A 121,896-nucleotide genomic window follows, 5' to 3' on the forward strand; every position below is an offset into this window, starting at 1 on the left:
CCTGTGTGCATGTGTACTTGTTTAGATTTGGCCCGAGCCCTGAAAGCCTGTCTGATTGACAGAGAGAGAGAGAGAGAGAGAGAGAGACGCAGGCTATGAGAGAGAGAGAGAGAGAGAGACGCAGGCTATGAGAGAGAGAGAGAGAGAGAGACGCAGGCTATGAGAGAGAGAGAGAGAGAGAGAGACGCAGGCTATGAGAGAGAGAGAGTGAAAGAGAGAGAGAGAGAGACGCAGGCTATGAGAGAGAGAGAGAGAGAGACGCAGGCTATGAGAGAGAGAGAGAGAGACGCAGGCTATGAGAGAGTGAGAGAGAGACGCAGGCTATGAGAGAGAGAGAGAGAGAGAGAGACGCAGGCTATGAGAGAGAGAGAGAGAGAGAGACGCAGGCTATGAGAGAGAGAGAGAGAGAGAGAGAGACGCAGGCTATGAGAGAGAGAGAGAGAGAGAGACGCAGGCTATGAGAGAGAGAGAGAGAGAGAGAGAGAGAGAGAGACGCAGGCTATGAGAGAGAGAGAGAGAGACGCAGGCTATGAGAGAGAGAGAGAGAGAAAGAGGCACAGGCTATGAGAGAGAGAGAGAGAGAGAGAGAGAGAGAGGCGCAGGCTGTATGTGTCATCCTCAGCTTCTCACACCAGAAGGTCCCTCTGCCGAAGGGCTGCTTTTGTTTCTGAGTCCGGGCGCTGAATTTCTCCTGTGGAAGGCGAAGGAGAAAACCAGTTTCTGCTTTTTTTTCAAGAACCAGTTTTTCCTGTGGAATGTTTCCTTGCAGTTTTTTTTTTGTTTGTTATTTTATTCTATTCATTTTTTGTTGCTCTTCAGGAAACTCCGCTGTAGCCCAGCCCTATAAAATGCGTGGTATCTGCTTCTTAAGACACTTTGTCTTTCGTGGTTTGGCTTCGCCGCTGTCTTAGTCATGTGCCGCCAATGGCGTCGCGTGAAATAACGCGTGTGTCATGCTGAGAGGGGAAAACGTGAGAATGAGAGGCCTGTTCCAGTCTGAGGCAATCCTGGGCCTGGCCGCTCCATCCTTTAGCTACTCGATACCAGGTATTTGAGAGCGGGTGTACAAGACCCGATACGAGCGGGAAAGTTCCTCTCTGAGCAGGAGAGCGACCCGGCCGCTGAGATCCTGGCGGCGTCGCGGCTGCGTGGCTGAGGACAGGCGTCGCCGGCAGAGACGCACGTGGGCGACGGGGCGCGGGCAGCGATGCCACACGCCCGTCCGTCCGGAGGAGCGCCCGGCGGAGGTCGGCACGGAGACGGCGGCTGTGGGACCCTCGATCGTGGGGGGGGAGGGGGGACGGGCTCCCAGCGGGCCCCATTACTTCCCCTCCGATTCCCTGCTAATGTCCCCCCTTCCGCATGGGCTGCTCTGAAAAGCCCGCTCAAAGCGCCGGCGCTCAGCGGGGGGGGGGGGGGGTGGGGGGCGTTCAGCGGGGGGGTGGGGGGCGTTCCGGGGGCGCGGGGATGGGTTACACGCCCGCTTTGTCGCCAAGCGACGGGCCCTTTTCCGGCTTCCCTCTCCCGCGTCCCGCTCTCCCCGTCCCTCCTTTTGTGCGTCTCCTGCCGGCCGCTCGCAGGCCAGGAATTCAGGGACGCTCTACTGCTCGCTCGCTCGCTCTCTCTCTCTCTCTCTCTCTCTCTCTCTCTCTCTCTCTCTCTCTCTCTCTCTCTCTCTCGCTCTCTCTATCTCTCTCTCTCTCTCTCTCTCTCTCTCTCTCTCTGGCACCGGCCGAGCGGGCTCCGCAGCGCCCTCTGCTGGGGGCTGTCTCCTCCGCAGGCGGCGGCGGCGGCACCACGCCGGGCCCGTCTGGCCACGCGCTGCGGAAGAGTCTGTCGGCCCGCTGGCGCTCGCGGCTTTCCCACAGTCCCGCCGCTCGCGACCGTCCTGCTCCTGAGCGCACCGCCTTCCCGCTGGCACTGCAGTCGCCTTCCCGCGCGCTCCAGGAGCTCCCGCCGCTCGCGTTGCCGTGATCGGACGGAAGCCGGAAGATTGAAGCCGTACGAACCCCTCGGACGCGGAGGGGAAGTGACATCGATGAAACCCCTGGGCCGCTTCCCCTTTTTAGCGACAGCTCATGGCGGCTCGCGGTAATGAAATCACGGGCCGCTTCCCTTTCCCGGCCTGGAGGGCGGCGCTGCTCACGGGGGGCTGCGGAGCACAATAGAGCACGCGTGTGACGGATAACGATCAGCAGCCGCCAGGAGCGCGGGCGTGAGTTCAGATCTCGTTTAGAAACGCGACGCCGCTCAGTGTGTGCGTGCCGCCCTTCGGCGGGCCGATCCCGGGGCAGCCTTAGCGGCGGCGTGCTCGCTGGCGTCCGTGGTGGCGTTCCAGACGGGGCGGGGGCTGGGGCGGGGGGAGGGGGGGGGGGTGCGGAGGGGCAGACGGAGTGTCGATAAAGGCCTTGGGGAAACGCGCGTCCACTCGGGTGAAAAATGCCGCTGTTGACCTGGTTACCCCCCGCCGCGCTGGGGTGCGGAGACTGGGGTGCGGAGCTGTCTGAGTGTGCCCCCCGGTCAGGGGAATGCTCCCTCATGAGGAAACGACACTCATACGGGCTCCTTGGCAGCCAGGTTTTTGTTGCGAGTTAATGTCCTTTTTGAAAGAATAACACACTTTTCATGAAAGGGCCATCTTGTCCTCCGGCCAGCCCTTTCCCTTGTATTTATGAGCCCTGCATTAGCCTGGCGTGCGTCTCCGTCTGAGTAGTCTGGACCGGCTGCCTCCGCCTGTCTCGCCGTACTTTGAATCAGATAAACGCTCAGAAATCAGTCAGTGTGCTCAAACAGGAGAACTGAACATACTGAAATGTTAGTTATTATGTGCTGGCTTCCTGTGCTCTGTATAAGCGCTTTCTCAGAAGCACGCTTGGCTCTCAGTAGCCTGACTGACGCTCCTCTTCTCTTCTACAGGACCAACAATCAGCTGGTCGCCTTCCTGTCTAAATACCGAGACATGAACTTCATCAAGTCTCACGGAAGAGACAACGCCCGGTGAGTCTCACCCCCGCTCCCAACACCCAGTGTGACCACACACGGCCTGACCAGCTCTCATTCCCCCACTATGAGTCCCTCAACCCACCTCCCCTGCCCACCTGCCCCCCAGCCCCCCCCCCTGCCCCTGGCCACCACACAAGTATGCATTCTGTCTGCCCAAGACTCAGCCTCCACCCTGTACACCACTTCCTGTCTGTCCTGACGGCTACATCAACACACCCACGCAAGCACACACACACACTCACATTCCCCCCCACGGCCCCCAAATCTCCTCTCACAGCGCTGGTTAATTCCGCCCTGGCCCTCCATTACAGCGGCCGTGGCATTCAGTCACCTTCAGCGGTGCTCCGTCTGCACACGCCCACGTGACGCTGCGTAGCCCCGCCCCCGCTCCGGGGGGAGCTCGGTCAGACGCCCCTGGCCTTTAGAAGGGCCCGCTCTCCGGCCGGCGCCGCCGTGGAAACGGAACGCCATTACTCTCCGTCCGCGGCCGCGTTAATTAACCTTCCGGTGTCAGCCGGCGCGGGGCTGCCGGCGCGCCCCGCCCGCCCCGCCCGTCCCGCCGCGGACCGGCCCCCGTGCCCTTAATGAGACTTAACATCGGTGTCACAAGCAAGCTGAAGCTCCACAGGGTATTATGAGGAGGGCCTAAATGTGTGTGTGTGTCTGTGTCTGTGTGTGTGTGCGTGTGCGTGCGTGCGTGCGTGCGTGCGTGTGTGTGTGTGCGTATGTGCGTGTGTGTGTGCGTGTGTGTGTGTGCGTATGTGCGTGTGTGTGTGCGTGCGCGCGTGCGTGTGCGCGTGCCGTTTACAGCTTCATCCGGAAGCAGGGTCTGGACCGCCTCTTCTTCGAGTGCGACACGCACATGTGGCGTCTGGGGGACCGACGGATCCCCGAGGGCGTCTCGGTGGACGGCGGCTCCGACTGGTTCCTGCTCAACCGCAGGTTCGTGGAGTACGTGATCACCTCCCAGGACGACCTGGTGACCAGCATGAAGCGCTTCTACTCCTACACCCTGCTCCCTGCCGAGGTGAGGGCGCCGGGGGGGGGGCGGGGGCGGGGCCAGGGCGGGTTCAGCGCTGTCAGTCTGACGAGCAGATAGCGTGGGAGGAAGTTAAAATGGCCGGGGCGCTCGTAGACTGACTGACGGACAGACGGGCCGATGAGCTGGGCGACGGCGGTCCGTGTGGACTGAGGCTGGCGGCGTGAGCGCTCGCTGGCTGTGATTGCAGCCCTGCACACTGAGGCTGTGCGGACAGGGTGGCGCGTGTTGATGATCAGCCGCTAATGAGCCGCACGCTCTCCAGTTCATTCCCAGAAGCAGCCGTGTCAGTTTTTTTTTACACTTTCTCTGTGCGGTTTGTGAACTGCAGCTTCCTAATTAGAGTGAACCTAGAGCACTAATATTTATAATTCCTTTCAGAAAGTGAAACCACTCATTGAGTTAAAGATGCTTTTAAAAAGATAATAATAATATTAATAACAACATTATTGAGTACGTTTTTACTTTAAAAAATGAAGTGAATATTTTCAGTAATAACATTAAGAATCTTACTACGAGAAACAGGGTTTTATAAATTTCATTGCCTACTGGCCTTCAATATTTAGATGCAAATATATAGGTATTGTCATTATTTAACAGGTAACAGGTGAGGTAAATTCTGAATTTAATGTGTATCCTTTCTGAACAATGATCTATACAGAAAACTGAACTACTGTAATAACCAAGAAAAGATGCAAAATTACTTTGTGGGTTTTGTATTCTATTTCAGAATAACTTTCGTTCAAATCAAATTAAAAGTGCAAATGACTTGCAAATTGTGTTAAGCAGTCCTTAAAACATGGTTGCTCACATAAATACATAATTTATAGTAGACAATTTGTTAAACTGTGCATATAGTCTACTTTTTGTGCAAACTTATTGTTATGGTATTTAGTGGACTAAACGGTTCAGTTTGGGTTTTGGAGTTATAAATCAAGGAACTGTTCATCACTCATAAATTACAATGGGGAATGTTGCACGCATCGTCCTCAACACTAGAACAGAGGCGGCAGGTGGGGTTTTCTCCACTGTGAGACTGCCTCCCTGTTTCTGTTTCTTTACCGCACTGCACGGTGAGGAGCAGCGCATGTAGCTCAGGATGTTAGGTGAAGTTTCCCTTTAAGTACATCTGCATGATGAGCTGAGTTAGCCAGCATCCATCTTCATTTTATAAATGTCATCTTTCTCTCTCTGCTGTATTCTCTCTCTTCTGTCTCTTTCCGTTTCCCTCTTTTGTCTGGTCCTCTCTCTCTCTCTCTCTCTCTTTCTCTCTCTCTCTTTCTCTCTCTCTCTCTCTCTCTCCTTCCTCCTCTTTCCCTCCGCAGTCCTTCTTCCACACGGTCCTTGAGAACAGTCCTCACTGCGAGAGCATGGTGGACAACAACCTGCGCATCACCAACTGGAACCGCAAGCTGGGCTGCAAGTGTCAGTACAAGCACATCGTGGACTGGTGCGGCTGCTCACCCAACGACTTCAAACCGGCCGACTTCCACCGCTTCCAGGTGAGCCGCCGCCGCCGCCCGTCCTGCCCGCCCGTCCTGCCCGCCCGCCGGCACGCCCCCCCCCGACGGGGCGCTGCGGCAAAAGTTAGCCTCCCGCGCCTTGGGGAGGAAGGAGCGCGCGTCGGAGCGGGGCACGTCGGAGCGGGGCGGGGCGGCTCCAGCCCTGCGGGGGGGGGGGTATTGTTAGACCCGAGCGGCGGGGCCCGAGTGATGGATGACTCTCTGAATGCGCGTCTTTGTGAAGGATGTGTAATTAACAGTGTGTATTAGGGGGGATCGATAGCCAGCCGCTCGTTCATCAAAAGGATTCCGATTGCGTGATGCGTGAGGGGTGGAGGGGGTGGAGGGGGTGGTGTTGGGGGGGTTGGGGTGGGGGGAGCAGGCTGTACTGGGCCCAGTCCCGCCCCGCCTCTCCTCATCCCCCCAGCCTGTCATTACGCTCCGTCCTTCATCTGCTTCCAGGGCGGCCCTCGCTCCGCAGGCTCGATTGCACCCCAGTGCCTCATTACTTTTAAAAACAGACGACCGAAAATGACAAACCCCCCCCACACCCCCACGCCCCCCCCCTCCCCCCCACCGCACGGCCGTTTGACCCAGACTGCCGCGTAGCTGCGGGCTGCCTCTGCCGCTCCGCTCGCCCTGTCTCCGGAACAGGAAGTGCGTGCGAAGGGCAGAGGAGAGCCTGAGGGCGCAGACGTCTCGGCTCGGGGGCGAGTCCCCCGCGCTCGGCGGGCTTGACGGATACGACGCGCCCGCCCCGTCCTGCGGTCAGGACAGCATTCCGCTCATCTCGCTTCCTTCCCGCGATGGCACGCCACCCAGTGTTTTCCCACAAACGGTCGCGGCCCGCCTGCGGACGCTGTCTGAGACCGGCGGGCACGCCGGGTCCTCTGAGAGGCGCCAGGACTCCTGCGATGGGAACGGCCCTGCCCACAATGCAGCTCTTCCGCCGCGATATTAACGATAAGGGGTTCGCGTTAAAGCCGTTTCACTTCCTGCCCCTCCGCCCTGAGGCGCGTCCCGCCTCACCTCGCGCCGCGGCGACATCACGCCGCGCCGCCTGCGTCGTTTGGCGCCTCGCTGCCTCGCTCGGTCCGTTCAGGGTGGGGTTGAGCGCTCTGAGCGCAGTGTGAGCCCCAGAGAGAGGCTGCTACTCCTGGAGGAGAGTAAGAGAGCGGGGGGATGTGAGAGGCTCTTTGTGGCGCTGCGTCTAACGCTCCGTCTCCAGCGCGCGCGTCAACAAACCGCCTCTCAGCGCTCGCTGCTGAACGCGCCGACCTGAACGCGGACAAGCCTCCATTATCCCCCGCACCTGGAACCTGCCCAAGGGCGCTAGCCACGGAACGTTTCGGCCGCTACGACCCGTCCTCCCCCCCCCCCCCCCCCCCCCGTCCCGCGCACAGGGGCCGCTCTGTGTGAGCGCCAGGGCCGCGGAGCTGGGGCTGGATTTCATGGGCCGATGTCAACCGCGGCTCCGCCGTCTGAGAGCGCGGGGCGTGGAGACAGCACCATTCATCACCCCGCCCGCCCCCCCACCCCTCCGCCTAACCCCCGCCCCCTCCGCCGCCCCGCCCCCCCGCCCTGTCCCGCGCACACACAGACCTGCCAGACGCTTCTATTCAGCAATTAGCCATTAATAACGCTCCCCTTTTCACCGTGGGGTCCCAGGGAGGGAGGCGCGGGACCTGTGACAGGGACGCTTGAAATGCGTTTGGGCAGCCCAGCCGCCGCCCCCCTACCCCCCCACCCCAGAAACCCCCCCCGCCTGCGAGCAGCGGGACTCTGCTTCTCTCTTCATTATGTTCCCCTTTTTCCCGCCAAGCCGCTCCTGAGCTGCATTTCTTTATTATTATTTTTTTCCTTCCTGTTGCGGCTCTGAAGTCCCCTAATCAGCGGAGCCGATATGAACCCTTTGTTGTTGGGGGTTTTGTTGAAGCCGTCGCGCGAGCTCTCGAGCCCCTCTTTGGGGCTGACAGCCGTTTTCGGCGAGAGCGGCTTCACCACCCCCACCCCCCCACCCCACCCCACCCACCCCTCCGCGCGATTGGGCTCGATCGCAGATATCACCCTTTCTCCGTGCCAGCCTTGTTAGCGTCGGCGCCGCGCGCTGCAGATGACGGAGGGAGGGGCGGAGGGGTGTAATAAACGCGGGCCTCGTATTCTGCCAGGGACGCCGCGCTGCCTCTGATTTATTTTCATCTTCGCTCGTACACATCGGCTGAAAAGTTTCGCCGCCGCGTCGCGCATCGCGAAGGTAAACCGTCTGTCTCGATTTCAGCCTCTCTCTCTGCCTCCCACGCGCACTCCCACGGTGTACCCGTGCCCTGTCTCGCTGGTTACCCGCCCTCAATCTTCCTCCTCTCCTCCTCCCACTCCCCTCACCGCCTCTCCCTCCCCCTCCACCCCTCCGTCTCTCTCTCTCTGTCTCTTTCTTTTTCTTTCCCTCTCTCCCTCCCTCCCTCCAACCCCACCCCCCTCACCACCACTCCCTCCCCCTCTAACTCTCTGTCTCTTTTTCTCTCTTTTTTTCTTTCCCTCTCTCCCTCCCTCCAACCCCACCCCCCTCTCCCTGCCCTCCCCCTCACCCCCTGTCCTTTTTTTCTCCCTCTTTCCTTCTCCCCCTCTCTCTGGTCTCTCTGCAGCAAACTGCCAGACCCACCTTCTTCGCCCGCAAGTTCGAGGCCAGCGTCAACCAGGAGATCGTCAACCAGCTGGACGGCTTCCTGTTCGGGGGCCTGCCCGCGGGCACGCCGGGGCTCAAGGCCTACTGGGAGAACGCGTACGACGAGCCGGACGGCGTGCACAGCCTGACCGACGCCCAGCTCACCCACTTCCACGCCTTCGGCCGCATGGGCCTGGCGCGCGCAGACAGCTCCCTGCAGGGCGACCCCGACGACAGCAGCTGCAGGTGCGACCCCGCGACCCCACCCCCCGCCCGACTTCCTGTCTGCACAGTTACCTCTCAGACCCGCTCGTATGCGCAGACACCGCTGTTAAGCGACATAATTTACTGCAGCTGGTCCGTCGTTAGAGTAAACCCCGCGTTTAACGAGCTCCGGGAAGCGCAGTCGTTTGTGTGTGCGCTTGGACTGAGAATGCTAGCGCGCCGCGCGGCGTGAGTAAGCATCAGAGAATGATGCGATAGCTAAGCCGCGCCGCGCGCTGGTGGGGGGGGGGGCTGGTGGACATTTCACCTTGTGGGGGGGGGGAGGGGAGAGCGAGCGAGCGAGCGGTTGGGGCCCTGAGCGGTCTGGAGAGCTGCTGTTACACTCCAGCGGTTTGGGCTCTGGGGTCAGCTGTAATGAGGACAGCGCAGCGCTGATCTAGGGGGGGGGGGGTGCTGCTGTGTTTCAGGCGGTCCTCTGGGGGGGGGGCGATCGCTTCGCGATGTCGTGTCGGGCGGCCGGTGGCCCCGGCGGCAGAAGCCGGTGCCAGATGTCAGAACAGATTGTGATTGGAGGAGAGGCTGGCTGGGAGGCGGGAGGCTGCGGGGCTGAGGAGGCAGCGGGGTCGCGTGCGCATGCAGCGAATCGCGCAGGAAGTGCGGATCCGTGCGACAAGCTGCGAAACCGCAGCGGCTCCTCTGTTCCTCCTCTGTTCCTCGCCTGTTCCTCATCTCGCACCTCCAGCTGCAGAGCACGGGTGTTCAGCGCGTTTTAGGGAAGCGCGTTGGGGACGGCGTGTTCAGCAACGCTGAGATCAGCCAATACGAGAAGCGAGAGCCGAAGTCGAGCCGCTCGCGTCTGGGAATGGAGGACCTGGGTTTGCCGCGTGCGGGGTCGGGGGGGTGTGTGGTGTGTGTGGGGTGTGGGGCGGGTGGGGCTGGGCTGTGGCTGGGAGATGTCTGTCTTTCACAGCCTGCCGTTACACTGGCGAGGACGAGAGGCTGAAGGGCGGGCGGGGGGGGGGGGGGTGAATGGCGGCTCTGTGCTGCCCATGTGCTCAGCCTCTCTGGGGAGGGGGGCGGGGGGGGGGAGGGGGGAGGCGTACGGAGCTGTGCGGCGCGGGTGTAAATATTTGCTGTTCTGCTTGTCAGGGTGGCTGCGCTGGGACGGGCCGACGTCAGCCCGCCCTGGAATACAGATGAGGCGGCGGGGGGGCGGGGGGGGGGAGCGGGGCGGGGGGGTACCGTTCCGCCGGGGCGCTCATGTCTCTCGCTCTCTCTCTCTCTCTCTCTCTCTCGCCCCTGTTTGTTTTCCGTCTGCCCGTCTTTCCTGCCGTCTCCCGGCCCGTCTGGGCCCCGCGCCACATGTGCGCAAACAGCCGGCCGGGGGGGGGGGGGGCGCCGCATCGCGCCCGCGGACCCTTCCCGCCGCGGTTCGGGGCTCCCCGCTCCGCCGGGACGGGGGGGGGGGGGGGGGCGGGGGAGGGGGGGTAGGGTGGGTTTGTTTTGTCTGCCGTCCGGGGGGAGCCGCAGACGACACCGGGCCCGTTCACGCCGCCGGCCGCGTCGGCGTCGCAGCCAGCAGGCCGTTGCGCAGCTCGGCGGAGAGGGAGCGCGCCGCGCGGAGTCTGCGCTGGCCCGCGCGTGTTTACACGGGGTTTCTCGGGGCGCGCGGCGACGGTAATTCTTCCTGGCCGCTCCCTAATTTGTTTTTTCTCCGACGCGATAACGCTAATAGAGCGGAGGGGAGAGGGGGCATTAGCGCGCGCCGCGCCGCGCGGCTAAACACGGCGGCGATAAGGGGAGCGGGGGATTAGGCCCGCGAGCGATGAAGCCGTCAGCCGCCGTCCGGGCCGAGCGCCGGCCCCCCATCTGTTGCTAATTTCCTCTAACAAGCGCCCCCCCCCCCCCCCGAGCGCCCCCCCGAGCTTTGTTCGGCTGTCATCTCCGCTGTTGGCTCAGAATGCGTATGCGCTCGGCGATCGGCCGGCCTCCCTGGTCTTAAGCACGCTAATTTCTGCCCCGTTCCCTCTCCTTGAATTTCCTGAGGTGCACGCTGGGAGACGGTGTCCTTCCTCCCCCCCCCCCCCCCATATCTTTGTTTAACCTTCTTCTCGGCGGGAGTGCTGCCCTTGGAGCGCTCAGTACACCGGGGGAAGGAGTTGGAGGTGAAAAGGCTCATTTGGGCTGGGGGGGGGGGGGGGGGGGGGGGGGGCGTCCTCCCGACGTGCTTGTGCCACGGCGCCGGGGTGACAGAGAGCCGCCAGACAGTCGGAATGCCGGCGTCTAGTGATGTCACCGGCCGAGGATGCGTCAGGCTGAGGAGAGGGTGTGGGCGGGTTTGTGTTTTTAGGGGGGTGGGGGGTGGGGGGGGGTGTCAGAGGCGGCAGGCTGTGACGGACTGTCGGGCCCGGGCCCATATGCCCGGGGAGGGGGGGGCTGCGCAGTCTGGACCCATCAGACGCGTCATACTAGCTGTTCCTCAGCACAACTCACCAGCAGATGTTAAAGAATAAAGGTCACAGAACAAGGGAGCCTTATCCAGCCCTCCCCACCGCAGACACCAAAAGGCCCCCAGATCAGATCTGGAGACGGACCGGCATCTGCATACCAGTGCGTCCTCCTGACTGGACACCTTCACAGGGCAAACGCCGATCCCGCTCTCACGGCCCGCCCCCCCACGGGTCGCACCGCTCCCACTGAACCGTCCCGTCTGTGTGTCTCAGGTACTTTCCCATGGGCCACCCGGTGTCCGTCCACCTCTACTTCCTGGCCGATCGATTCCAAGGGTACCTGGTTCGCCACCACGCCACCAACCTGGCCACCAGCAAGCTGGAAACCCTGGAGACCTGGGTCATGCCCAAGAAGTCTTTCAAGATCGCCAACCCGCCCAACAGCTTCACCCGGCTGCAGTTTGCAGAGGTATTACATTTGTGGCAAATTAACGTGTGAATGTACTAACTCATTTTTGCTTCAAGCTGAGGTCATTTCCCATTGATATTGCATAGCTCTACTGTTGGTGTGGTAATATTATTTTATATATACCAATATTCTCATGGTGGTATTGCATAAATAATATGCTTTGTTTAGTAATACACTGTTATATACGTGTACCCTTATAGCAACATAGTTCATAATGCTTGATAATATAGCACTGGTCTGGTGATATACCATTGGTTCCCGGTGCAGAGGCTGAAAAAGGTGCTAAACTCATATGTTGTCCTCGTGTGTCTAAATGCTGCACTCCTTCCTTGTCTTGTTTGTTGTGTGGCGATGATAACTCTCATCACTGTCTTTGCGCATTAAGCGTACGATATCCTGTTTGCGTTTTAATCTAAAGCTTAGAGCCTCCCACAGTCAAGATGTTCCTTTCTTCCTGTGTCAGCCCCCCCCCCCCCCACCGCGCACCGCAACACCGCGCTACTTCCTCAAAAGGTTGCGTGTTAACACGCAGGACGCGCGCCCCCGAGAAATCTCAATAATTAAGCCGGGAGGAGAAAAAGAGACGTTTCTGTTTCTCACACTCCAGTCGCCCTCCCTGGCAGGCAGAATGATTTGAGGCGTCGGTGTCAGATGTTGCAGGGACTCACGTTCTGCCTCCTCTTCGTGAGCGTTCTGGAGAGAGCGTGTGATCTTGAGCTGAAAGGCTGTGGGAGAGCAGGGCTCCCCGTGCCCGCTAAGCTGCCTGGCAGCGCGTGGCCTTGCCCTCGGTGCCCTCAGCGTGGGGCAGCGCCAACCGTGCCAGCGTGTGTTTGGCCCAGCACGCCATGCTTCAGTACGGACGCCGGGTTGCGTGGGCCCCCCCCTTTTTTTTAGTCTCTCTCTCTCTCTCTCTCTGCGACGCAATTAGCCGAAACGCAGCCCGTGCGGTGCTCCGCTCTGGAGAACAACATGGCCGCCGTCCTCGGCGTGGCGCTGCCCGGGTCTCCAGCGTTCCCCGGGCCGCGGGGGGGGGGGGGGGCTCCTGGTTGGTACTGAACACCTGCGTGCGGTTACCCGCCAGAGGCCGCCGCTAATAAGCGGCGAACGGACCCCGAGGGCCCCCGAGGGCCCCGCCTCGCCGCCGTAAAATACTTTTAATAAACTCCAGCTGCGGCTTTCGCCGCCCGGTAACAGATGACCAAATTGACCTGTCATGTTTTATAGTGGTGTTTTATTGGGTAGCCGGTAGGGGCTGTTTTCCAGGCCGGCTGTGTAGGGGGGGTGGTGGGGGGGGGTGGGGGGGGGGGGGGCATACGGAACCGTGGAAGGAAGCCTCCCCGTCTCCTTGGCGACTGGAGGAACTTTCCCCTCGTGGAACTCCGGTTACGAATCGCGCAACGGAAAATAAAGCTGTGACCAAGAAAAGAAAAAAGAAAAAAAACACAGTGCCTTATTCACAGCGGCGCGGCTCACTGGCTTAGGCCCACAGTGACGTTACCTGCCTTCCTGAAGCCGCTCTAAGCCTCGCGTGGTGATTTACTGTCAATAAGGCTCCGACAGCAGGCTCAAGCAGGGCCACTTCACATGATAGATAAGTCCTGAGACAGGCAATCACTGTGTAGCGCATAAACAATAAAGAGAAGGCACTGTAGCAGAAACGATAGTTTTGCTCTGCTTTGCATGGGCTGTTTCCAAATAGCGGGGCTCTCCAGCTGGTGAAGTCTGTGGTCAAGTGGCTTCTGCGTAAGACGGAGGTGGGGGAAGTGCTGAGCACTGAGAAGCGGATGTGTCTGTGGAGGCCCCCGCTCTCTCACTTCTCACCCTGCTTAATATAGACGCGCTTACAGGCAGCCATCGATTGGCCAGGCCCCATTAATCAGCTGGTGTAATAACCATCAGATCCTCCAGTCATCGCCGCTCTCCTGTTTCCCAGCGCCCCACGCGCCGCCGTCTTCCTCGCTCTCGGGGGGCGCACCGCGGCCGTTACCGCGGCGATGCGCTGGGTTATTGTCTCCCACCGCTGTTTGTTTAGGCGCCGGGAGCGATCCCGTGTCCCAGGTGCCCCGGCTCCGGGGCGTCCGGTTAACGGCGGGGGCACCGCAGCGCCCCGCCCCGCCCCTCCCCATCGATCGCGCGGGATCGTTTGCCTTAAGTGTGCCTCGCATCGATCTGCTGGCCGCGCGGGGCCCGCTGGGGAACCGCGCCGGCCCGCGTCTGTTTGAGCGCCGGGCCGACGGCCCCATGCGGGCCCCCCTCCCCATACCCCCCCCCCCCCCCCTGGACCTTACCCCCCCCCCCCTTTCCCCCAGGGCCCCCGGGCGCTGGAGTACCTCTGCTGGTCGGGGGGCAGTTGCTCGCTTTTAAAGAACATGACTTTTCAATTAATGGCTGTTTGAAGTGCTAGGCAGGCATTTTGTTACTTCGCTGAGGGTAACCTCTGATGTCTGCTCCCCCTCTCTCTTGTTCCTTCTTTCAATTTCTCTTTTCCCCCCCTCTGTTCCTCTTTTTTTTTGTACTTTTTCTGTTTCTCTCTCTCTCTCTCTCTCTCTCTCCCCCCGTCTCTGTCTCTCAGATTGGCACAGAGTGGGACGCCAAGGAGAGAATGTTCCGGAACTTCGGGAGCCTGATGGGGCCGACGGAGGAGCCGGTGGGAATGCAGAAGTGGGGCAAAGGGGCCAACGTGACGGTGACGGTGGTCTGGGTGGACCCCACCAACGTCATCGCCGCCACCTACGACATCCTGATCGACGCCAGCGCGGAGTACACGCACTACAGGCCCCCGCTCAACCTGCCGCTGCGGCCCGGCGTCTGGACCGTGCGCGTGCTCCACCACTGGAGCCCCGTGGCCGAGACCCGCTTCCTGGTCACCCCCCTGGCCTACAGCAAGCACCAGCCCATCCGCCAAGGTGAGCCGGGCCTAGCGTCGCGGCGCGTGCGTGCGTGCGTGTGCACACGCGTGCCGTCTCGCCGGTGCTGCTGGGAGATGGATGCCGTTCGCTCACGATGGGAGAGGGGGGGTCTGGGAGGAGGTGGGAATTATCCCTCGCTCATCCAGTGACGGGTACGATTTGCATGAGCGCTGCAGTGAAAACCCGAGAATAAGTGTATCGATGAGTCAGACTTCAGTGCAGCCTAATTGGAGCTGCACTTGTTTGCCGCCGGCGCCCCAGACGTGTATTATGTGGGGCGACATAGCTCAGGAGGTAAGAGCGGTTGTCTGGCAGTCGGAGGGTTGCCGGTTCAAACCCCGCCCTGGGCGTGTCGAAGTGTCCTTGAGCAAGACGCCTAACCCCTAACTGCTCTGGCGAATGAGAGGCATCAGTTGTAAAGCGCTTTGGATAAAAGCGCTATATAAATGCAGTCCATTTACCATTTACCATTACATTAAATATATATATGCGGTGAGGAAGCTGGGCCGTGTCAGTCTTCCCCTGGTGATGGGTGCGTGACATTAGTGCTGTGAAACACAGGAAGTACACGCACTTCCTCATACCAGACAGGTGCCCAACTAAACAATGGACTGAGTAGAAAGGAAGAGTCAGCACTCTGTACTGTATATGCTCCTGAGTAACGTGAATTTACCATCGCCACAAAGTAACGCTTTGAGCCGAAATGGCTCCTCAGACTGCGTGGTTCTAAACTAATAAAATGAAAGTACCGTTTCAGTACCACTTGGGTAAGTGAAAAATGCAGCCAGAGAAGTTGTAAAATGTCGGAAAATGTTGGTCAGCGTGTGCTGTTAGTTTAATTATATACGCATAAACAAACGGAGCCTGGATTCTGAACTTACCTGCTGTGGGATTTAGAGCATTTTGCCACTGAAGTAATTCAGTTATTTTACGTTTTTTGGCGAACGCTCTTGTTTTGTTTGCTTGTTGCCGGCGATACGGAGCGGCTGCCTCGGGCGCCGGGATAGCGCTGGTCCCTGAGCGCGGGGCTCTTAGCCGCGGCGAAGGTCACCCGCGCTGGCTGTGAAAGGCGCAGGCTGCCGGGGGCGCGCACCCAGCTTTCCTGCTCCGCGCGCGACGCTCCTCCAGCCCTCGCGGCGCTACGCGGAGAGCTAGCGCGCCAGCGCGGTCCGCCCAGAGAGAGAACGGCGCTCCGGGGCCCCGGCCGTCTTATCGAGCGAGCGACGACAGCCGCGCCGTCCTCAGTGGAGCCCGCGGCTCGGCCCCCTCCCTCCTCCCTCCTCCCTCCCGGATTCACGGCCGGGGCCGGCGTCGGCCCGTCCCGCTCCGAGCTGTTCCTCCGCAGCGGCGGGCCTGTAAACATTTATGGAGCCACGCTCACGGCTGGGCGCTGAGGGGTGGGGGAGGGCCAGCCACCCGGCGGGGTGGGGGACGGCCAGCCACCCGGCGGGGTGGGGGAGGGCCAGCCGCCCGGCGGGGTGGGGGAGGGCCAGCCGCCCGGCGGAGTGGGGAGTTCAGGCCCCCGTGCTTTTGGATGAGGGCCCGGAGAAGTGCTGAGTCTGGCTAGCGTGTGGGTGTGAGCCGGGGGGGGGGGGGCGGCAGGGGCACAATGCACACCCTGAGGGAGAGGAGCTGGAGCCCAGGTGCGAGGCCTGATGAGGAATCTGCATCTTTACCCTCAGGACCGCGGCCCTTTGGTCTCACCCCCGCTGCCCCCCGCCCCCCTCGGTCCGAATTCTGTCTGCGCTCTCTCTGTGAACCCCACGCCTCCCTCACCACACCACCACACTGCTGCCTTCACACCTCTGAAACCAGGACCAGTGTCCACCATGCTGTAGTCAGTCATGTGTAGTATGCATAGGAAGTGCGCTGTGGTCATAACTCCTCGGTAGTGCTGATATAGATTGCCAGCGTTCGCTTGCTAAAGCCTAGCAGTCTCCCAGCCTCTGAAGGAAGAGGAGGGACCTGTAAATCCCTGCAGTTTCATTTTTGCAGCAGTGCAGCATAGCCAAATTGGATTAAAAGGCTGCAATACGCAACACACTGTTTTCAAATCTTATTGTGTTAAGCCCATTTTACACAAAGTCATTTACATGCAACTGTAATTGTGCAGCTAAATCCACCTTAGATTTCTGCTTGTACCGCAGAGCTGTTTCTCTGAAACGCACTGGCAGCCACAAGTAAACACACAAGTAGATGTCAGTTCATTTCCACTGAGCCGATTTGCAGTATCCAGTCTGGGCACGCACACTTTTAATATTATTTATCTGTTTAAAATGATATTTGCCAGCCATCTCCCAATTCACGCACGGTTTTAGTTTTGTTAGCTCTTATCCCGGAGGATTAACCAAACTAAAGAGCATAATGCTAGCTCTTAGGATGAATTTTAATTCCCGTAAAACCTAGCTCAATACGGGTAGCATGGGGTCATATTATTCACATAGTTCAGTCGCATTTTACTTTCCTATGGATCTTCTCCTATAAGAGCGAAAGTGATCAGATGGCGCCCTGTCTGTGCGTGTGTGTGTGTGTCTGTGTGTGTGTGTGTGTGTGTGTCTGTGCGTGTGTGTGTGTCTCTGTGTGTGTGTGTGTGTCTGTGTCTGTGTCTGTGTCTGTGTGTCTGTGTCTGTGTGTGTGTGTGTGTGTGTGTGTCTGTGTCTGTGTCTGGGTCTGGGTCTGTGTGTGTGTGTGCGTGTGCGTGTGTGTGTGTGTGTCTGTGTGTGTCTGTATGTGTGTGTGTGTGTGTGTGTGCGTGTGTCTGTGTGTGTCTGTGTGTGTCTGTATGTGTGTGTGTGTGTGTGTGTGTGTGTGTGTGTGTGTGTCTGTGTGTGTCTGTGTGTGTGTGTGTGTGTGTGTCTGTGTGTGTCTGTGTGTGTGTGTGTCTGTGTGTGTGTCTGTGTGTGTGTCTGTCTCTGTCTGTGTGTGTGTGTGTGTGTGTGTGTGTCTGTGTGTGTCTGTGTGTGTGTGTGTGTGTGTGTGTGTCTGTGTGTGTGTGTGTGTGTGTGTGTGTGTGTGTGTGTGTGTGTGTGTCTGTGTGTGTGTGTGTGTGTGTGTGTGTGTGTGTGTGTCTGTGTGTGTGTGTGTCTGTGTGTGTGTGTGTGTGTGTGTGTGTCTGTCTGTGTGTGTAATCAATAGTCCTGTACCCAAATCCCTTTCTGTCCCTCAGAGGATGCCCTCAGGTTCCACAACGGCCCGGCCAAGAACAGCTACATGGAGCAGAGCTTCCACGGGCTGAACCCGGTGCTCAACATCCCCGTGCACCTGGGCCAGGTGGAGGCGGCCAAGCGCAACGCGGGGCTGACGGGGGCGGAGCTGGAGCAGTGGGTGGACAGCCTGGTGCGGGAGACATGGTCGGCGGTGGACGTGTGCTCCACGGGGCCCAGCGCCTGCCCCGTCATGCAGGCCTGCTCGAAAACCATGTGGAGCTCCCTCAGCCCCGATCCCAAGTCTCACCTGGGGCCGCCCCGGCCTGACGGGCGCATCAGGTAGCACCCTCTGCTGGCCTGGAGGCTCCGCGGCGATCACGGTTGTTTTTTAAATTATGATTTTAATTTTTCTTTTTTTGCCATCCCTTATTGAAAGATGAAGTGCATTTTTATACATTTTTAAGACATTAGTCAGAAAACAGAATGAAATGACAGCACAAATCTGCGGGGTGTTCTGCAAAGGGTTTAGAGTATTCCCTTCTGGTCTGATAGGTTCTTAGGTCTTATTTTCTTGAGTATTTTTACATTTTTTTGCGGACTATACTGTGATTGATGCTTTGGTTCCTGCATTTGGATGAGAGGATGGCAGCGCTGTAGAATGTCCACAGCGTGCTGCTGAATTAAGAGACTTAAAAACTATCTCAGAATGCAGCTAGCGTAGAGTGCACATTAAACACTGGTAGCCAGACCAAAAGGGAACCTCGTCTCGGCAGAACTTACTGTCACACACTCCAGAGACGCCCCAACGCTCCTCCAAACAGCCGCACAGATTTATTTGAAAAGCTCAAATCCTGTCCACAACCGGCCTGGCAGTGTTGGTTGCTGGTGGCAGGATCACAGGCACAGCACTACTAAACAGCTGTCGGGGTTTAGAGCCGAGATGCGGAGCGTACGCCTGGGCTGGCAGTCCGCGGCCCTTAGGCCCAGATGCAGTAAGACCCCCGGGCAGAGGGGGGGCGCTGTAGGTACGCGTCGACCCTTTGCTCACCCAGACTGCCTGAAACTTGAAGTGCGGGCGTGTCAGCTGTGCTGGCACAAGGAGAAAAACTCCTCAAACTGTTTTCTTTCTTTTTATCAGTTTATTTTATTATATGTTACGCTTTTTGTTTTGTTTTTTTCGACCAAGCTGGGGAAAAAAATCTGAAAGAAATTAGTGTCGGGTTGTAAAATGAGTAATGAGTAGCTATTTATTTATAAGTTTATATAAATACAAATATTTTTAGTCAATGACTAATGACTTCACGCTGCTTTTGCAGCTTGGTGAATATTTTTTGTAAACGAGCTGCCTTTATTTACAAAGGCCATCGCCCCAAACCAGTACCTGTAGGCAGAGTCCTGTGTCTCAGTGTAGTCCAGTCTCAGTAGAGTTGCTATAGCGCTATATTACATATTACAAGCACATTACAGGTAACTTTGCTGGGGGCTTACAGGTCAGCCGATCCTTCCAACCTCTCTGGTTTGAAAAGTTTAAAAAAAAAACATTAAAAATGAAGATTAATGTTGTGTCGTGCAATTCTTTAACTGGTTGATGTTGGTCCCAGAACGTGAGTGCGTTCAGTGCTGTGATAACTTGTACAAATGAGCATTTTGGTTCAGGTTGGATCAGAGGACAAGTGAACTGTTTGGTAGACCCCCAGGGCTGTTGTGAGTCGTGGAGACAAATGTCATATGATTGTCTCCAGCAGTGATAAGCTTTCTCTGCCCTGCTGCTTTGGCCACACTCTGACTCTATGTGTGTGCTTTCTATGGTGTTTAGTTCTCTGGGCACCTGCAAGCTCTCTGTTTTACTAACAGAATAAAATCCATCAAAAACCAAAATCAGGAAAAGTCTTCATTCCTCACTGGCCTGTCAAATAGAAACACGTTCATTTTGAACAACACGTGGACATTAATCAGTCAAAATTGATTTTAAGCAATCGTTACAGTTGAGCTGAAGTGTCCGTCACGAGCGGAGCTACAATAGCTATACAGAGTTCACAGTTAGTTGATGTTTTAGGCTCAGTCAGTTTGCCCTCCACAGGGCTGATGTCAGTTCAGATTAAAGACAGAGTGAGGTCTGGCACATAATTTCCTGACTTTCATGGTGCATTGTGGGATGCGAATGAGGCCCTACATTGGCCCTCTCTGTAAGACCCCCTGTGGAAGGGCTTGGAGCTTGTGTCTCTAAGGCCCGGGCCCAGTCGCACGGGGGCGCGAGATCAGTACTAGTGGTGTAAAGTCGCTAGTGCACGCTATTCTCCACGGCGGACAGCCTGTCCCGTCTCACAGGCTTCTGCACAAATACCCGCTCCCCTCACAATCGGGCTCTGATGCGGTTTCAGCAGAACGACGGGGGCGGGTGTTCCTGCGCTCTCACATGTGTCAGAGCCGGGCGGAGCCCGCCATCAAAGCAGAGCTGGGCGAGGAGCCGCTCAGACACCGGAGTGCGAAAGCTAGCCGGAGAGAGACAGACCCGACGTGAGCGCGGACGCCATTTTGCGTTCCTGCAGAGAGATCAGGTGTTCCAGCAGCGCTGTACTGTAAATAAAGGCCAGTGATGACTCCGTTTCTGAACTCCTGGATTTTTTTTTTTTTTTTTTTACCCCAGTAACGGGCCGTTCTCAAAGAGGGCACTGTTAGTACGCACTCAAGACCGTCTTGTGTGTTTTGGGCGTGGCTGTAATGAAATGGGGATCTTCCTGGAACACTTGTACAGTACTGGTACAAATTATGGAAACACTGCTTTTTTAAACTGATCTTGATGCTGTATGCAATATTCTGCAACAGTTTGGTATAATAAATGTTATGTAATAAACGTATTGACAACATAAAAGAAAAGAAGAAATTATTAGCATTTCTCTTATACAAGTAATAATCATTACACTTTCCTATACGTATTGGTTCATACCTACATAAAGATGGTCAAAGTATCTTACTGTTGTAAATTTTATAATCTGCTTGATTTTTTTGATCAGCTTGATTTTTATATATAAAATGGTGATCTTCATGAAATGATTATTTTTTTGGCTTGTATACTTTATTTCTGATTACTGATGTTCACATAATGTCATTACCACTCTTGGTCAAGAGGGTAATGGTTTAAAATGCATTTTGGAGAAGTAAATGAATCTGAGAAACGACAACAGAAGAAAGAGCACTGATCAGAAGTTTTCAGAGTACTAAACAACTTCTTTAAGCACACTGTTTCCACAATTTGTGCCAATTCTGTGTATGCCTGTTTGTGAGGGAAAATGAGGGCTTTGTAATTAATAGCTGTAATATTGTCTCTGAGGACTTTCAGTTGTGTATACAACACGGAGCCATCAGTTTGAAGCTGATTTCCTTTCTGCGTTTCTCTTCCTGCTGTGGGCAAATGATGTGTTTAATGGCATTGTCAACACAAAAGATTGACAAAGTAATCAAACACAAAGGGTGTGAGGGGAGGGGTAATGCACACAAAAATGTGCACAGATGGAGAAAAGTTATCACTGCTGTCGTACGCTGGCTTAGCTCTTCAGGACAATGGGAAATACTTAAGTGGCATTTACATTTCTCAACCAGTAACTTGAAGGAGATGCAAATCGTCAGTTTTCCTTTAGCGAAAGTGCCCAGGGCGTGTGGCGCGGCGCTGATGGAAGCAGATGCAAACAGAAGATGTGTGTGGCCAGTCGTGTCCCTGGCCCCATCAGCGCACCTGCAAACGAATAGTTCGTACTTCATCCATTGTTTCAAAAAACGATTATTTAAAAAAAACTATTCTACACGTTAATCTATGTGAAATACCTATTTTGTTATAAATAATATACATGAAGAAAATGTACATAAGTATTTTGTAATGGGAAGATGTTTAAAAAAAAGTATTGTAAATACTATTCTGTTCAAAGGTTAAAATAAAACAAATGAAGTTATAGAAATGGGTACAAGTAAGTATCTTGCTGCCTGGCACATGAAGAGACACTTAAGAAATGGTGTATGTTTTGCCGATTTATCGAATCCATGTGGAAGCTGAACTAGTTTGGATGCTCTTCGTCAATGTCCACCTTTCGGAGAATCTCATGTCAGATTGCTGTTCTCTGCTGGAATGTTTTGTTGAGCAACTGTTGCACAAACTTCTCTGAAATCCCCATTCCCTCTATTACAGGGGAGCTCTGTGCCTTAGCTGTTGTCCTGTCTAGGGAACTCTTACTTTGTGTCTATGAACAAAAATGATATATTTTTTTTCAGTTCTGCAACAATGGAAAAGTACCATGCTGTATGGGAAGAAATGGTAATAAACCAAAAAGATGTCCGCTGATGTAAATATGAGGCCTTCTTTTTTTGTTTTTGTTTGTTTCTTTTTTTTGTTTGTTTGTTTTTTCTTTTTTCTTTTTTGGAATTTTAAAATAAAAAAATATTGAAATCTTCAATGCCGAGGTCTTGTCTCTCTGCATGTCCCTGAGAAAACATTACGTGCGTTCATGTCCCGAAACGTAAATGGTACGGTCCGTACAATCTGTAGAAGCAAATGAAATGAGGTTGCAATAACAGGCAAAGTGATCTGCTTGACATTATGGAGTGAATAGAGGTAATATAATATGACCTTTTGTGGAGCTGGTACGAATGCTATCTTTTTAGGAATCGGGCATTTTCTCATTGAGAAGTCCTGCCAAGTGACACAATGCACTTTCAGTTTCTCCCAATGATTGATGAGATAGTGGAGACTAATATAATCCCCTTTAGGAAGCTCTATTTCAGTGTATTCTGCAAAGCAAAATTTCCATGTCTAGGTTCCCCACTCACCCGCCCACAAAAATTAAACCATTAGACCATGAGTAATGATGGCCATTCTTCATAGATGAGCGGAGCACATATTTATGTGCGATATTTGTACAATATTTGAAACTGCATACTTGGCATACTAAAGTGTGACATAAATTTAGTATGTAGTATGCTTCATGTACATAGTATGCTTATTTTGAGTATGCATGAAGTACCCGGGTGTATACTGCATTAGCAAAAATGTCTGACCAAGCTTACTTAATATAATCCTATAATAATATAACCCTATAATCCATTGTGGCTGCGTGTTATCTGAGCAACCAATCGTGTGGTATGATTGCAAGGAATAATTTCTGATGACACGACTAGCAGGACCACTTAGCTTTTAACTGACATATTGGAAATTAATCTTAGCGTGCTAGCTGCTTAGTTCTGAGCCAAATTCAAAAGCAAGTCACGTCACCAAGAACCTCCCCCGACAGCGAAAATGTGTTGGAATCTACGGAACATAATGCGTCCCATATTGATTCAATAATGAACGCAACCTTTCATTCTTCAAAACGCTAGATTCCACATTACAAGGGACAGATGGCAAGAGTGGGTATATAACTGCTGCATTAATAAAAAATATACATGAGGTCACTTAAAGTGGAATATCTGGACAGAGACTGAGCAATGACATTAAATGAAAAATTATCCTGTGATTTCATGTATTGTGGCCATGCATAAAAAAATTAATTATGGCCACAAATTTGAAATGGCTTTAAAAAAATAAAAATAAAAAATAGGTTGCCAGCGGTTGCAGGTCCGTGGTGTTATGGTTGTGGTTATGCATGCTGAATTCCAAAATGTCCTGTGGAGGCTACTTGGCATTCATACTAACATCTGTTTTCGTATGTAGTGCACAGTACATACTAATAGAGTATGTGGTATGTCAGTATTCAGGTTCAAACACAGCCATAGCAGATGAAGGGACAGGAACAGGAAGGAATATATATATATATATATATATATATATATATATATATATATATATATATATACGCGTATGGTTGTTTCTGAATACAGACGGGTGAGAGTGGCGTCGTTGGCGTGGTGATCGGCTTTTTTCTGGTGGCTGTGCGGGGTCCCCTGGGGCTCCGGTCCGCCATGCCGAGCATCCCTCAGTCCGGGATCAAAGAGACAACGGGCCATTAGCTCGCGCCGCGTCCCATCCGGCTGGAAACAGGGCGTCTAATTAGTCTCCGAGCGGTCCGCGGAGGAGCGCGCACCTGCATCGCCTGCGGCTAAGAGAAGCCGCCTGCCTCCCCGTATTTACTCTACGAAAATGTAAATCTGCGGCTGTTAGTGCAGGCCTCGCGGACGCCACCCGCTATCGAAAGCAAAGTGAATATGCACGCCTTGTGACTGAGATATTACACGAGGGAAGCCCGACGAGGAAGAGAGCGCTGCTGTTTTGGCGGCTGATGAACAAGTAGCCAGGTAGAGGAGATTACAATACACACTGACGCAGGACGTTTACGGTCTAGTTAAACAAATGAGCTGCTTTGCTGGTAATTATGTTCCCTTTGCGTATATAAAAAGAAAATACAATTAAATTGAAGCAACATGAGTGTAAGTACAAAAAAGCTGGCAAAATCCAAGAGAGCGACTGTCTGCTTAGTTGGCCGCAGTAACATGCTCTGAGGGAATTTTGTGCATTCCAGCTGAAAGGATGGCTTGATTTTAAAGCTGTATGTGTACAGACATTTTCCCTCTACCCTAATGCAAATTGTTAAGGAATGTTTTGTATTTCCAAAGTAGTGATCGCCTCAGTTTTTGTACAATGGCATTACAAACATTCAGTGTAGTCCTTCATGCCAATGGGGGCAACACTATGACTTTGCAATGGACTTACCCAACCTTTGCAAAGTTGCCATTGAAAGGGAAGCTCTTACAAAAAGTGCAAAAATCTTTCTGGAGAATTTTAAGTGATACATGCCTTTCACTCAAAAAAAATACCTGGTAGTTTTCCTAAATGGCCAATGATTGAGTATTTCAGGGGGCATCAACTGGGGAGGCAGTAGAAGGATCCCTTAACAGAGTGGCTAATTTTAGACTCTGCCAGTCTGTTTCCACCGCAAAATAAGAGCTGACATCAAAACAAATAAAATGAGCTCTGAGTACAATTGAAAATCTTAAAAAAAACTTTCTTTCGTTTGGTTTTTAGGGACACATTATCCATATTCATACAAGGTAAGGATAATTATTCCAAGGACTTTACATTGTAAGAAGGAAAATGGTTCTGAGAATCTGTGGCTGGGCTAGAATGGAGACGAATTAAATATTTATAAGCCCATTAAGAAGCTCAAGTGATCATAAGACATGATCATGGTCTCTTCTTCTCGTTCTTTTATCTGGTGCCAGAGAAGGCAGCGTCCTCTTTCAGAATGAGAAGCCACCTCTCTGAGAGGGAGCTGAACACCGCTCTCTGAAATCGCGGTGTGTTGTCTGAGCCATGAGTCATGAACCAAGGGTAGGTCATCATTGATGTCATTGATTGATTGTATTGATGTACCCTGCAATCTTATATTGAATCCTGACGTGAAGGTACAAACTGTTTGGCAGCTATGCAGAGTGGCACATAATTAACTACTGAATCACCCAAGGAAGGAGGAGCGGGCTCTCTGATTCTTTCACTGCAGCAAAGCTGGTGGCCTACAGAGTGTAAAGAAGCAGTGGCTGGCAGCACAGAGAATGTGTGCTGTTACAGGCTTGGCTGAATTGGTGAAGGACGTTTTAGCAGGTGGATGGGCGTACAAATACATTTGTACATTCCAAATTGAAAGAGGAAAGTGCAACTGAAAAAAAAGATATAATCTTCATTTGATTTAGACTCAAGAAAAACAAGATGACTGAAAAGGTCAAATCAGTAAACACAGAATTACAGCAGGATTGCAGTGACTGAAAATTCTCCTAAATATACACCTCTGTAAAAGATTATTTTTAAAAAATTCAGCTGACTTCGTCGCAGGCAAATAAGTATAGATGTCTCTCCCTCAAAGCTTTCCTCATAACAAAAGGAGAGGCAGCCATTAGTAATCCCATGATCAGATACACTTCCACATTCCAGGTGCTCAGCAGTGCGGGGTAATATGATCCTTGTCATTATGTTTTGTGATGATAACACTGCTATGATAATGTACTGCTAGTGCAGGAAGGTCATCATGTGCAGAAACAAATGCAACTATACAAATACATTTGTTGTTTTCAACAAAATCAACAAAAAACAAAATTAAATTCAAAATTGAATTAAAATTATTATGATAGGGACATTAGTTGCAAATTAGTGATTTTGGCAGATGATACAAAACTCAAGGATTTAGCAATTTAGCTATTTTTAAATCAATTTTTAGAAACAACATTATGTGTTAATTTAGAAAAAAGTTGTAGTAGCCATAGAAGTCTATCTAGATCTAGGTTTGTGCTATTGTAACTCAAAATCAAAGGATGTTACTGTATATTGATGATATACTGTATTATGCCTTTGTTAGACCACACAACAAGAAAGATATAGAAGCTCTGGGAAATGTACAAAGGAGGGCAACAAAATTGATTCCTTCCTAAAAGCAAAATTTTGTGCTTTGGAAAGTAAATTCCATACATATACAGAGATTTTTTCTCAGTTTTAAATATGTGGAATGCTTTCCAGGTCAGACAGTAGAGTCAAAGACCTTCGTGGTATTCAAGTCCAGGCTCGATGCAATGCTGGATACTTTTCAGTCAGGGCTGCACCTGACCTTTTGGAGGCCCTAAGCAAAATATTTTATTTGGGGCCCTCCTTGTCTGACGCTGTCATCCCACCATTCATAAACCAGAATTATCACTGTCATCTATAAAAATAAAATCAATACTGCAGTTGTGTTCTGAAAAATCAGAATAGAGAATCAGAAGTAGATAATATAGACTATTTGTTTTGATGACTAAAACTGTTCTTTTTTTCCATTGCTACTATGGTAAATACCATCATTGTTTACCACAACATCCTTTTTTTCTCTCTGTGTTAATGTATGCCATGGGCACCGTGATTGGCAGTTGGGCTACATGTTGCAGTAACCACTGAACATCTAATGCATTCTGGGTATCGCCAAGGAAATTTGACTTCTGTGTAACTTAGGTAGGAGAACTTAGATTTACAATGGTGCAGAGTCTGCCATTAGAAAATCATTCCCAAAAAAGAGCTTATTTGACTTTACGTGTATTCTGGTCACATGTTCACTAGACTTCACAGCACTAACGTGCAGTATACCGAATGCAATATAATGCACTTCAGCATGCGCTCAGAATGCAAATAATGAGGTTTCTGAGGAGCCTTGGTGTACTCAACTGCTAGCCTCCTCCTGTGGAGGTCAAATCGCACACTAAATCTGAATTGAGCACAACTTGGTAGGAGCTAGTTTACCCACCTTACAGTAGATGGTAAGTTCTGTTTTCTCCATTCATTCTGTCAATGGATGTGTTGTTTCTTTATTTAAGAATAAATACTATAAATGAGTAATTACTACCATTTTAAATAAATGTATATGCTATCTATTTTAATGGGTATTTGAACCATGAAAGCAATTATCAGAATGCAGATTCTACATTTTTGATACCCCTCCCCCTCTTTACCTTTTTCAGTCACTCTAAAGTGGAATAGAGATGGGGAGAGGAATAGGAGAAATGAGAGAGAGTATAGAGACGAGATGGGAGAGGAATAGGTGTTTTATTTCAGTGATAAATTGTTTGAATCGCTGTTTCTACAAACTCAGTTTCCCAGCCCATGAAGTCTTGAGTTCAAAGGAGCTTGTAAAAAATCCTGTGACAAACTGTCATCATTACAAGCAGTCAGTTGCTACACAGTTACATCAAAGACCCTTTCTGTTGTTCATGAGGTATCTCTGAGCTTAGCGTTCGGGCTGGAAAGAGAAGCCTCTCTGCAGTGTAGACATTAAAAAGGCCTTGATATGACGTACTGATTTAATTTTACTGGAGAGCCTTTGGAGAGCTACAACATTCTCACGGTCATGTACAGACAGAAGCCCTTACCCTTACATTCATCTGCCGACTGCAGTGCAGTCTGTCGTTCTAGACAGCCACTCACATTCGCAGAAGGCAGGCGGCAGCAAATGGAAAATTAATTTAAGGGGGAAAAAAACACTCTTCTGGTTTTAAATGGGTGCATTCATACCCAATATGGAATGGCATAGTATCAAGTAAAAAAAATTGCAACAGATGGATCTACCAATCGCTGAAGTGTTCTTGTGTGATATTATTTCCATAACATATGTTTGAGATAATGAATGAACACAATCAGCATTCAGTGCAGCTTTTGAATCTTCAGTGCAGAAAGAAAGGCTGCAGAGCTAGTATGCATTTTCTGCTATCACAAGTAGAACCTCATTTAGCACAAATCACTACCGCCTATCTCTGAGCTGCTTTTTAACTTCACATGTATTTATCATCAACTTGTGTTATGTGATGTCACATGTATTTTTTTCAAATGACCAAAAAAATAACACAATACACTGTAGAGGTGAAAATTGATATACCTATGTAAAGTGTCTTCCAAACGTATTTATACCCTTTATAAAGATGAACAAGTTATAAAATAAATAACACAAGTGCTGGGATATGTTTTAATTCTAAAAACACGAATGTATTCAACTCAATAAAGATTCAATGGAATCATCCACTAAGAAACCTTGCAGAATTTATACATTTGCTTCCTAAACTATTCATACCCCTGTTTTCAGTGTTTTTTGAATGCTCACTTCATAAAGATGAAGTCATGAACAGAGTTTTATAAGATTGTTGAACACATTTGACCATACAAAATCTTTCAGGATTCTTTAGTTGGTGCTTGCAGCCTGCCCTCTTCAGTTCAAACAGAATTTTTTTTAAATATATATTTGTACTTTCCAACAGAGGGAACCAGGTTTTTGGCTGAAACTCCCTGGTACTTGCCACTTTTCACCTTACGTATGATGTCCTTTTTTAAAACTATTTGTAACCATCTCCTGACTTGAAGGTCAACAACCCTTTGTCAAGTTTCCTCTGAAAGTCCTTTGAGAAGCCCATGGATTTTACGTGCTATTCAAATTAGGTATTTTTATAACCCCAGCGAAACAGGAAGCTATGAGAGGCCACAATGCAGTACCCTAAGATTGCGAGAATTTAAAAAGTAGCCTAATATGCAGATTTCTTTTTTTGTTGGATTTTCTTAAAGAATGATTAGGGTTGTGAATTGGAATTCTGTGAGTGGATTTTTGTTAAAAAAACCCTGTTTTTTTCTGAGCAATTGTATTATTATAAAGGAATATAATTTTCATTCGTTTTGAGCATACAATCAAGGTCATTACCGGTATTGTATATTATGTCATCTGTGCTCCTAGTTATCAAGGGTGTGAATAATTTTGGAGGAAAGTGTCTTGCATCCAGAATATTTTTACAGATTACATATATTAAGTCTGCCGTATTGGATTTTCAATCTATTGGATTCTGCATAAAATATTTTAATGATTTCTCCTTTGTTATCATATCAACATGTTACTTTAACCAATTTATTCTGGGGATTTTCACCTTTAAGTTAATAAAATATTTGCTTTTCATAAAACTGTATGGTTGAAGTAAGCCATCCAATCTTTGTTGTTTGCGCAAAAATGATAGCCTTTACCAATAGTGACACATAATTTGAGAAACATGGCTGCCATGATTCAATTAACCTTGTGCATTGTAATAGTTGTATATGTAGCACTCAAACATCTCCTCCTAGACCATTCGGCCTATGAACATGCTACTTTTTTTATTTAGAACTTTAACCAATATTAATATATTGATATATTGTTATCACAACGCAATGACATGAAAGGCATATATATTTCTGCCATGTTCTCAACCAACTGTAAATAGTTATAAAATGCAGATGAATTCTCAGATACTCACAAATTATGTAGGTGTACTGAGAGAAGTCTGCATCCCAATTACGACATGGATTTGGCCACATGGTGGAGCTATAACAGCTGTCACTTTGAACCCACAACCTAAGCCAGAGGAGTCCAGGCTTCCCGAGTTCTGGTTCTGGTCCCTCACACGGTTTCTTCCTAAATGTCATCCAGGAAGTTTTTCCTGGTCACTCTTGTCTTTGGCACAATTTGTGGGGAGTATGCTGCTAGGTGGCCTGGTGAGAAATTCTTTGTAAACTGCTCTACATAAATCAAATAGGATTGATTGATTTACTGATTGATTGATTGTTTGATTGAAGCTTTGAACCTTAATAGTAAAATACAGAAACATGAAATTCAGTACACATATGTATCTCCTCGTGATGAGTAATCATGATACTTTTAATGTTTTAATTATTGCTCAATGCACTTTTAAGCACGTTCTGTGTCATGCATGGAAAGTGCACTATTTATTTATTTATTGATTTATTTATTTGCTGTTGAAATTTGTTTTGACATTTTAGGTTTTTCGTAAAAACACTTAAATGCTATTTTCAAGACTATTTTATATATTGACTAGCATCTTTTTAGTCCTTTTTGAAAGGTCATTAAAACGAACAAATAAACAATATGGCTGCATCATGCTAATAAACATGCATTGTATGTCACATATGCCAATTAGGATTAAATGTACTCACCATTAGGAATATCAGCATAAAATGCAATATACATATAAAGTACAAATTACAGTCTCCAAGGTTAATGCTGATAATTTTTATTTAAAAAAAAAAAAAACTTTTATTTTGAATTACTGCTTGGCCATGTAATTCCTCAGTACTCTTGTGCTCTACTATACTCAGCAATCAGTGGTGGCAGCAGAAATGCAGTCGATTCCAGCACATGGTTCCGATCTCATTTCTCGTAACTGTTTTCAACGGTGGCATAAAACCATTTGTATTGTATGTGTAATAACCGACAAGCATCCGCAATGTTTTTTCGTGGCACTTATCGTCTGTTCAGCTGGGTCTTAAAATACATTTGCTATTAATGATTTGAGATGTACAACCGGTCAGCACTCTGGTGGCTGTTTTTAAGTGCACTGCTCTGTGGTACAAGCTGTAGAATATCTGCCATTCAATCTTGTGGTTTAAGGTTTGACCGCTGTTTTACCTTTTTTCAGCTGTGAAATAGAACCATTAAGCATCCTACTTATTTACGGCTGTAAACATGTGAATTATGGTCTTCTTAGATACTTATTTTTTCCTAATTGATGATTTACGCTTGAATGCTTGACTCCATTAATTGCTGATTTATTATTATTATTATTATTATTATTATTATTATAATAAACCCATGTGTAATCAGTAGTCTAGCCATCCTACAGAACATTCTAGGTCAGTACTTGGAACTGTAAAAACATCATTTGCAGTGGTAGTCCTGCCACAGAGAGTGCCCTCCACCCTAATTGCTTTTAGATAAAGGTTGTTTTGCCAGCAGACGGCTTGGCAGTGTCCCCTCTCTGAGCGGCGGGGCCTGATGGACTGCGTCTCTGGGCTGAGCAGCGGAGCAGAGGGCTCAGGATTGATTCAGTAGACCCCTGAATTATGAATCACAGCGCGCGGGGCTGACAGAGAGGGATTGGAACATTTGCAGGTGCTGGTAATAAAGGGGCGATAAGTATCCATTTCCACGCCCAGGGTTAATTACGTCCAAACAGATAAAGTGTAATAAATCGCCGGGTGTAATTGTGAGAGCGACCGACGTGTCGCGTCCCTCGTTCATCTTGCACATTTTAAAAGTGCGCGACGAGCCTGGCGGCGGAGCAGGGAGCGCGGCCTAACTGTCAAGCGTTCCCCCGTCTGAGCGCCGCTTGCCGGTGTTGTCTCGGGCAGGGGGGGAGGGGGGGTGACATCACGTTGGGAGCCCTGCGAGTGGCTGCGGAGGAGGGTGGTGGAGCGGGGCGGCTCGTGCTGCGAGGCACGGAGCGGCTGTCTGGAATGACTCTAATGTTCCTGACTGGGCTGTGTGGATGAGGCCTGGGGGACTATCGACAGGCTTCTCTGTAGAGGTGTTTGTTAAGAGATCAATTCCCCTGATTTTGCCTGGGGCTCTTCGGAGCTATTTTTCACCTTAACTGCTGTACTAGGCAGAATGTGAATTTGACCGGAGGACATGGCATTGCAGGTGACAGGAAGTGCTGCAAGTGCTGCTCAGCAAACCTTATACCACGTGTCTCCTGCTCTCCTCCAGTGACACCATGCGCTCCACCCTCTACATGTGGCGTGCTTCAATTTAAAGACGTTACTATTGGCTCAACAAGAGGAAAATGGTGTTTTTATTTATAACTGGTAGATTCTGGGTTTTTTTAAAGTCTGAGTGTTCTCCCATCAACATTGCAGTCCCTAGAGAAAGGCATTAGCTGCTTAAGTGTACAGCTAAGAGCACAGCGGTTGGTGATAGTAATCTGATGGCAGTGCAGTGACACTGCATCACTCTGGCTAGGGCTGAATTCAAACAGGAGCTGACATGCCAAATCCCCAGCATATACACATTCATTACCAGGAGGCCTGGCGCCAGTAGGATACCGGTCAGAAGGACTGATGTTCAGAGAAGAGCTGGCGTAGTGTTGAGGTTCTACACGACCCTGCTGTTCAGCTCCTGCATTGGGTTCAGCAGGAGTGGAGACATGGCCTATTGTAATAAATCCACTGTGACATTCCTGCCCGAATCCCATAAACACACATTCAGCACCCTGCAACATGTCAGCCTTGAGAAACAAATGTCCTTTGACAAGGCCTGATTAAGAAATAACTGGGAGACATGGATGGGCTGATGCTGAAACAGTGATTCTACTACCCTTTACAATGCAACATACAAAGCTAGAAGTTTCAAATCTAGAAGAAAATTGGGAGAGATATTGTAGAATCTTGTTCAAATAATATTACTGCTGTACCAACAATCGTCAGTGTTGATGCAATGATGCAAATGTAATCAATGGAAACATCTTGATCTTTCCATTGACACAGATCCTGGAGAAGAATGTATATGTGTTAAGAGTTCTCAAGAATTGTTTTACAAATGAGGGATAGTGCACTTTCATTGGTTTATTAGATTTTTTGTTTGTTTTGTTTTCAGTTTCAGTGTATGTTTTCACTTTGCCCAGTTTTGTGTGTGATGAAGACATTTAAATATCCTTAATCGCACACAAAAACTGTTTGTACCAATCAAACTGTTACAACACTAACACTTAAGTTCAAAAACTCCAGTGAATTATCTCTGACTGGCTGGCAAGGAAAAAGTAGCTAATATTCAGCTACTTTTTTTTTTTTTTTACTGAGCTTCAATTCTGACAGTTCAGGAAATTAAAATCAATTGATGAATTGAACAATGCTCATACTGTTCTATGATGATTTCCAATCAGTTACTTGAATGTCGGTTGATTCCTGAATTGACTGAATTGTATGGTATTGACCCCAGACAACCTACTACTATATTTTGAATGAATCTGGTTGGAGCAGACCACCATACGTTTAGCTGTGATTTCTGTGATAAAAGCTATTGGCTATTAGCATCTATAGCTCAAACCTTCATAGCTAGAGAATGTGAAATAGAATTTGGAAACTATAAATGTTTGCATATTTTTGCATACTGGTCAGCTTTTGTCTATTTATGTCCATAACCATGCACATAATAAGCATAGTATTAAGTGTATGTCTCCCAAAACTTTACAATATTCACAGTTAACAAGTTAACTTCCTACTAGGTAATAAAGTGATTAGTTATTAGAAAAATAACTACACTTGTGATGGTAATTTTTGTTCTTGACCAGCTCGAAAATTTCTAAACATCTTGTAATCAATAATCTTAATAATCAATCTTCTCAAGTTTTACATTTGCTTATCGATATACAGTTTCTAGCTAATGAATAGATGCTTTAGGATTCATTGTAATATACTTTTGTATTTGTATACCAGTTCAAGTATTGTTCTTTTGTTATTATTACAAATGAATGTAATATGCTTGACTCTAGCATCCTATATTGTGGACAGTTGTAGCTTTGGCAACAATGTGAATATTGCATTGCAAAAACCAATAGCGCAAAAGAAATCCAAACAAGCCAAGCGCAGCTTTCTTCCAGTTCAGCCCAGGGCAGTTATATATTAATCATCATAGGCATGTCTCCTGATGATTAATATATAACCCACCTTGTGAAATGCATTCAGAGTAGTGAAACACAACACACGTACGATAATGCACTGAGCTCTTGTTTTCCATGCCAACATGTTTAAAATGAATGGGAAGGATATGTATCCACTTTTGAGTAGTTTGCCCTCCCACACCCCCCCCCTCCCCAACACTAACATGCTCCAATACAGTTTGTCAGAAATGAATAGGTAATTCGCGACAAACTTTCTGCCCGATTACAACGTCCTATTGCTTCTTCTCCCACTTCACCTCACCTTCCCTCCCTCCCCCTTCTCCATCTCTTTCTCTCCCTGTCTCGGAGCCGAGTGCAAGCTGAGCTCTGACAAGTGTTCAGGAGGGATTCGACTGTGCGCATGGCTGACCAGCCTTATTGTATCATTCCTCAGGAAGACATGCTGTTGTTTTAGAGTTCTGCGGGGAGCTTTCTCTCTGTCTCTCTCTTTCTCGCTCTCTACTCCCCTCTTGCATTCTCTCGCTCTGTCCATTATCTCTCGTTTTGCCTTCTCTCCCACAGCCGGCTGAGTTTTACTCTTTAAATCTGCTTGTAGTCGCCTCCTCGGGAAGCTCTGGAGTACTGGGTTTCAGGCGAGACAGATCAGCGTGTTTACGCCGGCTGCTCTAGTCTGCCGCACAGGGTAATGTTGTATGCTGGTCAATGATGAGATGGCTGTGCTGAGGGCTTGTGGGGTTAAACTGCTGCCGCTTGCTCACAGTCCCAGAGCGGCAGCAGTGCTGGGCTCTAGTTTGGAATCCGCCAGCTGGTTAACTGATGCCTTTATTCCAACTGATCAATGCTGGGGACGATATTGATATTTTCACCACGTCAGCAACATTGGCTGCATGTGGCCCTTTGTGATAAGACAGTGAAAAGCTAGGTGCTGTTGACCAGTGGTGGGATAGGTGGTGTGTGTGTGTGTGTGTGTGTGTGTGTATCTATGTGTGTGCACACGCGTACGTGTGTGTGTGTGTGTTTGTGTGCGCGTGTGTGAGTGTGCGTGTGTGTGTGCGTGTGTGTGTTTGTGTGTGCGTGCGCGTGTGTGAGTGTGCCTGTGTGTGTGCGTGTGTGTGTTTGTGTGTGTATGTGTGCATGTATGCATGCGTGTGTGTGTGTGTGTGTGTGTGTGTTTGTCTGTGAGACATCTGCAGTCAGTGCAGTGTCCTTGAAACATTCAGAATTGCAGCCCCAGAGACTGAGCCAAAGCTCTCTCCCTGTTCATTATCCCTGTTCTCTTCCTGCGCGTTTGCTTTCAGCCTCTCATTTAACACAGCACTTATTTGGTATTTTATTTCATTGCCTCTGCACTCAGCAAACATCAAACCAAACAATATGGAGATCAAGCTGTGTACATGGGTACTTCTTTAATCACTCTCAGATTGAGCCTCGGGGTAAATTAGAAAACTTGCCTCATTTATTCTAACATATGCATGTGCTGTGGTACATATAATAGATACAGAAAATCAAATTACTAACAAATTAGAATTCTGTACATGCACAGCCTTCATTTGAGAAACATAAAAGAGATGATTTTAGCACATCTGTGTGATGAAAAATGTCTTAATTGTCAGGAGAGACACAGTCTTTATTTCCTGGCTTGCCAGTGCACTGCTGGGGACCGTTAGCACTGCAGCAGCAATATTGATGATGATCCCTGGACTGACAGAACTGCAGTGAAGGTGTAATTTTCCCTGTGCTTCTTCTGCAAGAGCCCGCTGCAGAAGATCGATAGAAATGGTGACTTATCTTCATGGGTATTGACACTGAAGAAGACAAATGCCCAAATGTTGGGTGGAATCAACTACCTACCAGCCCCGTGTGATGATGTATGAAGGACTCGCCAGTGTTTATGGCAGACTTGCATTGAGTAAGCTGACCCATTTGGCCTTGAAGGTCTGTCCTCTCCCTGTTACATCGCTCAATTACTCCACTGTCTAGGGCTACCACACCATGGCCTGCCATTACTGGTCAAGCCACAACACTCACCTTCTGACAAATAATGAAGAGTAAATAGTGAAGCAGGCCTTCTTCAATCATGGAGTTTGAATTTAGCCCATTATAGCATGCTTTATAAAAAAAAAAAGGAGCAGGCATCAGAGAAAAGGTTAGCCCGAGGATTCATGATGAGAGACACTGGCATAAATCCTGAAGGGAAATACCAGAATTATAGTGATAAATATACAAGAAATATAGTGGTAAATATACAAGAGCTATAGGGATAAATATACAAGAGCTATAGGGGTAAATATACAACAGCTATAGTGGTAAATATATGAGATTCAGAGGTCAATTTAAAAATAAAAAAAAGTTAGATCTTTCAGAACTACTTCATGTACTGTATGAAACAAACAGATACAAACTGTCTGAAAAAGATGGTTGCTTGAAGCTCTCCTCGGATTTATCACTGAAAGCTGCAGGAGTTGTATCTATTCCCAGGAAAGCTCTTTGGAAGCTGGAGTGTGTCAGGTGTGGAACAGCAACACATAGATGTCCAGGCTTAATGCAGGGAGGGAGGTCCTGGGGGGTGGGGGGGAGAGGTCATACACTGTAACCACCTGCCAGTGCTTAAAGAGCTAGTTCTTCTACAATGAAGCTGTTCTCACATCTGTCTGCAGACGGACAGGAAGTGGCATTGGCAGCCCCCGCATCTAAAACTGAAACAAATAAACTAAACTAAAGCATAAGTTTCCTCTGTGTGGACCTGTCACTCACACTCCTAGCAGGAAAGGAAAGAAACCATATCCCAGAATCTTTCTAGTTTAGACTGTCACCAACAAGAGCTCAGCCTGACAATGCCTATGGAATACTTTCATTATTGCACTGTGTGCTCTGATTGGGTGTCACTGCTACTATGGGATGATGGAACTGTATGCCACTAAACTAAGGCATTCAAAATACAAATCAAATTTGAAGTGAGATAGTAGTTTTAAAAAAAGCTCAAATATGGTATTCCTTTTCCCCAGCTCCAAGCAGAAGGCAGACAAAAAAAAAAAAAACTGCTGGACAATATGTCGATGTTATGCTTTGCTGAACAGATTGAAGTTTGAGGGCCACAGTCCACCAAAGGCGGTAAATGTAAATTTCATCTGAATAAGTTTATTACTTTTCCTAAGGTTGTTCAATTAAACAAGCTGCAGTCTACTGTAAACTGTGCAGAAGATAGTTGGGAGTTCAGTTGAGTGCAGTTTGTTGGCTAGCCCAGTGCAATGAACTCATTTTATGTTGAAACTGTAAATGAACAGATGGAGTCGAGTGCAGTATGTGCTGTCATAAATAGTGTGAGTCACATTATTGTGCATTTGATGATTAAAGTACAAAAATAGGTGTTACAATTCCTTATGGGCCATGCGATAAGAATCTCAATTTTTCCATGTAGATTTGATCAATGTTTCTGGATGACAGCCAGTATGAGTGGCTATTTGGGGTTATTTTGTTTGATTTATGAGTTCTTTCACATTTGGCATTAAATTTTGTAGCCCTTTCATTCTGATGTATCACTTAGGTGTGAAACAGGGTGTGACAGTTTCTTTATTGAACTGTATTTTCAATTCATGTAAAAACTGTGCTCCTACATTTATGACTTGTTATTTTTGCTGAAAAACAGGACAGACAGTGAAAAAAAATGAGGCATGCTTTTAGGTGCCATTTTCATGTGTCAAATACGTACTTGTTTTGGATTCCAATACTCTTCTGTGCTCCATTAATCTTGCCTGGTGTAATTGAGCCTGCCAATATGACCAGAAGGCGGGGTTTGCACTTATGACAGTTCGCACTTATGAGAGTATTTCATTGGTTCCAATACACCAGACAAAAGCAGCAAAGCGTAGAAATGTATTTGAATTCAAGGTCTGGTCTGGTAAAGCATGCTACTGTGAGCTTTGCCCATCCAATGATAAACATGCATTGGAAATGTTTTTTATCTTCATTATTACATTTTATATGCACTTCAAACCCAGCAGTATGGCTGACGCAGAATTATGACAACATTAACATTTCAAGTGCAGAGTGGCATAAAAGTCACTCCATCATGGGTCCTCCAGGTGGGTGAGGAATGCCATGCTGTACCGATCCTGTCTCTGAAGCAAACCTCGCCAAGCTTGCATACACCAGTGTACTAAACCCATGAATTGAACAGTTCCCATTTGAGCTTCCACACTAGTCTCATGTAAGTCACATTTTTAGGTATCTGACTTATTTCCACATGAAGGTACACGAGGCACAAATGAGTACTGAGCAGATGTGACTCATTGACACATTGTTTTTTTTTGCTGTTCACATTGTTCTGAGTGTGTTAAACATGAGGGGGGGGATCATAATTGGGCCACTTTCAGCTGCAGTCTGCAGATATCCTAAAATGGCCTTACCGTGGCAGGAGCTCACTACTATTCAATATACATCTACTGGGGTAGAGAAACAGGAATGCATGTATTTACTCAGTTTTAGAAAACTGCCATTGTTACATGGCCAGATGTAGAGAACCTGATTGGGGATTTGGCCAGGGCACCGGGGAGTCCTCTATTCTTTGCATAAGTGCTGTGGGATCTTTAATGACTGCAGTGAGTCTGGACTTCAGTTTCTGAAAGTCAAAATTTCTTCTAAATGGGCAGGTTTCAACCAAAGCACAGTCAAGTCATCCCATGTGTGCCTTGCAACGAGGCTAATTAGTGCTTTAGTTTATTTTTCATTTCATTTCAAACCTTATCAAAATAGGTCCCAAAATGACCCACACAAATGAACAATTAAGTATACCTACACTCCATTAAAATAATCCACAAAGTACAGAACACACTGAGAAAAGAAACACATTATTTTCAAAATGCCAAGAGCTTGTCATTGCATGCACCCTATTTTTATTGCATTTTTGACACTGTAGTAACATAGTGACAACTCCGTATCATTTAGAAAGAAAAATGAAGGTAAATTGATATATATATAACAGCAAAAATAAAAGATCCAACCTTCACACACATCAATATATTCTTCATTAGTAGAAATTAAGCAAGATATACTATTGAAATGCAGAAGTTAAAATTAAAGGTTACTGCATAATGCACAGTTCCATAATGCAGTTGTAACATTCCTATTGGGCTAAATTTATGTGGCTTTAGACTTTTGATTCCCCATTGTTTACATCATAATGAGCACTACACTATCTGATATTAAAAAACAAGACCATAGCTTTTTATATTAAGTTATCATTATGGGGAAATGTGAAATAACTGGTCTACAGGGCCGTTAAGGCAATTAATCCTTTTTAAACCAGGGAGCGATGTCACTGAAATCAGTGAATAGAGTTTAAATCCTCTTATGTCAACATGCAGCTAATAGCTAGCAAAGCTGAATAATATTCATGGCCTAACACAACATTCAATGGCAGTTCTATGCGATTGGAATGTTATCTTATGATGTTGATATACAGTATAAGCACTTTGTTTATGCCCTTTGATTGTTTTATAAGATTTTTGACCTAAGCATCCACTGGGGGTGGGGAAAAAATCTTTTTCTCTTTTCTGTCTAATCCTATCATATTTTACTGTGTCAACATCACTGCACAGAAGCTGTCTCCTTCTGACTAACACCATATGGAGCAGCTTCCTTATTTTCCCAAGAGGCCCCCCATGCAAGCACTAACCAAACCCAGCCCCCCTTAACTACAGCCATATAACAACAGAAGGCAAATGGGTAGTAGGGCAGCACATCCTTTGAAACGTTCTTCCTCAAGTCCCTTTCAGAAAGAAATGATATTTGGCAGAAGGTCCTGCATGAACCTTGGCATCTTTGAAACCATGCCTGGCCTGACATGTGGCTCACAGAGAGACACAGCTGTGGGCCGAAGCGTCAGAAGATGGAGCAGAGCGGCGGTCACCTCTGAAATGAGCCGCGCTGGCAGCTGCGTGGAGAGCTTTTTATCGGCGCCTTTTGTTGTCATTACCGGGCAGAGGACACACATGACAATGATTCCCGTCCCATTTCCATGCTGATTGACTTCATTAGTCTGCCAGATTAAATATTTATAGGGTCCCACAGGCGCGGCGAGGGTCGGGAAAGGGGCGGGGCTCCAGGGAGGCCGGCAAACGCAGAGAGCGCGGTTCACAACAGGACAGGAATGAATGAGGCGCTCTTGCATTGATTGCAATTACCCCACGAGCTCCGCGGCCGCACATTCCACACGGGAGCTCGCTGTGATTGAAGGGCAGGACAGTGACCCGCCGTGGGAGACAAATACAAATTGTCATCTTCTCCTTCACACCGCTGAAGTGCTTTCTTTTCTCTTCTAGGCTGACAAACTCCTCAAATCGCTAGCGCACGCCGGCTAGCTGGATCAGACAGGCCGCCATGACGACGTGCTCGCAGCATTGTGGAGCCCGACGTGGACCGCTACCAACCCCCAGGGTCATTTCCCCCATTTCACACCATCTGTGGGCACTGTGCCTGAGTGTCCGTTTGGGCGACGATGCAACGCGCTGCCAAAATGCACAAGCACCGAGGGCTGGACTCACAAAGAGCCGATAAGTGTGAAGGCTGGAATTTCATTAGAGCCTGAACCAGATCTCAGCGCGGCCGTTCCATAAATAACCACAGCACCAGGAGAAGAGTTCACCCTGTACACAGGGAGCTTGCATTTAACTCCACTCACGCAACAGGAACAGTCACCTTTTTCCTAGTGCAGTGTACATTGCCCTGGTGAATCATCATAATTTGCATCACACTTGCACTACAAATACCAGATGGCTTTGCCAATCACAGAGGCCAAATGTCCCTTCTCTCTTCCTCAGCCACTAAAGCTTCCCATTTATGTGTTTAAAAACCCCCCATTAGCAATTGAAGCACATATATTCTAATTGACCTTCTCCTCATTTGTACCATGCCACATGTACCTCTGCTTCTGCTGCACAGTTATATAATAATAACTGTTACTGCTGAATTGAGAAAAATAAACAGAATTGTATAAATACTGCAGTAGTTAACCTTTGGGGTGGTCATTTCTGATGTTGTTAATTAAGTTCATTAGTCTATTTTTATTTTTTTCATTGTGGCAAGCTTTATGTATTATTAGAAACTGCTTCAGAAAGATGCTGTAGTAACAGGTAAACAGGTCAATACAATAGACTTATGCTGTTTAAACTCAATAAAATTAAAAAACCTTTCGGACACATACAGATGCATAGGGAATTAGTGGGTAAAAGGCATATGAATTAGCTGGTGCTTAGGCCTCATAGACCTCATAGGTTATAAAGGGGTAAAAGTATATCTCTCTGGGCAGATCTTTACCATATAGGGTTGTTTAATGTGAAAGGTGTGTGTGATTCTGTATTCTGCAAGGTTGTTCCACTGATTTTTATTGTGAACGGAATTTTCTTTCCTGAAGTCCATTTATAACTTAATCTGAGTTAGAAGGGTTAACTGGGGAATTAAATGTGCTGCACAACTCAGCATAAAACATAGTGCCACATGTATGCCAGAATGCTTGCATCTCTCCCACTCTCCTCGCCTCTCTCTGTCTCTCTGTCTCTCTGTCTCTCTCTCTCTCTCTCTCTTTCTCGACCTCCCCTCAGGCTGCTGGGTACAGCTGCGCTGTGGTACAGAGGACACAGCCTGAGGATGCGGGGAAGGGGAGGCTGCCCATGAGCGGATACGCACACAACAGCCAATTTAAACCTCATATCTGAATCCACTCTTGTAAGGAATACTTTCTTGTTACCGTGATAAACATACAGGCACCTGGGAGAATTAATATCCCAGCTCGCGTGGGAGCTCACTATGAAGATGTAGCGATGCCAAGGGCTGCAGGGATCGAGAACGCCAGCCTCCTGCTGCCAACTGATAACAAAACAAACAAACGCACGAACCAACGCCCTGCTTCTCCTCTCCATACTGAGCATTTCCCATCTAGCACCCCATTTCAGGGCTGCTTACGTGTGTCCACTCACACACACACACACACACACACCCAGACAGGCACACACACATACACATACACACACACACACATTCTAATGCACACAGGCATATATGCTGCATGCACACACTCAGATCCACACGTGCACATACACATAGACCTATGTATGTAGTCGTGTATGCACGTATACATACACATGCACATGCACACGCACACGTGCACATACACATACATGCTCACACACGCACGTGCACACACATACACACACACACTCACATGCCTTTATGTCTTGCTGTTGCCACCTCAATACATCCTAACATTTCAGTGACAAACCCATTCAGTGATGCTCCAAGTCTCCCAAGTACTACAACAACAGCTGCATCTCAAACGGAAGGCTGCATTTTCACTGTTTTTGCACAGTTTTGCACACTTGTCGTTCGTGGGCATGTCCCTGAACAGAAAAAATCCATTCTTCTGTGGTACCTTATTTTAAACCATTTGCATGTGTTACATTTGATGGCAGCATTGATGCATCCTTCATCAGATAGGATATCCCATAGATCTTTGCAATTACCTCAGGCTTCTTAATTCCGTCAAAATGATGACGGCTTAAAACAGCAAAGGAGCAGCAGCAGAGGAGCTTCTTCACGAGTGAGAGTATACAGTGAACTCAATAATTCTTTATAGTTGCATTTAAAATATATATTTTAATCATTTAATTCACTGGAATAATGTATGTAATCTTTGTTAAGCCTTGGTGAGCTTTCCAGCTAACTTGCTAGTAATCTTGTTACTTTTCTGTGACGTCATCTCGCCTTCAAAGTGTGTCCCAAACTCGTTGCCTTTTGAGGTTCCTTGTTAGGACACTGCCTTCAGAGCTAGCTGCCTTTGTGGGCAGCAGGGCAGCTGCCTTCCATCTGAGAGGCAGCCAGAGTCTACCAGGTACATCCTGTCTCCCTTCAGCCTTCTGGGGGGGCTCAGGGCTGCGATGGAGGCGAGGGCAGGCGGACCCGGCAGGCAGCAGTGCGTTAATCAGCTGTGGCAGCTCGTTAGGTAAATAAAGAGGTTTCGTTAAATGGAGATTAAGGCTCTGATTGTTCTGAGCTGCATGTTTGTCTCCTCAAAGCTGACAGATCCCCTTGGAAGAATCCCTCTTCCTCGACCTTATTCATTAGAGAGGAGATGTGCGATAGAGCTGGGGAAATTAGATTCACTGACATCCTGCTAATTGAGTCATCTCCCCTGTGCCTGGCCAGGCTGCCTACTTTTAATTAGCAACTAATCAAATCAATATGGTGTCTGCTGACTAAAGAAGGGGGCATCTTGATTGCAGCCCTGAATTACAGTGAACCCTGACCTTTACCCGGAAGCTAACTTTGGAGCTTTGGGAAGGAGAGCGGTTACTGCAGTTGAAAAAGCTTAACTTTGGAGTCGGACTGTGTATGAGGACAGCAGCCTAACTCCACTGCCTCATGCTCATAGAGAACTAGGGCGAGAGGTACAGAAAATACTTTTTTGTAAACTGGTACAGCGCATTAAAAATACAGTGTATCACAAAAAGTCATAAATATTTGGGGAAGAAATATTGAAATGTGAAGTCCGCTAACCTCCTACTTCATGGAAATGCTTGTCAGTAAGCGTTTGGCATTAGATGAAGCTCTCATACGGCCACATACTGTGGAGCCATTGCTCACGCACATGTGCACTTACTGGTTCACAAACAGTGGGAACCTTTGTCCTCGCCTCTGGCCCTGTCTCTTCTCATTGCCATCCACTGCAGAGGCAACGCTGTTCCTTATGCACTCGTTCTTCGGATCCTGATGCAGAAAATGACTACCTCAAAACTGACCTTTCCCAGCATGAAGTCCAATGCATTTGCTCACCTTTTATGAAAATGTATGGATCCTGCTGAACTGGAATGGTCTCTCTGCTGGAAAGACCTTGATGTCATGGCTACGAGAGTGCATGCACAATAGGGAAGCTTTGGAAAGTGAAAATGCTTCTACAGAGGCTGAGAACCCACTGTTAGGCCGACTTCACACATTTAAAGGAATGGGAAAAGAGCTTATCTTGCCACAAGGGCAAGTAGTGACAGAGTTTAAGCACTGGCAGCGATGGATAAGCAGAGGGTGGTCTTTAACCATCCACCACTGTAGCTCACGACATGAATGGAAAAGTTTCTAGAAATTCTTCCTTTACAATTCTTCAATCATTGAGTATGTTAATTGCGCAGGCTACAAATAAAATAACAGATTTTTAAAATCCTTTTTATGACTTTCTATTAAAGACTGTTAACCATTTTATCTAGAAATGGTAGAGTCCACAGGTGTTGAATGGTAACCCTGAAAGGAAACTTGCACTCCACTTTCTCCTTGGCTGAGGCCTGTGGCCAGCACTTATGCACAGTGAAAGATGGCTTTCACTGCATGCTGCTACGCTGCTGTATTGCCACTTGTCAGTTTGAAGAGCCATTTTGCTAAAAGGGCAGTGGTGATCTCCAGACAGCAGCTCGAATTGCTGTAGGTCATCATCAAACCCCTGCACACGATTTGAACACATCACTGACTGTGCTCTCTCACTCATTATTTGCCATTAAAATGCATGAAAGAATACAGTGTTGTTTAAACGACTTCATTCTGAATTCTTAATGCGTGGCCTCATGTGAAGAACTGGTACCCCAAAGTTCACTTGGTGAGTACTAGTTAATACTTAAAGCATAATTTATAAAAGCATGCTTATATAACTATACTTCACATATTTTGAAGTACACTATTTTTAACATGGGGCACATAATTCTAATTACACTGTGTGTCCCACATCATCAGAACATTCTATGAATGAGGGATTTAATTTCTCTTCATGACACAAGCGCAGACGCAAAGCATTTCTGCTGTTGAACTCATCTTTACAGAGGAAAGCGTTCATTCAAAAAGAAAACGTTTCAACGGAAACTGATGTATTTTGCTGTTGGCCTCTGTTGGTCTGAAGAGGCGTTTTTGTTTTTTTGGGCTGGAAGCGCAAAGATCCAATGACACAGGCGGCAGGTGGAAGATGGGATAAAAGCCTAGCAAACGTAGCTTAAAGCCAGTGATGGAAAGGGACGGTGTTCCGAGGAAGCAGGTGTATCTCACGCTTCAGCATAGCAAGCCCCAGGACGCACTGAGCAAACGTCTCAGCGCCACACTGACATCGGTGAACGAAATAAAACAAGCAGTGGAAAAAGGTCCACTGGGCTTGGAGGGGGAAAGACCCAGACCCACAGACCCCCCCTGGGGGAGCGCAGCTGCGGCCGTCTCCTTCAGCCAACCGCTGTGCCCCCTTCAGCTGTGGCTCCGCTGCTGCGTGTCTCGCTGGGAAAGCGCACAAGCTGCTCGTTATCACGCTCTTCTCTTCCCTGCCTCCACCCATCAGCCTGCTGTCCCAACGCAATCCCAGTGTTTACATGCACAGCACACTACCTTTACAACCATAACATTAATATTCATAAGCATAGCACACTACCTTTACAACCATAACATTAACATTCATAAGCATAGTACACTACCTTTACAACCATAACATTAATATTCATAAGCATAGTACACTACCTTTACAACCATAACATTAATATTCATAAGCACAGCACACTACCTTTACAACCATAACATTAATATTCATAAGCACAGCACACTACCTTTACAACCATAACATTAACATTCATAAGCACAGCACACTACCTTTACAACCATAACATCAACATTCATAAGCATAGTACACTACCTTTACAACCATAACATTAATATTCATAAGCATAGTACACTACCTTTACAACCATAACATTAATATTCATAAGCACAGCACACTACCTTTACAACCATAACATTAACATTCATAAGCATAGCACACTACCTTTACAACCATAACATTAATATTCATAAGCATAGCACACTACCTTTACAACCATAACATTAATATTCATAAGCATAGCACACTACCTTTACAACCATAACATTAATATTCATAAGCATAGTACACTACCTTTACAACCATAACATTAATATTCATAAGCATAGCACACTACCTTTACAACCATAACATTAATATTCATAAGCATAGTACATTACCTTTACAACCATAATATTAACATTCATAAGCATAGCACACTACCTTTACAACCATAACATCAATATTCATAAGCATAGTACACTACCTTTATAACCATAACATTAACATTCATAAGCATGGTACACTACCTTTATAACCATAACATTAACATTCATAAGCATAGTACACTACCTTTATAACCATAACATTAACATTCATAAGCATAGTACACTACCTTTATAAACATAACATTAACATTCACAAGCATAGTGCACTAGGATTATGTCCATCACTCTGGTAGTAAAATGTCCAGTGCACTACCCATATAACTATAACTAATATAAATTACTAGCATTAGTAACCTTTCCTCGGGTACACCCAGCCAGATCTAGGTATTTAATGTGTTCCACCTCAAGCACACCTGATACCACTAATCAAGCCCTGTGTTAACTGTATCTGGTGTACCTGAGATGGAGCACATCAAATACCTGGATCTGATTCATGATTAATCATAATATTGGTCTTTGTTAACACAGTGAACTACTCTTATACATGTAACCCTGATATTCATAAGCACAGTGCAAACCCTTGTAACCTTAATATCATTGACACTGATAAGCATGGCTGACAACTCTCATAACCATAATATTGATATTCATGCCAAAGCACAACCTTTGTAACCATAGAGCATGACAGACATGTTGCATTATCCAGATAATTATGCCAAGAGAGTATTACTTTCATACACACAATACACATAATGGCCAATGCACTGCCCTTCCTATCACATTATAGTGAATCCATGAAAATGTCTTACTTTTCATAACTGCTGCATACTGTTCCACAGCAAATTTCTGTCATAATCACTCACACCCTTCTTTCATAAGCATGGTGCATTGTCCAATTAACTAATAAAGTCTGCATACATAACATAATGTACTATCCACATAATCACACCATGTTTGCCTTACTGTTATAAACACAGCACAGCAGTCATAACTAGGGTATAATGAAAGTAATATGCTGTGTACTCAGCTCAAAATATGCTCATCTCATAGCTTCAGGAAATCATTACACAACTCAGAAACACACAGCAAATACTTTCTACTATTATTATCTGTATGGCATGTTATATTTATTTAGTAGTAAGGTCTGTGACCTGCTTTTAGAGCTTGCATCACATCAAAAGTCATTACACTGGCATTTTGAGTGCTAAAAGCAAAAATAAATCTAAATATTTCATATGATGCCCATCTAATCTTGCAAAGAGAAGCAAATACATTTATTGTATCCATTAATATATTCCAGTATCTGAATATCAAATGAATAAAAGTAAAAATCATTTCACCAATGTTTATTTTGGTCAAAGGAACAATAACAAAAATGTGATTTGTAACAGAATTACTGACAAGGTAGAAAAACCTCAAATGAAAGCTTGCAAATACTGGAAACAGAATAAAGAACAGGAACATTCTACCAAAGGGCGGTCTGCCCTGTCCCACTTTATATTGCAACTATAATGGCAGTAAGCCACCTTGACAAGTCACCAAGGTGACTCCAACAATCACATTAAGAAAAAAGGAAGAGATATCCAACTGATCTAAGATCTATATATAAAATGTAGTATATTCAATTTCTCAACATGGATACTTCAGGCTGTATTGTCAACCCCAGAGTGTGGGTAAATTCCATGTGTTGTGGTTATTATTTCTACAAAAATAATAAGAAAGATATTGCAGAAATACAGACAAGTTTGAATCTAGCCGAGTATATTCTGTCAGCTGTGCTGAGGTGGAACCCTTGGGAGAATGGAAAGATATTAGCTGTCATATTCAATGACTTATCATTCATGAGAACCATACTCTGTGACCAAACGGAACATTTTAAAAGCACATGCAATGGTTTATTTAGATTTTTTAAACATAATCTTGCAGTGTGAAATAATTGTGTATTTTCCTGCCAAACATTTGGCATGTATGTATATTTGGTATGTATATTTAATTTATGATAATAATTTAATCATCTGACAATCTTATTACTTAAAGTATAACGATGGAAAATTTCATTTTTTTCATATCCTTTGAAAAGACTGAAATCGAAAATGTTTCTGTCCAATTCTCAATTAAATTATCCTACAAGTTTTTGTCCATCTAACCACCACCAAGGTATTGGAAGTTGTAGAACTCCATTGCTGTCCAAAAAAGTATTAAGACAAATAAAAGAGACGGTTGCATTGGTCAACAAAATTCACTATTAGGAAGACCCTGGCCTTTCTGCTTTTTACTGAAACAACTTTATAAGTGGCAACGATTGCTTTTTTGATATGTGGAGAGTAGCAGCACCGAAATACTGAAAATAGTCCCCATCAAAATGAACAATTTTCTCCGTTTTTAAGTAAATTTGATTTTTTAAAAACTACACTGGCCATGTTTTTTATGATTATAGGTTGCATTTTCTGAAAATGAAAATATGTCTTTCTGAGCTGTATTAAATGACTTCAGTGTACAACTGAAATGAATAGCTTTCCTGGCTGAAAGCTAAATGGGATAGGAACATTTCTAAAATGACTGAAAGTCGGACAGAAACGTTTTCGGTTTTGGTATTTTCATAGGATATGTTGACAATACAGAAAAAAATAAAATTACTACTGTAGTCCTTATAAGTCCTCATTGAATATATTCAAGTCAGTTTTCTAATGGATGCCAAAACCAAGTGAATCAAGGATAAATTTGAATTCTAATAACTGATGTGCTATATATGATTTAGTAGCTGAAGTGGTAAAGGGGTGATTAAACTATAAGAAAGTTATTGTCTGTTACTTGGTTTATTTATGTGCACGTAAAAAAGTTAAATAAAAATATTCAAATAGCCTATAAATACAAACCGAATACAAGACTGCAATAATACAAGTCAACAAGAGACCTCACCATTCAAAACAGATTTTTCACATGAAATAATAAAATAGATACATTTCAGTTTCCATAGCAAGTGCAAATAATTTTTGAAATAGTTTTTATGAGGCAGTAACATATACTCATTTTCAAGAAAATATATTCAACCAAAATGTATCACGAAACAATTATTTTAGACTTTATTTCAAGTTGACTAGTTCATATGTTCAGTTCTCAAATGATGTGTAAGAAAGCCATTGACTTTCTCAAGGCTATGTTGAGAGCTAATCATTTGCGGCATATGTCGCAGTAGTACTCTAACGTGCATTTACCTGTAGTCTATTGCAACTGAATTTAACTCAAGTTATATTCTTTTATGAATCCATGATAAATGCAAAAAGACATGATCTGGTTTGTGTTCTGTATTTTATATTTACCTAAGGAGTACACAAGCCTGCTACCAAGCTTACTGGGTCCCTGATCTGCATTTAAAAAGCACTCTCAATGTCTTGTTAGCCATGGGAACAACCATTCTTCATTTGCACTTTTGTGGCTACTAATGCCATGAGCCAATACCCATAATTTGTGCACTAATTGGTGATAATATTTCTCTCTATAGCTTTTAGTTGTGGTAACATAATTTGAGGTGGATGCGTATTTGGGACATTTAGTCACTTTGCCAAGAATTTTATTCCAGCTCATTGATTAGGAATGCAAAGTGGGAAATGAAGAGACTAAATGCTACTCCAGTAATAAAAGAGCTACTTGCATTTAAAAGGATAATTCACTTGGAGTTTTTTGTTATTATTTCAGAATTAGTTTGTTTCTGAGTGGGCCAGACAGTGGTTCCTTACATTAAAAACACATTTTTTAGCATTTATTCACAATTATAAACATTATGTAAATATCTGTTCATATATAATGTGCCATAGGAAACAATTACAACACAAAATGAGATTTAAAATGTTTTTTTTTTTTTTTTACATGAATCAGGAATGTATACAGAATTACAGATACAACCTCCTCAGGCATAAGATCAATGTACAAGATACTAATTTGTTTTTAGAAAATTAACTAAATTCTTAAATAATTTGCCCAATTAAAAACAAATACTTAAGTAATATTTTAAAACTCCAGAAAGTTAATCAGTTAATCCTTTAATCAGACCTACAACCCAGCTTGTTAGACATATTTGGCTAATTATATTCAGGATTTAAAGAGTGACTGTGTGTCAAACTGCAGGCATTTCGATGTGAAAATTAGACAACGGTATAGCTGAATTGTGAGTATTAGAATTTGGGGGAATTCCTCAGATGTAGAGCGGGTGCTCGTTGTCACTAAATGACTGAACTGAGTCTGACTGAAGCCAGGTCTGTTCAGGCTGTCTGGTGAGTAGTTGAATTGACAAGCACACCATCACATCAAAAATGCGAAGTTGGTTAGTCAGTAGTGTTAGACTAGCCTCTTGACACAGACAGCTCGCCTCTTGGGAGAGGATCCGTGCAATCACTTCACCGCTAAAGAAGATTGATTTATTGTTTAACGTGTTCCACTGGGCCTGAGTCTTGCCCTGTGTCGGAGGAAGGCTGGATACTGTTACTGTCCAGCTGTGAGTGAAATTTGCCGAAAGCCACGCATGCAGTGGCATGCTTCATTTTACCTCCACGTCAGTGTCATACCTACTGCCGTGTCTTGGATAAGTCTTTTGCACCATGTTAAACTTCACATTACTGCAAAATATAATTTATCGTTTTTCACTAAATAATTCTGAATATGACTCATCAATGTGAACAAGAGATCAACATTTTCCCTGCTACTACTACATCAGGCAAAGCAACTACCTGGCTATAATGACCTGAAGAAAACTGAGTCCTTATTTAACTCAATCCATAAACTTAACTGCTCTTAATAATACGATGAGAAATGTATTGTTGATATTCAGTGAGAAATAGTTTGGTAGCTAAAACGGGACTCATGATTTGATTCCTTGTTCATCCAAATAAATCTCGAATTGTCTTCCAGTTCTTTGTACCCCATACTGACTATAACTATACAATAACTTGACTTCAGAAGCTAAAATCTTAGAATTTGTCACACATGAAGCTAATTAGTGTGTGGCAAGCAGAAGGCAGCAATGTATTGCCAGACCACTGTGTGATGTGGTCCATTGTAACTTCAGGCTTTTGCGGCTCCCACATTCCAGTTCCTCCATTCCATCAAACCCAGCCCCTGGCCCTGCTGTAGGCACGACAGCACAAGGCAAACAGAGCCATGAGATATGTATATCATCATACTCCATACACCAGCCAGGCCTCTCCTTTAGCTGCAACATCTGAATGCCTTTCTGCCTTGCACATGCAAAATGCAATCTCTGGCAATACTCATTAAATCTTGGTTTTATCGAAATAGTGTGTGTTTGTGTGTATGAGTGATGTGTACGTGCGTATACAAAGGTACGTTTTAGAATTCGCTTCTCAGTTTCAGTCAATATACTCAGTTTAAACAGTGGTGCCTAGATGTGAAAATAAAGACAGAATGTGTGATCTATCATTTCAGCACATTTAGCTCTGACATGCAATGTAGCATTGGGCTAGGGATGAGGTCATGTTTTCCTGAGTGTGTGCTCTCACTGTGCACGGTGTACAGGGGACGTACAAGTCCCATATTCTATTAACGTACAGCTTTTTCCTTTTTAAAAGAACACAGGAAGTTACTCATAAGAAACCATTAATTAGATTACTTACTTACAAATTATATGTGACATAAAAATATAAAAGTTATTTCCGGTCGAGCAACAAGACGTTACATTATTTTTACCACAACACTTATATTGTATTGCAACATTTATGTCACTAATTATGGCAATTATCCTGAAGGCGTTTCACCACCTCTGCCAACAACAAAATAACAATGGAGAAAAGGATCCATTTGTAATTCAAAGTATCCCTTATAATGCTAAAATAATGTTGTACTAAAACAATGGGCATTGATAAAATTATCATAATCTCTCCCGCATTAGTGAAGAAAATTCAAGGGAAAACAGTCTCTTCCCAGCTGATTGTGTTAGTCCAGAGAAGGACGGTGTCCCCAGAGTGCCAGGCACAAAATCAGGCCCGGAGATGTGTCCTTGAGGATAGCCTGCTGTGGGGATGGATGGCCGTAGTCACGTCCATAAATTCAAAGCCTTTCTAAACATCCCATCTATCATACCGGGCCCGAGCTCTTCGCAAAACAAATACCCCGCAAGCACATACAGAGACAGGCAGGGAGGAGGGGGGGAAACATGGGGGAAGAGCTCCGGTTTTAACAGCTCCAAAGTGAAACTGCACCCTCCTGATTTTACCTGCCAATTTTGGGGGGAAAAAAACAACCCTTTGTAACCTAGATTAATTTTCTATTGCCATACATTTTACAGCTCCCTTGATAACGCCGTTCGCCCGAGTTCCTTGCTTCCTTATTGCTGTCTCTGCTACAGCGTGCTGTAAAAATTGTTCGCTTACATCTGGAATTAGATTATGGTGCTCAGAACACCACGCATTACCGCCAACACCTGTCTCCCCGGATAAGCAGCAGATACAGACAAACGAGAAGTCTCGCAAACATAGCTCTGGTGTAAAAAATGTTCCTTCAGAAGGAGAACACTTCCTTTTTTCTTTTTTTTTCTTTTTTGCTCGGTCACATCCCTCTCCCTTTCAGAAATGCGCTGAGTGATTGATAGATAGAAGACACAGGGAAGAATTAGGTTTGCAATACTGGGAGGATTTTCATTTCAGGCCATTCCACCAGTTCAGTATTAATTCTGCTATCTCTGAATCAATCTTAATTAGCGTCCAAGCCTTTCCTGCAGAATGCATAAAAGGTCTGTCCAACACAGCGAGTCTGAAAATTTGAATGCTAATGCCTTAGGGAAGTCATCACTGCCCCCAGGCCCTTATATGGGGTATTGCAGCCATTATAGCTTCAACGATTTCAGCCAGCACACAGAGCCACCTGACACTGCCTTTTCACAAAATGAGCATTTCAAAAGACTGCCAGTCACCTCTCTGTTTTTATTGTTCCTTTGGGAATATCAGTTGATTTAAAAGATTTCACTTTTGCCCAGAACCTGATTGTCTGGTCACACTGACCATGAGGTACCCTTCCTCCTAGCACTGACATATCTGACATTGAAGGGTTTAGCATAGCAACCAATAACATTTAAATACTTTAGCAGGTTACAGCGGGAGCTGTAGAAAAGTGATCATTTATTGGTGAATGACTGGTCACATGATTTAGTACTAATTCCTTATAGGCCTTTCTGGGGTGTGAAATGAAAGCCCAAGATCTGTATGCGGGCTTTTGTTTCATTCCCAGCGTTCCAACCAGCATAAACCACCCTCAGGTTTTCCCTACCCCTCCATTCCTCCACTTAGCACCTCCTCCGCCCCACCAGCTGACCTCCAGGAGTGGGGTCGCGTGAGCCAGCCTCGACCACACAAGGGTGGCGCCATCGATCTGCGCCCCTGTGTGGGAATAAGGGAATACGGTGGCTACCTGCCCTTCTGGCACCGCTGCACTAATTAGCTCATCTTCTTCATTCACGGCTTGGGTGAGCTTATTACCTTTAATCCCATCAATATGGTGCCCTGACGGACGAGGCCCGGACCCTGTGCTCTCACGCTCCAGTACCTCGCTTGGAATAGCAGCCGTCGCTAAATTTGAGCGTTGAGATTGCCTCTGCAAAACCCACACATTATAGCATATTTGCAGATGCACAGTGCAAGTCATGTCTGTTTGATAAATTTGATAATTTGAAAAAATAAAAATAAAGAAGGCAACATATGCCACGCAGAAGCCAAAATGATACATAAAACTGGGTCTTACAATGAGTGCCAAGAAAATAAATGTAAACAAATCTCAATCTACAGTTTAACTTAATTTAAAAAAACTAAATGGGACAGCTGTCATATTACCAAAAGAAGAATGCAGTTAATAGCTGAATTGTGTTGAGCAGCATGTTATAAATTTCTGTGAACACGAGAAACTGTAGGGAACAGTCTGCTGACTTGGGCCAGCCTCAGATATATCAACGGCATTATGATGCGGGCAGGAAACTGTTTTTTTTTTTTACCAGGTTTCACAATTTCTGAGTAATGAGATGATGTAATGCTTATGCAACAGTCAACGTTGTACACGCATTTCACAGTCCATCATCAATGATGAAGAAATAAGACAAATGTCAGAAGTATTTAATCAGTATTAAATCAGAGCCAGAAGCCGTTATTTTTTCTTTATATATATATATAAAGTATAAACTTTTTTCAATTTCTACCTGCAATAACACAAAAAGATGAGTATTACTTAAACATCCTCTTAGACACGACTTCCCTCAAAATAGCCTCCTTTGGCTTTAATTGCAATTAAATTATTTGGAAGCCTATTCAATAATTTAGCAAATGGGGGTGGGAGGGAGCTGGAGGCGTAGTTAAATTGACTGAAATCTTAGCTACCTGAAGTTTTTTTAAATCACAGGTAGCCTAACACCAATGGACTGTAGTGTAAGTAAAATAGCTACTAAAGTTCCAAGAAATATGGCAAAGAAGACATCAGGCTTAGATGTGCGAGGCCAATAAACATATGGCAAGGTTATTTCCTGCAAGAAATAGCAAATATTTCCAGGTGCAGTGTTCAGTACGCACTCAGAAGGGTCCAGCTGATTGGCAGAAAAGTTAAGAGGAGAAGACCAGGAAGATCAAGAGGCAGATGATAAATGTCTTGTGGTGTCTAGAAAAAGAAATCGTTGTAAAATTGCACCACAACTGCGGGAAGAACTCAATGCTGCTAGAGAGCAACCAGTTCCCCTGACTATAGTGAAACAGCAACTATAATCTGCTGGTCTAAAAGTATGTACTTCTGCCTTTTCCCAATTTTTTGGGTCTAGTGTTCATGGTGACTGGCCCACTGGAGTCTTTTCTTCCAGTTAACAGGAAATAGCAGTTGCCTACCATTAATAATAACAGCTATTTTAAAATACATGTGTTCAGGTATTTATGCTGCCTACCCTCCTCTCCACAAACATAAAAGGAAACATCCTTTACACCACTCTGATGCTGTAATCTAGGCAGATAAACTATGGGTCCCACCTCCTGCAGAGTTTGTCTCGTAAGAGACAAATCAGAAAGCAAATATATTTGCGAGGCCTGAGGCCCAGCATGGCAGCAGAACGAACAAAGGTATGGTTACTTCGGATTTTTTATTTTTATGCAATCTGTGACATTTAATGGAAATCATTGATTGGAAATCTTTATGTTTAGATTAGATGCAGAAGTAAACTTCAATGCTGTTAGGGATACAATAGCTAAACTGAAATACCAGCTAACATTCATGTTTGGTCTGGTTAGAAAGGGAGTAAATTCATGAATCTTTTGATAATAGTGTAATGCTGCTTTCGACAACATAAGGTCACATTTAGGTCCCTGTCATAAATGAGCCTAACCTCCCCCCTTCCCACACCTCAATTTGACATCGCCCAATCAGGGCAAGCCATGCTGGGTAAGGTATTTAACATGGCCACAGGAAAAAGTTAAGTCGTGTTGCAGCTGGTTTTGGAGCCTTGGAGAAGAAGTTTTTTTTTTTTGGTGGAGTGTTTTCAGCTCATTTCATTTGTTCCTGTGGTGCTGAAACTGGAAGAGGGTAATACTTTCCCAAGGTCTGGCTTATTAGTCTATCTTTTCTGGTATTTTCAAATTAATGTCTTAACATCTTCTGTTCTGTAATTTAGAAGTAGTAAGCCTGCATACAACAACAAATGTATGATGATTTCAATTCATTATACTAATTGACTGCTTATTTAATTAAATTATTTAAACATATTACTTGACAGAGGGTTCGTTTAGACTTGTCGGTTAATTCCACCAGTTTACTGTTGACTGACCTAATAACAAATTCTGCAATTTAATTGATAAAATTGTTCAATTATCAATGAAATCACTTAAAATATATTTCATATATTGGTTAAGTGAGGGGTTCTAGCATGCAATACTGGTTTTGTTCAGTATTCAAAGTTCTGAACATGTAAACAAGGCCATTCACTCTGGAAACTGCTGGATTCAGAGAATAAACATAATTTACTTAATCCTCACTTCAACAACAGGTACCTGCACACACATTTATCTGCTATCTGTTGTCCTGTCAGGTAGAAACAAATAACGGGAACATTTTTAAAGTCTATATTTAAATTTACTGTACTTTTTTAACCATCCCTTTAACCATATCCTTCTTCTCTAATTACTTCCTAGATTATTAATAATACAACTACAAGAAAGTCTTTTCAAAGAAGTGCATAGCCTAATTTTTTGGTTTAAATTCCGGAGTTGTGCTTAGGGTATAATTGGCAAATGATTACTATAATTCACAGATGCAAATTTTCAGCGTTTTAGGCTCCATATTTCAATTTTAAATGTACTTTAATTACAGTGATAAAAAGCCTGCATATTTCCTTTTAGGACTGAAATCCAAAGAGTTTAGTTTGATAAATGACTACTACATTGTTTCCAGCAATGCCTCCCCATCCCAAACATGAATTATGACCATATGGCTTGCTTCTCCTGACAATGAAGAGCAGTCGGAACGGCTTGGCCCCTCCTCTGAATCATCGAGGAGCTCAGCATCACGAACATGCCAACAGCAGTAGCAAAATAACCCAGCCCACCACCCCACCCTCCTCGCTCTGCTGCCCCCATTCTCTCTCCATCAGCATTCCTGACCCCTCCAATCGCAGGGCTCAGATGCTGCAGTGCCGGGACCCCCAGCAATGCCCCTCCACTCCACACGGATGCCACTTCCAGTCCTGGCGCACATGGCACGGCCAACAGCCCTGAGCACAAAAGCCATCAAACAACTGCTTAGCCAGCAGCAGTAATGGACGGGATCTGATTACTGTCTTCAGCTGCAAAAATCAAACTGATGTCATATTTTTAATACACAATATAAAAGTTATTATACGAAGCCCCGAGGTCAGATGAATGGCAGGATATAATGGAGCATGTTATTTTGTTGTATTGCAAGTCAAGAGCTTTCAGACGGTTCCAGGATCTGTCACCGTGATTCCTGCCCTGCAGTAATAATATGTGTTCAGGGGTGCTACTGAACCGCTGTGCCTTTTTAAACAGTTATGGTAAATGGCCTTTCTTTGTGTAATATATTCTGCTCCAATGACAGAGGAAGGGGAGAACGTTCGTGTTTTGGAAATAAATGCCTTTCCACGGAGCCCTGTCGAACGGATAGACAGGAACATTTACACATTCCTCTTCTAAATTCTCAAAGGTGTACCGATTCATAAAATGGAAGAATACATGATTATGCTCTTGTTGTACATTAACTCGGGCATTCTTTAGCAAGGTGAGTGTTTATATGTATGCGTCTGTGCGTGCATGTGTTTTTGTATCTGTGACTGCACTTAGTAGATAGAGAATGCCACGATGTTACCTTAATGGGGTTATCATTACTTCAGTAATAAACTGTCATTTTGATAATTATTAACTGCCATACTGCTGCACCTTTTCCCACACTGTTTCTCATCAAACCTTTTTAATGACAGAGGGTGAATTAATCAGATCTACAGCCTGTTTTACCACAAGCCCACACAGCTCATTGTGTTCTCTGTGTTCAGATCCAGCAGGATAATATCCACATATCAAAGAGTGAACAGCTATTGGGAGAGTAAATTTTGATCAGGTAAGGTCCCAGTTGTCGGGTACTGAAGAGGATGCCCAAAGACACACAGTGGGGACTGCCGTCCATTTGCAATGCTCAGATTGCAAATGAAAGCAAAGCTTACACGCCCCCTGCTGCTACAGAGTGGAAATGTCCACTGTTTCCTTGTGCATTCATGCTTGTCATTTCTCATGACACTCATATGCCAATACTTGCCAATATACCAGGCTTGATATACCATTGATTTGATGAATTGTTACTGAAGCAGCTGATTTTGAGTGCCTTGCCCAAACACACGCACGCCAGCCCACCAGAGTCACACGCAGCATTCTGACCGTAAGGTCACAGGCTGCCCTCATTGCTAAGGGAGGGGGAAGAGAGACAGAAAGAAAGAGGTAAAACAGAGGCCAGGTGCAGCTATCAAATTTAATGTTTAATCAATGTTATTCATTTAGATAACAGTAGCTTCTCTTCCTGGCACAGCAAACAAATTTGGAAAACAGCTTTTCCCCCGTGACATATGCTAACTGTGCCCCTAACCTATCTCCGATGGACGGGAGCTCCACCCTACCTTCGTTGCTGGCTTTATTTCTCGGGTGCTGCTCGGCGTCGTCGAGTGCAGGGACAGACGGACAACGCAGAGCCGCAGGAAGGACCACAGCCCATCTCTCGGAGCGGAGCGCATGCAGTGACACACAGGGACGTCGGCCAAGTTAACCGCAGCAACGACCATGTGGTTTCTACACAAATACCAATGTGCTTAGTGTTGTGAATCAATACGGGAGACAGCAAGTCTCAGAGCACTTACCCTACATACTGTACTGGAGTAATGCATTTCTGCGGTCTTTGCACATGAAGTTCATTATAAACTACCAGGGAAGCCCTGGGGTAAAACAGTAGTGTGTGAATACAGAAAATATAGACCCGCTCTGCTTTCTCTTGGCAGATGTACATACTGGCAATAAACCCTAAGTGGTCGATAAGATGCAATAAGCCTCTGGCTTTTGTAAGCTAAAGCCTGCTTTATTTTCTTTTAAAACCTATCAGTCATTTTACATCATGAATTAACAAGCAAACTTTTTTTACTCAATAGAATGTCACATTATTGTAGACACATTTTAAACAAACTAAGTTTCATGTAGTTCAGTTGGTACATACTCCCATAACCGCAAGGCCTTCTGTGTCCACTTTTGCTATTATGTCTACAATAAGCAGAGATATATGAGATGAAGGACAGCATTATTGAAGGCTGCATTTCAAATGATGGAAACTGTGTCAAGCGTACTGAAAATGACAAACACAGCCAGAGAGCCTGAGCTGGGCTGTCCTATATGGAAGTGAAAACCAGACAAAAAAGCAAAATGGTGACAATCATATTGGAATAAGTGCAGGTATGATACATCAAGGAGGTCACAGATGTGATGGACCCAAAGGTGTAGAAATGAGGGAGGTGTTATATTACAAGATTGCACAGGGGAGGTAGTAATGGACATATGCTTTTATATGTCCATTACTAAATAGTAGGGAAAATTGAGTGATTGCATCCAGTGCTGGTGATGCAGGAATAGACAAAAGCTTGTATGAGAGAGATTAATAATTGAAATGGCCTAAGTATGAATTCAGATCTTTTTCATGCTCCATGTAATTGGAGTAACATGATCACTGCATATAAGAAAGCATTACAGAATACAGTTATTCACGAAGATCAATCCCATGAGGATAAATCAGGTAGCACGTGATGCTTGCTCATAATGTCCCTGGAATGGCTGTAGCTGTCCTAGCGCTATGTCACGATTCCACTCCATTATTTAGCAGTTATGACAGAATTAGCCTAAAGATAGAATTTCACTGTATCATTAAAAAGTCCCAAGCACAGTGATCTTATAATCACTACATTTTGTGTACCACTGAGAGACGCAAAATAAATTGTGTGTTTTTTTCTGGAATTAATACTATCATCTAATTCAGGGAAGAAAGGAAGAGGGTGGGAGGTTACTATTAATTTATGATATCTGGCCAGGTTCCAGGAAAAAGATGTCAATCTCAATGGCTGATCCTCCTCCTCCATGTTAACACACCAAAAATCTAATTCAAGCCAGTAAAAAGTGGATAGGCCAAGGTTGTCACATACATACATCAGTTAAGCATTTGAGATGAGCCTCAAATGCAACCAGGAGTGCATGCCATCGTTCCTTCCTGTGACATGGAAGCCTCCAGAACCAGTCAGTTTGGTATTAGTTCAGGCAACGTGTCAAAAGAGCACAGCCTCCTTAATATTGCCTGGAACCACACGTCATTAAGATTATTCCCTTAAACTTGGAGTATCAACACTATTATGGCTGTGCATAGCTTGAACTGATAAGTGTGAACTAAGTGCAAACCAACTTGAGTCAAACTAAAAAGCCTCAGAACTTCTTATCTGCCTCTACCAAGGTCATGTGACCCAGGGAACCTTCCATTATAATTGCTCTCCCAAAGCTACATGCGGGCTCAGGAGTAAATGTAACAAAGAGTATGTAAATCTAACTGAGACAGCACACCAGGGTACCCACGTTACAAGCTGGGAGCATTCACTTACTTGTGCATTTCAACAAAAATCAGAATTTATTTAAATTTCACTCAGTTAATCTTGGCCTCACAATGTCAGGGATCTATCTATAGAATATTAAATCAGGATTGCTCGTTTGATCAATGAGGACGGAAAACTTGACCTTAGGACAGAAAGCTATTCTCTATGTCACTGGACATGTGAAAGGTACATAATGGGGAACGATGCCTGGATTTATATCTAATATAAATATTTAGATGAACCAAAAGTGGCACTTAAACATACATTGTGGATAAGTGGTTATAAAACACCATGCCAGTTATCTTCATGAGGATTGCCTCCTAAATTGTGCCTACCAACATCCTGTTATGCTGGTTACGCTCGTGTCCTTGGGGAGTCCTATTCCTTACAGCTGAGAACTACACTGAGTAAAAGGCTGGGAGGAGGCAGACAATTACCACTTTAATTAAAACTGAATTTATTTGTCATAGACTGCAATCTCTACATATTAACAAGAGGGATGCTTTCAACGCTGCAATTCTTGGGTGATAGTTGGATTGTGCATGTAATTATTTTAACTTTGCAATCCCAGTTCTCAGTAACAATGACAGCACAACCTTGTCATTCTTAACAGAAACGTTCTAGCAGTTAAAAATTCTTCAGTATTGTATCATTTGGTGTTCATTTGATTTTTCAGTCTCCTTGGCAAAAATTGCACATTTTCCTTTGGCTGGAGTTGGAGGTCTGACTGGCCTAGAGTAAAGAACAAGGCACATACAGTATATCAACCTTGCCACCTTCTGTGAAGTCACCCTTATTTGTAAAGGCTAACAGGTGCTAAGCAAGAAAAAGGACAACAGATGCCTTTTCTTACAGTAGAGCGCACCAGGCTTCTGCACATCCTTTACCTCATCCTTCCATCTCCAGGAAACGCATCCCCCGGTGGCAGTTAACAGCAATCAACACCCTGAGAGAGCTGCTAGCAGACTGGTACACAGAAGGGGGTAGGGTGTAAGGGAAAGTCCCTGGGCAAAAGAAACACATCTAGCAGGAAGAAAATGATGTGTTTTCTCACTACAGTTAAATGGAAGGGGAAATATCTGAGCTGAAAGGTTCAAGTTCCAAATAAAACCCAAGAAAATAGTTGGCTGCCAACTAATGCAGTTCAAGGTTCAAAACCTGAGAAAACTTTCAGTTGAATACACATTTACAATAATTTCCTCATAACATATTCCAGTGTTATGGTGGACCAGTCAGAGATCAACCAAGAATCACAGCACCAAGAGATTTCAACCTACACGACAGTAAGGACAAAAATGTGCAAATTCCTAATTAAATTTTAAATGATTACCTAAACATTGAATGAGGTAATTGCCTTGTGCAGTCATGCACCATCTGTTCTGACAGAAAAGGCGAAGGGTTTGAGGGTCTTGAATCAGTTTTAACTAAGCATGTCTCGAAGGGAGTGATTGGTGACAGGCCCTTCCCACGGTCTACTTCCTCTCTGCCTTCTAGACTTCCTGCCGTGACAGGCATGCATATACCAGATCCTCTGGCAGAGCACAGCATTCAGCGAGCAAAGTTAATGTACATGAAATTCACAATCCCCCCATGGCCCATCAAATAGCCTCCCCAACCTTATCCCTGGAAAGAGCTTAATTATAGAATGCTGTTGTTTTGTCATTATTTCTGATTAAATGTGTGTGGGTTTGCAACTGCAATTTCAATTAAATCACATTCACCCAGTATAAACTGTTACCTAGCTTATCACAGCATGCAATTATTACAGAGCTTGGGGCAAAGGCAATTGCTTTGATATTTATATTTTAAGAGTGAAAATTAAATTTTAAGTACTCATTATCCCCATTTGGTGGCCAGCACTTGTAACCGCATATTCATGCTATCAGATCCAAACACTTCATCCAGTAGGTACTCTAACCCGCTCATCATACCACAGCACCAAGCCAGGAACTACAGCAATGGATCACTGCACATGACCAGCAAAATTAAACCTCTCTGCTACATGTCCTGCACACCAATTGCAAAAAAAATGTTATCCAATTTAACACAGGGTAGAAGAGCCCCCAAATTCTGACCTGATAATGAGGCCCCACTGAGTTCATTTCTATTCCTTTTACCCGTCACATTTACACTGCCCTAATTACCAGCAGGCACTACAACATCTTTCCACTTCTACAGTAATAAATCCAAAGTTGTTCAATATTTCTACATACACACATCATTTGAAAAGCAATTCTTGGAAGGTTTGTAGCAATTTTCTCAGCGTAATTATTGTAATTTTTTTATTTCATAGAAATTGGTTAATCTTAATTCAATGAACATATTCTACGACTGAAATTAGGATTTACGTTATGGCAGTTCAATTTTTGCACCTTGAAAATCTCATGTTATTTTGTGTGGAAAGTTGCATTTTCCAACGTGCGTTCAATGGAAGCAAGACTTCATGCATCTTTGTAGACTAAGAAATTAAGGCAAGTATAAAGTTTATTTTTAGATTCTAAAGGGGGCGAGGGGACCTGGCGAGATATGCTGAATTAATAGTCTTGCTAGCTCAGCAGAGTTGTTTTTGGCCACTGAACCCAATGCCTGCTTTCAAAGCAAACTACTACACAAAGCATTTCCTGTCCAACTTAGTGACATCAAATTGACTTGAAAGATTCTGCATATTTAATGCATCTGAATTTGCATTTACTTTTCCTAGGCACCAAGACAATAAAGCAGCCCTGAAGATATTTGATGCAGAGTACAATGCATGCCCCCTGCTTCTGGAATGACTGTATTACTTATCTAATTACATTGCATTAGACTCAGGTAACTGTCCATGAAAATGTATGGAATAGAAACTGCATCATGTTGCACTTACAGCAAGGAAAACATGTTAGTTGTTTTGATTGTGTCATGTGATATCATCCAGTGCATTCTCTGTTAATCCGGAGTATTAATTGGTGCTTTAAATGTGAACAAAATGCACTGAAATGCACACCTTTTCTCCAGCATCTTAATTTGACATCAAGTGAAGCCAACAAGGTTGTAAAATATCCCGAACACCCTTATAAACAAAGAAATCCCATTTAGTGTTCACTGACCGTCTACCTGTAAACTGAGAATTCAAGTAGTGTTGAGGCACAAGTTAATGTTGAGAGTTTGTTAGAGGACCACCATTACGTGCGTCATTAACACAAATATGGGTACTACACAAAGGCATAATCGTGGTTTTAGGTTGTTTGTATTGAAGAGCCAGCTCTTACGGGGGAAAAAACATAACGTATTACCCAAAAAACGGTCCACTGGAATTTGTTTTATTTGCAAGACTGTACACATTTAGAAAAAGAATCCAAGGATTTTGCCTCCTGTGTGTTTCCGTCTGGCTTCTTCATGGTCCATGATGCCAGCTGAGGTGGTCATCACAATGTACCTGCAGAAACGGACACACAGGCCAAGCATGAGTACAACGACACAGCCTCATCTTTACAATCACATTGTACCAGTCTGCCCAGTTTAAAAAGACCCAGAGTCACAAACAACCTCAGGATTCTATCAAGAAAAAAAACCCTCACAAAAACATAATTCAATCAAGAATTCAAAACGATTCATTTAAAAAGCATTGCAGCTCTACAATCCAAAGCAGAGCTGCAATGCTAACAATGTTAACTCCTCAGCTACACATACCAATCATTGATTCCTTCGCAGGGTTAATAAACTCAATCTTTTCCCTCAAAATGTTTCTTCCCTCATGATTCTTCATTTGTAGATAATTTATTCACAATTCATTGTTATCTCCTACGGGTTGTTTGTTTTGAGCAGAGATGCAGAAATCTTGTAATTGGAAAAGATCCTCATCCTGATCCCACCAGACCATTATAAAGTTATGCTTTCACACAGATCAGTTTTCTACTGAAATATGAAGCAAAGTGTGATTGTGGAAAATAAAAAATACAACGTCATAAACCATCAGAGTAAATTACAGGATTACAGGCAAAAGTTGGGTGTAAACACACAAATAACAAAGCAAACAGAAACCAGCACGCCACGCTACATTTCATTTTTAGCAACTGTTGTTACAGGAAACCCATAATAAAGTATAAAAGTATATTTACACATTTCAATTTTCAAATTCCCTAGCTTTGAGTCTCATTTAATGGTACAGTAATAGCTACCAAACTAATTATACAGAAAGCTACATGGCAAGCAATGCATCTGCACTATTTGAAGAAGCAGAAAACATTAGGTTAGCATGTCATTGAGTGCAATACATCTAATAAATAATTTGAGATTCTGCTCGTTCTCAATTTAAAATCAATTGTATTCTATTCCGCCCTGGTGCTATTATTAGAGAGCGGAGGAGCGGTTCAATGCAAGGACATTCATTTGCGTTTTCCCTGCGTATCAGTAGTCCCAGTGCAGCTAATGTATGAGGGAGAGACGAGCCAGTAAAGAGGGAGGGAAAGGGAAACTTCAGAGGAGCACCACATGAGCATCCTACTGAGCCAAGACAGCAAAAACAATAAATAATCCCAAATAAGCACTGGTGTCCATTTTAATAATCAGTGTGCTATAATCATTTTTCATAATCAGCATATATTCATAGTCACTGTCATTTAAATTGAAGCTTTTTATATAAATAAAACTGAAACTCAATTGTACAAGTTGCCCGTCCAACTCCTCTGCAACCACACCACAAGCCATGTATACTTTCTGCATTCAGAATAAGAGTTGCCTCTGGGGTAGTAATATGAATAATATAACCCCAATTAAGTTTAATTCTCCAATCCGCATTATAAAAACACCTTCACTTTTATTGTACCCCTTTTTATCATAAAATGGAATGTCCTGTGTACCAAGCATAGAATTTTTCCTTTTGGTTCCTCAGCAGGCAAAATGCCAAAAAGTTCCAAAAACATTTCACAGGCTGTATTCTCAAATTAACTCTGACGGGCAGCATAAGAAAAGCAGACGCTGGCATCAATCTGACTACAACAACTGAAGTTTCCTGATAACAAAAATGCAAATGTTTTGATACATGAATTCACCATCCATAGGCAAATGTGCACACAGCCCATGCACGAGTAAAGGATGCTTTGCCTGATGCAAGTCGAAGGGTAACAACTGCATTTTTTCTGATCAATTCGCCCATTCCAGATTTTAAGAACGAATTAAGGAGGACATTCAGATGATTTTTAATTACTATGTGCGGTTGTCAATGACATGCATTCACACTTGAAACTTCAACACAGCCCAGTTTCTGACAAGACACTTCTAAACAATTATTTAGAATCAGAATCAGGTTTATTGCCAAGTAGGTTTTCACATACAAGGAATTTGTTTTGGTCTGGTGGTGCATAACAGTGAACATAAAATAAATAAAATGAAATAACATACAATACAGTACAATAAACATAAAACTTCGAAAAATTCAGAAAACATGTTGGGGCTGCAACATTCAGGGACTGTATGTGGGCAGGTTTAAAATGAAGACTCATCCGGATAAGCCCGAGTCCTTATTGTGCATTATTTTAAACTGTCACTACAAACACTCAAGAGGCAATAATCACACCGCAAACGCTCACCCGAACTGTCGAGAAGGCAAGAGGTTGTTCTGCCACTTCTCCAAATCCTTAAGCTGCAGGTCGAATCGGGGGCTGATGACACCACACTGCCAAAAGATGACAGAAGATGCTGGTCAGGTAAATTAAGCCTTGAGGTAATGCATATGCTGACCACGGTGCATAACACCGAAAGATTACCTTGTTCAGCCTGCCTGTGAGATTAACAACTATTTTTCCAGCTCTGTGATCGTCGATAATCTCGAACTCGCCAATGTAGCCTGGAGAAACGGAGAAAATCCATAATGCATCAACACAGTTAACTGACAGAGAGAAACAAGGACACATCAGTGCACATAATGATCATGCTACAGGAGGAAATCATTGCTTATGAATTTTTATTTGGAATTAATGAGAAATAAAAGAAAGGTGAGTTAAAAGAAAGTATGTGATAAAGACATGAGCAAAGTACATTCGGTACAGACTATGCTGCCATGCAGTTCCATGATACATGGCTACAACTCCACTCACCGTGCTTCATCATGACGGTAAGGAAGCGCACAATGACTTTAGAGCACGGCCGGATCAGCACCTGGCGTTTCCCACGTTTCTCCGCATTGTTGATGCTTTTGAGCGCATCGGCGAGAACGTTCATGCGAACCATGATGCCTGGAAGGTTTCAACAGCAAGACGTCAGTGTACCACCTTTTAAACACCTTCAATTTTAAAGTAGCCCCTGAAAACAACTTGGGCTTTTCATTGAAAGTTTAATAAATCATGTATGAGCCACATTATTTCCTGAGCACATAATGGCACACAAATCATTGCATTCAAATCAAAAACGTTTGCTGTTACAAAAGACGGAATGAAGGGCCTGAGATGCTGTAGTACAACACACAGTAGTACAACCAAGAAAGACACGGGGTAATATTTCAAAAATCGCCCTGTAACACAATCTCACACTTCTACTGATAGTACATTGAGTAATAATGACAGTTTCAACAATGTCGATAATGCTTTAATAGTACGTATCGTTGACCAATTTTCTATGAACAGATAGATGCTAGTGGCTACCTGAGTTAACTTTGAAAAGGTAAAGTCCCAGGCATGCCACTGTCTAGCTACCTTAGTACTGTTGACTACATAGCGAGCAATGACCCTAACTTAACACACCTTTGTCGGGATACACTGGGAAGATCAATTCATTAGGAACAAACACTTGGATCTCAATGATATAACGCGTTAGATGAATAACGTTAAGTTACCTATACGGTTACTCGTTGGTAAAGTTAGCTACACAAACAACTACCTATCATACTACTTTTCCAATATTTCAGAGTAGTCACAGCGCTAAAACTCGAATGACTAAACCCGAAAATTTCCTAAAAACGTATAATTTTGGAACTTTAAAGAAAAATGCTTCTGTACCGGTGACTGAAACCAAGCCACGAGTTTAACATATTGCTAACTGAAGTCGATACAGCGGCTAGAGAGACCACACATTTCGGGACATAATAACGTTAAAGAGTCCATCCCGTCAAATGATGATTTCACCATTAAGTGTCTCTGTTTTTCAGTGTTCAACTTTAGGGACATGCAGTCTGGTTAAGGCTCAGATGGCTTTGATTTCAACAGGATTAAAAAAAACAACTATATTCATCAGCCTTACCAGTTCTGCAATATGGCGGAAAGAGGAAGGAGCTTCAGCTCGCGATGCATTTTGGGGAAATTAATGTTATTCCCATGCGCAGTTCTCACGGCAGTAGAGGGTTTGTAAAGCGCGCTGAGAACGACTGACTCCCTAATGCAATATTTCTAAAACATTTCTCTTTTTTCCTAATAATTTTACATTTCTTAACCTTTTGCAGAGCAAAGCCGTTGTATAGGGTTCCTAACTACATAGTATATCCCATGTCCAAATATGGAAAGAGAGCGCATTATTAAGTGCAACAAATTTTCTGGTTTTTATAGTCAGTATGCGAATGTAATATTTTTTCATGCGGATTTATATGAGCAGTGATAGAGCAAATGAGAGCACATATAACGTCCGTAACTTGGCGCCAATTAAAACAATGTTATACACATTGAAACCGCATAATAGAAACCCCATGCACTTTACACTATTCATACAACATTACATTAATTATTAAGGCGCTCTTAGTAAGCGCGACTTATAATATAGGAAGTGGATTTAATTCCACTATCTAAATTAGGCTGAATATTAAATGCATGCTAATATATTGTTAAAAACTTGAAGGACCGGAACAAAAGTGTTACGGTGTTCATACACTAGGTGTCAGTGTGAGATAACATTTCTATTTGTTTTATTTAACAATTTGCTTTATTTACATGGCAAAAATAAAAAGTCAACGCACATTTTATCAAGTTGCATCCAAAACCTTCATAATTCATACTTTCCTTCCAATATATTTTATAAACTGACATAATGCCATAACGTCTGTGCTCACACTAGTCAAAAGTGACATGGACCCAATGAGAATTCGCCATTTCCTACCGGAGCTGATGTGGTCCAAAGATATTCATAAAGATATTTTACGAAACCATCGCATAGTAGTATACTGTATAATACCATAACTGGCCGATAGGTGGGAATGATTACCAAATATACAAAGTAATCGAGATTAAACTTTAGCATTAGTTACAGTATAGTTGTTTGCTACATCAGAGTCAACCTCCTCCCCATTGGCAGGACACAGTTGTAAACACATTGCTACAGTAACTTACCCCTCACATTTGCAGCACAGGACCAAAACCTTCACTCCATATTATTCTGAAAAGGCTACACCCTTTTAATTCACTTCCCAACTATTGAACTATTGAACATAAGAATGTTATTACGAAAACGTCTTTACTTTGGTCATCCTTTGCTAAAGTAAAGAATAACAGGGTGTTAGCCTACTTTTGGACTCCCTTGGTTGGTCATTTAGGCAGACAGGCCTTTTAAAACACTTTCGTGGTTAGCGATTTTTGTCTAGCATGGTTTTCATACACCAAGTCAATGTGAAATTCATGAGCAATCTGACTGACTGGTTAATATTTTTTTTTAAAAGAGAATGAAAGCAATAAATAGTCCTCAGCAAACACACACAAGACAAGTACTTGTTTGTTGTACAGGATCCTCGTTAGGATCAGCATCACATCCTCATAATCCTCCCACTGCAAGCCAAGTTAATGCTTCCACTGAGACAAGTCCGTGTGTGAAACAAATATTTAAATGGGAAACATTACACAAAATGTAATTTTCTGTAATACACGGTACCAATGCCAGTCTTCACATTGTCAATGTAACTGGTATTCCAGTTGTCTTTTTATATATAAATACAAAAATAACAGCCATTTTCTCAGAACAACTTTATTAATTAGTCAAACCATGAAAGAAAAGGAACAAATTAAATGGGAGGTCAGGGGAAACCCAAAACTGAGGAATACACACAGATTCACACTGAAAGAGCAGAGGACAGGTATTTACAGAGGCCATATGAGCCAATCGGAGAGACGCTGGAGTAGAAACATCAGTAGGATCTAGATCTAAATGAACAGAATCCAGCTTTCTGTCAGAACAGCAGGTTTGTAATACTTGTCAACATGGGACACACAGTGCCTGAGAAAAATGTCTTTTTCTTGTTCAATCCAGTTTTTGCCAACGATCCCAGTGTAATGTTAACAAGAGAAGAGACAACGAAAATAAACAGCACTGGTTGATGGGAAAGTTTCAAACATCACTGAAATGTAAAGACTAAACAGCACAACCCATTCCTTTAGAAAATCTGCACATGCTAATCTACATGTCTCTTGATGTAATGGAGCCTGCATGTGGATTGTATAGAGGAATATCTTACTACTCTTCATAAATTACTAATCGGATTTCTCTCTATATTCAACATTTGGAATGTACTGAAAGCTATAAAAGTGCTCTTCCGCATTAAAGCTGCTGCAGCAAGGGGATCATAGTTTGTTCAGTGTGTGTATGCAAATGTGCGAGGCTGTATAAATAGTGACTACCTAAAAAAACAGGATGTCCAGGGGAACGAGAGAAAAAAAGGACCCCAACTATGACGAATGTTTGCATGTGAATATTCATGTGGTGCCCATACACCTGAAGATTCTGTGCCTGGGAGCTTGCACACCGGTGTTCTCGGGTTCTAGCAGGGATTTAAAGGGGATGCAGATTGTTCTCGCCTTCTCCTCGCTCTCACTCGTTCTTCTTCTCCTTCTGTTTGAGCAGTTTGTTGATCTCCCTCTTGGCCATGCCAGCATACTTGCTGATGATGCCATGCTGGTTTAGGCCAGGGAGAAGCAGGAGGAAAGTCACTGAAAACACAGACGTCAGTCAGGCAGGAAGTGCCCAGAGAGAAAGTACTCCAAAACCAAAGCGCAGTCACACGAGCTTGCTTACGCTTCGGTACTTTTTCCGAACAGTAGTTTTTGGAATTAAACCTATAAAAGTATGTTCTGTCCATTTGATTTGAAGATCACAAAAAACGATTTCCTACTTAATCTCTTCAAAAATGAGGAAGGAAAGAATATGACACTGAAGTCAGAAAACTGCGTTACAGCAGCTGCAGATATTTTTGGACTGCGGTGCTGGCCTCGTTTCCTGTGCCAAATTGACTGGCCTGTTTTAAGCACTACATTGTGACCATCTCCTCGCATGTAAAATATATGCATGAACTGTGAAGGTTGCAGGGAAGAGAAGTTGTTGAGTATATGACACTGGACTGACGAAATTAATTTTGAACCATAAAGCTGATGCTTTAACAATATTAACTTTGTTCAATGGAGAAAGCTGACAGCAAGAGAAAAATCACATGCAAGGCATTTATTTAATACTAAATCAAGTACTTCAGTTTTGTGATTGCTACAATATATGTATAATGCTAATAGCAACATCTAAAAAGTGGTTTACATTATATGGTGGTAAAACTGAGTACAGGCTTCGAGCTAGTAGCAGGCCCAAAGTGCACAATAAACACTTTACTCACCAATCAGGTAGGTCAGCAACAGGTTATGGACTTGCTGCCCAATCCAGGCGAACACCACCAGACTGCTGATCACAGACATGAAGTACTAAAGGGGAAGTATAAAGCAAATACACAATCAATCAAGTCACAGGTCACAACAGCGAGCATTAATGAGTTAAATCACAGTGTCAGCTGACAGTTTGCGCATCAGCCTCGATAACAACTAGCACTACAGGCAATCAGAGTTCCTTTCATGCAGAACAGTGGCACTTTTGTTGCATGCTGATACGGGGAGAGTAAAGGGAGTCTTGTTGAATCCTTCCATAAAATTAATTAGGACTCGCCAGAGGGCTTTAAAGCATTACTGCCCCAGCAACACAACATTTAAACATCACGCCATTTATGTTATTTTCCCATTAGATGAATGCTATAGCCAACATCAGTTAGGTGCATAGTGCTATAGTATATCTGACTGTACAGATTGGGTTATTTGCGTCACCTCTTCTGCCGCCGAGCTCATTTGTATGCCTATCAGCTGCTGCCTCTATCATCAGTCATTTGTCCCTTTAGTAGGCATGGCAGATGCAGGCTGATTAGACCAGATTTTCACTTCACAAATCCCTCCTTTGTGTCTCTTTACTCTTACAGTGTACCGGATATGACTCCCATTAAAATTTGTGTGGCACATAAGGTCTTCCCTGTTAGTTCTCTGCAGTGTTTTCTTTTAATGGTCAACACATCATAAAATCCTGGGTCAATCTAAAGTAGTATGATGCTGCACTTACATTAAGCATATGTATTTTAATAGTGATGCAAGGTAGTGTTGCATTTACTAATTAAGATCTGTAACCACATGAGCACGAAGGTAATATTGCTCCCAGACTGTAGGCCAATGCTCAGTTCAGTTCACATTCATTTCATTAACATGTATGAATTTATTCAGCACTGTAATAATCATCATAATAATGGACTGCATTTATATAGCACTTTTGAAGATTTCAAAGTGCCTCAAAGAGGACAAAGTCACTTCAACCACCACCAATGTGTTACAACCACCTATGTGATGGACAGCAACCATTTTGTACCAAAATTCTGACCACACATTAGCTTAGGTGGAGAGGGAGAAAATGATTGAGCCAACAAAACCAGGGGATAATGATGATCAGATGGATGGCCAGACTGAGAAGGCCACTCTATGCAATAAGTGCCACAAGATCTTTAATGACCACAGTGAGTCAGTGTAACGTCTCATCCTAAAGACAATCTCCTACAGCACAGTGTCCCCATGCCTGCACTGGAACAGCTGTATTACTACCCATTCTGCAATCAAGTTCTTGCTGTTCCTGTGGCACTCATTTTAGTATACTGTAGGATTAAATATAAGATCATGGTTATTCAGGATGCTCATGATTTTGATTTAGAAATTACCATTCAGCTTTAAATTATCACATTCAGTAGCCATTCTAAAAGCTGGTTTATGTTCAGCATTACTCAACTAAAATATTTAAATACGGATTTAAATGCACATCACCGTGTTCAGTCCCCAGTCATAAAAATTACCATTTTGGGTTTCTCCTCCTTGAGGGCAAAGATGCGCTTCCACCAGCCCACGGCTCGGCGCCGGGTCTTCGCCATGTTCCCACAGATCTCATGGTAGCGCTGCTGCTGCTCAGTGGTCCTGCAAAGAAACACATAGCCCGTGCTCACACACGCATGCGCACACACACACATAGACACACCGGCACACTCCAGAGACCACGGCGCCTCCCAGCCCTCAGGAACAGCAGCCCCTCTAATGCACAGCTCTCAAAATAAGCAACATCACCTCCGCAGCATTTCCATCTTATTCGCTGCCACATTTCCTGGGCAAAGCCAAAACAAGGTATATCCATATCATAAGCTATGTTTGCACCTGAATAATCTGTCTAAAGTAGGCAATGTGTTATCAGAAATACACTACTTCCTATGTGATACTATAAAACAGCAGTGCAACTTATAACTTACACATTTAGCAGAGTCCGTGGCTCTAGATGCTAAAATGCTTGCAGACCACTGGAGGCAGCATGCTGTGTACACACCCAGCTTTTCACTGATACACCCAAAAGTCGAAGTCCCACCCACAATTTTCTCTGGTACACCCGTGATTGCAACTCTGACGCTGCTACTGATGTGGACACAACAGTCCCGGCTGATGAGCTCAGCTAATCACACGGTGCGGTTCACACCGCGAGTTTCCCAGCCTCCCACAGCAGTGTGTCCATGTGCAAATGAAATCCAGGCCTAGGGGGGCAGACAGCTGCTGACCAGCTATAATGGGGCCAGACACAGGACACAGAGCATCAACTGCACCTAGACCAACGCTGCTGGGATTTAAAGCTACTGTGGCCAAAAGGAGAAATGGCCATCCTGAAAGCATGAACAGTTCCTACTTATGATGTAAATAACAAGTAACCTTTGCAAAAAAGGATCAAGGACACCCGTGCCCGTGCAACAAAGGCTGCAGTTGTCCTCTGCGCCAGTGTCACTGTGAAACCCAGTTGGAATGTGACAGTCGGTGAGGCAGAACAGCCCCAGCAAGGGCCTGGCATTGATGAGCCAGGCCGAGGCGCGATAACGCTGGGCTGACAGTGATAAGAGCCCGGTTACTGCTGTCTTGGCAAGGAAGGCTTGGACCCTGAGCTGTGACTCATGCACTTGGAAACATGGGGGCCTGGAAACTGTTACTGATTTACCACAGCCCGTACCAGTCACTGACTGTCGGAGAGCCACGGCTCCCCAAAGGTGTCAAAGATGATGGCTGGTACATTTAGATGAAAGTTGCATACTTAACCAAACCGATATCTGTGTTTTAAAAAACAAGAGCAAGACACGGGTAAAAGTGGACATTAGTGAAAGTCAAAGTCAGTGGCTGGGGAATGAACAGAAAGGCCCTGTCCTATTCACCAGCCTGGTCTCTAGCAGCTCAGGTCCGCAGATACTGTACAACTCACCACTTGCTGGAGCTGAAGATTTTGGGGGCAAGGATGGGCACCGAGTAGTCAGCCAGACAAAGGAACATCACACAGCAGGAAACTCCAGTGAGTACTGACGGGTCCAGGAAATACACCATCCTGCCAGGGGAGAGAAATGTCCAAATGCTGAGAAACAGTCAGGACACAGCCCATCATCAATCAACACATGCAGGTTACCTGCACAGCCATTCCTCATCAGGGAGTTATGGAATTTGTGTTGTAACATAACTGCGTTAAAACAAAACTGAACTGCGTTAAATATTAAAATGGCAGACCGGAAATGTCATAAAAACATTCCAACCCCATGCACACATGTATGTTTTTATTCTGGTTCACTTAAAAATACGGCAACGGGACGAGCCAAGCTCCCAAGGAGGTAATTATAGAACATGGGTGCCAGATTTCTGGGTCTGTTTTCCCCCAAGGGATATGCTTTCACTTCCAAACACAAGAGAAGGGCTGAAGAAGAGACTAAGGACAGCAATGGGACACCTTAGCAGGATCACAAAAGTACAGGCCAGAATGCACAATGTGTCTCTCCTTATTTACTTAGGCCATTCCATCATTCTACCAGTTACACTGGTTGAGAACGTATTCTTTTACAACAACCTCACTTTCACCAACAATTTCTAGGTATACATATTTGCCAAAGGAATTATTTAGCATCTGTTTAATAGTTCACTCTGTAATCACAGAAGCCAAGCAGGCCGAAACATGCTTGATGCAGCTTGTCAAGCAGTGCTGCTTCTGCCTTGTTTACCAGAATCACTCGTCCCAATGTGAAAAGGTGGGGCAGACAATGTGCTTCTACAGTCACTCAAATGTGTTGAGTCATATGCCTTACAATCAATCAACTTTTACAACAATCAGAACAGAGTTCAAAGAGAAAAGCCAACCTTCAGCTTTATTTCCATATCCTATCCAGTGTGCCATTTTGGCGGTAGAGGTATGTTATGACTTAACACCTCAGTGTCCCTGAGGTAGGAGATTGTGAGTGTTGGCCCAGTCTGTTGGAGGTGGCTGGATAAGCCTCAGAGAAGAACGGGTGAGGCAGTGGTCTGCGGACTCACGTGAAGAGCAGGGTTGTTGCCCCTATCAAGGCACCAGGAAACCAGGGCTTCTGCCAGTGTAAGACCTGGTCCGCTGCCAGGATCACCTCTCCCCATCCCTGCAGCTGCTCCTCAAGTTGGGCAGTCTCCCTAGCCTGTGGGAAGCAAGGCAGCAGTCTGTATAAAAGCCATCAGCAGAAACCTTTCCTCCTGGCACACCTTTATATAAAACGGGATGATGGCAAAAATGTAGCCTCGAGGGAGGGAGGGAGGGTGGGTGGGTGGGTGTGTGTGTGTGTATAAATAAATAAATAAATAAATAAATAAATAAATAAATAAATAAATAAATCAGACTGATAGAAGAGGGATTGGCCGTATTCTTTATGATCAACTTTTGCATATTTTAACAGATAATGGTCCATCGCAAATAAGGGAAAAAATGTACACTGCTGTGTGTACATAATGCAGGAACCCGTCCCAACGCCAACAACAGAATAATGTTGCACAGGCTATCAGAAAAAAAACATTCAGGAACCCATCCCAACGCCAGCAACAGAATAATGTTGCACAGGCAATCAGAAAAAAAAAATCATGCGGAAACTTCAAAGATAGCGTCCTAAACAGCGATTATACACAACTTCACGTGTTAGTTTCTGCTATTAGCAGACAAAACTAGTCGATAATAACAGCGGAAAACTGTCGCTATTGACACACTTACTTACAAATTATACTGGAAAAGGACGCCTCTTTGTCCGAGGAAGCTATTGCTTATTCTCCACCACTGTACCTTTTTCCGGACGAGTGGTCTGCCACACCTGCAATACCCCTAGTTCCTGCGACTGCGTCCATAAAACCAAGTTAACCAAACACCGCGCCATTCAGTTAGTCCAGTACAACCAAGGACTGTCGTTAGCTTGCTGGACAGCAGCACACAACACTGGTTAGCGGATAATACCGAATTATGTTAACAACGCGAGTGTCAATTACACAATATTTTTTCTAAGGGGGGCCGGGCATGCCAAAGACTGTATAAACACAGCAGTGCAGAAAACATTTTTTTTTAATACCGTAGCTTAATGAATATTTAGGCTACAACACAGTTAACGAAATAGAAGAGTAACGTTACACAAACCAGTGAACTTACAAGAAACTTCAGAGACAAGTATCGTAATCCACAAATAGACACTTAATCATGTTATTGTAACGTTAGTAATGTAATAGTTAAGCCTGCCACAAACATATACCAGATATCAGTCCTGTCACTTGGTAAAGTAGAGCTAGTTCTAATTATTCTAAACAAACAAACCAACCAACTCTGCGATAAAAGCCTGCAAGTGATCAAACTACAAGACAACATGTTCACTAGCTAGCGCATTTGACAGGACTAAGAAAATTTGCAAAGTCACATATTGGTGCTTTACGAAGTTCACATGGCAGTGAGTACACAGGCGTGTGCTTTCCACATGGTCTGTTAAAAGCGATAAGACATCTCACAGAGGATATGAAATAAACAGAAATGTTGATCACAAGCCTTCGAAAGGAACGTTTGCCTGTGCTATTTAGCTAACTTATAGTGTAAGCAGATTTTTGCTAAAGATACAAGACACATCTGAACGTTCTGATATTCGCTAACGTTAACTCAGCTTGTAAACAAGCATATGCTAGCTAGCTAGCTGTTAACTAAACATTATGAACCAGATACTATATTATACGCAAAGTACCTACCAACATGTTTGCGCTTTTGTTATCGCCGTCTGCCATTCTTGTTTGTTCGGGCTTTGACCTATTTTAACTAGCTAGCAAGCTCACAGCTAGCTAACACGACAAGACAGTCGAAAGAAATATCAGTGGATATGCCCAAGCTCGTTTCCCTCTCTTCTCTTGCCACCTTCGTAAATGTTTAATCAGAAGATTTAAAGCGCACTTGTGGGACTTGTAGTCGTATATGGAAAAACAACGGAACAAAAAGAAATTCAAGCCGGACGCATAAAAACTACAATTCCCGTGGTTCCCTTCGTGAAAACGATAGTTTCGTATTAAACTAGGCTAGTGAGCAATCTAACGGCTAACGGCAATGTCAAATGGCCTACAGTTTCAGTCTCCAAAAATAGCTTCATTTTTTCTGCAAAATTGTGATATGACGTTTGCAAAATAAATTTAAAAAGCTAAAATTGCCACTAAAATTGTAAGTCAACTAGTTATAAGCGCCGGTATGTACGTAGCTAGTTGGTTCATACGCTGAGGGGCACATTACTTATAATTGGAGACCTATACATAGGTTGGGAACGTCAGTAATGCAGTAATGCTGGTGTCCGTGCACGTGCTGTTGATAACAATTGGATTATTATGGTATGCATGAAAAGGTATGTATAACATAATATATACTCTATCACTCAGTGTCTGTAATTCTGCTGAATATACCACTTTTCCATATTAGTCAAACAACCCATGCATGGTTTATGGAATCAGAAAACACAACATCAGGCATCATTCCATAATTTCCCATAAATTGTGTATTGGATTAAAATTTGGTGAGAAGGCCATGAGGTAATTATACTCTACAAGTCATTGCACATGCTCTATAGATGAGAGGAATTGTCATCTTTACATGCCATGCTAACCTAATGATGTAATATGGAGGGAAGATGATTAATCAGCGTAATTACTGTGCCTTGAAGGATGCACAGAAATCCAAACCAGGAAAAGATGCTTCACACCATCTTTGGAATCATCCCTTCACTTCCCATGTATGAATGGTGTTATGTTGCATGGTACTGTAAGCAATGTTAGTGGGTAGCAGTTTTCAAATAGTATAGTAAGGCTTAAAAAAGCATTTCATTATATGGTACTGGTAAACAGGGATGCATAGTAAGGTTAATGCAAATTGGATGCTGAAGGAAGGGTTTTATACCTTTTTACACTGAAAAGAAGGTACTCAAAAACAAGCGCTTTCCTTCCAGTTATGCACGTCATAAATTTATTTTATTTAAAATATAGAATGTGTGTGTTAATGCACATTACATTAAGTCACAAGCCTTTACTGACATGCATGTTCATTTAGGAAAACCAAAACTATTCTTGGGGAAGATGAAATCATACATAACCTATGAAAAAATGAAAAATCACTAATTTCCTTTATCAGCTGGTCATCACAGAGCAAGAATTCCACATCCGTTCTTGCTAAAATAGTAGGAATTTAAAGCACAAAAATGTAACCTAAATAAGTGCAACTGACTACAATGCCAAATAATCCTGCTCTCACGGTGCTCAGGTGTTAAATGCATTTGAAGATGGCAACATTTAAATGAATGTTCTTTTTAGTTCCCCTTCATGTGTCCCTTGTAAGTTTCCAGTACTAATATGGGCAATTCTGCTTTATTTTACATGCAGACTTTGTATGTCAGTTGCATTCTAAGACCACACATTTGTACATTAGGCAATGTGGAACCATATAGCATGCTGTAACTGAGACGTTCTTCAAAATACATCTGAACCAGATAATTTTACTGGTTGGTTTTCCTCACTTGTATGCCATCACAAAAATACACAAATCTGTGGCACAAAATAGCCTATTTGTGCGCTTGTTTTTGGGTATTTGTTTAGATCTTGATCTTACTGCCAGAGTAGGTCCAAAGCAATGTGCATTTTTAATTTCTTACTACATGGAGGTCACATTTTTACTTATTTGGAAAGCCAAATTAATTATGTAGGCTGGCCTCTTTGCTGAGATGTACATCATTTTGTGATTCTAGTGCACACACCCTCTTGAAGCATGTGCTGGTAGACAGACACAGATCCTTTTCACTATGCACCCTACCAGCTGAGCTGACAGGCTACACTTCAAACAGATGTCAGAGACTGCAGGCTCCTGTATGACCTGAACAGTCACTCTTACACGATGAAAGGGGAAATAAATAAACCTACTGAGTGAAACCCTCCCTCCCTGTTTGGCACTATGGTAAATTAAGTAGTGCCAACCAAGTGTGTAACTGATTTGATGGTTTTGCCAGAACACGCTAGTACCCACCAGTTCTGCAAGTTATCACACAGAAAATGGGTGTCTGAAAAGCTGGACACGAACGAGAAGACATTTCCACAGCCAAGTGCTCAGAGAATGTACAATGCAGTTGCAGGAATGGACATAACAAAGTTCACCATTTAAACCAACCAACTTTCCAAAGAAAATGAATGAACCACCCACAAAAAAGAAACCAAAGGTGAAAAAATACCATTTAAATCCCAATTTATTCTGAATCAAACAAAATTTAATAAAATCTTTTAATAACAGTTTGCACCATCACCAAAGCATTACTTTATATAATTCACTTATTAATTTTCTCCCACTAAAAATGTAAAACTAGAGGGGGACCTAGATTAGTAAAACTCAGGCAAAACAGGGAATATTATATAACAGGAATGGCACATCCCTTCTCTGGCAAGTCAAATAGGGATGATCTAAGTGATTTTAAAAAGCATGGAAAAAGAAAGTCTCTACAATGCAGAAAATCAGATGCAAATCAAGGAAACATACCAAAAAGCAATTAGCTCGTTTTAGTCCAATTTTAAATTCACATAATTTTTTATCACTGTTCAGAATACCCACACAAACTGAAGCTGACAGCCACCAATCGATCCAAAACAATGTCAACCGACAGTGGATCCCATGTACTGAAGCACTTTATACATAGTGCTAGAACGCTCAAACAAGATGACGGCGAATTCTCCAAAATAACAAAAACAAAAACATTTCCGCTCGAGACCTTTTCAGAAAGTGAAATGACTTAACTGCGAGATGCGTGGAATATTTTTTTTTTAGCATTGAGTGCAAGGGTTAACTTTATTTCCAATAAATGTTTGAGACTGAAAAGAAAGTGAATTAAATACACTTTCCGGAAAAAAATAGAATAAACCTCTTGTGATCTCGACTTGAGCCACAAGGCTTTGAATGGAGTTCACTGAGGCTCCTGATTCTCCAGCCGCTCAGCCCTCAACACCCGCCAACACACGCTCCGGCATCGCCGCTGGACAGTTAGAGCTGCCGGGTCGTCATAAAGGACAGAACGCCAAGAGGCCCTCCGCAGCCCCGAGCTCCGTCTCCCCTCTCGACGCTCGAGTGTGTTCCAGGAGCGCGCGTCAGGACTGAGGGACTGGGCATCCATCTCTCCGCTCTCAGGGTGGGAGGAAAAAGAGGCGGGCGGCGAGGCGGCCTCGTTCCCGAGCCCCTGTGACGAGCCCTTTTCTGCACGTTCTCGGATTCCGGGTGGAGAGGAGTTCTATTTTTTTGTTTGTTTGTCGTTTTTGTTGCACTGCAGGGCTGGGGATAGTTCGGGCTTGGCGCCTCATCACCCCCGGCCCCTCCCCCTTTCCCATCCCTGTCGGCCCCCCCTCCCCCGCGCCCGAGGGAGACGGGTGCAGACCCATTCGTTGTGTTGGCTGGATCGCCGGGTGCAGCTGTGCTACGGGGATCCAGTGGGGGCCCCAGGGAGGATCACTAGATCTTCCCCCCCACGGTGCTCTGCGGCTCCTTTCGCCCCAGACCCAGTGGATTCTGGTGGATTTCTACCCTCCTTGGACCAGAGAGATCTACTGGCATCCCGTTCACACCCAGGCTGTCCACCCTTCATACAGCTGAGCCAAGTTATCCACGTTTGTGGCCTCCTTGATCACATAATCCACCTGCGGGCAGAGAATCATTTTAGTAAGAGGGTAAAGGTTTCATTTAGATGAGGATCCCCACTTGCATAAACAAGTAAAATGTAGCTAACAGGCTAGATAAAAATGTGTGAGACTCAGCCACCACATAAGGTTATTCTAGGGTACAAAATAAAGTCCAGAGAAAGGGTTTTGTTGGGCACACAAACTATTTAAATAGTATTAAGTTAGCTTTTCCTTAGTAAAGCCAGACTTTACTAAGGAAACACTTTCTTAATCTCCTGATGTAGAACACTTCCAGTTTCAAACTGAATTATAAACTTAAATCGTTTTTTATTTTGGTAGTGATTTCTGTACCAAAGCACAAAATCAAATCAATGCCAGAGTGTTTTAATGACACTTAATTTTCAAATTGATGCTATCGAAGTCATTTCTATTTCACAGGATGCCGATCAAGTCATAATATAACTTCCTGTTTTATAAGAATCCTTTTACTTCTTTTGAAATTTGCTTGGCTGAACTGCAATTTACAAAAACAGAAGTCTGCAAATATGAATGCAGTCAACAATCATGAGGTCTGGATATGACTGGGGTTTAATATAGCAATTATTTTAACTGCATTTCAAGCTTTAGGTTTCAAACCTAAATGTGCAGTAATTGCACCAAACTCAAAGGCACTTTTAATGATGTAGGCACACAAATTGTGAAACAGTGAGAAATTTGAGGACAGCAGAAGAAACTGCGATGTAACGGAGGACTGCAGCTCTTCTCAGCTTTGTGGGGAGAGCCACAGCTTTACCTGCTCAGTTACACTCATCCTCCTGTTAGGATCCACATCTCTCCCCTCCAGTTTGGCTTTCACCCGCTTCCACACACTCACTGCGTAAGAGTTGCGCTCCTGGACAGCTGCACAACACCAAACACACATCAGTAACCCCACCCAGCGTTTCATCACACTGGCCGGGCACGGTTCCTAACCCCACATTAAAATCAACAGCACGTGCATTTGTTTAAGTTGGCCTTACAGCCTTACACTCCAAATGTTCTGGGATCCCGAAATCCTACTATAAAAGTAGAGCACAGACAGGAGCGTTCTAGAAGAGCGCAGGCGAAGGCTGCCACGCACCTCTGCCCGTTTTGGGGTCCCTCACGGCCCTCTTGGGGCTGGGCGCCAGGCCCTTGCTGGTGATGAGCATGGTGCTGGGCGGCGTGTCGGCGGGGGTCCCCAGGTTGCGCGGCAGGGGTTTGCGGGCGTTCTGGGACATGCTCTCCGGCTGCGTCCTGGGCCCGCTGAATCGCACTGCTGGGGTCACAGGGAGGGAGAGTCAGCGCCTGCAGGAAGCTTTTACAGCCCCAACGAAGCAGCTTTCAGAGACGGGAGACAGGACGCACAGAGACGCGTCCTCGGTAAGTTTGAAACCCCGATGCCTCCCTACCTGCGGCAAAGCTGGTCTGGGTGCTCAGGGGCGGGCTGGCGCAGTCGCTCGCTCTCTCGGTCACCAGCGGGGACGCGAAGCTCACCAGCCCGTTGTACACGCTGGAAAGGAGCAGAAGGGCGCAGTGAGACGGATGCTGGTATGCGCGGCGCCGAGCGCGGTGTGAGCGGGGGACGCGGCGGCGGCACGCACCTCTGGCTCTGCGCCTTGAGCTCCTTGAGCGTGCCGGGGATCTCCTGCAGCAGCTCGGCCTGCTCCTGCCCGCGCGGCGGCCCCGTGGCCTGCACCACGGTGAACAGCACGATCTGCACGTTGTCCTGCCACGCCTTGTACTCGGACAGGAACTGGCGCACGCTGCCCTCGTACGGCACGGCCTCGCCCTCCGCCAGGGCGCTCTCCTCGTCCTACAGAGCAGGCAAGACAGGCTTCAGCTGAGCCGAGTGTACTCTACTGTGCATACAGTGCACTACATACGGTACACATGCAGTGTACTGCTTACCTTTGACAGGGCACGATCAGGAGTCAGTAATGGACCTGTACTACAATACCTTTATTTGGGCATTAATTAACATTGGGCAGCAGTACATAACTGGTGCCAGATTTCACCAGTACTCCTTTACGACACAGGAGAGTGATGTAGATGAGACTGCAGCATGATGGGCAGCAGTAGATGACTATAGGTGTCAGATTTCACCAGTACTCCTTTACGACACAGGAGAGTGGTGTAGACGAGACTGCATGATGGGCAGCAGTAGATGACTATAGGTGTCAGATTTCACCAGTACTCCTTTATGACACAGGAGAGTGGTGTAGACGAGACTGCAGTGCAGAGGGGGCTGTGACTCCAGAGCTCTCACCTTGGCCATGGCACGCAGCAGGTGCTTGACGTCTGCCAGCTGGCGGTTGTGGCTGGACAGAATGCCCTTGATGGTGTCCACTAGCACCTGCAGCGTCTCTGTCACACTGTCCAGCTGCTGCTCCCTCTCCCCCTGAGCCGCTCTCTCATTGGACATCTCCTGGGTCAGCTGCTTCTGCGCACACATCAGCCAATCACTGCCGCCGATGGGCAGGTCCACTGTGGAGCTCTGGAAGGAGAAAGGAATAACCCCCACTGCATATCAGCATAGCGATGGATGGAGTAGACCAGCACTCCAAGAATAACATTCCATTATTATTAATGAATACACTCATACATTTCCTCACTAGCATTCTCAAAAAAAGAAAACTAGAGCAGTCCCATAACTGAGGCAACCTCAGAATCGCACACTAGTATGGGTGACACCTGAAAGGTACCCACTCAGCCAAATGCTTCACTTCCACTGCAGTCTGCTAACAGCACACAAAGAGCGCGCCGCTAACACGGCCGGGGCATGCGCCCGATTGGCCAGGAGGCGCTCTGGGGGGGCGTGGCCCTGACTCACCAGCCGGCACAGCAGGCGGAGCTCGAGCGGGGAGACGGAGCTGCTGAACTTGGCGGCATAGGAGCAGGTGGCCTGGCAGCGCTTGAGCAGGTCGAAGAGCGCGGCGTCCATGGCGAGGGCGTCGGGCGTGCGCGTGCGCAGCCCCTCGAAGTTCAGGATGGTGCTGCACAGGAAGGTGACCTGGCTGACGCACTGGCCCTCCTTCAGCACCAGCGCCCGCCGCTCGCCGATGGTGGCCTCGAAGTCCTGCAGCACGGGCGCCAGCGCCGGGTTCGCCCCGCCCGCCCACTTCAGCCGCTGCTCGATGCTGCCCTCCAGCGCCGCCAGCTTCTCCTGCAAGGGAACGCACGCTCGTTTGGCCACACAGCTGGAAGCACCCGCCCAGGGCGTATCACGCAATTCTGGGCCCTGTCCCTGTGGGCCCCCCTTCCCCTTTTTAGTCCAGGCATTTTGAGGGCCCTCTGACCCCCCCACCCTGCCTGGGCCCTGGGCACTCACTATCACTATCCCCCCCACTATAATATTCCTGCACCTGTCACTCAATTACTCATTCCAGGAGCACAAGCTAACTTCTCTTAACCCTGCAACGGCTAGCTAAAAACAAGTCTAACTGAAGAAGATTGAACGGGAGCAGACCTGCACGCTGGCGATGGAGGCCTCATCCTGGCTCAGCTTGTACAGCTTCTTCTTCATGTTGCTCAGGATGATGGAGCGCGGCGGGGGGCTGACGCTCATCGGCTGGTTCCTCGTCCCCAGGACGTCCTCGTGCTGCCACTGCGTTGGGAAGGCCGTTGTGTTAACGGGGGGAAAGGCCGCACGACCGCAGGCAACGACGGCGAGATTCGCCCTGACACCCGCAGGCTGTAAACCGGGGCCCGCTGTGACGAGCGTCGCCGTACCCCCCGATCTGGGCCGGGGCCCCACTTGGCCCCGCATTTTAACACCAAATAAAGGGCCAGACTGTGCATGTGCCAGCCTGCTCCAGCTCCAGCCACTGGGAAATGAAAGCCTGATGCTGCCCATCTGTGACTGTAGGCACGGATTAACTTTTATTACTGCTTAATGGGGCCATTATATCACACGTTCACACAGAATTAGGAAATGAGAAGCTCTGTGGGTAAAAATCATTGCCGTGATATATGACACATTTCAGCGCATACACGTCCTGATAATCCTGTTTATCACCGTTTGTTCACTGCTTTTACGGCAGGCTGATCAAGGCAGTTAAAGCGTTTTCCCCAAAGTGGTTACTATGGCAGCTATTGATTTACAGAGATTTGTGCTGCTGCAGCAGCATTTGTTAACATTTAAAGCTTCGCTTTGGTCAAATATTTGATTTGACCTCTAGTCGAGCACAAAATCGAGGAGTATTTTGTCCTCCGTTGGGAATGTGTGAATGAGCAAGGCCAGCCCAAGCATCAATAAAAGAAGCAGACAGAGAAACTGCGGCTCGACCCGAAACCGGCTAGCAGAGCGGTGTGGAGGGCAGCTCTGGCCCGCGCTCACCTGGAACATGGTGACGTGCAGCTGGGCTCTCTGCAGGCTGACCTTGCAGGCCTCCACGCTGGCCTCCAGCCGGCGCACCAGGTCCAGCTTCTTCCAGGCCGTCTCGTAGGAGCCGGCCAGCACCGTGGCGCGGTTGAGCAGCAGCTGGGACAGCCGGCCGGCCTGCACGCCCTGCTCCACCGCCCGCTTGCACAGCTCGTCCAGCGACACCTTGCCCTCCGCCCCAAAGTCCTTGGCCTCCACCTGGGCCACCACGTCGGTGCCCAGCGCCCCCAGGGCGCTGCAGAGCGCCAGGCCCAGCACCTGCGTGGGCAGCCCCATCAGCATCTGCCGCACGAAGTCCGCCGTGAAGGCCTTGATGGGCCGCGCCATCTGCTCCTCGCTCATGGCCGCCGAGCCGCGGAACGCCGGCTTGGCCAGCGGCACCGGCCCGTTGGAGGGGGCCGCCTCGTCGGGCGCAGGGGGGCAGGTTCCTGCGGAGCGGGGAGAGTGTGCGTCAGAGACGGAGCGCGGGTGCTGCTGGGAAACGGAGGCAGAGGCCCCGGCGGGAAGGGGCGGGGCTTACCTGAGAGGGTCTGAGCGAAGGAGCCGCACAGGCGGAAGAAGTCCCGGATGCTCTGCAGCCTCTTGAGGAAGAAGATCTCCTCCAGAACCTGCCGGTGCTGCGCTTTGTCAAAGAAGTTCACCTGCGCCGCCCTGGCCTCGCGAATCACGTCTATCTTCCTCCAGGCAGCAGGCACCTCCATTTTGTTGAGCTGAGGGAGGAGAGTCAGGGGTGAGAGGCTCTTATCTGCAAACAACAGGGACTGTCCTTATCTACTAGAGCTCTCTATCACATTAATAATGAGTCCGGCAGCCATATACAAAGTGACCTGTCCAATTAGCATATTGCATACACTGCACCTAATCACTGAAGTAGGGATATGAGCTCTGACAGCACATGGCTAAATCATCATGCTGTCGATGTCATTGTGCCACTCTCGTAAGCTGTAGATCCTGAAGCTAGCTTTTTTGCGGACTGGGTCCACACAGGGCGTTACCTTGTCGATGAGAAGCCCGAAGGCAGTCTCCAGCTGGGCGAACGTGCCGTCGAAGGCCACCAGCAGCATCTGCCCCGCGCTCATCTTGGGCGTGTCCTGCAGGGCGCCCTCCTGGCTGCGCGGCTGGATGAGCTCAGAGTACTGGGCCCGCAGCATCCTGGAGTAACGGCAGGGTGAGCGTGCTTCCAGCACTGCACTCAAACTACACAGCCTAAACCAAGGCATCTATAGGGCTGCACACTGCACTCAAACTACACAGCCTAAACCAACGCATCTATAGGGCTGCACACTGCACTCGAGCTGTACAGCCTTAACCAACACATCTATAGGGCTGCACACTGCACTCAAACTACACAGCCTAAACCAACGCATCTATAGGGCTGCACACTGCACTCAAACTACACAGCCTAAACCAACGCATCTATAGGGCTGCACACTGCACTCAAACTACACAGCCTAAACCAACGCATCTATAGGGCTGCACACTGCACTCAAACTACACAGCCTAAACCAACGCATCTATAGGGCTGCACACTGCACTCGAGCTGTACAGCCTTAACCAAGGCATCTATAGGGCTGCGCACTGCACTCAAACCACCCAGCCTTCACCAAGGCATCTATAGGACTGCAAACAAGTGACCAGCCCCAGTTTTACACAATATACATGGTTGAACAGAGCATAATACCCGGCAGCAGCCCAGCGAGCGTGCCCATTTACCTTGTGACGTCAAGGTAGTGGTCGTCGGCCTCCTCCTCCAGGCCCATGGCCACGTTGCGCAGGTGAGCCTGCAGGGCGTCGGCCAGCCCCTGCAGGGAGAGCCCGTCTGCGCACTGCTCGATCAGCAGGTCCAGCTCCAGCAGCATGCTCTCCAGCGTGCTCTCCCCCTTCAGCATGCAGCGCAGCGCCTCGGGGAAGATGATCTGCCGGAAGTTTGTGTTCAGCTCCTGTACGGGGCGGAGAAACGCCGCCAAAGTCTGTTTAAAACCTCGGTTTAAACCGGGCACGTTTGGAAAGCACTCCCTCTGCGGGATCACGTCGAGTTTTACATTACCAAACGATTTACAGCACCGAGGAGTCAGTGATAGGACCTGCGTGCCCTGTAATATCATCCTGGGAGGGAGCAACAGTATTCTGCGCTCATAATCAGTACTGACAGGCCCCGGCGAGCTGCACATACTTAGAGGGAGAAAGCAGCTCTGCTGAAGAACAGCCGTTCAGTAAATCCCAAGTTTAATGAATGCAACTGAGCATGTGACAATTCACACACATTACAAGACTGGGGGGAAACAAAGACCACAACCCCTTACACAAGAAAACACTGCAATGCTAACAAAGTAAAATGTCTAGGTTGTCAAACCCGATCATGCCACATTTACTAGCTATCCAGTCAGCTACTAATATTCTCTGCCTAATCTACAGTAAGCAGTTTGCACGATTCACCACAGAACGACCCATGTACAGCTAACGCTAGCAAACAAAACGGATCGACTAACTAGCCTGTTACCTACCGCCAGCGCCTATGAGGGTTAGCTAACGCTAGATCCAACGATGTCACTGCCCTCCTCCCCAGCTTCCTTCCTATTCTTTTGTATCTCCTCAGACTACGAGAGCAAGAGGCCAAGGCACACAGTCCTGCACAGATCCAGCACAGATCCTGCTCATCCCTCACAATCACTCATACCTGTTCACTGCAATCCACTTCTACTTCAGGGAATAGACTTACTACTTAATGGCATGGATAACTCTATGAAGACTACGAAGAGCAGTGGTAATCAACCCCGTTCCTGGATATCTACCATCCCGTAGGTTTTCATTTCAACCCTAATTTGGCACACCTGACTCTACCAGTTAGCAGCTCAATGCAGACATTTAGCCACTGAATGAGGTGTGCTTTAGTAGGATTGGAGTAAAAACCAACAGGACAGTAAATGTCCAGGAACAGGGATGGTTGCCACCGACGTGGAGTAACTCAACACGGAAAGGCTGTACGACAGAGCGGTGCTCTACCTGAAGGCAGGTGTAGACTCCGTTGGCCAGGTAGACGGCCTGGGCGGTCAGCGAGGGGCTGGGCAGGTCCAGGTCGTGGGGGAGGAGCTGGCACTGCTGCAGAAGCTGCACCAGGCAGGTCACGTTCCCGCTCATGCTGCACAGCTCCTCCAGGAACCAGGCGCCGTCCCGCGACGTCAGCTCCACCAGCTGCTCGCCCGCGCTGGCCGCCGCGCCCTCCATCACCAGGTTACGCCTGTCAATCACACGCACGGGAGACGTCACACCCCGCTCCAGAAACAAAATCCAATCACAGTCCAACCGGCAAACACTAGACCTTTCAATGTACATTACATTAGGGAAAAAGAGGCTGAGGACCCAATGCTAGTAAACAGGATATAACGTTAATGTTATTTCCAAGCAAAGAGAAGCAATACTTCGAGTAATAAGCACGGGCTCCATTACAAAGGCTCTTTGGATGTCTAGCCAAGCGGCGGCTCCCGGGCACTGCCCACCTGGTGAGGGTGCAGAGGGCCGAGACGATGATGCCCGCCAGGCTGAAGGAGCCCAGCTCGCCGTTCTCGCGCAGGAAGACGGAGATGCAGCGCTCGATCTCCTGCAGCTGCTCCTCGCAGGCGGGCGCTCCGGCGCCCTCCGCCTTCAGCCGCTCCACCTGCCGGAGCAGCCGCGTGTTGGTCTCGGCCACGTGGTGCTGCAGCGCCAGCTCCGTGCTCGACAGGAACTGGCAGGTGGCCTGGGGCGGCTGCGGGGCGAACTGCATCTCGTACCTGCGGAGTCGCACCACAGGGGGCAGCGGTGAGAGGCTGTGCCAAGCAGGCCAGGGCTGTGCTGCCAGTTACATGCAGTTACACGTGACAGATTCATCTTTAGAGAAATGCATACATGGAATGGGACAGAGCGTTTAACTCAGCAGAGCTGGTTGGAGAGGCATGTCAGTGGGAACTCTGGCATTGATAATGAAGGGCTCTGTGGCAGTGATAGTGAAGGGCTCTGTGGCAGTGATAATGAAGGGCAGTATAGCAGTGATAATGAAGGGCTCAGTGGCAGTGATAATGAAGGGCTCAGTGGCAGTGATAATGAAGGGCAGTATAGCAGTGATAATGAAGGGCTCTGTGGCAGTGATAATGAAGGGCTCTGTGGCAGTGAATGAAGGGCTCAGTGGCAGTGATAATGAAGGGCAATATAGCAGTGATAATGAAGTGTTCTGTGGCAGTGATAATGAAGGGCAGTATAGCAGTGATAATGAAGGGCAGTATAGCAGTGTTAATGACTGGTTCTGTAGATGTGATAATGAAGGGCAGTATAGCAGTGATAATGGAGGGCGCTGTGGCAGTGATAATGAAGGGCTCTATGGCAGTAATAATGAAGGGTTCTGTGGCAGTGATAATGAAGGGCTCTATGGCAGTGATAATGAAGGGCTCTATGGCAGTGATAATGAAGGGTTCTGTGGCAGTGATAATGAAGGGCAGTATATCAGTGATAATGAAGGGCTCAGTGGCAGTGATAATGAATGGCAGTATAGCAGTGTTAATGACTGGTTCTGTAGATGTGATAATGAAGGGCAGTATAGCAGTGTTAATGACTGGTTCTGTAGACGTGATAATGAAGGGCAGTATAGCAGTGATAATGGAGAGCGCTGTGGCAGTGACTGAGGGGCTGGGGCTGCGCTCACTTGTGGTAGATGGCCTGGCAGTGCTCGCCCGTCATGTCGCACACCAGCTCCTCCATCCACTGCTTCCAGGCCTGGGCGCGGTGGCGCTGGAGGACCGAGCGCGGGTACAGCAGGGCCACGGTGGCGTAGCTGTGCAGGTGCTCCAGGCAGCCCCTCAGCAGGGCGCGGCGCTGCTGGAACATGGCGCCCACCTCCGCCTCCAGCTGCTCGCACTGGCTGATCAGGTGGGCCTGGCCCGCGTTCTGCAGGAAGGCCGTGGCTGGCACGTAGCTCGGGGGGCCTGGAGCAGGAAAAGCAAACACACAGTAAGTTATCCTCTGGTCTGCAGAAAGAAAAGCGCAGAGTGAGTGTGTGTCCGTCACGACCAGCGCGTCTCACCCAGGTCGATGGGGCTGCTGATCTCCTGCAGGAGGCTGGCCAGCTGGGTGGCCTCCAGGCTGGCGAAGGCGGCCTGGTACTGGGAGATCCACTGCTCCAGGTCAGACAGCTTGCTCTGGATGGCGTCCTGCACCGTCATCTCCCGGGACTGCAGCTGGGTGTGCTCAGAGTACCTGGGGGAGAGGGGGCGTCAGAGTCCCGCCCACAAACGCACACACTCCCTCTGGGGCCTCGCTGTCCCGGCTCCCTCACCTGTGCTCCAGCGTGTGGATGGGGTGCTCCGCCTGGCTCTCCGCCCCCTCCAGGAACTCCATCTCCTCAAGCAGCCTGCCCTGCAGCTTCTCCACCTGCGTCAGCTGCTCCTGCAGGTGGAGGTACTCCTCCACGGCGCCTTCCATCTGCGGCAGCACCGCCAGCATCTCCTCGCGGTTCTTAAACCAGTTCACCTGCAAGCACACGACAGGCGGAGAACATGGCGGAGAGAGGCAGAGAACAGGGTGGAGGAGAGGAAAGCTGAGCAGAGAATAGGGCAGGGCATGAGGTAGTGAGGGGCAGGGCACAGGGAAGCGAGGGGAGGAGCATGGGGTAGTGAGGGGTGGAGCACTAGGCAGTGAGGGGAGGAGCATGGGGTAGTGAGGGGCAGAGCACTAGGCAGTGAGGGGAGGAGCATATGGTAGTCAGGGGCAGAGCACTAGGCAGTGAGAGGAAGATCATGGGATAGTCAGGGGCGGAGCACAAGGCAGTGAGAGGAAGATCATGGGGTAGTCAGGGGCGGAGCAGTAGGCAGTGAGGGGAAGATCATGGGGTAGTGAGGGGCGGAGCAGTAGGCAGTGAGGGGAGGAGCATGGGGTAGTGAGGGGCGGAGCATGAGACAGTCAGGAGTGGACCATGGGGCAGTGAGGGCCGGACCATGGGGCAGTGAGGGGCGGACCATGGGGTAGTGAGGGGCGGAGCACTAGGCAGTGAGGGGAGGAGCATATGGTAGTCAGGGGCAGAGCAGTAGGCAGTGAGGGGAAGATCATGGGGTAGTGAGGGGCGGAGCAGTAGGCAGTGAGGGGAGGAGCATGGGGCACTGAGGGCCAGACCACGGGGCAGTGAGGGGTGGAGAACAGGCTGTGCAGTTTGCTACATGGTCTGCAGGGCAGGGTGCGGGCGGCTCACCTTGATTTCGGCCACGCGGGAGGAGAACAGGCTGCGGGTGATGTCCCTCTCCATCTCTCTCTTGCTCTGCTTGTTCTCCGCCTGCTGGCCCCCCCCTCCGTACACAGCGCCCGCGAAGCCCACCTCCCCCCCGGCCGTCCAGTCCACCAGGGGGTCGTACACAAAGGCCTCCAGCAGGGTGAGGAGAGTCTCTCTCCCCCTGCGCATCATGTGGACCACCTGCAAAACCGAACACAAGAACACGACCCTTAGATCTACACAGCTACCGCTGGTCATTCAGTTTCAAAGCATTTACCTTTATACAGACACATTTTGGATTTAAGCCATTAATATCCCAAGCAGAAAATGTTAGCATGGTGATTTAGTGATGGTTGAGTGATAGATTATTCAATTGCTTTTTCATATGAAAAAAAACTTTTGAGTAATAGCTGATGTCCTTTCAAGGACATGTGAGCAATTTAATCCTTTTATTTCAAATCGTAAATGGGGCTGCATGTGTAATCTTCCAACAAATCTAATTATAAATGAAAAATTGGTTGTCATTTTAAGCTCTTTTTAACAAGAGAAGGTTGATCTCACAAGAGAAAGAGAAAGACATGGTCTGAAGGGAGGGCAGCAGAGTCATTTCCTCACCTGCTCGCATGACAGCCTGAAGATGCCCTCGACTCCGGTGACCCCCAGGGCCGTTTCGATGTTGTGCGTCATGCGGAAGGGGACCTTCTCAGGGACCCTCAGGCTCTTCCCTGCAACACACCGCCCAGGCACTTAGCACCGCGATACTACCCACACACCCAAACACCGCCCTGGCACTTAGCACTGCGGTACTACCCGCACACTCAAACACCGCCCTGGCACTTAGCACCACGGTACTACCCACACACTCAAACACTGCCCAGGCACTTAGCACTGCGGTACTACCCACACACTCAAACACTGCCCAGGCACTTAGCACTGCGGTACTACCCGCACACTCAAACACTACCCTGACATTTAGCAGTGTACTACCCACACACCCAAACACCGCCCAGGCACTTAGCACCGCGGTACTACCCGCACACTCAAACACCGCCCTGACATTTAGCAGTGTACTACCCGCACACTCAAACACTACCCTGACATTTAGCAGTGTACTACCCGCACACTCAAACACTACCCTGACATTTAGCAGTGTACTACCCGTACACTCAAACACTACCCTGACATTTAGCAGTGTACTACCCGCACACTCAAACACTACCCTGACATTTAGCAGTGTACTACCCGTACACTCAAACACTACCCTGACATTTAGCAGTGTACTACCCGCACACTCAAACACTACCCTGACATTTAGCAGTGTACTACCCGTACACTCAAACACTACCCTGACATTTAGCAGTGTACTACCCACACACTCAAACACTGCCCAGGCACTTAGCACTGCGGTACTACCCGCACACTCAAACACTACCCTGACATTTAGCAGTGTACTACCCACACACCCAAACACCGCCCAGGCACTTAGCACCGCGGTACTACCCGCACACTCAAACACCGCCCTGACATTTAGCAGTGTACTACCCGCACACTCAAACACTACCCTGACATTTAGCAGTGTACTACCCGCACACTCAAACACTACCCTGACATTTAGCAGTGTACTACCCGCACACTCAAACACTACCCTGACATTTAGCAGTGTACTACCCGCACACTCAAACACTACCCTGACATTTAGCAGGGTACTACCCGCACGCTCAAACACTACCCTGACATTTAGCAGTGTGCTCCCCACACACTGAAACACTACCCTGACATTTAGCAGTGTGCTCCCCACACACTGAAACACTACCCTGACATTTAGCAGTGTGCTCCCCACACACTGAAACACTACCCTGACATTTAGCAGTGTGCTTCCCACACACTGAAACACTACCCTGACATTTAGCAGTGTGCTCCCCACACACTGAAACACTACCCTGACATTTAGCAGTGTGCTCCCCACACACTGAAACACTACCCTGACATTTAGCAGTGTACTCCCCACACACTGAAACACAGTTCAGGAAGCGGGGATCCACTCGCTCACCTTTCTCAAAGCAGACATTGTAGTCGATGTGCACCACCTCTCCCGTGGTCATGTTAATCAGCACGTTGTCCAGGTGCCGGTCGCCCAGCCCGATGATGTAACCCACCATAGACATCACAGCAGTGGACCTGGCGTAAGCCTGGAAGGCGGGATGAGGACACAGTCAGCGACCTGGTGTCCACATGGATGGACCAGCCTCGACGTCATAGGTTTAAGGACCCAGTAACCACGCCCTCTCACCTGCGTCACCTTCCACCACTCGCTCGGGGTGGTGCAGGAGCACCACAGCTCCTTGGCCAACAGGTTGGGGGGCGTGGCCTCCATCAGCTCCCGCAGCACGTCCCTCATGACGCTGAGCGGCCAATCGCGGCGCGACACCTCCAGGCTGAGGCCCACGGCCTTCAGGGCCGGGCCGATCTTGCTGTAGTAGAGCTCGCTGGGCCGCGGGACCAGGGGCAGGTTCTGCGGCTGCTGGAAGGAGTCCTGAGCCTGGGGGGGGGGGGGCAGGGGGAGGGGGGGACACTGTTACCCCACTCAGAAGAAACAACCGTCACACGCTCCCTAAAAAAGGCCCTCGCAGGCTTCCGTACCTTCTGCGCCTGGAGCACCGCCTCCCGCTGCTGCCAGCGCTTGTAGAGGCCGAAGAGGGGCGTGGCCCCGTCCACCCACTGAATGAGGCCCGAGCGCGTCCCCAGGGGCGTGACCGAGTAGTGGCGGGCGTGGAAATGCGGGCTCTCCTGCTGGTTGACTTTGGTGAACATGGTGTTCACGATGGACAGGAACTGCATGATCCTCTCGTCCAGATGCAGGTCTTCCAGCCCTGAGGGAGAGGAGGGACGTTCAGAGAGGAAGGAGCTGGAGAGTACCTGGTCCACTGCGTTTCGCGCGGAGCGAGCGGCTCACCTTTAAACAGGTAGGGGTAGTTCTTCCCGTCAGAGCCCAGGAAGTAGAGCTTCTTGGGCTTGGTCTTGGTGGGCAGGATGGTGATGGTGTTGCCCACGTTCTGGATGGTGACGGCGTCGGTGGCGGACACCTCGCCGGGCAGCGCCATCTCGGTGCAGGCCATGGCCGCCAGGCGGGGGCTGATTTCGTCCAGCCGCAGCAGGTAGCTGGCGCGCTTCTGCGCCCGCTGCTGCAGGCTGAGCATGATCTGGGGCGGACGGGAGCGGGTCAGTCAGTGGCGCTGCGGCAGGGCGGCAGAAGGGCGGGAGGGACCGCCGCTCGCTCACAGACATGCTCAGACACACTCACAGACACGCTCACGCTCACAGGTATGCTCACCGACACGCTCACAGGTATGCTCACAGACACGCTCACGGGCACGCTCACGGGCACGCTCACGGGCACGCTCACAGGTATGCTTACAGACACGCTCACGGGCACTCTCACAGGTATGCTTACAGACACGCTCACGGGCACTCTCACAGGTATGCTTACAGACACGCTCACAGACACGCTCGCGGGGGCACTCACCTGCTTGAAGGGCGCCCAGCTGCTGCTGGGGTTGGCGGGGTTGGAGGGGCTGCGCAGGCGCTCCAGGGCGCTGTTGATGGCGTCGCCGTAGCTGTCCTGGAACCAGGTCTCGTGCGGCGTCTCGGCGGGCGCGGCCGTGATGCTGCGCACGTGGTCCAGGGCGAACACCACGGGCCGCATCAGAGCCGAGTGCTTCTCCCGCATGATGGCCAGCTTCTCCTCCCTGGGGACAGGGTCAGGGGTCAGGGTCACGGTTAGATGAAGGTCAGGGTCACAGTCAGTAAAAGGTCAGGGTCACAGTCAGAATCAGGGTCTGAGTGAAGGTCAGAGGTCAGAGTGAGGGTCAGATGTCACAGTCAGAAGGAAGGTCGGGGTCAAGGTCGGAATGAACATCAAGGTCACAATCAGAATGAAGGTCAAGCTCACAGTCAGAAGGAAGGTCAGGGTCAAGGTCAGAATGAGGGTCAGGGGTCAGGGGTCACTCACTTGCGCAGCGTGTTGTTGTTCTGCACCCTCTTGACCTCGTCCTCCAGCTGCTGGATCCTGCGCAGGACGTACATGTGCTGCTGCTGCAGGACCCCGAGCCACAGCTCGTCCCACAGAACCGTCACCCGCCGCAGCTCTCCCACCAGCATCTGGACCTGCGGCAGAACCACAGCCTCAATCCACACTCAACAGACACGCTCAACAGACACGCTCAACAGACACTCCCAACAGACACGCTCAACAGACTCCCAACAGACACGCTCAACAGACACTCCCAACAGACATGCTCAACAGACACTCCCAACAGACACGCTCAACAGACACGCTCAACAGACACTCCCAACAGACACGCTCAACAGACACGCTCAACAGACACTCCCAACAGACACTCCCAACAGACACGCTCAAAGACCTCACATCACAGTTACTGAAAACAGGTCCAAACTGCAGTGGCTAATAAATATGTTGGGCTATGAAAGCTAAGGGAGGTTAGAGAAGTGTAATGGGTACGTTATAATGCCTCACTGAGAGTTGAGTGAGAGAGAGGAGGAGGTACCTGCAGCACCATGGTGGGGCTGGCCGAGGACAGCTTGTCCACGATCTTGCTGTAGCAGTCCTGCATCATGGCCTGGTCCTCGCTGGAGCACGGCGCCAGCTCCTCCCCCGCGGCGCTCTCCTGGGAGGCGGGGCCGCTGCCCGCCTCGCTGCCCCCTCCGCACAGCGCCTCCCCCTGGATGTTACTGAGGAACGTGGGCAGCGCCGAGGGCAGCTTGTTCCCTGTGCAGGGCGGAGCAAGCCTCTTAGCCTGGTACGTACCACACTCCACCCCTCTCTGCTATTCCATTAACATCCAAACTTTCTTATTATGTTGTGAAAGCAGGGCTTGAAAGTTACTGTTTTCCTCCCACTGGCGAAGAGCGGCTTGCGGTTCAAAAAAACATGAGCATTTCCAACATTTACCAGACACATTAGCTTATTCAATATAACACAATCTGGTTGGTTACCTGTCAAAGTGGCTGCTAAAGTAGAAAACCTTGCCAGCCACAACAAACATTTTGCCAGCATTTGGCTGGTGGCGGGTGTTAATATCACAACTAGTGAAAGGATGGGTTTCTTTTTGCACTAATTCAATGTGATAAACCTCAAATACAATAATGAACGTTTGGTCAAATCCCCCCCAACCCCAAGCGGGCGGTACCTGCGGCCTGCGTCTCCCCGCCCAGGGAGATGGAGCCCACGATGGCGGGGTAGAGGATGAGGTGGGGGGAGTCCTGCGCCACGCGGCACAGCAGGCTGCAGATGCTCTGGCGGATGTAGGCCTCGGGGTGATTGAGCCGGGAGAAGAGCTGGGGGATGATGCCTGGCAGGGGGGCGCACAGCACTCAGAACACCCGACACGCCCCAAGGACAAACCCCTCCAACAAATCAATACCGGCACCGCTCCGCCCGCACGCCGTTTATTAGCCGTCTATAACCGGAGGACATCATTACGGCTCTCAGAGCATCGCACGCTGTCGGCCGATTTCCAAAGCGGCCATTATTCTGGTCCTCTAATTTAATCAGCAGAAGAACGTTCTGTGCTTTCTATCCGTTACGAGTACACAGTGCCACCTTACAGAAGCAGCGTCTGACCAGCCAGGTCCGTTGGCCCAAGGCAACCTCCTAGCACCAGCCCCGAAATTAAAGTTACCTCTCCAGGGCGCAGTAGGCGTGGAGGCCAGCCCCAGCTCCAGCCCCTCCCGCAGCTCCCCCGCGTGCTTCACCAGCAGCCGCAGGAGACGCAGGGTCGCCATGACGATGATGTCATCGCTGCTCTGCTTCGCGTTCTGGTTGGACAGCAGAAGTTTCGGGTCGTCTTCGTCGACCGGCACCTGCAAATTGCACGCAGCCAAAACCAATGAAATAACAGAAATGAAATTCTATTCTAGAGCCAGTGCAAAAACCTAATATATGCAGTACCGTTCCTTAACATCACCATATTATATATGCACACCAAAACGCTTTTTATGACATTGGAATAATTTGGCCAAAAAGCTTATTTGAAATTCTTATGCAAGTTCTCCAACAACCTCTTGGCATCTAATCCTCATATAAATGGCAGAATCCATTATTCCACATCCCTCCCATTATTCTTTGTGCAAATTACATATGCAAATCACATTGCTGCTCATTCTTTGAAATCCATTGTTTTTCCTTTCAGTGAAGAAAAATGCAGGTTTCAACAAAGTGGAGGGAAGTCCACTCTGTATGCTAATGTGTTTTTGTGTCTGTGTCCATTTTAGCACAACCCCACTTCATTTGAACAGGCGACGCCAACATAACACGATCGAAAATAAACACTGAGGAATGGTGGCGGGGAGGAACGGAGAGAGAGTCCAGTCTCTTTCAAATAAAAGTCTAAATATAATAACATTTCTGTTAATAACAACAAGCCTCAAATGCTTTGGGACAGCAATCTGAATATAAAGGAGGAAGACAACAAGCATAATTCATGCACAAGTGCGGGAGGCTCCAGTATCTGAGAATAATATTCTTGCTGAATGAAATTCATACTCAGTTCTTGTTAGCATTTGGTACTAAAATCACCTCCTCCATACAGTCTTGTCAATACTGCACACTGGCCTTTACACCAGGTGTCACAGCTAACTCCAGCAAACACTTAAAACCCAACAGCCTTCTCAAGAACTTCATAAAGAACTTGTTGTATAAAGCTGGACAGCGTGGGGCCTCCATGTTGCAGGACTTGCCTGTCCGGCGTTGAGCTTGAGGAAAGTGAAGTAGGCCCGGCAGGAAATGCGGTAGAGGCTGAAGATGCGATCCACCACCCGGCGCCACACCCGGATCAGCCCCTCCGTCACGGCCTCCTCCACCTCCGACAGCCAGGGGCAGGAGCTCAGGAGCTGCCGCCAGATCACGTCCACCATGTCGTCCTCTTCGTCGTCCTCGTTCTGCAGGGCCATGTCCTCATCCTAAACACACACACACGCTCTTAAAGCACAGGGCCTATCCTTTCCAACGACTTCCCAACTCCTCTTCCCATAGAAGAGAATACACTAAGAGGACATGCCAACCTGAATGCCCGCTGGACGACACATAGCCTGGCCAAGAATGCTGAAGATGGTTTCCTTGTCTTCGTCGCTGGTGCATTCTGGGAGCAACTCTTCGATTTCCTGCTTTTCGCCAGAAAGCAGAGGCACTCCCTCTCCTTGACTAGAGAACAGGACAATACATGATTAAAAAGTACTTACAAATATTTATCTCAAAAGAAACACTGATCCACAAATCTCACATGCATTTACTAAAATACGTTGAGACCCACCTGGCATTGTCCACCACCTTCCGGCCCCATCGGTAGGCCCAGCTGGCCAGAGCAGCCCAGGACTTGGCCAGATCGGGGGCCTGAGCTGTGGAGAGTTGGTACAGCTGCCCCAGGACAAAGTCAGCCTCCCCAACACCTACACTCACTGTCAAAGGGAAGAATACCAGCAGTGAGGACAGAGAACAAGAGGAATGCACTTGGACTTGGGGTCACTTATAGCTATTAGTCAATTACATATACCAACAGCCACAATGACAACTGCATTATAATTATTTTTCCTTCAGCCTACATGAGGTCTCAGGGCGCATTGTGCATAATACCTGTGGTCTCGGCAGTGATGCGCTGCGTGGCCTGATCTTCCACAGGGAGCTCCAGCAGGGCGGCGATGTTCTTGCTGAGGGGAGACAGGCTGGGGGAGCCGGCGTTCTTCTTCACCGCCTGCTTGAGCTGCGGGGTCAGGTCCTTCCAGTCGGCCAGCAGCCACTTGCAGAGCGTGAGCACGGAGCGGCAGGCCGCCCGCTCGCTCTTCCCCGAGCGGCAGTAGGACAGCGCGCACAGGCTCAGCATCTCCATCGCTGAGGCGGTCTGACCTGAGGGGCGGGAGAGCACAGTCACCCAGTCTGGATCCAAATTCCATCTCAAAGCAAGGGTGCAGAGGTACAAGTAATAAGCTCTCAGCTCAAACAAGTACCGCGCACAAGAAGCCTCACATTCCATATGAAACCTATTGTAATTTTAAAAGCAAGCATGTCACATTTAACAACTAGCAGACTGTATCCCTGGTTTTAATGAAACAAACAGGATTTCTGGGACTTTGGGCTGAGGGTAACACCCCTCGCACCCCTGTCCCTGAGCACCGCTGGCTCCACTGACCTGCGGTGCAGAGCACCTTGGCCTTCTCGATCTCCAGCTCCGGGCCCCACTTCTCCCCCACAGTGCCCTCTAGTGACAGGCACTTGAAGACGCTGAGCAGGTCGGCCACGCCGGAGCAGCCCTTGATGGGAGTGTCGCTGCACTGGCCGAGGAGCCGGGTGGCCAGGGCGATGTTCCCCTGCTTGCGGGCGAACTTCACCGCCGTCAGACACAGCTCCATCAGGTGGGAGTCGATGGGGGCAGAGGACCCTGCGGGTGGCACGGTGTAAAGGGCTCAGATTACACGCCAGGCGGCTCGACCAGGCAGGCCACAGAGAGCCGAGGACGCATGCAGAAGGGTCCAGCCTACCTTTGAGTTTGATGGACAGCTGCCTCTGGAACATGGTGTACCTGAGGGCGTGGAGCCAGGGCTGGACGTCCTGCTGCTTGCAGGTCCCCAGCGCCTGGCTGCACAGCGGGATCAGGCAGTCCTGTGGGGCGAGCAGCACGGGTTAGGCGCTGGAGCGCGTGAGGCTGCGGCGCGTTTGCGTACGCGAGCGCGAGAGAGAGCGAGGCTACCGCACCTCGGAGGACAGCTGGCTGCTCAGGGAGCTCTCCAGGTAGGTGGCGCAGTGCAGCTGCAGGGTGCTCATGGTGGGCAGGGACCCCGACAGGGTGAGGGTGGACAGCCGCAGGGGCCCCAGGGAGACACGCCCCGTCTGCTTCAGGTACTTCACCAGGGTCCTGGAAAGACAAGGCACCTCAGTCTCAAAGCACACAGCTGTCGTCAAATTATAGAGTGACACCACACAGCACAGCAGAAAGAGTCATTCTGCAATCCTATTTATGTAATTGGCCATTTATTAACAACGATTTCTAACCGGAATACATGCATTCATTAAGCTCTGGTGAACAAGCAAGTCCTTGCGAAATGGAGAGAGACTCACTCGGTAGAGGGGGGAGTGTTCTGGTCCTGCTCGCTCTGATTGGCAGATGTGACGATGCCCACTGCACTCCTCAGCAGCTGGACCTCAATGGCCTTCTGCAGTTCAGTGGGGTCTGGACTGAGCACGGCAGGGAGCAGCCGCTTCAGGTCTGAGGTCAGAGAGCGCACACAGATCACGGAGAGCACACAAGGGTCACTGAGAGCACACACAGATCACGGAGAGCACACAAAGGTCACTTTGCACAGCCATCATGATTTCCCCCCCGTCCCTCAAATATGAAACACTGCACTCGCAAGAGCCTCATGTCATGTTGCCCCATCCCAGCACTTTTTGGTAATTTGTACTTGTCCTAATACTGTAGCTTATTCTTCTGCCTAGTTGGCTTTGCAGAGGTTAGGTCTGAATAGTGTTCACTGTGTGAACTGTGTTCTTGGCTAGAAATAGCTGTACAAAATAAGTATTGTACCTTACTGAACCCGTGTTTAGCAGTTGTCTATGACTATGAAATGCACTTTTTGTACGTCGCTTTGGATAAAAGCGTCTGCCAAATGAATGTAATGTAAAGTCAACCTTCCTAACAAATCAACCAGCTACATAAAGGCATACCAAGCTTGTCCCTCGAGGTGGAGTTGAGGAACCCAAAATCCTCCCCAGGCAGGAGTCCAAGCTGCTCCTGACATTCTGTGAAATCTGCGTCCTCAAAGCTGCTCAGGGCCCTGAGAGACAATGTGAGAAGAGAAAAACCTTCACGCTCTGCGTCTTGTGCGGGTATCTGAGCCTCACGAGTCTGTTCTGCACCGTGCCGACCTGACGTAGTTGAAGTCTGTCTTCAGGTTGATGGTGGAGCCGCTGGACGCCTTCTTCAGGGCCAGCACGCTGGCCTGCCACTCCTGCACCGACGGCCAGTCGCACAGGGCCACGTAGCACTCGCACGTCTTATTGGCCAGGAAGTTCAAAACCTCCGGGGAGCATTCGCTGGGCTTCAGAAGCACCGTCTTCCTGCCGTCACCTAGGAAGCCAAGGGCAAACGGGCAATGGCCCATCAAGAACACTGCCCCTCAGTGGAACCTACAGACTAGCGCTTGTGTACTTGTAGCGCTTGTGTACTTGCTTATGCTTGTATGAACACGCAGCAGAGCTCCTCAGATCACCATCAAATGCAGTTCAAGTGATGATTAATCAGAGCAGCAGAACTGTTCCAAGTGTCTCTCACACACACACAAACAAACACACACACAGTTAGTGTGTCTTGGCGGTTGTGACCTCACCATTCCCCATGTTCTTGGGGCTGCTGCAGGCGCTGGTGCCCTTCATTAGGGAGCGGTCGAAGCCCTTGATGGAGCAGTCCGTCCCGGTCAGGGCCCCCAGCTGCTCCTGGTACTCCACGGCCGCCTTCTCAAACCTGCGAGCACAGGGCCGGATTAAGCCACCAGTGGGGACTCCCGGCAGAGCGAGCCCTCTCCCCCCGTGTGTGTGAGTGGAGCAGCGGCCCTCACCGTCCCTCAGCCTGCAGGGCCACAGACCCCACCCAGCCCAGGCTCCTGCCGGCTACGCCCGAGCTCCAGGCCGCCAGGCCCTGGATGGCCTCCGGGCAGCGCAGCTCGCACAGCGCCTCCACCAGCATCACCACGGGAACCTCCATGTCCGAGACCTGGGGGAACAAACAGGGCGTTTAGACCCAGAATCAGTACAGCACAAACACTGCACTCAGACCCAGAATCAGTACAGCCCAAACACTGCACTCAGACCCAGAATCAGTACAGCCCAAACACTGCACTCAGACCCAGAATCAGTACAGCCCAAACACTGCACTCAGACCCAGAATCAGTACAGCCCAAACACTGCACTCAGACCCAGAATCAGTACAGCCCAAACACTGCACTCAGACCCAGAATTACCCCCCCTCCCCCTCACCCCAGTGCCTTTCATTAGCGCTGGAGCTGCAGAAGCCCCTTTATCCAGAGCTCTCCCAGCGCATCGACGACCTGGCACTCACGTGAGCGCTGCTGGTCCGGACCTCCGCCAGCAGGTCGAAGCCGTGGCGCACGGTGACGGCCGGCTGGCCCGACATCAGGCCCACCCGCATCAGCGCCATGCGGATCCGCGTCAGCCAGTCCTGGCACGTCTGCCGGTTGGTGTAGAAGAAGGTTCTGATGCCCTGTGGAAGAGAGGGAAACGTCAGCACTGAGAAAAACAGACAAAGAGGCCCTTTTACTACAGGCAGACACCCAAACTAGAATGTGAAACCAGGGTGGGCGTTCCCGCCGGCCGCGCACTGACCTTAGGGGGCGCTGTGAGCGCGTTGGCGCAGCCCTCGTAGGCGTTGTACATGAGCTTCTCCAGGTTCTCCAGGAACTGCAGCAGCAGCGCCAGGCGCACCTGGTTGGTGTGGTGGCCCTCGTCGCTCTCCCCGCCGCTCCACTGGCTCAGCTCCTGCTCGGGGTTCAGGCTGTGGGCCGCCAGGCTGCGGATGATGCCTGCAGGGGGGTGGAGGGGAGAGGTTTGGGGTGAGGGCCCTGACAGAACCACAGCGCAGCGCCCTGACGGCGGCCCCCTGCCCGCGCCCCGCCCCGCCGCTTACCCTCGATGGTCTGGAAGGTGTCCTGCGCGCGGCCCAGGGGGGTGCGCAGCTTGGACAGCACGGTGAACTGCGCCGCCTCCCACACGGCCCACTGCCACAGCACCGCCTCGGTCCGGAGCAGCGCCCGCGGCACCGTGGCCGCCTCCCGCTTCTCCAGCCGCTGGCAGCTGTGGAACAGGCGCTCCAGCCAGGGCTCCTTCCTGCGAACGCCGAAAACACAATCCCCCTTTACACCGCAATCAGCATTCACACAAACTCAAGCCTTAGAGGCCATACGCACGGTCTTACACAGCCCTTACTGCGGGTGGACACAAACTACAGCACAGCCAAGCAGATTTCAGCAGGCATCACATGAACTCTACATTTTCCCCCAAAAGCTGAGACTTACCCCCCGCGGTGCACGGTACCATACAGGATGAAGCTGATGAGGTCAGAGAAGTCCTGCGGGTGGAAGGTGTTGCTAGGCGCCTTGCTCATGTGCCGGCGGATGGCCAGCGAGATGTCCTGAATCTCCGCGTTCCCACGGTTACTGCAAGCCAAGCGCCACAGTCAGTTTGAGCAGGTATAAACACTACACCTCTGCAACACAAATCTACACTTGAGTACCTTTAATGACAATGAGGACCAAACGACAGAACGGAAAAGAGCTTTCAGGGGGAATCCTCACTGCCGTCTACGAGCGGATAAAAAGCCTAGCGCTTCCTCGCATTCTCACGGCCCTGAAATAAGACAGGCAGACCGCAGTGCTGAATGTGAGGAAATGGCGGCGCTGAAGCTGACCTCAGCACCACGTCCAGGGGGATGGTCTTCAGCAGCTTCCCGAAGGCCTGCCTCACCCGAACGGCGGAGTGGACCAGCTGGACCCGACACACGTCCACGCACCTGGGGAGGGGGACGCCGGTCAGCGGGGGGGGGGGGGGGTTCAGAGCACAGTACGGCACGCCCGGTATGTGAAGGGCCAAAAATTTGGGTGCTGTATGTACCTCTGCAGCAACTCTGTGGACAGGGATGAAGACAGCACCTGCAGGCTGTTGCAGGTCTGCAGACAGACAGTTGGGTCTTCATTCAGGGCTGGAAGAGAGGAAACACCATCACAGCTCCCATAATCCTACCAGGCCTGAGAAACTACAGCAACTAGCAACCTGCACATACATAAAAACCAACTGGGGTGAGAGTGTCTGTGCTCTTACCGTTAGCAAGAAGTCCTTTGCAGAATTTGTGGAATGACGGCAGAGAAAAGAGAGGAGTGTAGGTCTCCGATTTCTTCATCACAAGCGACATTTCTAGAGCCCAGTTCAGCAGCAGCCGCCTGCAGGGATTTAGAGGCCTTTCAGTTCAACACCGTTCCATCTCCCTAAACTGCCGCTAAGTGAGAGCACAAATCTACACTTGAGCACCCTGCCCTTTCCACTGCTCTGCGCTCTAACGCAATAAGCAAATGTCAATGGGTCTCCTTGACCGCGGTCAATGGATCTGCAACGATACAGTCAACACGAGGCACTGTTACATTCTCAAACGCACGGCTGGGGAAGAAAAGTTAGTTAGGTTTCAGAAAGTTAGCATTTGCGTCAAAAATGTAAACTTTGAATTAATGTTTTATGCTTTATCTTTTCCTCAAAATGCTTTTTTTTTTACCCTTGAGTACTCAAACTTAAGGGCAATACATCAATGAGACATGAGGACTTGAAATTGAATGCAAGATGAGATCACAGACAACATGGCCCATTGCTTAAGGCAAGGGCCATTCAACCCATAAGCAGAGCCGAGCGCAGAGGCGGAGTCATTCGTCTGATTGGTGCAGGGAGCGGAATGGCAGGAGGTGACAATACCGGGCCTCGGCGTAGAGGTGCTCCTTGCTCAGCAGCATCCCCAGCAAGCTGAGGAGAGTGCTGAAGTGCTTCTTGGTTGCCGTGGTGACGGTGCTGATGACAGCCCCGTCGAAGAGGGAGGGGGAAGACGAGCTGAGGCTGCTGGAGATGAAGTGGTCGTGTCTGCGGGAACGGCGAGGGAAACAGCGGTCGGGTCAGGCGGCGAACGAAGGTCGCCCGCGGCGACAGCTGAGCGGCGCAGAGGGGCGGGGTCGGGCACGCCTTACCTGGTGCAGTGCGAGTAGAGGGTGTAGAGAACGCCGTACTGCACCACCGGGTGGTACACGGCCAGCTCAGAGTGCACCACCAGCAGGTTCTGGCTGAGCAGCGCGAACACGGTGGGGGACAGGGCCCACATCTGCCGGGGCACAGACAGACACGGGAGACGAGCGTTAAACAGAGACCCGCCCGCCGCCCGCTTCATCTACCGCAGCGCCGCCGGGGCGCGGGACCCGGCACGCAAAGCCACTGACCCCGATGAGGGAGTTCTTGGTGTTGCCGATGGTGGTGAGCGCGCTCAGGTTGAAGACGAGGGTGAACTCGGCCCTCTCCGGGGCCAGCTGCGTCTGGGCGAAGGCGGGGTGCTGGATGTGGGGGCAGGCGGCCAGCAGGCCCAGCGGGGTCAGCAGGCCGTTCAGGGCGCAGCCCATCTCCCCCAGCACCAGCTTGTAGGCGGCCTCCAGGGTGGGAATGTTCTTCAGGCTCAGGACGGCCTGGTACACCGCCAGGGCCGCCGCCATCACCTGAGCCAGACACAGGCAGGGTTAGCGCTCCCCTGCGGCTCCACGGACACTACCCCTCTGCTCCCCTTACAGCCTTACACTGAGCTGCCATTAAGCCCTTAACACAGTCAATGAGTGATCAAACTTTAATAGCCATTCAGCAGCACGTGTATTCAGCAAGCCTAATGTTAATCGTGGTCCTTTGTTTAAATCGTGGTGCTCAGTGTTGACTGTGGTCCTAAGTGAAACCTGGCGCTTAATGTTAACTGTGATGCTCAGTGTTAATCGTGCTCCTCAGTGTTAATCGGGGTGGGGCTGTGCACCTCTTTCTCCCTCTGGAAGCGAAGCTCCAGCAGCTGGGAGTCCGGCGCCAGCAGCTTCTCCACGAACGAGGAAGGCAGCTTGGTGTTAATCTGGTCCACAATCTGCACCACAAAGGAGGGAGTTAAGTCACAGCCATGAAGTCCAGATCCGCAGTCCTCTAAACCGAAGACCACACATTAACCAGCAGGAAGGGGAGGGGCGGGGGCGGGCGGCCAACATCCGTCACACGGACGAGGACGCAGGCCTGGCAGCTCACAGGCGTGCTGCGCGGCGCGGAGACGCCCGCCCGCGCGTTAGCGGTCTGAGCGGGCGCTGGGGTGCCCCTGCGGCACGCTGCCAGGCTGCTCTTACCAGCGTGAGCAGGTTGAGCGCGGCGATGCAGCGCTTGGGCCCGCAGGCTGCAGGTGCGCTAGGCGCTGTTAGGGACGTGGGGGCTGCTCTTACCAGCGTGAGCAGGTTGAGCGCAGGCCTGGCAGGCTGCAGGTGCGCTACGCGCTGTTAGGGACGTGGGGGCTGCTCTTACCAGCGTGAGCAGGTTGAGCACGGCGATGCAGTACTCGGGCCCGCAGGCCTGGCAGCCCTCCAGCTGGTTGAGCCCGTAGGTGATGACCGCGTCCGTCAGCTGGCTCATGCCGGCGTCCACGCTCAGCAGCAGCACGCACACGCACTCGTTAGCCGCCGTCAGCACCGCCTCCGAGAAGAACACCTGCTTGGCCGTGGTGACGCACGCCAGCACGCGGTTCAGCACCTGCGCGGAGGGGCCCGGAAACCAGGGGTCAAACTCAAAGACAAAAAAACACATTCTGAAAGAATATTTCTCACATCTATTCTGGTGGCCACGTTCATGCATGTCTTGGACAGGTCCAAGCTGGAGGAGGGGAGGGCGAGGGGGGGCGAGCTCACATCAGTGACGTAAGCCTCGGTGATGGGGGGGCCGCGGACGGGGTTGAAGCGCTCCCCGATGCTGCGCACCACGGTGCTGAAGACGCGCAGGAGGGCCGCCAGTTTGGGGAGGGACACCGAGGGCGGGGGGATTTCCTCGTCCACAGACTCCCCCGAAGCCACGTGGCTGAGGTCCTGAAAGAGGGGCAACACTGAAAAACACTCGCACAACTCCGCCACGCCCACTCCACTCTCCACAGCCCGAGCACCCTCAAAGGGTTTCATTCTTACGTGCACCTGAACGAAAAATGAACTAAACGGAACAGAAACGTCACACTTTGAGGCAGCGCAGGACGTGCGCAGCGATGGCGGACAGGCTACCTCAGCGTAGGCCTCCATGTCTTCCAGAAACTGCCCCAGTAAGGTGGTGGAGAAAGCCAGGTCTGCCACCCAGAACTGCTCCAGGCTCTGCAGCCACCCTGCGGACACAGAGCGCACCGATCAGACCACGAGCCCGTCTGCCGACCGGGGGGCCAGACCGGGAACCGGACCGTCTCTGCTCACCAGACACCTGGAGGGTGAGGGACGCCTTCTGCGTGTGGTCGATGTGCCACCCGACCAAGATGTCCACCGTGTCCTGGAACAGAGGGCACACCTAGGGTTAAGGGGGGGGCGCCCTTCGCCTTGACGAAGGACGGCGAGGCGAACGAGCGCGGAAGAGAACGAGTGGGCTTACTCTGAAGTTGGTGCTGAAGATGTGCGGGTAGCAGTGCGCCACCTGCAGGATGCACTTGACACTCTGGCACAGCAGCTCCGGGGTGTCCAGGTTCTCCAGAATGGACTGCAAGCTGCTCATTACCAGCTGTTTGAGGGGGAGCACACAGAGAGTTACCAACAAGAACGCACTTCCTGTGGGCATGAGACGAGACCAAGCGTGGCAGGCTCCCCACCTGCATGACTGATGAAAAGCCCTTCCTCTCTCCGGCCATCTCCAGGGCCTTGTACGTCGCCACCAAGTACAGCAGCTTGACCTCGTCCTTGGTGGACGCGTTGAACTTGAGGAAGATCCACTTGAAGATCTTCTCGGCCTCGTAGCTGAGGGAGGCGCAGAGCAGGCCCAGGCAGCTGGCTCCCTCCTGTCTCAGCTCCTGCAGTAGTTTACTGCTGCAGACCCAACAGCCACACGTCAGCTCAGGGGAACACCGACACCCCACTCACCTCGCGAAAGTGCCGTTTGGGGAGGGAGGGGACTGGTAAATCCTTTTTTTTACATTAAGTTATACGTTCCCACGTGAACACAAATGTTTGCCAAAAGAATTGTCGCTTCGTAAGTTTATACCTTTCATTTAAAACGTCGTTTAGGGCAGTCAGAATTGTATCCAACTGCTTCGCCAGGACCTGAGGAGATAAAAAAACATTTCTGTCAATGCAAAGAGTCTCAGTAATTCACTGCTACAGAAGCCTCAAATGCAGCCTCTAAAAAACAAGCTGTAAGAAACCCTCAGATATCAGATCCCTGTCCATCTTGATAGATGTGGACTTGCCGCTCGTTTGTGTAGCCTGCATAGATACAACTGTATATCTTGATACAAAACTAGAGTATAGGTGAGTGACTATGGGGTGCAGATATCCAGTGTTCTATGTGAATGTAAGGGACTTAAAACTGTAAGGAGTGCAGTGGTTAGAGTCAAAACGGAATGCCATGTTAATGCAGTGTATTGTAGCGTGTTCGATAATGGCAATATGCAGAGGTGCAAAATGTGTGCGTAACTGGATCCCTATACGCGTATGATGCGCAGGAGACTGTGTTGATGAGTCTTCCCGAACCACTGCACCTTTACCCTTATATACCCAAATATCAAAGGAAAACCCCGAGTCATCAAAAAAAGTTAGCGCTACCTCTGGAAGCATAGCACACCGGGTTAACATTTGTAGCTGAGACACTAATTTGTTCCCCATGACACCGGCTTTCCAACAATACCAAACATGATTACACAGTATTATGGAGAACCTGAGGTTTACATAATGCTGATCCAGTAGGATGTTTTGCAACTGAGCACCATCTCTTTATCAGACCCCACTGACTCCCTGTCAGCACAGTAAACAGTCTGTTTACCTTTGGGGGTCTGATAAGGGGCACACTTCTGTAAAATGACCTAAAAAGCATTGGGCCACTTTCACTTTTATATAGTGGTGAAAAAAACATTGCTATGGGGTTAGACAGACATCTAACATAACCAATAATGTGATGCAAGTCCATGCGCTGCATTTTCCATAGTGATCACGGTGCATTTTGATCACATGAAGCTTGTTACAACTTTCTTATTATTATTTTTTTTTATATTTTACCCCTATTCTTCTACTAAACCGGAATGCCCAGTTGGGTTTGTTCACACTCAGCACAGCAACCTCCACTGTGAACGTGAGAAAGCACAGACAAGCATGCGCTCCTCTCTGAAACACGCGGGCTTCGCTGGGGCTCCTTTTCACTCCACAGTGCACCAGTTAAGCTGAACCAGAGGATGATGCTCCACATACTGCGACACCGTTTTCAGGCATACCGTTTCTTCCCGTTTGACGGGATGCACAAGAGACAGAAATTCTCGCCGACAGAAATCCCCGAGACTGCCCTTCTCTCTGCCACTGAAGCACCAGATGGACTAGCAGTCACAAGCCATTATAACACTGGAGACAGCCTAAGAGAATCAGCCCTAGCCTGGAAAAGGGGTAAGGCTAAAGTACTAAGCATCACAACAAAATGTTTACTTTGCCCGCAAAGAACGTTTCTGTTTTTGTGGACATTGTAAATTGCTTCTGAAACGTTGCACAAGCAGACCAGACACAAACAGACAGACAATGTGAAAATTGGGCAGAGAGATGCACAACTCACCACTTTGTTCTCAGAGTGCTGAATGAAGTCTTTCAGCTGTTTCATGGTGGCCAGTCTGCGGTCCCTGTCATCTTCCCGGGACACCCGCCGCAGAAGATTGGCCAGCCGAGACTCATCAGAGTGAGGCAGCGTTCTATCTGTGAGGGGCCAGAGGGGGGAGGAGGGTGTCATCCCACGACCTGGACATCATCCACAGCCCCCCGAGAGCAGGAGGAGACCTGGTCTGTATTATAGTCTCGACAATAAATACATAAATGTAACTAATCCACAAATAAATTCAGCAGATCCACAAACAAATGCTCCTGATACACAAATGCATTCGCTGCATTTATTTGTGGATCAATTGCATTTATTTGTGGATCTGCTGAATTTGTTTGTGGATCCGCAACATTTATTTGTGGATCAGCTGAATTTATTTATGGATCGGATGCATCTGTTTGTGGATCGGCTGCATTTATACGTGGATCAGTTACATTATTGTTTTTATTTTTGAGACAACAATACCCCCGTAAGTCTGGCACCTACCCTGTGATTTCCTCATGTCCTTTGAAGCTAAAGCACGGTTTCCATGCTGAAAACTGGTTGAATCCACGGTCACATCGTTGACTCTCAGCTCTTGCCCCAGTGTCTTCCAATGAAAAGCGTTTTCACAGATACCTTCATCGACTTCATATCCACCTATTGAGACCACGGAAGAGACCGATTCAACCAGACAATAAAGACAGGAAAGGAAACTGAGCTGGTCATGAGATGGTAGAATAACTACAGTAAAACAATATGAGGCATTTGTACGGTGGCCCTGAAGGGCAAAACAACAGCAAGTCAGAAAACACACACCAGCAAGTTCGGAAAACACCAGCAAGTTCGGAAAACACCAGTAAGTTCGGAAAACACCAGCAAGTTAAAAAACACACACCAGCAAGTTCGGAAAACACCAGCAAGTAAAAAAAAAAAAAAACACACCAGCAAGTTAGAAAAAACGCACACCAGCAAGTTCAGAAAACACCAGCAAGTTAAAAAACACACACCAGCAAGTTCACTGAAAACGGAAAGGGTAAGTACGAATTGAAACGAGTATTCCTCGTCGCTGATTGGACGCACAGTCTGTCACCCTGGGTGACCGAGAAATAGGAAGTGGGGACATGCTACTCTAGGGAGAAAGAAAATGAGCCTAAACGACTTGCGTCATGTAACTGCAGTAGGGTTGGGCGATACGACGATATTAGATCATGAACGATTAAAATGTCTCCACGATCTGCCTTTCCAGAGAGATCGGGGGTATCAGGCTACAGTGAAACTGCACATTCTATTAGCTGCACTGACAACGCTCATACAAGGCATCCAACCTTGTTTTCTCAGCCAAACCTAAAATATATTTTGACGTCTGTGATATGGAACTGGTTTGGGTTTTCCAAAACGAAGACGGCGCAAAACACCATTATTTGCAAAGTTTGCAAAGAAAATGTTCGCACATCGGATGGCAACGAGACAAACCTTTTTAATCACCTCAAGAGAAAGCATTGTTGAATGTTAATACTTTGCAGAATTGCACTTGATTAAAATCTGGTACTTTGCCCCAATTGGTCTCTGTTCTTTTTCTTTTAGGTTTTGTTCCCTTGAAAGGCAAGATTTTCTTAAATAGGGATATTAGTTTGATTGCACTGTTCATTCACTTGCAAAATAGTCTTATACCAACATGAAAAAGAATCGTGATCATATCGTGGATCGTGATCATGCCTGAGAAAAATCGTGATATGATATTTTTGCCATATCACCCACCCCGCACACATTCGTGCTTATTTTAATCAAGGACATTCATATGACGTAATCCTGGATATGCTCTCAACTTTTCACCACATTAAAATGAGTATGCGCACCCTAAAAACGCACTTAAAGGAAGCAGGGCTGTTCAGAAGAGAACTTAATTCACGGGGGACTGAACTGGGGGAAAGCTGCAGGTTCTGTAGACGCACATATCACATAACCTTCCCAAATTCTCCCACGTCACTCCTCTGCTGCGATCACTCCACTGGCTACCGGTCGCTGCCAGGATCCGGTTTAAAGCACTGACCCTTGCCTACACTGCTGCCAACAGGACAGCCCCCATCTACTTGCAGGACATGACTCGATTCTATGTGCCTGCTCGATCACTCCGCTCTGCGGCAGCAGGGCGCCTTGTAACCCCTCCCACCCGCCCAAAGGGATCACAGAGCTTCTCCACCCTCCCCAGTGGTGGAACAAACTCCCCGTCCCCCTCCGAACCTCACTACCCATCTTCCGCCGTGGCCTGAAGACTCATCTCTTCAGACTATACCTAGACTAACCACCACCACGCTGTCTATTTCACTCTAAACCCCCCCCCCCCCCCTTTTCATGACACTTGTTACATGTTGCCCCATCCCAGCACTTTTTGGTAATTTGTATTTGTCCTAATACTGTAGCTTATTCTTCTGCCTAGTTGGCTTTGCAGAGGTTAGGTCTGAATAGTGTTCACTGTGTGAACTAAACTGTATTCTTGGCTAGAAATTGCTGTACAAAATAAGTATTGTACTTACTGAACCTGTGTTTAGCAGTTGTCTATGACCATGAAATGCACTTTTTGTACGTCGCTTTGGATAAAAGCGTCTGCCAAATAAATGTAATGTAATATCACTCCATCGGTCCGGTACTCATAGGAGTAAAATCCAGAAGTCCCAGTACGGCGTGCCAATCTGTTCTGGAACTTCCCATTTTTGACCCAAACTAATGTTGAAAAGACAAGTTCCGCTGCAGCTGCCAACATTTACAGGAATATAGCCTACCGTTGGGTCACAGTTGTTTAACAACAGGTAAGAAGCTGTTTGTAAGTCGCCTCAAGTGGATCTTATTGTGGTGAATTATCTTTGGCGTGCCTAGATTCAGTAACGACTGCCGGTAGGCTATATGTAAAGGTACGCATATGGGAAAAAATGAAAGGCAAATACCAGGCCAATTCAAGCACGGACGGGCAGAAAAGAGCACCGGGAGCTTAAAATAAGTGCCGGCAAGCAAGAAAAAGTCACGGTACTCTAAAAAGAGTAAAATTTACAAGTGCCGGTACTGAGCACTAGTGAGTACTGGCCACTTCAAGCACTGGTGAAACTTAAGTTCTGTGGAATGACACACCAGAGAGGGAATTTTAAATGTTTTGCATTCATCTAAATAACTGCCAAGAAAACCACAGTTTAAACAAATAACATTTAATAGCTAGGTTTCCTCTTATTTCTGTCAAACAGAGGCCTTTCAGTGCAAGGTGGTTAGATGCGATTCCAGTGGGTTAGACTTCCATAGCACTGTTATGGGTTTAACACAGCGGTGGGCAAGGAGGGCTGTGTAGATTTCTGGATTTCATTCCAACTTCTGCTCTTAATTATTTAATTATTCATTTAGTAATTGACATTTCAGCTACACTTGATAAGTTTGTGAACGACTGTCCCTGTGTTTCAACATGAAACGACTTTATTGTGGTCTACTCTGCGGGTAAACCGGTTTAAGTGTGTTCAGCTAATTTGTCCGATGTAATTGGTGACGATGAGAACCTGCATACACACCGGCCCTGCAGGAATGGAACTGTCCACATCTGGTTTAAAAGATCAATCACATCTATTCTTTTTGTGCTCTTCAGGAGTCACAGAATAACAGTTCAATCCAGTTTATGAAGTAATAGGCCAACTCTTAATATCAGAAGTAGGCTATGAGGTGAAGGGCTCGACATTGAGCTGCTATGGCCTGCAAATGTATTAATAAAGATGTTTTACTTATGCTATATATATTTATATACATATATATTTATTTATTTTTTTAAACAGGTTTCCTCCATTGAAATTTAGAAATTTTAAAATGGCAGTTGAAATAAAATGCTGCGAGTACTCGACCAATCAGAAATGTTCAGCGCATGCGCCCCACACCAAAAGTTCCTGTACTTTCCGAAAGTACTACCCCCCGAGCAGGGACTTTTTGGGGGGTAAAGTAAAGTCCCCAGAACTTAATTTAGACCCTAGTTCCTGCGGTGGAAACGCGGCTTATCACACAAATTCACCAGCAAAACCCTATTCAATGATTGCAACATTGTAACTCTAGTCAGAACATAAAGTTTCAAATAGGTTGGATCATTCCTTTAGAAATGAATGAAACAGCAGCAGCAGCAACAACAGCTTAGCTAATCACCTGTAATACTTTGACCTCTAACAAGGACACAATAGATGGCATAATCCCAAACTTTTGCCCTCAAGCAACACAACACATTACAAAGGAACGAAAAGTAGAACTGAAGTCAATGTAATTATGAGCACAGGTGTTCTCTCATTAACTCTCTCTCTTTACAGGAAACCGCGACACATAGGCTAAGTTTCATTTTCTGTTCTGTATCAGCCACACAGCAATAGCAGCCAGACCCATAGAGAGAAACTATCTGGGAACCTAAACATAGAAATGACAGCACACGTATTATTAACCACTCTGCTTATGACTGGAAGAAGCACATGCATGTTTGATATGGAGGGTAATCACAGTTCAGGAGAAGAGAGATGCCAGAGCACAACTGCTCCGCATTACACAGACACAGGATAAGATGAAGAGGACAGCCTGCAAAATTTAGCACTGCTATTCAAAAAACGTGCTTTCATTTGCACGACAAAGAAATGCGGCAAGGCAAGGCAAGGCAAATTGGGGGAAATGAACAGAGCGGGAATGTGTGGCAAAGTCAAGCACGCACCCCCTTCTCCGAGTGTGCTGGCGGCTGCGAGGGCCTCATTGCGCGGTGGAGGGGAGTCGGGCGGGTCAGAGGATGGCGTGTCGAAAAGCGAGGCTACGCCGCGGTCTCTCGTGGTACTGCACGTGGCGCCGTCCTGGGTGGCAGACGCACGGTCACCTCTGAAACACAAAGTCAGTCCGTCAGCGCGGCCGGGCAGCAGGAGCCACGGCGACGCCGAGCGCCATGAACTCTGCTGCACCCGCCAGCGAGTGCGATCGGGCGGGCACTCGCACAGCGTTAATCTGCATCACTGCTTACGCAGAGGCTTCCTTGGCAACCTTCAAAGCTCAGCAACAGAATGCCATTTAAAGCCACATAAGGCCTCTTTCTGAAAATAGAATATCAGTAGTTGATAACGGTGCACAGTGTATTGGGAGGGAATCAGCACATGCCCAATGAAAGGTTAAAATATCCAACTTGTTGATATTTTTCATGTGTTTGCACTTCACAAACACAAACTAGCCTACATGCAGTATGCTTCATTCAAATCCATTCACTCCCAGAATTTCACAGAACACAGTGATCCTGACGCACGTCACCTTCTAGCAACTAGGCCGACATTTGCAACTACTACAACTAGCCTACCAATTGGAGAAAACAAACAAAATAAAAATCATTGAACCTGAAATCAAACTGTTTATGGAATTGTACCTCAGAATGAGTCCAATTTATTAACAAATTATTTGACCCTCCATACAAATAAATCTGAAATTTGGAATCTGTATTGCAAGAAAAAAAAGTCAGAGTTTGATCCAATATGTCCGAATTTTTAGGGGAAACTCATGTCTCAAGAAATGATAAGTCCACACAGTTAGCAGTTTAACAGCAAAATATTAACCGAATTTCTGGTATATCTCCAGAGGATAAAATCCACAAGGACATGTTAGTTAAATCTCAGAACTATCCAATTTTAAAGTTTAAAGTAAGCAGTTAATGTAGAAAAGGCAATCTTCCTCAAACGTCTTCATTGTGCAATTACTTGTTCAACCACAATCCTCATTTTCATGCATGTCATAATGAAATACATTCTTTTACTGGTCACCGTTCCAATATGCTTCCATGGGTGCTCACTTAACCACGGCTTATGCCTACGGAAACAGATACGGAAGCCAGCTGAGAAAGTGTTTAGAATTTTAAAATGCCCGGGCTGGGTTCCAATTTGTTTATTCTGCCATGTCATATTTTCTTTCACAGCTAGGAGCTACAATTGCTGCCTGGCTGAAGTAGGATGAAAACCACATAGCGTACACAAACAGTACAAATACATAATGAAATGTATAAAGTGTACATGAGGGAAACCAAGGTCCCAATATCTACTCTTGAAGTCTATAATCACATCAGTCCTATTCACTTAAACCTCTCAGTATAACGATGCAAGATCAAGTTTGTCTCGGTTCAGTTTTCACTTTGAGCAGGCGGTGCAACCCAGTCGCTTTCCTTTCTGTCCTCATCATAGTGTCACACATTTGGAGTACTAGGAACATTCACCAGATCCAAGGAGCAGGACGCAGTGATACCTGGCTGACAGCTTCTCGTTTTTCATTGCTGGAGCGCCACAGTGCATCAATTATATCTATACATCCACTTCCTAATTCCTAATTTCCATTTATAAAACGAAACAAATGAAAGTCTGTTGAAATAATCCACAGTAACACCTCATAGGTTCGATCCTCAGTTCATTTCACAATATTCCCAAGGAGTGTAAAATACCCTCTCCGCAGCTGCGGCTTGGTAATGTAAGTACCAACAAATAATCATAGCTATTATATACTAACCTTCTTAATTACCTGGCCCGAGGTAAAATCCAGCTGCGTCTAAAATCTAAAATTTTCTAATGGAAATTTGACCATTTAAGAGGATATATCATTACAGGGTTGTAGGTGCACATGCAGCTTTCAAATGACTAATTTTTGCAAACAATGGCATCAATTTTTGTTATTTTTAGTATTCCAAAGACATTTTACAGTAGACCATAAGTGGGGTCTTTTTCAACCGTAGGTCTATTTATTGTGACATTTGGCCCAGAGAAGCCTTTTGGATTAATTATTGAAATCTTAAAGACAAAGCCATGGATAGCATTCGTTTTAAAGGTGAATTTATCCTTATCATCCCTACTAAGGCTATACCAAAAAAGCATGGTGTATATCTCTACCTGGATTTATATTCAGGCATTTATCAGTTCTGTGGGATGATTTTTAAAAATGTGATTTTATTGTCAGAAATACTGATATATGTCTAGAGGCCAAATTATTGCCCCAAAGATGTTGGTTGTCTTGGATCTAAAATTGATGCCTTTTTAAGAATGACTACAAAGAAAACTGAATAAAGTACAGATTTGTTCATATGAATGCTCAGGGAATAAGTGGGAAATAACATAAAGGAAATCTGATCCTAAAAAGTGATTTCTGACACAATGACCCCACAGTGTTGCAGGACCGCAGATTCATCAGCTGACTACAAGCGACCAAGACACTACCAGTTGCATTTCACATCAAAATCCAATGGACTGAATTACCTTAAAACATGTAAATTTGTTTGTAAATTGATATTTTCACATTATAGAACACAGAATGTTACAAGATGCATTTCCTTTTGCTTATTCCGATCTTTTCAGAAATATCAGCAAATGCAAATTTCCCCTGTAAGAAACAAACTTCAAACAACATCTGTATCAGCAGGGGAATTGTCAGATCTGGTTGGGCAAGCATCTGAAATTGGTGTCAGCTCACAAAGTCCATCAGTACACATCTGCTGCTTTCTATTGTGCACTGGACCAAAGTGGGAGAAATACACTGTAAGCTTCAGCTTCACACTGCAGCTTCACACATTAAGCAGGTTCACTGAAATGCTTACAATAGCCATGTTTTGCTACACAGCAACAAGCAATTAAGCTAAAAGACTGTAACAGCTTATACAAGACAGTGTCAATAGTAATTAGCATTAATTAAGAGGAGACGTTACAGGTTTACAAGTAACTAACGAGCCAGCGTAATCAAAGGCAAACCCTGACAGTACTGAAAAAAAGCTTCTTCTTTGCCTTTAATTTCATAAAGAGAACGTTCTGAGAATCTTGTGTGACCTGCCAACATATTCGACTAAGACTAGCTGAATCTTTTGTCACAGAACTAAGATGTTTTTCGCAAAACTGTGCCCTTTCCATCTGCTGAAAATATGTTTGGAAATTTTTTTTGAAAGAACATGCCTACATTTCTTAACGTTGCTCATATAAAACATACCATATTGTAGACATCTCACTTTGCTCAGGTATGCCTTCCTTCTGCGTTTCATTTTTTGCCAACATTCTGTATTTTACATATATGTCCTTTCACTTTCTATTATGAAAATGCTGTTTAGACAAAGGTAACAGCTGATACAAATACGTTGCAGTATAAAATACTGCGTAATGTTATTTATCCTCTTGTCATTTTTTGTGCGGGTTTACCAAAGGTGCTGATAATTCTGGACCTGACTGTAGTTAGAAAATGGAACATAGTGCACTGTCACAGCATTCAAACATAAAAAGAATATATTTTCCAAACAATGCTTGGCAGATGTATAACTATATTTCCAAAACTTGTCAAAATATATAAAGCACGCTGACTAGTTGCACATAAGATTGGCTAGCTAAAATGTTAAGTTATCTTTCTGCAAGCTAATACTTATTTGATCCAGTCTCAGCATATAGTCTAGTAAAAAACTCACGGTGAGTAAGATAGCTAGTGTTAACTAACTGGTCACTAAGGCTAGCAAGCATACAAGCTACACTAACTTAGCCAAGTTCATATTCTTAACATTAAATTAACATTTTCAAAAACGGACTGCTTCATGTCCATGTTCACACTGTTGATAGCACTGGGATTTATTTCGCTAACATTATCAAAGACATGGCCAGTAAGTGACACGGAATGGCTACAGCAGTAGGCCAGACACACAGTTGTGCCTGAAAGATTTTGGCTCTTCATTATTCACACCACAGCCCATATAGGTCTTAAGACTGGCATGTGCACATATGCTTGCGCAGAACAATAACCAAATGCTGGCACTATAAGAGAGATGAGAAGGGCCACCAGTTTGTCTCCCCTTTATTTCTTGCAGTGTAATTCAGTCCTCCGCCAGCTAGAAGTCGCAATTAGCCTCTATGTCAAGCCGCTTCTCAAACAATTATCTGATTTGCACCACCTCAATAATCTAAACTGACAAAGTAATTACCACTAATTAAGCACAGATGATGACTGACAGCAAATGTTGGCAAGAGACACTCACGTGTTAAATTTAGTTTGATTACTTACTACCATAGACACGCTGCTGTACAGGGGCATGATAGGTTTTGTTAGAAGCAGTGGGACATGCCCACATTAAAAATGAGAGCAGTTAGAACATTTAACTCGCACACAAATGTTAAAATAAAAAACACATTTATGATTTAACTAATTAACTAAGCATGGTCTTCAAGACCTTAAGTAGAATCGGGTGTCTTAGTCCTGGGCTAAAACAAAAACCTGCAGCCACACCTGCCTTTTTTGGATAAGATTGGACATCCCTGCTTTATGTGGAAGCATTTTTCTTTTTACTGCAGTGATACTCATTACTGGTCCTGGAGAGCCACAGAGTCTGCTGGTTCTTGTTTTTCCTAAAGATCAGCAACTGACACAGACGCAAGAAACCAAGTGATCAGACTTGGCTGTGTAATCATCTGCTTTAATTGACTAATTGCTATGCTACTCAAGTTCTGAATAACAACTAAAGCCAGCAGACCATGTAGCTCTCCTTGACCACGAGTAAGGACCACTGGCTCAGACATGCTTTTCATAGCATTTAAACGTCCATACATGTTCACTTTTCTTCCTGACTCTCCCTATATTAGATCAACTAACCTTTTTAAAAAAATGTCTCAATTAGAAACTCAATTGCACAATTAGTCCCTTGACTGTGCCGTTGGAGTGCCCATGGGGATGCCTGGAGGATAACCATTGAAACACAAGTTTAAATCCCTGCAGGACACATGGTGGAGACAAAATGGAGGCCCTAGTTATGAGTAATGTTTTCAAAGTGAGAACATTTGTAAAATACCGCAAACACAACCACGAAAGTTCAAACACATTTATCCATTGCTTTAATTTATCCATTTAATATCATAAATGTCGCATTTAAAAGGTAAATGTGTTAAAAGCAGCATAATCAGACAGGACTAGCACCACCTCACTTTCACGTAAGCAATGTTTAAATTGTGAAGGTTCCTTAGTATTATGGCATAAGCAGGGGTGGAATTTCAGATGAACACATGAAAGCACCATTTGAATGATCAGATTCTCTAACAAAATGTAGTGTATGCTGAATGCAGTGCTTGGCCACCACATTTGCCCATGGAGCCCACCACTGAGACTACTGGCTATGATACACTAGCAGGCCTTTAAATAATAAAATAGCATTAATGATTACCAAAAACTATTGAACACCTATTCATACACCACTAGGTCCAAGCTGTCCAATACATCTCAAAGCACTGTCTCTACATTCATGAAAGCTCCTGGAAATGTCAGCAACGTCCAACAAAAAACAAGGCCTAGCTGAACTTTTCGTCAGAACTTTGCACACTTCCATCCTGGTGGAAAACTGTTTAGCCCAGTCTTCAAATCTAGCTAATTTCAGTGGCCATTTACATTTTTGTTACACATAATGTGACACGTTTTAAAAAGTGTACCAAACTACAAACTGTATATTATTATTCACATTAAATACAATATTCTATGTTGTTTTTCTAGTACTAATGCATGCCCTCTGTGCTATACAGATGTGTGTATCTTTCACCCTAGCGATATTGTGTGTGGGTTAGTTCGGGAGCATTTCCACCAACTCGCTCGAGCCTACATACAGTTCAAAGAGCTATATTTATTAGTAAGATTCATCCCTGAGAATACAAAACGATTTGAATTTTTGCCTTGGACGGTTCAGCTCAAAGTGTAACGTACCTAAAGGTGCAATCAGTTTAGACACACCCATTAAAAAGGCATTTCCTGCTTTGATGGCATTTGCGTTTCTTTACTACAGCAGTACTGGATCACAATTTGGATCTAAATTCACCCAAAATGGCTATGGTGACATTTGATAATCCGTGATGATGGGCACGACCAGCTTCCATTCCATGCACGTCTGAGTACAGGATAGTTCATATGGTTCAAAGTTCTGCTAGTACCAAAGTGAAGTTTGAAGTTCACAATGGCAACACAAGAAGAAAATCTGGCCAAAGAAATCGCTTGTCGTCAGGCACCGCAACTAAATTAAAACAAACATTTTTGTAATGGCTCACCCTTGAGGTTAAGCTTAACTTTCAACAACAAAATGACTCATTGTTTCGAAGAAAATTAGATATATCAAGTCCATTTAATATATAATGCTAGCGCTAGCGACATCACGTTATATGGAGATACCAGGATGTATGCAACTAACGTTATATGCCTATGCTAAATATTTTTGCGTGATAGCGATAGTTTTGCGCTAACTATAGCTAAACGGCGTATTCAACATTGAGGTAAGTTACGTTAAACAGCAACGTAATGTTACCTAGTTGGTTTATATGGGTAACGTTAGTTCAGTCAAACAATAACGTAGCAGTCCTAACAAGCACGCCGTTAGCCAGCTAGCTAGTTAGCCACGTAGCTGCCGTGTTACTAGCTAGCTAGTCTAGCTATCTACCCTCCCCAACTGAATACAACTGTACAGCATGCAATCCAAGTTATCAATCGAAAATGCAATGCAGAAACCAGACAATTTTAAACGTTCTTCGACCAGCTAGTCTAGCGACAAGCGCGTGTTTTGTCAGCACATAACTAACGTTATCTGCAATCAGAAACATTGAAACTTGGCGATAGCGAGCGAGCTAGCTAGCGAGCTTCGCAATCTAAGGTTGGTAGCGTGCCCGATAATAATGACTTGCGTTGCCGTGAAATTGAAACTGACCTATTCCAAATCTAGCTAATATATTGGCTGGTTCGCTCGGAAGACACCTATCTGTCCGATATTGATAGAGGGCAATTAGCTAGCACAGCACGTTGATGTAATCATTAAATATACCAAGTAAAAATTTTGTGACTATGTCGCTACCAACCAACCAGCCTGATCAATACACAGTGATTCGGTAATACAACGCGGCCCAAACCAAATAACGTTAGCTAGCTAGCTAGTAAAGTTAACCACCATCAATTAATTTAGTCAACTCGCTGCTTAAACACTCGCCAGGAAATCTGAAATATTCAACCACCTAGTGCTGCTAATGTTTGCAGGTGAGAATTGGGCTATAACTTGCTAACGGAATGTCTTAGGAAGTGAATAGCAAAAAATCTTCCTCCCCGACAGTCATTTGCTATACAATAATGCCTAGTTAACTAAACAGCTAGCCATCGTGTTTTCAGTCAACCGTCGTTGTCTACTCGGAATTCAACGACATAATGAGCTATCCACACCTCATATGCCGTCAAATATCCGAATAACGTGGACGGAATGGGCCGTCTAACTAGGCCCTGTGAATCCTCGTTCTATTTTAGAAATATTCGACCGTGGTGCGATACCAACCTGGGCTGCCAATCATTCCACTCTCGCTGCAGTTTGTGGGCGCTGTTTAGCCGAGACCCGAGGGCTCTACGGCTCATTACCTTTGCGAGGACAGCATGACCCGCTCCTCTATACAGGAAAATTCCGTGTACAGACCTCTACTTATGATTTTTTTACTTTATGTCCATAAATTAAGTGTTAGCGCATCCGACACGACTGTATTGACAGTGAACGTGATTCTTGATTTTCGAGCTTTCGCTCCCGCTTTCCCCGCCTCCCACCTTGTTAGCTAGTTGCTACTGACTGTAGCCTCGATTCAACAAGCCAGCGCCACCTATCGTCCCTCCTCAACTGGCTTGTCACGGGAAACTACAACTCCCAATAATACACATGAAATCACGTGATTATCGGGAGCGACTACATTTATCCCACAAACTGTACATTGATTCTCACAAATTTCTGTCATTGGCCCATACTACGGGCCAAACGTGCATTCTGAACAATACTCCAGTGGGTTTACTTGGAAACGTCTTTATCGCTCAGAAGCCGTAGACTACCGATCAACTTTCTTTTTTTAATCTGGCTGTCATTCTCGCTCGTTCAGGTCAAATCATCGGTAAATCTGTAGCCTACAGCTGCTCAATTTCGTTGCTCTCGAATCTGTTCAGTATATTCCCCTTTTTAATACATGGCTGTTTTTTTTATTTTTAATATTCAACCCCTCGCTGATAATATTTCTGGGACGCTTGTTTTCACGACTGCCTTCATATTTGAAAATCGATTCGCTTTCATCGCAGAGCCAGG

General features: G+C 47.0%; 4 protein-coding genes across 4 annotated transcripts in view; 1 reads left to right on the forward strand and 3 right to left on the reverse strand.

Moving 5' to 3' along the window:
- xylt1 (xylosyltransferase I) overlaps nucleotides 1-18,968 on the forward strand; it is a 64,147-nt gene extending 45,179 nt beyond the window's left edge. The window contains exons 5-11 of the mRNA XM_035406308.1: nucleotides 2,917-2,997; nucleotides 3,814-4,030; nucleotides 5,368-5,544; nucleotides 8,187-8,452; nucleotides 11,155-11,350; nucleotides 13,923-14,256; nucleotides 17,426-18,968. Coding sequence (XP_035262199.1) covers nucleotides 2,917-2,997; nucleotides 3,814-4,030; nucleotides 5,368-5,544; nucleotides 8,187-8,452; nucleotides 11,155-11,350; nucleotides 13,923-14,256; nucleotides 17,426-17,748 — 1,594 coding nt within the window. The 3' untranslated portion in view covers nucleotides 17,749-18,968. The remainder of the gene's footprint in view (nucleotides 1-2,916; nucleotides 2,998-3,813; nucleotides 4,031-5,367; nucleotides 5,545-8,186; nucleotides 8,453-11,154; nucleotides 11,351-13,922; nucleotides 14,257-17,425) is intronic.
- A 43,812-nt stretch (nucleotides 18,969-62,780) lies between these two features.
- On the reverse strand, nucleotides 62,781-66,841 carry LOC118220946 (40S ribosomal protein S15a-like). The gene is made up of 5 exons (XM_035405428.1): nucleotides 66,715-66,841; nucleotides 65,577-65,714; nucleotides 65,247-65,326; nucleotides 65,070-65,155; nucleotides 62,781-62,917 (listed from the first exon to the last, which is right to left on the reverse strand). The coding sequence occupies exons 2-5, from the start codon at nucleotides 65,707-65,709 to the stop codon at nucleotides 62,824-62,826; spliced, it is 393 nt and encodes a 130-aa protein (XP_035261319.1). The 5' UTR covers nucleotides 65,710-65,714; nucleotides 66,715-66,841; the 3' UTR covers nucleotides 62,781-62,823.
- Nucleotides 66,842-68,400: 1,559 nt separating this feature from the next.
- On the reverse strand, nucleotides 68,401-75,996 carry arl6ip1 (ADP-ribosylation factor-like 6 interacting protein 1). The gene is made up of 6 exons (XM_035405427.1): nucleotides 75,813-75,996; nucleotides 74,109-74,242; nucleotides 73,018-73,137; nucleotides 71,588-71,705; nucleotides 70,049-70,133; nucleotides 68,401-69,377 (listed from the first exon to the last, which is right to left on the reverse strand). The coding sequence occupies exons 1-6, from the start codon at nucleotides 75,846-75,848 to the stop codon at nucleotides 69,259-69,261; spliced, it is 612 nt and encodes a 203-aa protein (XP_035261318.1). The 5' UTR covers nucleotides 75,849-75,996; the 3' UTR covers nucleotides 68,401-69,258.
- Nucleotides 75,997-78,313: 2,317 nt separating this feature from the next.
- Nucleotides 78,314-121,408, reverse strand: smg1 (SMG1 nonsense mediated mRNA decay associated PI3K related kinase). The gene is made up of 62 exons (XM_035405426.1): nucleotides 121,114-121,408; nucleotides 113,506-113,663; nucleotides 109,299-109,451; nucleotides 108,774-108,910; nucleotides 107,223-107,281; nucleotides 106,834-107,047; nucleotides 106,620-106,745; nucleotides 106,448-106,520; nucleotides 106,265-106,362; nucleotides 105,905-106,078; nucleotides 105,525-105,749; nucleotides 105,001-105,102; nucleotides 104,429-104,698; nucleotides 104,183-104,313; nucleotides 103,917-104,078; nucleotides 103,278-103,396; nucleotides 103,071-103,158; nucleotides 102,868-102,969; nucleotides 102,476-102,616; nucleotides 102,088-102,287; nucleotides 101,787-101,983; nucleotides 101,503-101,664; nucleotides 101,003-101,157; nucleotides 100,775-100,908; nucleotides 100,314-100,515; nucleotides 100,113-100,222; nucleotides 99,507-99,654; nucleotides 99,144-99,303; nucleotides 98,930-99,050; nucleotides 98,581-98,829; nucleotides 98,028-98,297; nucleotides 97,708-97,852; nucleotides 97,460-97,598; nucleotides 97,136-97,357; nucleotides 96,079-96,259; nucleotides 95,587-95,748; nucleotides 94,945-95,165; nucleotides 94,389-94,543; nucleotides 93,903-94,125; nucleotides 93,333-93,579; nucleotides 93,020-93,249; nucleotides 92,670-92,918; nucleotides 92,430-92,568; nucleotides 90,995-91,104; nucleotides 90,362-90,580; nucleotides 89,453-89,646; nucleotides 89,201-89,373; nucleotides 88,823-89,102; nucleotides 87,645-87,917; nucleotides 87,151-87,385; nucleotides 85,861-86,087; nucleotides 85,143-85,299; nucleotides 84,668-84,857; nucleotides 84,103-84,575; nucleotides 83,233-83,370; nucleotides 82,597-82,929; nucleotides 82,033-82,260; nucleotides 81,368-81,579; nucleotides 81,176-81,276; nucleotides 80,866-81,042; nucleotides 80,539-80,645; nucleotides 78,314-79,763 (listed from the first exon to the last, which is right to left on the reverse strand). The coding sequence occupies exons 1-62, from the start codon at nucleotides 121,188-121,190 to the stop codon at nucleotides 79,686-79,688; spliced, it is 10,935 nt and encodes a 3,644-aa protein (XP_035261317.1). The 5' UTR covers nucleotides 121,191-121,408; the 3' UTR covers nucleotides 78,314-79,685.
- Nucleotides 121,409-121,896: the final 488 nt, after the last annotated feature.

Source organism: Anguilla anguilla, chromosome 2 (genome assembly GCF_013347855.1).
Source record: "Anguilla anguilla isolate fAngAng1 chromosome 2, fAngAng1.pri, whole genome shotgun sequence".
Classification (NCBI taxonomy): domain Eukaryota; kingdom Metazoa; phylum Chordata; class Actinopteri; order Anguilliformes; family Anguillidae; genus Anguilla; species Anguilla anguilla.

Coding starts and splice junctions, on each gene's coding strand:
- arl6ip1 (XM_035405427.1), bottom strand. CDS start 75,848: ATGGCAGACGGCGATAACAAAAGCGCAAACATGTTG. Junction 71,706..73,017: donor ATCTTCAGCTCCAGCAAGTG/GTGAGTTGTACA, acceptor GTTTCTTTGCAG/GACCACTGAGCAGCAGCAGC. Junction 70,134..71,587: donor AGGAGGAGAAACCCAAAATG/GTAATTTTTATG, acceptor CTTCCCCTTTAG/TACTTCATGTCTGTGATCAG.
- LOC118220946 (XM_035405428.1), bottom strand. CDS start 65,709: ATGGTTCGCATGAACGTTCTCGCCGATGCGCTCAAAAGCATCAACAAT. Junction 65,327..65,576: donor TACCGTCATGATGAAGCACG/GTGAGTGGAGTT, acceptor CCGTTTCTCCAG/GCTACATTGGCGAGTTCGAG. Junction 65,156..65,246: donor TCACAGGCAGGCTGAACAAG/GTAATCTTTCGG, acceptor ATCTTTTGGCAG/TGTGGTGTCATCAGCCCCCG.
- smg1 (XM_035405426.1), bottom strand. CDS start 121,190: ATGAGCCGTAGAGCCCTCGGGTCTCGGCTAAACAGCGCCCACAAACTG. Junction 93,580..93,902: donor GCTGGGCGCCCTTCAAGCAG/GTGAGTGCCCCC, acceptor CGTCCGCCCCAG/ATCATGCTCAGCCTGCAGCA. Junction 79,764..80,538: donor GGATGAGTGTAACTGAGCAG/GTAAAGCTGTGG, acceptor CTCTGCCCGCAG/GTGGATTATGTGATCAAGGA.